Source organism: Pantherophis guttatus, chromosome 4 (genome assembly GCF_059756535.1).
Source record: "Pantherophis guttatus breed Tessera chromosome 4, ASM5975653v1, whole genome shotgun sequence".
NCBI classification, from domain to species: Eukaryota; Metazoa; Chordata; class Lepidosauria; order Squamata; family Colubridae; genus Pantherophis; species Pantherophis guttatus.
In genome coordinates, this window is record NC_142066.1 from 139,692,167 (window position 1) to 139,836,345 (window position 144,179).

A 144,179-nucleotide genomic window follows, 5' to 3' on the forward strand; every position below is an offset into this window, starting at 1 on the left:
TGGGCCTGACCTAGCGGGATGAGATGCCTTATATTCTTATTTAACATTAAATTAAATTATTATTATTAATTTTTATGCCACCCATCTCCTCTATAAAGTGACACTGGGTTGCATCCTACATAAAGATATTGGTGAGGTAATCCATTGGTATGCTGAGTATTTATTTCTACCCCAAGGGATCAAATGGCAGTGTCAAAGTTCTTTCCCAGTGGTGGTGGTGAAGTTTTGGATGCGAAATAGTAACATCCCTAACAAGACCAAATGGTTGTTGGTGATGGGGCTTCCTGGACCTAGGAACATTCCAAATATAGTTTGGGATGGAGTTGTACTTCCTCAGACAGAAGAGGCATCCAATTGCACAGTCTTCTTAGTCCTTCATGGCACAGAGCTGAATTATGTTGTTGGTTTGAGCTCTGAGCTTGGTGATTTGGTTACAAACATTTCGTCCCCATTCAAGGAGAGTAAGTAAGTAAGCTTTTTATTGTGGTCAGAGACCAAATTAAAATACACATAGAAGGGGAGTATATTTTACAAATATAGATAGATCATGTGACAGTACACCATCTACTGCCTCAGATACAATCTGTACTGTCAATACTAGTGATCCTCTGCCATAGGGGTTACCCGTCTCTTCCCCCGTTTTTTTTCAGCCACGACTGCAGCAAAAAATTTTGCCACCTTTGGAGTTATATTGGGGTCTGTGTCCTGGAGTAGGAAATAAAGGCTGAACAGATCAGGTGAACCAGGGAATCTCTGGGAAATAGGAGAAATGAATCTTGATCTTATGTCTCGGTAGTGGGGACATACGAATGTGATGTGGAACAGAGATTCCGGGGATCGGCCGTCGGCCCATTCAAGGAGATATCTTCAGTGCGCTTTGGATTGTGCTTGTCTGGGGGAGCACTGGCCTTTAAATACAGCCAGCCAATCACACAACCCAAAATCAGATCAGGATTCAGATAGGTATTTAAAGGCCAGTGCTCCCACAGACAAGCACAATCCAAAGTACACTGAAGATGTCTCCTCGAATGGGGACAAAAAATTTGTAACCAAATCGCCAAACTCGGAGCTCAAACCAACAACATAACTACCAACCTGAGCTACTAATATTCAAAGACATATTAACAGAGCTGAATTATTTGCAGGACTGCATGTCTCTATTTGACTTTGCCCATCCAGAAAAATTTAACAGATTGGGCATGCCTCAGGTCTCCTCTATAAAAAAGTTTCAGTAAGGATTTGACAAAATAGATCACAACCTACTTCTTAGTAAGTTAGAAAATGTGAGATAGACAGCATCACCTCCAGATGGATTTATAACTGGTTGACAAATCGCACTTAACATGTAGTCCTTAATAGAACTACATCTACATGGAAGGAAGGAAGCAGAGGGGTGCCCCAAGGTTCTGCTCAAGGTCAAGTACTCTTTAATATCTTCATAACTATTTAGATGAGGGAACAGAAAAAAAGCTCATTAAATTTGCAGACAACACCAAACTAACAGGAATAGTCACCACTACAGAAGATAGGCTCAAGATCCAGATAGATCTTGATAGACTTGAACACTAGTCTCTATCTATTTAACAAAATGAAATTCAATGTGGAAAAAAGCAAGGTTTACACTTAGGCAAGAAAAACCAAATGAACAGGTACAGCCAGAAACCTGGCTCAATAGCAGTAACTGTGACAGGTATCTTGAAATCCTTGTGGACAATTACTTAACTATAAGCTTGCAATGTTGCAGCTGCCAAAAAAAACAATGCAATCCTAGGCTGAATTAACAGAGTGATAGAATCAAGATCATGAGAAGTGATACTAATACTCTATAATGCCTTGATAAGACCTCACTTGGAACACTGCACCCAGTTCTAGTCACCACAATATAAAAAAGATGTTGAGACTCTGGAAAGAATGCAGAGAAGAGCCACAAAGATGATTGGAGGCCTGAAGACTAAAACATATGAAGAACGGTTGCAGGAATAGGATATGTCCAGTCTAGTGAAAAGAAAAACTAGAGGTGACATGATACTAATTTTTCAATATTTGAGGGGCTGCCATAAAAAAGAGGGGGTCAACCTATTTTCCAAAGAACCAGAAGGCAAAACAAGAAGCAATAGATGGAAACTGAACAAAGAGAGAAGCAACCTAGAATTTAGGAGAAATTTCTTGATGGTAAGAACAATCAACCAGTGCAATGTGGAACAACTTCCCTTCAGAAGTTATGGGTGCTCCCATGCTGCAGGTTTTTAAGAAGGCTTAAAAAGAGCCTGTCTAAAATGGTATAGGATCTCCTGTTTGAGCCATACAAAGCAAAAATATTCTAGGAATATACTATCCATGTAGCATGTAAAATCATTCTTAGGGACAGAGTTTCAGATAAAAACTTTTTCCTCAAATTCTGGATAATCTCACTCATGCAGATTACATTGCTTGCACTGAGGTTCAGTTTTAATCCACGTTATCTAACCATGAAATGGATTGTTTCTAAAATATATAATTTATAGCAGTGAAGACCATTGGTCTGCCAACAGCTGTGTAACCAATGTTTACAGAGCTCCAATGGCTGGTCTCTAACAGATGTGTATTATCTCATCACATACATATGCTGTGGAGGAAAAATGCTTGGTTTACAGTTCCCTATTGAACAAGTATGACTGGTACCACCAGTTTATGCTGACATAAATAATAATTACTCAACATCTCTTATAACAAGCTATGAGAGAAATTTACACACCAGATGTTTCAGGTAAAAATCACAACCTGTTTATCTCAGATTTCAGTTACATATAGCTTATCTTTTTTCAGGCATCCCAACTTTTTAAATATTTAAAAAACTTACGTTTTTCTGTACTATATCTACAGCTTTAAGCATGCTTGTGTGTACCCTGAAAAACAACAGGCTGCTTTAATAAGCAGAGGTGAAGTGCTCGGTTCATGTTTTCAAAGTGTGCATATCCCACAAAATGCATGGTGGTTTATGCCCTGTTAAGAGTCTAGAGCAGGGGTTCCCAGTACCTGGTCCATGGCCTGTTAGGAATCAGGCCGCACAAGTGAATGAAGCTTCATCTGCGCATGCATGGGATCTAGGTCAGTGTTGGCGAACCTTTTCGGCACCGAGTGCCCAAACCGGAACGCGCATGTGCACACCGGAACCCCAGAAACCCGAAGACCAGCTGACTGGTGCGCATGCGTGCACCAGCCACCAGGTCTTCTGGTTTCCGGTGCGCTGGCCAGCTGGTCTTCGCATGTGCCAGAGCACCAAAAACCCAAAGACCAGGTAGCTGGCACGCACATGTGTGCGCGTACCAGTGGTGGGTTGCTACCAGTTCTCCCCGGTTCTTGCGAACCAGTAGTGGAAAATTTGAGTTCAGAGAACCAGTAAATACCACCTCTGCCAGGCCCTGCCTCCAATCTATTCGCTGCCTCCCGAGTCCCAGTTGATCAGCTAGAAGGAAAAAAATCAGGTCTCACTTGACAAAGAAGAGGAAAAAAAAACAAAACAAGACACCTTAGCTTTAAATTGAGAAGCCAAGAAGCCTCCCAACTGATCGACTAGAACCGATCCGATCCTTGTAAACCACTTGGTGGTGGTAGATTGGCAATTGAGGCCAAGCTGCCTGAAAGCAGTTTCCAATGCTCTCGGTGGTGGCAGAGCGGCAAAAAACTGTTTAAACTCTTGCCACGGCTCTTCAAAGGGCCGCCCTACAGCTGATCAATGGTAAAAGGCAGTGTGATGGTAGATCAGTGCGCTCCAAAAACAAATAGGTAGACTGGAACGCTCCAAAAACAAATGGATAGACCGCTACGGCTCTGCAAGCAGTTAAAAGCCTGGTAGACCAGTACCTCTGCTAAATAATAAAAACAATTGTCAAATGACCATCAAACCATGCCCCAAAATAAGCCACGCCCACAGAACCAGTAGTAAAAAAATTTAGAACCCACCCCTGGCGCGCACCGGAAACCAGAAAAGCAGCTGGCGACAGCGCACATGCTCACAGAGAGGATTCTGTGTGCCACCTCTGGCACGTGTGCCATAGATTCGCCATCACAGATCTAGGTAGTGAGTGAAAACATTTTCTGCCACCACATCACCACTGCTGGTCTGCACAAAAATTGTTTCCCCCAATCTGGCCCCTGGTACAAATAAAGCTGGCGGCTGCTGGTCTTGAGCAGTGTTTCTTAACCTTAACAATGCTAAGATATGTGGGTTTCAGTTCCCAGAATCCCCTAGTCTAGGTGTTAAAGTCCACACATTTTGAAGCAAGTAAGTTTGAGAAACACTGGTCTAAAGAGCCATCTAGAAATAGAAATAGCATTTAGATTTATATGCTGCTTCACTGTGCTTTACAGCCCTCTCTAAGCAGTTTACAGAGCCAGCATATTGCCCCCCAACAATCTGGGTCTTCATTTTACTGACCTCGGAAGGATGCAAGGCTGAATCAACTTTCCAGGAAAATCTTTAAGTTAGAATTTCCAGCAGCCCCGTTCCACTCAGTTTTGTTACTAGCAGAGATAAAAGAATGTATTATAAAGGACTCAATTTCTCTCCAAGCAGTTCCTTAGTTTCTAAATGCTTTTTCCAATAGCTTTTGCAGTTTCATTAGAGAAGCTCCTCTTCACATTTAAACAGGAAAATTCAGGCAATTGTCCAAAGAAATTGTGTTCAAGAGGCAGTTTGCTGTATTAGTTAAGGCGCCAAGCTGTAAACTAGGAGACTGTGAGTTTTAGTCCTGCCTAAGACACAAAGCCAGCTAGGTGACCTTAAGCCAGTCGTTTCTCAGCCCTAGGAAAAAAGCAATGGGAAACCACTTTGAATTCTTGCCAAGGAAGTTGCAGGAATTGCTTCAGGCAGTTACCAGTAGTCAACATTAACTTGAAGGCAACACACACACACCTTAATCCAAAATAAAAATAGGGTTGCTGGGGTTAAAAAATACCACAACCCCAGTTTACAACCGTGCATTCCAACTTTTTTTTCCTCCATACGTGATGGAAAAAAAGTTTTGGAAAAGAGCAGGCAAGAAGGAGACTTTCTAGGCATTCAATTTTTATGATCATTTCATTTCTCAACCCCAGCAGCTATTTAGGGAGGTAGAGGTTGGGATGTTTTAAGTTCCTGGTTAACCCCCCTCCCGCCTCCCCCAATTTTGTCTTCAGTGGCCCTGACTTCCTCTCTTTAGAGTTATTTCTATATAGTTTTCTCTCCAGAGAAGAATAAAAGTAAGTAACACTCAGCTTCTTCGTGATTTCCAATATAAAATGGCTTCTTGGGGTGGGTGGGAGGCGGGGAACTGGTGGCTTATGGGTTATGGACTTAATCCATTGCTGTTTCAAAACAATTGACTGGGGGTGGGGAAAAAACAGTTCTGTACCTGGATCTTGGAAGCAATTAATGTGCCAAGGATGGTGTTAAGACAAACTGCAGCAGCAAGAGCTGGCAGCAGGGAAGCTGCTATTTGCGCTTCAGTGAACTAAGTGCATTTTGAAAGAAATCGTTTGGATAGTTGATTCAGGGATGTGCAGATACATGGGTGCCAACCCACTGCAGCAATATCTGGTTCTGTGTCGTCTCTGACCAGCCTATCAAATTGATCCATTCTTGATAGCGGTATATTTATCCCCATTTTCAGAAACCAATATTAATAATAACAAGAACAGCAACAATCTTCGACAACCAAAGTTCTAATGAAAAGCTGTGATTTATATTCTAGGACCACTGAAAGGTGAAATCTCTACCAGGAAGGATTTATGAAATTCTGCAGGAAATTGGTATTACCCATAATTGTTTCCTGCTGGGAAAGATCTAAGAGAAAAACATTGCTTTACTTCTCAGCTATCCTTTCTTTAATGCAGATTGAAAAGGAGCTTTGCTCCCTATTCCACAACATATTTTGCTAGAATATTGACACATCATATTGCTGGAAAAATGCAAATTTCTATTACTGTGTAAACAATAAAAAACCAATTTGACACGTAAGCAATCCCCAATAAGCAAGTTATCAGTTAGCACTGACATAAGATCTGCTTAAGGATTTATTGGAGAGGAAAGAAAATTAACTAATGCCATAAACTTGAAAACCAACTGCCAGTTACAACTTCCAGAAAGAATAAACTATCAAGAAAATTAAAAATTATTGTACTAATAGAACAATCCTATGTACCAAGTAGTGGGTGGAAAACATCTGCAGCAAAACTATTCATGCTACCACAGCTAGAACCAACATAACTTTCCAGAATCTTAGCTAACAAGCTATTCATCCCAGCATCAAAAATTCACATCAGATATTTTTAACTAAATACCAAGGCAATCACACGAAAGCAACAAACACATGGCTTAGCATGATATGTGGCTCTAGTTACCATTGAATGCATGGTAGTAGTAGTAATTATTAGGAAATATGAGATTTCACTGAGCTCTTTCTGATTTATAGCCTGGTCTCTTAACCAATTTTCCCTAAAGAACATATGAATTGGGGAACAATGAACAATGATTTGCAAGATCCTTTGGGAAACAATAGGTGAAAATATATTCATACTGCTTCCAGCATGCAGCAAAAAATATATCATTGCAAAAATTTGTTAATTGTAACCGTTTGATATTTCATTCCAATTGATGCCAGATCTCTGTCTTATATCACTAAGAAAATTACTACGCTGACATAAATATATATTTATTCCCCAGCCCAGTGTATTTGCTGGTACTATGGTTCCTGGTAATTTTAGGAGGAATTGTGATCCCTTATAAGCAGAGGTCATAATATCACAATAATATAATAATTATCAGGTATAGGACATAAGTTGTATAACATTATGTGATATTTTTCTCTTTTATTCTGTTTTTATATTCCTGCTGGCAAAGTTTATTTTTCGACTCTAGCTCCATTTTCTATATATACAGTATATATTTCATCAAGCTTCAACTGCACATAAATTGAGATAGTTTGATTTTAAATAAAAGTGATCCTCCTGAAATGAAATTCTTGGATAGGCATAATATAATGTCAGGCTCATAAAAGGAGAAAAGGTCACAAATAAGCATGTTTGCAAAGGCAAAGAGAATGGGCTATAATGCTCTTTCAAACTTGCTTCATTTTTGCAAAATGAAAGCATGAGTCATCTCAAAGGTGCTTTTTCAAAAGGACTGTTTTTTCCCTGAAGAAGAAGGACAAAACATTTCATTTCTCATCCAAGAAACTTCATCAGTTGTGATGGGAGATTGGATGGAGGGATAGGTAGTGACAGTTGAGACTGGATGATGGGGGCATGGAAGGATAATAAAGTAAAGATAGCAAAGTAAAACCAACAAAGAGGGAAAAGAAAAAGAACTATAACATGGGCAAGGTATTCTTCGGAATTTGTGATTATCCTAACTGGGCCTTCATCAAATCTAGAAAAAGATCCAGCAGCAGCTTCTCCATTACAGACAAGAAGAAAACAACATATGTAGCAGTGTTGTTATTCCATACCTTGCAGGAATATCTGAAACGCTCAGGAGGATTTTCAACCAACACAACATACGTGTGCACTTTAAACCCAAGAATATAGTAAGGCAGAAGCTTGTCCATCCCAAGGATAAAATACCCAGAGACAAACTGAGCAATGTAATCTATGCAATACAAATGCAGTCAGATATGGGCAGATTTGTACCCTGGTGAAACAAAACAACCACTTCACAAGCATATGGCACAACAGAGGCGATCTAACCCATCAGGACAAGATTCAAGGGTCCATCTGCATTTGAAAGATAAAGGTCACAGCTTTGAAGACAGCCAAGTCCACATTATGGATGGAGAGGAACATTGGAACAGAGGTAAAATAATCCATGTATATCAGGAGAGGAAGACACCACTTGTCTACAATCTACAATGCAGTCCTTGCAGCTTTTCCAAGAAGATTCCACAACCAATTGTACCCAGATTCAGATGACCCCCAAGGTCACAGATAACCCCCTCCCCCAACAGCTTCAACAGCTCTCAGAGAATGCTAACAACAAGATGACTGCAAAGAAATACAATTCTTCCATTCCCCCTCCGCCTCATCATCTGGTCAGAAACTACTCTTCCATTCCCCTCCACCATCCAGTCTCAACTGTCAGTAGCTATCCTTCCATTCCTCCCCATCACAACTGATGAAAGTTCTAGAATGAGAAATGAAAACGTTTTGTTCTTCTTCTTCAAGGAACAAGCATTCCAATTGCCTTTTGAAAATGCACCTTTGAGACATTTATGACCTGATGACTGAGAATCTCCACAAATAGAAAGGATGAGTTCGGCTATTTCAAGTCATTCCCCATTTGCCCATGTTTAGTTGTTGACTTGAGCAAACAAAGGTGGCAAGCAAGTGATGATACATAGTTAAATGAAGTTTCTATGATTCAATTTTCCAGGTGGAATCTGGCACCTTTAAAGCAGGTGGGATTTCAGGACTGGAGTGCAAAACGGGGGCAATTCTAGTCAAACTGGAATGTAAGATAAGCCTGTTCCCGAATCTACCCTGTCATAATGCATAGAGCTCCCTCTGTGGCTATGAAGTACAGTATGAACTACGATCGAGTCCTAAGGACCCTAAGATGCAGAAAATGTTGGGACAGCTGATCAACAAGCAAAAAAGTGTTTGGAGAAGAACCAAACACTAAACTACTTGTAGGTAAGTCCATCCTCATGAGGGCTCATCTACATGTTCCACTAACTTTGACATGAAGATGCCTCATTAACCAGTTTTAGCTCACATGTGCTCCTGATGCAGTCTTTATCCCATTTTCAACTCACCATGGAGACAGCTGAAATATTCCTAGGTATTCCAGTATACAATATTTTGTTGCATCATCTTCATGTCAGAAGCTGGAATCTGCCAATTGACTAGTTTTTTTTTTTTTTTTAATTTGATTTATATGCTGCCCTTCTCCGAAGACTCAGGGTGGCTTACAATGTGCTCAGCAATAGTTGGTATTACTTCAGGCATGGATATCCTGCCTTTAACTACAGAAGAAATCACTCTCTCGGTTTCTATGTAGGCATTTGCTATGTAATGCTTATGCAAAACATAATTCAGCCATTAATATAATGGTCTACTGGAAGACCTCTAGGGAGGAATGCAGTACCATACTTTAATGCAACCCTGTGTACTCCATGAGACACTTCTGGGTGCTGCCAGCTGCAACTACTCACTGTCAGCACTATTTATTATGTATTTATCAAATTTATACAATGCCATATCACTATGCCCTTTATCACTGTGGGATATTTTGAAATTGGGGTGAAGCCAACACGTTTTCTTGGTTTTCTGATCTAAAAGAACAGTGTGTGGTGCTTCAGCAGTCCAGATTGCTAATGCTAACTTGCCATTGCCAATTTGCCACAGGGCAACTCACCATGGGTGGCCAGAGGGAGGTGGGTGAGCAAGTGGATTGGCAGAGTGCAGTGGGGTGGGTGGTAGCGGCCAGGGCTTCCCATTTTCACACATGCCATCAATGCGCCGGGCTCCAAGTGGAATTGGCTGGTGACAGCAGTGGCAGTCAGGGTGGGTAACAAGGAGGCAGCGGTGGCTTCCCATTTCACACCTTCTGTCTCCACCATTGCCATCATGCTGGGTTCTAAGCCAAGCATGCTGCCAATGTCACAGTAATTGTACCATACTTGCATACATATAAGCTAGGCCAGGGGTCTGCAACCTTAAATACTCAAAGAGCCATTGGAACCCGTTTCCTACAGAAAAGAAAACACCGGGAGCCACAAAACCTGGGTGGGTGTGGCCAACTCGATTTCACTCACTTCCACCAGTCACATGACCCCCCCCTAGCCATACCTACCCAGCCAGTCATTAGGGCAGAGAACCAGTTGTTAAAAAACACCAGGAACCACAAAATCCTTTTGACATATCTCTCTCTCCCCCCCCTCCCTCCCTCCCTCCCTCCCTCCCTCTCTCTCTTATCTCTCTATGTCTGCCTCTCTCCCCCTCTCTATGTATCTCTCTGTCTCTGCCCTTACCATCTTAGGCGAGGAGTGACTGGGAGGGGAGGGTGAGGGACAGGGCCAGCCAATTGTGGGAGCCCTGACAGGGAGCCACAGTAGAGGGCCCAAAGAGCCGCATGCAGCTCCGGATTTGCAGGTTGCTGATCCCTGAGCTAGGCTGAAAGGTTGAATAATTACACAATGACAAATTTATTGAAATAATGCTAATTATTTCAAATGCTGGTAAGGCAACTCTTTGCAACTGAAGCTGGACAGTAACATATTTTGGGGTGTTCTCCTTCCTGGTATAAATATATGATAAATATATTTATAATTTATGTTTTTACCTAAAACAAAGAAATTGTCCTATGTCGGTACTTCTTCATGGGGAGGGATTTGTGGGTTGCAAAAACAAGGCTCAGGAAGCCACCAATCCCAAAAAGAGAGAGAGCATTTGATGGAAGCAGCAATGAAAGATCTACAGATTGAATAACTTAATTAATAAAACATACTGTTCTTTGAAAAGTGCCACAATTGCCACAATCTATTCCATAGATTCCTGATTTTTTTTCATATGGACAGCAAAATCTAGCAGTCTATACGAACTCATTTAAAATGTTTCTGTCAGATCACCCAACCAGATAGTTAAATTCCAGTGAAGAGGCATAGCTAGAGGATCAAAGCATTTCCATGCACCAATTTCTCAGCCATTCATTCCTTTGTGAGGCTCATATAAAGGGAAATCAACGCTTCCATCTTAGTGTAGTCAGAAAGTAAAGGAAGTGCTGATGTTGGAGTAACATTGGTAGCTATTTCTCCCATTTCCATAATGCTACTTTACATTATGGTAGCTCAAAATCACTAGCTCAACACTGAATACAGAAGCAGATAAATTGTATTAAAGTGATAATACAGCTAATCCTCGATTTACAGTTGAGCCCAGAATTTCTGTTGCTAAGTGAGAAATGTGTTAAGTGACTTTTGCCACATTTTACGACTTTTCTTGCCACATTTGTTAAGTGAATCACTGCAGTGGTTAAACTAGTAACATGGTCGTTAAGCGAATCTGGCTTCCCCATTGACTTTGCTTGTCAGAAGGTTGCAAAAGATGATCACATGACCCTGGGACACTGCAAATGTCATAAATATGAACCAGTTGTACAGTATCTGAGTGTAAATCACGTGACCCTGGGGAGGATGCCACAACCATAAGTGTGAAAAATGGTCATAAGTCACCTTTTTCAGTGCCGTTGTAACTTCAAACTGTCACTAAATGAACAGTTGTAAGTTGAAGACGACCTGTACAGACATTTATGAAAGCCAATAGAGCATGTTAATTTTGTTGAAAATCCTGTTAAGATAAATGCTAAGTGAGTCTTTGCAAAGTGGGCACCATCCTAACATAAAGAAACAAGTTGTATATATATTCATAGACAATCACTAGAATAACACAGGTATAATTTTCAAATTAGCCAATCAGTTGAAATGGGATACTGTTTATTGATGATAGTTGGGGTATTCAGGTTCTGATTTCCAGTTATAAAAAAAGCAAAAAATAATGCATTTCCAAGTGTGAGCCAATTGCACTTTATCTCTATATTGGGACATTTGATGGCTTATCCATGTTGGAAAAAGGGTATTTTTTAAAAAACCTAGAAAGCTTACAGATCTCAATACTCAATTCTGGTCCCAGTTTATAAATCCAAGAACAGTTGGTATAAAGTTGGATTGGGTCCAAAACTGCCTGATTTGATTCAAGTCCCAAATTTAAAATTAAATTAAGAAAATTAATGGTCTTTGCCTCCTATTAACCATCATGGGTATCCAGAAAGGGCAGTCACTTCTTTGCAAAACAGAATTAATTTGCAAGCACAGAAAATAATCCCAAGAGGAAACGGCTGTCTAATTCAGTGCCTAGGCTTTGTGGCAAGGCTCCTTTAAATGCTGATTTAAATAGAAACAAAAAAGGCTTATTACTTTTTTTTTTTTTTGCTACAATAAAATATCTTTACATGAATAGTTGCTTTCTTCTGTGGGAATAAAGCCGACTAAAGCCCAGAAAGCTAGACATAAGAAGGGTTGTGCAAGGTGAATTTTTATAGATTTGCGGGGGGGGGGGAGAGGAGCTCATTTCTTTTATTATACTAAAATAGTTATTTATCGCTTTTATTGTTCAATTAGCAAATCTTACAAAACAGCATGGAATGCTAACAAACTTTCAACATAGAAGGGCAAATGCGATGGCTAAATTTAAAACTGACTTAAGTACCAGGTATCAAATGGAGACTTGACTTTTACTAAAAAGCAGGAAATAGCAAAACAATACTTTGTATAATATACCCAAACTCTAGCTAAACAAATTTAGATCTATTGTGTAGGGCAAATGCAGACAATGTTGTTTAGGTATCATACAAATCCAGAAAATTGGGTTCAGTAAAACGTAACTAAATTATGTTGTACAACCCACTACATGTATAATGCAAAATTTCCCCAGAGCATTATGATTGGAACAGGCCTTGATCTAGCCCAATGATGGCTAACCTTTTCCGGACTGAGTGCCCAAAGTGCACGCCCAAACCCTCCAAATACAATGTGCACGCGGCCCCTACGCATGTGCCCTGCCCCTGTGCATGCACACATGCCCTGCATGTGCCCTGTGCATGCATGTGCAGGGTGCCCACATGCGCTCCACCCCTGTGCATGCATGTGCGGGCCCCCGCAAGCACCCCACCCCCCACACATGCACAACAGAAACCCAAAAACCAGCCAGCTGGCAGGAGGTGCACGCACATGCACAGCAGGACTGAACTGGAGCAACAACTTGCATGCCATCAGAGAGGGTGCTGCATGCCACCTCTGGCACGTCCGCCATAGGTTCGCCATCACAAATCTAGCTCATTGTCTGCAATCGTAAATCCCTGACTTAGATATATGGGAAAAGGATTCTCTTGCATGTTGCCTTTCCTCTGTCTTCTGGTGATCAAAATGTTCAAAAGGCTCAGTCGAATCTCGCAGCTCTAAAGGGAATCCTGTTTTATCGAATTCCACAATCGAATTCCTGAACCAGCCTGCTTCTATTAAATCCAGTTTATACTTCTAAATACTGGCATATCTGATCCAGCATTTAAGGATCTAAGGAAAAGAACTGTAAAAACAGTCATTTGGATTAAGGAATTGGAAGAACAACATTTTGAATGTTTTCTTTTTCAAGGTGCAGATAGCTGTGCTTGTACCACATGATGAGACTAACTCAATCCATGAAGGGTTATGAGTCTGTATGACATACTGAACCATAAAATATCTGCTTTGCCTGAATTTGCACAACATACTAGGGTGAAGAGCAGTGACAAATTTGAATTCGAAGCTAACAGAGTCAAACTTGTAATATAGTAGCTCTATGCTAGTTCGAAAGCAGTTCTGTGATCCTATCAGGTCAGCTATCTTTGAAAGCTCCAGAAAAACATAGTAGGAAATGATCTTGAGATCTTGCAGTCCAACCCCCTACTCTATACAATTTTAAAAAATGGTTGTCCAATCCCTTCTTAAAAACCTCCAGTGAGGGAGCACCCACAGCTTATGGGGGCAAGTCATTCCACTGATTTATTATTCTAACTGTCAAAAAATTTCTCCTTAGTTCTAGGTTGGTTCTCTCCTTGATTAGCTTCCGTCCATTGCTTCTTGTCCAGTCCTCAAGACAATAGCAACGAAAAAGCAACAGGAGCACCAATGAAAGACTCCCTTCTCTAGTTGACTTTTTGAGGGAGACTGTAAGTCTGGCAGCACTCTCCTTGGAAAGGAACCTGGTGTACACATGCACATTGCTCTCCCTAGAGAAGCAAACTCCTTGTGTTGATTTTGAGCATCTATCATCACAATATCCTAACTATGGTCTTTCTCTATTGTGTCCAAGAGACAGGAGTTACACTTTGCCACTTTCATTATGTTTTGAAGGACTTGTACTACCACACACTCAAGAAGGTTCCTGATGATTTCATAAATTGCATCACAAGTAATGGAGTGACAGCTCTCCCTTTCTTCATTCTCATAAAACCTGATCTTCTGGATCGTTCTACATAAGCTTGACTGAATTAAGCTGCCACAAGACGCTTTCATTGCTGTTCCTCAACATTTGTAAAGGAAGTTCTTCTCAGACTCTGAACAAAGTCAGTAACCCAGAGTTCATTACTGATCTGAAAGATGGTATCCTCAAGGAATGGAAGCAACACAGTCTGTCAGTCTTTCTGCTTGAAAAGGCCAGATCTTCCAAGAACTATCAGGCATATGATGGCGTCCTCCCTTCCAGATACTTCTTTACAGACCCTGGCATGCAACACCTCTAAAATAGCACCAGACTGAGATTTCAAGAGCTCATGGTTGTGCTTCATAAAAGGCATCGGTATGTGATGTGGCCCCTTTTCTTCATATCAATCACAGGACAAGTGCATGAATGTTTTCTACAGAGGTTGCTCTCTCAACAAGTGTATTATTTTCTGTAGATGGCTGGGATATTTTCGAATCCACTAAATTACCCATGATAGTAATTGAAACAGAAAACAAAACAAAAGAAGGGAAAAGCAGCTACGATGCTTCAGTCGTCAAGACCACAGCAACAAGAGAAGCAATATGGGCAGCAAACGAAAGACTCACTCCTCTAGCTGACCTTTTGAGGGAGACTGGCATCACTTTTCTTGGGAAGGAATCTCGTGTACCCATGCCCATTGCTCTCCCTAGAGAAGCAAACTCTTTGTGTTGATCTTGAGCATCTAACATATCTGTGCTTCCCGCTCAATCTCTCACATACATGTAACAGTGGTTTAGTGGGTTTATTACTTTTTCCCAGCAATTCCCATCATCAAAACCCCAGAACTGTCTTAATTAAGTCCAGCCAAAAGCAGACCAATGCTAGTCCACAGAGCAATGGCCAATGAGTCCATAGGCACTAGAAAGTTTCCCAAACAAAATAAATCCACCAGACAAAATTAAATCCACAACACAAGAGGGTTGACAAAGCACGTTCCATGTCAAGGCACGGTGTCAATCCAAAGCAAGTCAGGGATCACAACGACCAGATAACATGAAGCTAAGAAATGAACACGTTCCTAGCATTGCCTCCATCTGTCTGCTGTGCTAAATAAATAGCCAGCCTCTGATGCAGCCCATCAAGAAGAGCAAGGCTGCCTCCTCATGAGTAATTGGGATGACCTTCATTGCTACTGTCTTTTCTCTGCCCTACATGTTCTCAGATCAGATGCAGAAGGCAGTTCTTTCTCCTCATCACTATCTGGCTGCAACCTAAGGTCTGAAGCTTCAGGGTTGTCCTACTGCACTGTGTTTCAGCCAAATCCCTCTCAGACGGCTGCTCACAGCCATTGACCAACTCCCATCCAGGTGTGCCTGTAACTGATTCACCCTCCGAACTGACATCTGGAAAGGCATCTGGGGAAGAGTCCAGGGGAGTCATCACAATATCCTAACTATGGTCTTTCTCTATTGTCTCCAAGAGGCAGGAATCACACTTTGCCATTTCATTATATTTTTAAGGGTTGTACTACCACACACTCAAGAAGGTTCCTGATGATTTCATAAATTGCATCACAAGTAATGGAGTGACAGCTCTCCCTTTCTTCATTTTCATAAAACCTGATCTTCTGGATCGTTCTACATAAGCTTGACTGAATTAAGCTGCCACAAGACGCTTTCATTGCTGTTCCCCAACATTTGTAAAGGAAGTTCTTCTCAGACTCTGAACAAAGTCAGTAACCCAGAGTTCATTACTGATCTGGAAGATGGTATCCTCAAGGAACGGAAGCAACACAGTCTATCAGTCTTTCTGCTTGAAAAGGCCAGATCCTCCAAGAACAATCAGGCATTTGATGGCGTCCTCCCTTCCAGATACTTCTTTACAGACCCTGGCATGCAACACCTCTAAAATAGCACCAGGCTGAGACTTCACGAGCTCATGGTTCTGCTTTGTAAAAGGCATCAGTTTGTGATGTGGTCCCTTTTCTTCACAGCAATCACAGGACAAGTGCATGAATGTTTCAATGATGTTTTATATAGAGGATGCTCTTGCAACATAAATACTATTTTCTGTAGATGACTGGGATATTTCCGAATCCACTAAATTACCCATGATAGTAACTGAAACAAAAATAAAAATGAAAGAAGGGAAAAGCAGCTACAGTGCTCCAGTCCTCAAGACCACAGCAACAAGGGCAGCAAATGAAATAACTCACTCCTCTCTGAAAAAATAACAATAGCATTTAGCATTTAGCACTTAGACTTATATACTGCTTCACCTTTACATCCATCTCTATCTAAGCAGTTTACAGAGTCAGCCTCTTGCCCTCAACAATTTGAGTTCTCATTTTGCTGACTTCGGAAGCAAAATGGAAGGTTGAGTCAACCTTGAGCTAGTGAGAATCGAACTGCTGAATTGCTGGCAATTAGCAGTCAGCAGAATTAGCCTGCAATGCTGCATACTAACAACTGTGCCACTGCAGCTCTTGGAAATGCAGCATAATCCTTCCTCAAAGCTTCCTGTGGTTAAAAAAAATAAATAAAGAAACAAGTGTAGAATTGAGCAATTTGCATATTATTCTCCCTAGAAAGGCAAAGTTTTTGTGTTGCTTCTCAACATCTATCATCATATCCCAGCCATGGTCTTCCTCTATTGTGCCCAAGATGTGGGAGTCATACTTTGCTGTTTTCATTATATTCTGAAGGGCTCGTACTGTCACAGCAATGTATGAGTTGATGCCATTAGGAGTTGAGCTCATGGCGGATGCCAGGGACTCCATTGTGCAGTGGAGTCTGAGGTAAATATGGTTCTTCATTTGCAGAGAAAATCCTCTCCCCCAATCCCACAGTTCCTGGATATTGGACTTCAGGTATTTCTAGATAGTTTGACAGCTTTTCAACTTTCCCACACAGTAACCAAGTTTGGAGGGGGGGTTGCATATCACCAAATAAATGCCCACAAGAATACTAAGAATACGGGTGAACTGTGCAAGAAATGTATGTTATTTCTTAGTAAAAAAAAATTGATGTTGAGGTGATATTTGTTGAGGACTTTTGCTTGCTCCCTTTATGGTGAGCATATTTGAAGAACATCAAAGATCACCTTCAAAGAACTTCTGAAGACTTGGAGAATGGACCTATGGAAGCACAGAATGACATAGATATATATTCTGATAGGCAAGCTTTTTTAAGATCATTTGTTGATTTACTATGAGAATAGTTTTGAACACAAGGAATTCGCCACTTACTGATTGGAAAATAAATTCATGACTGTAACATGCAGCTGACCTCTCGTTAAAGTTATCTCCTTTCCCTTCCTTAAGGGTAGTACCACTGAATTTAAGAATGTCACTCTAGCGTATGGCATATGAGCTTTTGTGAAACTGATTTTATTTGTGAAAGCCTATTTAAACTCTCCCATCTTATTTAAAGGATATAGGAATCATTTTATAATTTAAATGAAACAACAGTGAATGGTCTAATACAAGTGGTCAGAGAAATAGTTGAGCCATCTTTCTTATCTACTAACTGTTAATAGTTTAATGTATTATTAATTTGGGCACAATCTTCAGCTACTTATTGGTACTAAATAGTTAATATATCTTTCTAGTATTTTTATTTGTTTTATTAATCAAATTCATACTGTATGATGCCTATATCACTGTAAGATTAAGATTAAACTGTAAAACTAAATTCAATTTGTATTGATTTATCCTAGATTTAAAGTTTTAAATATTGTCATCATATAAGGCTGTGTAATTCTGGCCTGAAATCTCTAATTTATTATTAAAGGTGAGATCAAATGTATTTAATATAACTTCGAAGCTGAAATTAATTTGTATTTATTTAGAAGGAAAAACTCTGGTCTCTCCTGAAATACATTCAAGAATATCAAAAGTTTTCTTGAACAGTCCTTGTTGGTATATGGAGATATCTGAGAGAAGAGATGGCAAATTTTGACATAGAAGAAACAGAGAAAAGACAATAAAAACAATAAAACAAACACCCCCTCCTTATATAGCATATTGAAATGAGACCACAAAATAATATTGATCAAACTTTCCAAAACATTTTCAGGAAGCTAGTTCCTACATAGACAGTATAAACATAATTCAATCAAGGGTTTAAAGTCTGATGTAACAGAAACTTTCCACTAGAGTAAAACAGAATTTTAGTAGTCCATGGTCAAAGCATTCCACATTTTTAGTATACAGTATAGTTTGGCAATATAATAACATCTTGTCGAAATCTTATGACTGTGAAACCAAAACAATGTGTCTGTACAAGACTATAAGGTATAAATCAGTTCTATAAACATTAACAAAACTAGCTGATTTATTTCTTAGAATAGTTCCAGACTTTTATTCTACATATGATGAGGATTCCCATTTCTATCTACGTAATGTTTTTCAACCGTATGTTGAAAAATTAACTGTAGAAAAATTAAATAAATAAACTTTATTGTTATTGTATGTGTATACATAGTATACACATACAACGAAATTTACTTAATACCCAAAGACCAGGTCCCACACACATAATCCCCAAACATACTCCCACCCACCACAATTCCCCACCCCTAAACCACCCAAACATCCACACAACAAACCAAGTAATACTGTCCAACAGTTCACTGATGGTGGCCCTTTAGTTCATTGCTGAGTTTTTAATTTTTAATTAATTTTTAATTCCCAACATTAAATTTTGGGAATCTCCAAAGTTTCCCTATATTATTAATTATTTAGGACCTTCAGATACTTTTAACGCATTGGGCTCAAACTATAAATCAGAATGTATTTTAAGTGATTATACCCTTTTTAAGCATAACAAATTTCCAAAAGATTAACAATAAACTGACCCAAAATGCAATATCATTTTTATGCCCAAGAGCTTCAGAAGTAGCTTATAAACCATTATCTCCATATCAGTTTATCATAAAATTTAGGAACAAATTCAAATTATCCTCCTTTCATGATTCATAAATTGTTGATGCAACAATAATTAATAATAAAATGAAGAACTAAATATCAGTGGGATAATATGATAACTGTTTTGTTATGCCTGTGTTATTTTGAAATCAATCACTTAAATTCCTCAAAGAAATCAAAATCAAAATATAATAACTAAGCAAGAAATTATAAAAAGAATTATTACATGGAAGTCATAAGTGAGAGAAAAATCTAGCAGTATGAACAACCAATGGAAATTTTCTAAGTATTTCATTGATCAACTTAAAATATATGCCTTGTTTTGTATTTTAGATATTGTTATTATAACTTTTTTTTATTCTATGTCTTTGCTGCTTTGTTAGCAGTTTAGACTTGTAAAAGAAAGATTGTATGTCTTTTATAAATAACATAAAAAATCTGTACATTATATTTTAACCAGTAGTTCATACAATACCTTTAACAATTATTTATACTTAAATGAGGCTGTTTTTGAGAAAATGATACAAGTTTTGCAAAGTTTCAACTAGTGACGAATAGTGAATAAGCCGAAAAAATGCTTTTAAAAGTTTTTTAAAAAGCCTCTGATGATCACGCGGCTCAGCTTGGATCATCAGAGGCCTTTAAAAGCATTTTTTCTACAACCACTTTGGCCGAAGAGGTTATAGAAAAAATGTTATTAAAAAATAATTCGTTTGGTTTTCTTGCCATCTTAAAAGTTATACATATGTGAAAGAATATTTAGAGACATTTTAAGCCATGCCCATTACCCTACTCTATAGAAAATGTTTTAAAGGAATGTTTCTTTAAAGGAATAAAAGAATTACCAAGAAATATGACTCTTTTTTTTAATGACACTTTATGACTTATGACCATAATTAACGACCATAATTGAGCCCAACATTTCCACTGCTAAGCAAGACAATTGTAAAGTGAATTAGGCTCCATTTTATCATTTTTTTGCCACCGTTGTTAAATGAATCATGCAGTTGTTAAGCAAACTTCTGACTTCTCCCATTGACATTGCTTGTTGAAGCCAAATATGTGCAAAGCAGGGTGAAATGCTCCCTGTTCGGACCGGATCGCCTGATACGGTAGCGATGGAGGCGGATGGTTCAGAGAACCGGTAGCAAAAATCCCTGCCCCCCACCCCCAATTGCCCAGCTGAGCAGTGCAATCATCAGAGGCTTTTTTTTAATTTTTAAAAGCATTTTTTCTACAACCTCTTTGGCCGAAAAAATGCTTTTAAAAGTTTTTTTAAAAAGCCTCTGATGATCATGTGGCTCAGCTTGGATCATCAGAGGCCTTTAAAAGCATTTTTTCTACAACCACTTTGGCCGAAGAGGTTATAGAAAAAATGTTTTTAAAAGGAAAAAAAGCCTCTGCCGATCAGGCAAGTCAGCTGGGATCATCAGAGACTTTAAAAAAAAAAAAGAAAGCCTCTGCCAATCAGGCAAGTCACCTGGGATCATCAGAGGCTTTAAAAGCATTTTTTTTACAACCTTTTCAGCCGAAGAGGTTGTAGAAAAATGGTTTTAAAAGTAAAAAAAAAAAAAAAAAAAAAGTTGGCTACGCCCACTCAGTCATATTACCACCACCACCACCAAGCCACACCCACAGAACCAGTAGTAACACATTTTACATTTCACCACTGGTTATAATATATATCCGAAATGCAAAACAGGCCTCAAGGATTGTAGAGAAGACTGTACAAATATCTCAATGACAAATTAATACATTTAAAAGTACAAATCTATGGCATGTAGAAGGGTATGCTTCTAAGCATGGCCCCCTTCCAATATTTCCAGACAGTAATTGAAATGCAAGATCATTTCTAAAAAAGAGATGCAAGTTAATTATGAGTTTAGCCATAACCTTCAGTATTAGATGATAATCTATTAATATCATATTATTGGACACTATACATTGGAATCCACGCAAAGCTTGACAGCTTCTAAAGTTCCCTAGGCTGGGTATTCTCCAGATGGAATGGCACAACTCACCGCAGCCAACTTGCCACGGCCAACTGGCCATGGGATAACTCTGCAGGACAATTTAACAATTCAATTTAATTATTTAAAATAAATAACAGATTCACATTTCATTCTGTCCCTCTTTTTTCATCCTTTCTTTAATGATTCTATTCCACCATTTCTTGGCTATTAGTGCAACTCTTGTTCTTGCCGTGAGTTGCACCATGGCTAGTTGGCCATGACAAGTTGGCCGCAGTGAATTGTCATAGACCCTTCTCCAGATGTGTAGATTCAGGCTGGAGAATGTTGAGATTGGAGGTTCCCATCTCTGGAGAGAAGGATTTCTCCAGGTAGAGAAGCATTTCTAAATGACAGTCCTCACAAAAAAGGAAATAGAGAATTCTAAAACCTACCGTGCTTCAAGAGGAAGAAAATTATTGACGGTGGAGAAACATTTGCAAATTTAGATGCCCGTAAAGAACAGTTACAAGCCTGGACCCTGTCGAAAACAAATGGTATGGCTCATACGAGAAAGAAATAACAGACCCAATGTTTCATTTGGCAGAAGGAGATATCTCATAAAAGATCATGTTTAATAAGAGGACACCATTTGACTCAACACAGAAATCGGAAACCGTGCAGTAGCTCTTTCATATGCCAAGCAATGTTTCGTAGCAGACTGACGCTAGTTCCAAAGCATTCATTTACAAGGTAGCTTTGTAGAGTTTCAACAACCACTCATCAATGCAACGTAAACAAAAGCTATTTCTTTAACTGGCTTGCTTTGAATGCCGGCTATTTCTTTCCCTTCCGTTTCTTATCTTCATTTACTCCTTTTACTCTGGGTGTTTTCGTGTGACATGCTCCTCACTTTTAAACAATCCATTCAGCCCAATTTCCTGGATTTGCAGGACACAACGGTCCATATGCCAAGGCTGGGTTTGCAGAATTTGGTTAAAATAATGGTGTCATAATATGTTTCCTCGACACAGCTTCTTAGTAGCAATTAGGGCAGGGGAAATGGAAGTTTATCAGGCCTGCTGGGCAACTTTTATTTTATTTTTTGTTAAAGGCAAATGAGAAGAGCTTGTATGTATGGTAGCAAATCCTACATCCAAGGGCTTCGTGGCAAAGAGGGAGAGATGCCTCTACAGCATAAACAAATGACATTGTCACTGACACTAAATTGATGTGAGAAGACAACATCTCTTGCAGATTATTTTCTCTTTGCATCATGGCTCCAAAAGCAGAACAATCTTTTACTGTGTTTTATCATCCCCAATCAGTTATTTAAGGCTTTAATGTTATAAACTCTTAATCTCTATTCTCGCTTGATATGCTGTCTCTACACAACTTGAGTTTACACAGTTTTGATTTGCTCCAGGATGCTTAAAGGACTTTGTATCTTCTCTGAAACATCTTCCAGACATTTGGAAGAATAAGCAGCCTACAGACTTTTGGTGATGGTAATTGGTGGTTGAGACTTGATCTGTCTTCTTTTCCTTCTTGATGATAGATAAATGACACTTCTTTAAGTAGGTATGTCTTGATTGCTGGTGATTCCCCCACTCCCCCTTCATCTGTCTGTTTCCAGAGATCAGTGCTGAAATTAAACAGTCCACAGGTTTTATGTTGCTTAGAGCCATGGCATGGAGAATTGTTATCTGCCTCTTAATACAATTTAAACATTCAGTCAAGTATTTCTTCACTGGATCTTGACCAGAGCTGCGTCCCAAGGACTGATTTAATACAAATCTAGATTTGAGATGGAGAGTAGGGACTGCTTTCATAAGAAATGAAGCCATCATACCCATGCTCCCCAAAGTTGTCTCCCACCAGAGCAGGCTCTTTGCCCAGGTGGCCTAACATTAGGTAACTTCCCTCACACCTTAGGACAAAATCTTAAAAGAAATACTTTGAGGAGGAAATAATAAATTCGGGGCATTGCACTGGTGATTTTCACAACATGCCCAGCGTTAACCCGAGGTACCCTATTTTTGGCTCCTGTCCCAAAGTTTATTTAGGCCGCATCAACCTCCTGCTCTTGCCTCTTCCATAAGAATCAGGCGAAGGAGCCACACAAGGTGCTCAGGGAGGGACGTAAGGAGGGGAGGGACGCGTAGCCTTTGAAACCTTGCCCGGCGCGCGAGTCGCTTTCTCACTTCAAAGTCGGTGCAGCGCTGGAGAGAAGAGCGACGCGCAGGCATCTCGGACTCTCGCCCTCCACCGGGCGTGCTAGGCGGCGATGCTTCCTCGCCAGATTCCCGAGTTCGGGATGACGATGGCGGGCGGCCGCCAACGCAGCCGCCGCCGCAACAGCAGCAGCAGCAGTCCAGCACGTAAGTGGCCAGACACGCGGAGGGCTCCTGACGCTTCTTGCGATCTGCTGGGCTGTAAACTCCCGGGGGTCGTGGAGACGGGGGACACTTCTCTTTCTCCCACCACCGCCCGGTTTGCAAACTAGCCTCACTGTTGCGCAACTGCCAACGATTCGAGCCTGGCCTCTTCCTAAGTTTTTGGCCGCGCTTCTGGAGCGAAATGGGTTGCCTGCTTCTTTTCTGTTTCTTCCTTCTCTCTTTCTGAGATCCAGGAGAGGGTGCGGTTACTAATCGCACGTGCGTCCAGATTTGGACTTCTCGTTAACTGTGGGGTGGGGGGTGTTGTCTTCTTCTTCCCTCCCGCCTCCCCGTTCCTAAATTTACAAATTTGGGCGCCAGATTGCCCGGCTCAACCGCCTAGCTAAGACAGTTGACCTTCTGAAGGGAAGTTGTTTTCGGGACCGGGGGGGGGGGGAGAGAGAAGATGTAACTTTTGTGCCAGTCCTTCTTTTCTGGAGCCGTCTTGCTTGTAGGTGGAATCGCAGTTGCTGGGTTTACGACACTGGTTTTCCTAGTACCACGCAGGTTTGGAAAGAGCAGCCTGATTTGGAGAGGGTGTTTCCTCCACTCGAAGCAGCGCCTTTTCCAGCTGTCTGGCGTTGGATGAGCCAAGGGGTATGTCTGTTGGATGGGACTGAAACTTTCTGGAGTATTCATAACTAGTATTCATAACATTACAGGCTTGGCTTGGCCATTAACTCATCAACCAGTTTGGGTCAAGGGGATGGGGGCAGTAAAATTAATCCCTGGTGTTACGTTAGGTAGTTTAGGCAGGATCATACCAGGTTGTGTTGATAAGCCAAGTTAAGCATGAGTGCCTGTGTAGTATGAACATAGTTGTGGAGTGCCCGGTCATGTGCGTCTGAACAGAAGACATGAGTGTAAATCTTGGGGATTTCTTTATCTTTTCCATGATTCACCACTGAAGTGGGCGCTGCTGCATAATTGTTCTGCTTGGTTTTATCCTCAAAACAGCCCTGCTAGGTAGGGAGAGCTAATGCTGGAAAATTTTCAAACATTAAAAGGGGGAGCTATAGTTTTCTTCTCGTAAAGAGAAGTTAATTTTGACTGCTTGATATTTTGTTTCTCGGGTTGTATTTGTAACTCCATTATTTGGTAAATCTGTTTTCGGTGATTTTTTTTTTTTTTTTAATAAACTTGGAACATTTGCAGGATGTTGAACTATGCTTTTATTCCTGGAAACTTTCACCAGACGTTCCTTTAACAAATAATAGTAACAAATAATAACAGTAGTTGGTAGAAATTTGAAGTTGATACTACCCATTCTTAACCTATCACAATGGGTAATATCAGCTTCAAGTCTCTAGCAAATTCCTATAGATTGCCAGGGAATTCCTAGGAATCTAGGCCAGGTTTAGGGACATGGACAATCTGTGACGCCAATTTTAAGAGCGTTACTGGTACGTATATATAACGCCAAGGTAATGTGGCTTCATAGAAACGGAGCCTCTTCCCCTAATAGAAGAAATCACGCACCCATCAGAGATGTGAAGCCTAAAATTGTTGCAAGAAAAAGATAAGTGTTCAGAATCTAGAAAGCTCTAGGTTCAAGGCTAGGCTGAAAAATGGGGGGGGGGGAATCTATGCAAAAGGTGGTAGCATAACATACCATCTGTGTAGGTTGCCAGGAAGACAGTGCTGATGTGCAATACAATCATTTTAATTCGAATATGAAAGTACTGAGGGTTCTTTTCACCTGGGACCTCTTGATCTAGGCTTGTCATTGGTTCACTATTAGAAAGTTGATGTTCAGTATTAGCTTGTGCCCATTTTAAGAAGGACAGTAAGAACCACTATCCACTAAAGGCCTTTTTTCTTTCTAATTCTGCCAAAACGTTTGCTGGCAGATGGGCTAATAGAAGACATTTAATCTCACAGCTCTTTCTATTGTAAATACATTTTTGAAAGTAGGTATTTGACCTAAATACATTGTATTTGTGTATATCCCACCTTTCCACTCTGATGGTACTGAAGATAGCCAACAGAAATAACATTTTATAAAAATCTAAAAAGTTAAAAGAAAAAAAAAGAGTCTTAAATTATCATCATAGCAAGCATTTAATTTATTAATTCAAAGTATGATAGATGAACTGTTTCTTCTTAGAGTTTTCCAAAGTCTGAGTTTGGGAAATTATTGCAACTTCTAAGGAATGTGTTTCCTAAGTAACACAGGAGAAGGAACTTCCCATTTGCCACACACACAAAAAAAAGAGCCTCCAAGGGCAGGAGCATCTTCCAAAGGGTCTCCTCTGGAGAACTTCCTGTCTGGATAAGTTCCTAAGACCAAGACCAACTCCTTAAAATGTGCCTGGTAAAACGAAATCTTACGGAAGCTTTGGAGTGTAGTGGTGATAAAAGTACATCAAATACTGCCATCCTGAATTACAGTGTTGTCAGTTTTGTGACTTCAGGATGCTTAACATACTTGGGTCCAAATGTTGAAAGTAAATATGCTTTTGCTCCTCTGAAGGGAAACAAATGCTTAATAGAGCAGCACACAATTTTCAGTAGTGGAGTTTTGAAACATGTGGAGGCAGATGTAACTCATCTTTTTCTGGCTAATTAGAGCAGCTGTGAGTCTGGCAATAGACACAAGTGTTAGTTCTTCACAAAGAGGAACTTCAGTATACACTCCTGCACATTCCAAAGGAAAGATATGGATAGTTCTGATGGTTATTTTTCTTTCTGGTTCTCTTCTCCTTATAGAAATAGAAATGTTTGGTTTCTGAATAATTATACTTAGGTAATCATAATCTAGATGGGGCAGGGAAATTAAATAAAGTTTGGACCGAAAATAAGCCATGTAATGTCAGTCCTAGAACACTAAAACTTAGACAACAACAGGGGTGTCAAACTCAATGCATGCGGGGCCATCCTGGTCTACCCAGTGCAAAGAGGAAACATGCCAGCAGTTTGGGGAGTGGCTGCAAGCTGGCCACACCCACCCAGTCGGCCACACCACTACCACCCCGGCCCCCTGAGTTCAACCACAGCCCTGATGCAGCCCTCAATGAAATTGAGTTTGACAACAACATGCAAAATCAAGATCAAGAAGAGTGTTTTCCTTGACTGGTGAATGATCATAGCCAGTCCTTGTGCAGCAGGTAACTAAGGGAACATAACTTTCAAATAATTTGGAATGCTGATATCTTTCCTTTGCAGCCAAAAACTGTGTGTTGTGGTTTCTCAAGCTTCTGAAGCATAACTACCCAGGTTGGGCATCCTCCTTCTTGAAGTTCATCCACCTGGGGAAGACTACTCCAAAGTATGCATACAGTCTGCCCCTTCCCTCACCTTGTGCTGATTTCATTGCTCATTTTGAATTTAGTGTATTGATACCCTGCATTATCTATGCTTTTAAAAGTTTTGATTTTATCGTGTTTTCAAAATGTTGTTAATTACAGTTAGGCAATACTCCTGGTATTTTGTAAAGGGAAATTAGAGCTCAAACTTAAAGAGATAATCAGTGTATTCCATGCCCCAAACTATAGTTTTGCTGTCTAAGTTAATGCTTTTTTCCTAAGATAGGAGTTGTAACCGTGCTGAATTACAGGGTTGTATTTTTGGTCGTTCATTCTCTGGATTTCTAAGCATAAAATGGTCTGCTATTTTAGATAACCTTTATAATGGATGTGAAGGAAATATGAAGGCACTCCATTAAAAAAATCAGATAGAACTACAGATTCAAGCAAATGTTGGCCAAGTTTTAAAAGTTCATAAACCTAAGATCAAAGAGTTTAATGACAGATTTGATTCCTTTGATCAGCATATGCGGTCAGTAGATCTGGGTGGATAGTCAAAAGCAGAAACAAATCTTGTTTTTCACTACTCTTTAACAACCCATCTTAAGGTTGCATTCAGGCCAAGGCCAGCCCAAGATAATTTGGCTCAGAAAAATCAAAATAAGACACACTTCCCACTAATTACCATGCAGAAGAATCCATTGCAGCCTCAAAAAAAAAAAAAAAAAAAAAGGAAACTGCTCTGTTTTCATGTGAACAGGGGGAAAAAGGATATAATCTTTTTAGAGTAATAGGATCTTGGTATATCTACTAAGTGATAAGATGATGTAGTATGATTTTGACTATTCTGTTTTAGAATAATGATTGTTTTAAATCTGGAGTGTCAGGGAAGGAAATAGAATAGAACAGAACAGAACAGAACAGAACAGAACAGAATATAATATAATACATTGTTTCAACTCCTATCCTTCCTCAAAACGACGCTATAGAGCACTGCACACCAGAACAACTAGACACAAGAACAGTTTTTTCCCGAATGCCATCACTCTGCTAAACAAATAATTCCCTCAACACTGTCAAACTATTCACTAAGTCTCCATTACTATTACTATTAATCTTCTCATCGTTTCCATCACCCATCTCCTCCACTTATGACTGTATGTCTGTAATCTTGTTGCTGGTATCCTTAGGATTTATATTTATATTGTTTCCTGATTGCTTATTTGTAACCTATGATTATCATTAAGTGTTGTACCTTATGATTCTTGATGAACATATCTTTTATTTTATGTACACTGAGAGCATATGCACCAAAGACAAATTCCTTGTGTGTCCAATCACACTTGGCCAATAAAATTCTATTCTATTCTATTCTATTCTATTCTATTCTATTCTATTCTATTCTATTCTATTCTATTCTATTCTATATCCTTCCCTGACACTACAGATTAGAATAGAATAGAATAGAATAGAATAGAATAGAATAGAATAGAATAGAATAGAATAGAATAGAATAGAATAGAATAGAATAGAATTCTTTATTGGCCAAGTGTGATTGGACACACAAGGAATTTGTCTTTGGTGCATACGCTCTCAGTGTACATAAAAAGACAAGATGCATTTGTCAAGAATCATAAGGTACAATGATAGTCATAGGGTACAAATAAGCAATCAAATTATACTAGAAAACTATCAATATCAATATAAATCGTAAGGATACAAGCAACAAAGTTACAGTCATGCAGTCATAAGTGGGAGGAGATGGGTGATAGGCACGATGAGAAGATTAATAGTAGTGCAGACTTAGTGAATAGTTTGACAGTGTTGAGGGAATTATTTGTTTAGCAGAGTGATGGTGTTCGGGAAAAAACTGTTATTGTGCCTAGTTGTTCTGGTGTGCAGTGCTCTATAGCAGCAGTCACCAACTGGTGGTCCATGGACCACTGGTGGTCCACGAGAAAATTTTGGTGGTCTGCAGAAAAATGATTTGCATTTTTTATATTGCACTCCTGGGCTGGATACGTGCAATGAACATTTGTGTTGCTGCAGAGAGTCTCCCCCTTTGGAGGGGGGCAGAAATTCCGACTTGGGATTTGTTTCAGCCTCCTGGTGCGGGGGTTTGGGCGAAGGCTGGAGGGAAGTGCTGCTGGTGGCAAGGAGCCGGAGGGCCTTGTTCCAGTGGGACTGCATCATGGCCTGGAACTGGCTGACCATTTCAGCGTGCTGAGCCTCCAGGCGCTGGTACCTCGCCTTGCACTCCTGCAGGTCTTCCCTCTGCTTAGAAAGCCTATGCTCATAGTCCTCAGTGAGGTGCTTCTGCTGAGCCTCCTTCTCGGTCAGATCCAATTTGAACTGAGCCAGCTGTTTTGCCAACTTTCTCGTGGTGGCTGCCTAGCTCCAACAACTGCTTCCTGTTGGGGCCCTAAGGAGCCCAGGCAGGGAGGCAAGGAGTGGCTGGGAGGGGAGGGGCGAGTAGAGGCTGCTGAGGCGCCCCTCAATGTGAATGACATCAAGTTGGCCATGCCCACCCAGTCACATGACCATCTAGCCATGCCCACCCAACCGGTCATTAGACAGATCATATTAGTGGTCCGCGGGATTGTAAATTATGAATTTAATGGTCCCTGAGGTCCAAAAGATTGGGGACCCTTGCTCTATAGTGTCGTTTGGAGGGCAGGAGTTGAAACAGTTTATGTCCAGGATTGAGGGGTGTGTAAATATTTTCACAGCCCTCTTTTTGACTCATGCAGTATACAGGTCCTCTATTTATTTATTCTCTATTCATGTTCCTTAGACCTTATTTCCCCATTTTTCCTTAAACTGTGGTAAGATTATTGCTCAAGGAGAGCAATACTGATGTGTAATTTCCTCTTCTCTGAATTCTGAATGGCATCGTCCCCACAGGACTGTACCACATTCTTTTATTTAATAAAGTACATAGATGAACTTGCAGAGTCTCATTCCGGGACTGCCTTTAAAATGCCTTTTTTAGAATTAAATACAGCTGTCACTAGCATCTCGTGAATTTCTTTTAGAACATTACTAAATATTATTTGTACATTTCTAGGAACATAACAGCTGGTTGGTCACTAATATCTTGTATTTATCAATCTTAAGACTGACCTAGCTGATCTTGAAAAGGGCTGTGGCAAGATTAGGAAGACGTAAAAATACCCCTGAAGAATGCAAGTTATTTCTGTACTACAGGTAATCCTCAGCTTTTACAAATATTCATTTAGTGATCATTCCAAGTTACAGTGGCATGGAGAAAGTAACTTATGTCCGTTTTTCACATTTATGACCATTGCATTCCCATATTGATCATGTGGTCAAAATTCAGGTGCTTGGCAACTTTCATGAATTTATGATGGTTGCCATTTCCCAGGGCCATGTGTTCACCTTTTCCAACCTTCTGTTCACATCGCAAGGTGTGTCAGAAGCATCAAGGTGCTTCAGGGTTGAAAGGATTAGCCTGTGACATCACGAGTGCCCGGGATACGCCCAGTTGGAGACTCCTTTCGTGTCCCTGGCATGGGAAGCCAGATTCATTCAACAACCATCTTACTAATAACTTACTTAATTGTGCCAAGTAGGGTCATAGAATGGAGCAAAACTCACTTAACAATTGTTCACTTATCAATGGAAACATTGGGCTCAACTGTGTTCATAAATTGAGGACTACCTGTATAGCCAGACAAAGTACACCAGTGTGTTGTGATCAATAGTCAAACTCAACTCAAGAGACACTTTCCTTTGTTCAGTCATGTTATGGAAGGTCCAATATCCCATTGGATTCACATGCAACAGTGCTGAATATATAAACAATATTCATTGATAAAGACAATGATAGTGTGAATCACTATTCTAACAATGGAATTTCAATGCTACTTGTGCAATAAACTCTGTGCGCCACTGATCATTTGTTACTGGTGTATCTAATTAAGGGAATCTAATGGATGCGTGCCACTATGGGCATTATTGAAGTGGCAGAAATTTCATCTCTTTTTTTCAGCCATTCTTATTCAATCTGATGGGAACCAAATGGTGTATGATTTTTTTTTTTTTAAAGGAAATAATTCTGATGAAATTCTCATGCCGTGGCTGAAAACGTTACGTAAATAACACTATCAAGACTCTGATATGGGGTTCTTGCAGGAAAATAATAATCAGTATTAGTCATGAAGTACTTATTAGGTTGTGGGGTAAATGTCTATGTTACTATAGCTTTTATTGTACAGTTTTTTCTGACTGTAGCCTTTCTAACTCCCCTCTCCCTTTCAGTTAAATCCCAAGGGAAGATAAGATCGGGGACCTTTTCCAGATCAGGAAGCATAATCTGCCGTGGAGAAGGATGCACAATTTTTTTTATTTTTATTTATTTATTTTTTTTTTTTTTATTTGATTTATATGCCGCCCTTCTCCGGAGACTCAGGGCGGCTTACAATGCGTTAAGCAATAGCCTTCATACTTTTGTATATTTTTATACAAAGTCAGCTTATTGCCCCCACAAACTGGGTCCTCATTTCACCTACCTTTGAAAGGATGGAAGGCTGAGTCAACCTTGAGCCTGGTAAGATTTGAACCTGCAGTAATTGCAGGCAGCTGTGTTAATAACAGGGTGCTTTAAACCACTGTACTACCAAGGCTTGAGCCCAACATTTCCATTGCTAAACAAGGCAGTTGTTAAGTGAGTCATGTTCCATTTTACAACCGTTTTTGCCACTGTTTTTAAGCGAATCACTGCAGTTGTTAAGTGAATCATGTGATCATTAAGCTTCCCCCATTGAGTTTTCTTATCGGAACCTGGTTGGAAAGGTTGCAAATAGTGACCACATAATCCGGGGCACTGGGCATCACCATAAATACCTGCCAGTTGCCAAATGCCTGCATTTTGATCACATGACCATTGCAATTGTCATAAGTCACTTTTTTCAGTGCCGTTGTAAATTCAAATGGTCACTAAAGGGATGGTTGCAAGCCAAGAACTATCTGTGGTAGAAAAGACATTTCTAGTGTCATCCATCACTTCACAAAATTTCATTGAAAAATAACACCCCAGAAAATCCTAAATCAGGGGTCCCCAACCTCTGGACCATGGCCCACTAGTGCCATGAGCTATTTGCAACTGGGCTGAGGAAACGGTAGGCAAGCGTGTGCATGCATCTCCATTTGCACGAGCAGCGGGCAAGTGTGTGCACATGCATTCCATTTGTGGGATGGAACCATCCCTTCCCTGCCGTCTCCCCCTCCCCACTGGTCCACAAAGCCAGAAAGGTTTAGGTCAGGATATCCTAAAGCAGGGGTCTCCAACCTTGCACTGGCTGAGGAATTCTAGGAGTTGAAGTCCACAGGTTGGAGACCCCTGTCCTAAAGCATCCTGAGAATCTGGTAGTAAAGCCAAAGTTTTTTTTTTTTTTTTTTGCATGAGAATAAATCCATCACAAAATTGGAAAACAGATATCATCACAGCCAACTCTTGAGTTGTATCAAGAAAAAGAGATCAATTCTCCCCATGCATTTTATACCAATTTCTGAGACCATTCAACCATTATTGTAGAGGTATAACCCTGCCTTCATTGTTCTTGGTATAGAAAGCCATAGTGAGAACCTTGGTGAAAATGGTTACAAAAAGAGTTTGGTGGTTTAAGTCATGAGGCTAGAAACCAGGACACTGTGAGTTCTAGTCCTGCTTTAGGCATGAAAGTTGAACAGCCCAACTCATCTCACCAGATTGTTGTGGGAAAACTAGGAAGAGGAAGGAGTATAAGATATGTTCATTGACCTGAGTTATTTATAATAATAATAAAGGTGGAATAAAAACTACCTTTAAAAAAAAAAGCAAAATGGGCAGAAATAATGTTCCTTCAGTCCTGGGAAAAGAGAAGGTATTAGGGAAGAGACAGTCCAGCTCCTCCTGTCTCGCTGGGTTATAAGAGGGGAAGAAAAATAGAGATTTGCAAGATTATTTACCATAGTCTAATTCAATAAAGTAGATTCTAGTCTTATTGTGGAGACTGTTTCTTGATTTGAACAACCATGAAGAGCTGGCATCCATACAGGCGTGAGAATAGTTGGATGACAGTAGAAGATGCTAGTGAGGAAATGGAAACTTTGCTTGCATGATGATTTATTATAACTATTAATCCCTGTGTTTTGTTTTGTTTTTTACCCACAATCTGCTAGTATTACATGTTAGAACTGTGCTAAAATAGTTTTGCATGGTAACCTGCCATTAAACTTAGTTGGATTACTATTCTAAACCAACATTTGTCTCCTCTTCCCAGCACTGTGCTACTACTCCCACTTCACCTTGCCCCAAAGTGCCTCCCAAATATTTGATTGTAAATCCTGAGACTGAACCTGTAATCTGCAAAGCATATGTCAACCACAAAGCAATGAGGTTCAAAGCTCTTTTATTTTCTGATGAGATCATCCGTGTTTTGCTTATGGGGTGGTCTGTTCTGTGTTGCCTAGAGTGGATGGAAATTGCATGTGTTAGCCTCCTAACCCCTTGATTTGCATACAGTTGTCCTGTGGCATGCAGCCATTGCCAGAAGTGTGCGTGGGACGAGGAAGCAATAATACGGTATTCCTAGAAGAACTGTATTTTTTTTCTCCTTCTGATGAACTACAATGATGTATTGTTCTGTAGATTAATAATCAGCCCCTGCTCTTCTGGTTGTAAAGGGAGGGGAAACAAACAAGAGCTTTTTTGTTCTCTAAAGGGAAAAAACATCTAATCTCTGCAAAGAGCTTAATTAAGATGAGTTCACAGTGGAAATCATGTTTCTGGATGGATAAAATAGCCACCTGTATAAATGGTTCGGAGTATTATTATTTTTCTCCAGGTTGATCGTTTCTGAAATTGAGCGGCTCAGTATGAAATGTTGCCCAAGGCTTAACAGTTCTGACACCCTATCCAGAATGTCTGTCTCTATCTGTTTGATGGAGGGGAATATTGTGACACAGCATGCAGTGCTGGCTGCGTTGCACAAATCCCCTTCCCTGCCCCATTAGTCTGTAAAAAAACCTCCAGATCATCCTCAATGAGTCTTGCATAAAATGCATAATTGTGCATTTTTATTTTTTAGATAATTTTTTTTTTCGTCAGAAGCCATGTAGCCAAAATATTTGTGTCAGGTTACAAAACTTTATCAGTTCCCTCTCATCAGTTCTTGCAGTCTTAACTGGGCTCACATCATAAAGAGGGAAACGTTCTGCACTAAACAGGGGTTGATTTAGAAGATTCTGAATGTCCCATTGAAATCTAAGATTTTATCTGGATTGAGTTATGTAAAGGTTCCTCACTAAAAAAATTTTTTTTTAAAAATCATAAGTCAGTTTACAACCATCAATCTATGACAGCTACTCTCAGATTTATAATCTAAAAGGTTGGTTGTCCCACCTTGGCAACTTTAAATTTTGTGGACTTCAGCTTCCAGAATTCCCCAGCCAGCAGGACATATTAAAAAAAGGAAGTAGGTAGCTGAAAGAAAAGCGTAAGTTTTAAAGTTGGTTGATTTATTATGTGTCATCAAGTAAGTGTTGTCTTTTAGTGATTGTGTACATATCTGTCCCCAACCTGGACCTTCAGGTATTCCAATAATGTATCCATTAATAAAGGAGAATATTTGTAGGTCGGAGTTGAAATGAGGGATGCTTGGTGCTCTCTGAGCTTGCTTGTTTTCTTGAAGATGTTTCATTACCCAAACTAGGTAAGGTCATCAATGCTAGTGCAGTGTATCCATCTTTATGTAATTTGAGTTCAACCTGGTTTCCTCTTTATTGCCACCTTTCCCAGCACCTCTCAAAACTGCTAAGTCTTTGCATAATGCATAGAAATAAGATTTGACCATGGTCATTTGTGCCTCCAGTGAGAACATGGATTGATTTGTTCAATAATTCATTTAATAATTCAATAAATTCATTTCAATAATAATTTTTTGGCTGTCCATAATATTCCCAGGAATCTTACTCTTTCTAACATGCTTCTTGAAAGTACTTTATTATTTTTATAGTACAAGAAAAAATCACTATCTGTTTAAAGATTCTGATCTTTAAAGATATAGACAAAGTGTGGCATCTGAATATCTTTTCCAAGGTCTTCCTTGCTCCTAGCAAATACAAGTATGGGCTGTATTTCCTAACTGTTGGTTCAAAATTGATTATCAGGATTGTTAATTTACCCTAAAAGTCAGATGCTATGCATGATTTCAGTATCTTCATGTCAGTTCCAAGGGTGGCTGTGGCACCTTTTGACATTAGTTTGATGGTTCTCATTTTTTTTATTGTGCTCCTTGATGTTCCTCACTAGAATTTCCAGTCATTCGCATTTTCAGTTATCAGAGTAGAGTCATCACCACAGCACAGACTATTGATGTTTCCTCCTCCAGTTTTAAAGCCGCATTCCTATTCTTACAATCCAGATTCCCTTAACAAATATCCAGCACAGTGGTTGAATAAGTAAGGAGAGTCTATACGGCTATGAGAATAGCCAACACCTGTGATTTCTGTTGTCCTGCCTCTTTAAGCCTTCTCTCCAGCCGGTGCAGCAACCTATAAAAGCTATGCTGGGTGTGGTCACATTCGAAGGCGAGAAGGAGTGATACGGAGAAGAGAGGAGGAGGTATGTTTGCATGTGGACGCGGAGCAGCTAGAAAGATAATTTTGGTAGTGATTTGATCTCCAACTGAAACTACAAGTTGTTTTCTGTTATTTCAGAGATAATTTTCTCTATCCGAAAGATGCTTTTCAAAACTTAACTGAACTTTCTTGGTGTTTTTTTTTTTTAAACTTGAAAAATCAAGAAAGTCCAATTGTCTTTTGAAAAGCATCAATTATGTCTCCATAGACAGAATTTTCTGTAGCAAAACTCAGTAAGAGTAGTAGGAGTAAACAAGGAGTAGTAGTTGGAGCAACAGTGGGGAAGAGTAGTGTAGTGATGGGTAATGAGTAATAACTATGAATCCTTGTTTGTGTTGCCTAGGGACCTGTGCTTGTTGGCTTTTTTGTGTTTGGAGCCCATTAAATTGGGTTTAGTTAAAAGAATCTGTGAAAACAGCCTTTTCTTGCTGTTTTGCCATTATGGAGGCCATACGTTTTATGTTCTATTTGGACTGTAGATTTCTGCCCTATGTAAATGCTTTATATAAGAAAAATGAGATGTTAGTGGGATTCCCATTTTTCTAAGAACATTCCACAACTTGACATGGTTGACTCAAAGGTTTTTCTACTACTGCTATTCCAGCTACTACTCCTTGTGAGTCGTACTACTCCTAGTGGCTTGCTTAAAAAAATTCTTTGGAAATTCTCAGTTGCATCAGCCTGAAAGGTGTTTTTCAAAAGACGACTTGGACTTTCTTGATTTTTTTCAGGTTTTCAAGGAAAAAAATCCCAAGAAAATTCAGTTGCCATTTGAAAAGAACCTTTAGGATAGAAAATTACCTCTTTTTAGTTGTTTCAGGCTGTTTTGCTTGAATTAAGTTTGTATTGGTTTCTTTTCTAGTATTCTTTGGCTTTCTCAATCTTCTTTTGTTTCTCAGCTTTTTGCAAAAGTATTTTAACATCCAGCATCACCCTTTCTATGTATAGCTCTAGTCTGTATTGTATAATCCTAAACATTAAATTGCTAGCATTAAAATTAAGGATATTGTATGATATAGTTTGTACACTTTTTAAATCTTTAGTATTGATATGTATACTAACGTCTTTCAATCTAGTGGATCACTACATCACTCACTAGGTTTGCTGGCATTGTTTGGTTACAATTTTTAATTTTCTCTGCTGCTAATTGCTTTATTTGTGACAATATTGTTCTTTGGCTGAATGTTTAAATTATTAAAAGACTAATTGTTTTAAATACAATAATACCAATTTAAATTTGGCAATGGAATGTTCTAACTTCCCCTTCTAGTATTAGAAGTTCTTGTAAATAGGGAGTATCTTTTAAGGTATTTTGAATATTGAGAGCTCTATTATTTGGGCAGAATTTCAAAATATGGCTTTCATCTTTGATGTTAGATTTAGTTGCTTTCAGTCCACTGGTGTCTTTAAGGCTAACAATTCAAATATGGAACTCTTCCTGAGCTCAGCATTTTTGTACAGGTTTTCTGGTATCTTTTTCCACCCTCCATGCCTTTACAGATGCTGCTGTATCTCTGCTTTTTACCTCTTCTATAGCTTTCTGAAATTCTTAAATTCCTACTTGAAATCTTTCTTTCTTGGTTTTAGCTTCTTTCCTTTTCTTGGCAATTTCCAATATTTCTTGGGGTGTCTGGTTTGCTTACATTTGATTCTTGGTCATTGGCAGTCTCTCTTCACGTTCATCCTTAATACCATGGTTCTCTATTAGTTCAAAACAATAATATTCTTATTGGAAATGGTGGTTAAATGTTCAAGAGGATATCATGGAATATTTGCTTTTGTTCTTCTGATTTATCCTGACTTAGAAGTATTACATCAGCAATTTGTAATCTGAAGTCAGCCCCTAGCCATGCTTGGCTGTTAAAACGGAATTCATCTATTTTCTTTTATCCCTAATGCAGCCAATGTGATTTCTGTATCCCCCATGTGGCAATGTCCATGTACGGTTCCTGGTGAACATGCAATGTCTATGCAAGCTGTGGTTTATTGTTAGCTTTGTCTGTACTGGTAGTTCCTTGTCATATTGTTTTTTCTGGGGTCCTTCGTGCTCTCTGACCTTGGTAGTTTTCTTGTAGATGTTTCATTATTCAAACTAGGAAATATCTTAGTAGGGAGTAGGCTTTGCTCTTATTTGTATCTACTAATGGCTTGATGATCTCTCACTGTTGAAAGCACTGGACTTAATGGCATTGAGTTGTGGTTTATTGTTAGTTTGGCTCTTCAGTGGCCGTTTGTGCTCTGAGCTTGATTGCTTGCAGAGGTTTCATCAGCAAACTAGTTGACATCATCAGTGCTAGCAGAGATAGAATTTTTTTCTTTATCTACTAATAGCTTGTCATCTCGGTGTTGGTAGCCTAACTAGGTGGCTCAGTGGCTAGGACACTGAGCTTGTCGATCAAAAAGGTTGGCAGTTCGGTGGTTCGAATCCCTAGTACAGGTCTCCTGTGTGAGCAGGGGGTTGGACTAGATGACCTCCAAGGTTCCTTCCAACTCTGTTACTGTTAAACATTGGTAGCAATGGTCTTATGGTTCCTTAATTAGACTGGTTTATTGTTAGATTGTTTGTGAGTATTAGTAGTTCTTGGATTAGGATGTTATTTACTGTGGATTGCTAGGTGCACTCTGAACTTGCTTGCATTACCAAACTAGGTGATAGTAGGTTTTGGTCTTTGCTCTTAAGTTTATATACCAGTGGCTTGCCCTGGTGGAAGTAATCCTGATGGCTCCTTGCTTAGGCTATGCTTTACTGTTAGCCTGTTTGTGTGCATTGGCAGTCCTTGGTGCTCTCTAAGCTTGGTTGCTTTCTTGCAGATGTTTCATTACCCAACTAGATAATATCACCAGTGCCAGTAGGGAAAGGGGTTTGCTCTCATTTCCTAGTGGCTTTGCTCTGTCAGTGTTGAAAGCAATGGTCTTGGTAGTCCTTTGATTAGGCTATGAGGTTTTTTAGCTTGTTTGTCTGCATTGGTAGTTCCTTGATTGGGATATTGTTACTTGTGGATTCCATGGTGCCCTCTGAGCTTGCTTGCTTTCTTACTTTCAAACTAGCTGTCCTCATCAGTGCTAACAGGGATGTGGTTTTGCTCTTATATTATATTATATAACTAGTGCCGTGATGGCGAACCAATGGCATGCGTGCCTGAAGTGGCACGCGGAGCCATGTCGCTTGGGATGCGCGGCGTTGCCCGTTCCTCTTCCAGGTTTCTGGCGTGCATGCGCGCACAGTGATCTCGGTGCCGAAAAGGTTTGCCATCACTATATTAGTGGCTTTCCCTCTCAGCGTTAGAAGTGATCTTGGTGCTTCCTTGATTGGACTATGATTTATTGTTAGCTTCCTTGGCAGTTCAGGGGCCCTTTGTGTTCTCTTAACCTGGTTGTTTTCTTGCATATATTTCATAATCATCACAGCTATTGGGATTCGGGTTTGCTCTTATTCTTTAGTGGCTTGATCTGTCAGTGTTGGTAGCGGTGGTCTTATGGTTCCTTAATCGACTGGTTTTATTCTTAGATTGTTTGTATATGGTACATTAGTAGTACTTTGGGAAATTATTTCCGGTGGATTTCTGGGTGCCTTCTGAACTTGTTTGCTTTCTTTCAGATGTTTCATTACCCAACTGGGTAACAGCATCAGTGATAGTAGGGTTTGGTCTTGGGTCTTATAGTTATATACCTGTAGCTTGCCCTGCCAGTGTTTTGATGGGAATGGCATGAGGTTCCTTTATTAAGCTATGGTTTAATGTTAGCTTGTTTTTCTCCATTGGCAGTCCTTGGTGCTCTTTGAGTTTGGGTTGCTTTCTTGCAGATGTTTCATTATTTATTTATTTATTTATTTATTTATTTGTTCCTATTTCTATACCGCCCTTCTCCAAATAGGACTCAGGGCGGTGAACGCCAAAGTAAAAAACAGAACATACAAAATTTAAAAACAGTTTAAAATAATTAAATATTTTGGCCGTAAATTAAAAAAACACAATTTAAAATCAATTTAAAATTTAACTCAAGCCAGCCCAGCTAGTTGAAATAAATGGGTTTTCAGGGCCCGACGAAAAATCCGGAGGTCTGTTATTGTACATATCTCTGGGGGGAGGTTGTTCCAGAGGGTGGGCGCCGCCACAGAGAAGGCTCTCCCCCTGGGAGTCACCAGCCGACATTGTCTGGCGGACGGCACCCTGAGGAGGCCCACTCGGTGCGAGCGTACTGGCCGGTGGGAGGCTATTGGTGGCAGAAAGCGGTCTCGTAAGTACCCCGGCCCTAAGCCATGGAGCGCTTTAAAGGTGGTCACCAACACCTTGAAGCGCACCCGGAAGACCACCGGAAGCCAGTGCAGCTCGCGCAGGAGAGGTGTCACATGGGAGCGCCTCGTCGCCCCCATAATCCCCCGCGCAGCCGCGTTCTGGACCAGCTGGAGCAGGTGCACCCCAGGGGGAGCCCCAACTGGGTAACAGCATCAGTGCCAACTGGGTAACAGCATCAGTGCCAGTGGAGAAAGGGGATTGCTCTCATTTTATTTTCTAATGGCTTACTCTGCTAGTGTTGGTAGCGGTGGTCTTGATGGTTCCTTGATTAGGTTTTTATTGTTAGCTTCTTTGTCTGTATTGCTAATTCTTTGATTGGGATATTGTTTGCTGTGGGGTCCTTGGTGCCTTCTGAGCTTGGTGGCTTTCTTACAGACTTTTCATAACCAAACTAGGTGTCTTCATCAGTGCTAACAAGGATGAGTTTTGCTCTTATGTTTATATACCAGTGGCTTGCCCTGCCACTGTTTTGGTGGGAGTAGTCCTGATGGCTTCTTGATTAGGCTATGGCTTACTGTTAGCTTGTTTGTGTGCATTGGCAGTCCTTGGTGCTCTTTGCGCTTGGTTGCTTTCTTGTAGACGTTTCATTACCCAACTAGATAACATGATCAGTGCCAGTGGGGGAAAGGGTTTGCTCTCATTTCCTAGTGGCTTTGCTCTGTCAGTGTTGAAAGCAATGATCTTGGTGGTCCCTTGATTAGGCTATGAGGTTTTTTAGCTTGTTTGTCTGCATTGGTAGTTCCTTGATTGGGATATTGTTAATTGTGGATTCCTTGGTGCCCTCTGAGCTTGCTTGCTTTCTTGCTTTCAAACTAGGTGTCCTCATCAGTGCTAAGAGGGATGAGGTTTTGCTCTTACGTTTATATACTAGTGCCACGGTGGCGAACCTATGGCACGCATGCCCGAAGTGGCACGTGGTGCCATGTTGCTTGGGACGTGCGACATTGCCCATTCCTCTTCTGGGTTTCTGGCATGCATGTGCGCGTGATGGATCAGCTGGCCTTTTTGCATGCAGCAGTGCCAGAAACTAGAAGAACTGGTCTTCTGTTTTCCTGTGTGAGCATGTGCATGGACCAGCTGATCGTCGTGTGCGCATGAACACCAGAAACCCAGAACAGCAATGGGCGACGCCACGCATCCCAGGCAACATGGCTCCGTGTGCCACTTCAGGCATGCGTGCCATAGGTTCGCCACCATGGCACTAGTATACAAACATAAAAGGAAAACCTCATCCCTTGTTAGCACTGATGATGACACCTAGTTTGGTAGTGAAATGTCTGCAAGAAAGCAAGCAAGTTCAGAGGGCACCAAGGAATCCACAATTAACAATATCCCAATCAAGCAACTACCAATGCAGATAAAAGGAACTACCAGTGCACGCCAGAAACCTGGAAGAGTAGCTGGCTGAATCTGGAAGTTGAGTAGCTGAAACCGGAAGTTCATTTTTGGGGGGCGCGCACGTGCCTGAGCAGCTCCTCTTCCAGGTTGCAGCCCAGACGTGCATGTGCCCTTTTCAGCACTCGGTGCCGAAAAGGTTTGCCATCACTGTATTAATGGCTTGCCCTCTCAGTATTGGTAGAAGTGATCTTGGTGCTTCCTTGATTGGACTGTAATTTACTGTTAGCTTCCTTGGCAGTTCAGGGGCCCTTTATGTTCTCTTAACTTGGTTGTTTTCTTGCATATATTTCATAATCAAACTAGCTAACATCGCAGCTATTGGGGATTAGGGTTTGCTCTTATTGTTTAGTGGCTTGATTTGTCAGTGTTGGTAACAGTGGTCTTATGGTTCCTTAATTAGACTGGTTTTTATTGTTAGATTGTTTGTGATACGGTACATTAGTAGTGCTTCGAGAAATTATTTCCTGTGGATTTCTGGGTGCCTTTTGAACTTGGTTGTTTTCTTGCAGGCGTTTCATTACCCAACTGGGTAACGGCATCAGTGCCAGTAGGGGAAGGGGTTTGCTCTCATTTTATTTTCTAATGGCTTGCTCTGCCAGTGTTGGTAGCAGTGGACTTAGTGGTTCCTTGATTAGGCTATGTGGTTTATTGTTAGCTTGTTTGTGTGCATTGGCAGTCCTTGGTGCTCTTTGCGCTTGGTTGCTTTCTTGTAGACGTTTCATTACCCAACTAGATAACATGATCAGTGCCAGTGGGGGAAAGGGTTTGCTCTCATTTCCTAGTGGCTTTGCTCTGTCAGTGTTGAAAGCAATGGTCTTGGTGGTCCCTTGATTAGGCTATGAGGTTTTTTAGCTTGTTTGTCTGCATTGGTAGTTCCTTGATTGGGATATTGTTAATTGTGGATTCCTTGGTGCCCTCTGAGCTTGCTTGCTTTCTTGCTTTCAAACTAGCTGTCCTCATCAGTGCTAAGAGGGATGAGGTTTTGCTCTTATGTTTATATACTAGTGCCATAGTGGCGAACCTATGGCATGCGTGCCCAAAGTGGCACACGGGGCCATGTCACTTGGGACGCATGGCATTTCTGGCGTGTATGCACACGCAGTGATCAGCTGGCCTTTTTCCATGTGGCAGTCTTCTATTTTCCTGTGTGAGCATGCACACTGGCCAGCTGATCGTCGTGTGCGCATGCAAGCCAGAAACACAGAGTATCTGGCTGGAACCGGAAGTTCAGTAGCTGGAACCGGAAGTTCATTTTCAGGCACATGCATGCTCTGTCAGTGTTGGTTGCAATGATTTTGATGGTTCCTTGATTAGGCGATGGCTTAATGTTAGCTTGTTTGTCTACATTGGTAGTTCCTTCTTTGCTACATTGTTTACTGTGCGGTTATTGGTGCTCTGAGTTTGGTTGCATTTTTAGAGACATTTAATTATCAAACTTAGGTAACATCATTGGTGCTAGCAGAGATTTTGGTTTGGTCTTGTTTTATGTTTTAGAAGCTTGCTTTGTCAGGCAGTTTCTATGGTTTATTATTAGCTTGTTTATCTGCATTGATAGTTCCTTGATTGGGATATTATTTACTTTGGGCTCCTTGGTGCTCTGTGTTCTTGGTTGTATTTTTGTAGACATTTCATTCCTGACTAAGTAACATCATCACTGCTAATAGGGATTGGGATTTGCTCATAGTTTTATATTCTAGTGCCTTTCCCTACTAGTGTTTGGTGGTCCTAGTGGTATATTGATTAGATTGTAGTTTACTGTTAGCTTGTTTGTCTGCATTGGTAGTTTCTTGATTGGGATATTGTTTACTGTGGGGGTTATTGGTGCTCTCTGAGCTTGGTGCTTTCTTGCAGATGTTTCATTACCAAAGTAGGCATGAATGCTAGTAGGGAGTCAGGTAAAATACTCCTTGCCATGGCATTAAAACAGTTGCTGCTTTGAAATCTGCGCATTGTTGTCTACATACAGGGGGACTTTGAGTAGAACAAAGTCAGTGTTCACGCACAGGTGAGGACAATTTGGGAAAAACTTGTAATTACCATATAATTTTGCAAAAGACCTTGTCGCCTTATCCCTTAAAAGAGAAGGGCGTTATTTGTGCTGCTGTAGGCAATAAAGATAATTGTGCAGCCTTGAGATGTGAGTAACAAAAATGCATACACTAATAACCTTAATAACCTCCTTTCTCATCTCTGAATTTGGGCAGCTGTTTGGGATGCAGAGCAAGTATTCAAGATGCCACAAGTGGCAAAAATGATGCTGTCCCCTCCCAGCTTGAAAATAATATCTGTGAAAACATTTTGGGACTTGGCTATGATGGGAGCACATGGGCAGAGGTTGTACTCAGAATACTGTTCCACCAGTGTCCATTGTCTAATCCCTGCCCAGCGGACAGTACATTTCAGTCCAGTCTATGGCCAAATGCCAAGATTTTGAAAGACACACTAGGCTTGTACCCCTATTCGCTTAAACCCAAACCAAATAGTTGATCAATGAAATAGTAAGAATGGTCAGTCGTTCTATTTTGCCAAGTTATGTGTCCTTTTATTCTTGGAATTTATCTTGCAACTCCCCAATAATCTAGTTTGTGGCTAGTATTAACTAGAGATAACTTTGCAGTTTGAATTCCCATTTAATAGTTTTCAGATACAAGTCAGTTATAAGTTTAACACAATGTCCAGTTTAGTCAGCAATTGATGGGCAGTTATAGGAGTTTACCTCCAACACCTCCAAGTTTTTAGAAGGTAGCTTTATAGAAGTAGTTATTTTGAGGGTCTGAATCTAAAATGTGAGCCCCAAATCAATTAAACGAATTATGCCTCACATGCGACCATCAAATACTTCCCTGGCAAATTTGGTGCTAATTTGCACTTCTTTTTAATACAGGCTATCTCAAGCACTGAATTTGAACTGTGTTTAATATTATTTCCCGAGAAGTTCATTTGGCACTGTTCTTGTTTAGTAGATTCTGCTAAGTTTCCCATTCCATCTGCTATTAGTAGGTTAAGAGTAAATAACAGCAGAAGTAATTAAATTCTCCTTTACACTATTGGCTCAAGATAGATCCCACCATTGCTTGCTTTTGAGTTTTTATTTTAATTGCTTTCTTTACTAAATTCTTTATGCTTTTCACTTCAGTCCCTCTGATGTTTCCTCCAAACCTGCTAATGTTTAGAGAAAATAGGCAATTGATTGATATGAAAGAACAGTGAAGCTGCTTTGGTGCATTCATATTGAGGGGTTCTGATTAACATTTGCTTTTATGTCCAGTGGAAAACCTATGAAAAGAGGAATGTGCTTTGAGGAAACTCGCATCCTGCCATGCCAAGTACTCAAGAAGTCTGCAACAACTCCTGTAGGGAATGCTGGTGAATACTGCGCTAGAATTCCTGCTTTTCCCCCTTCCCACATTTTGTATGAGAACAAACTTGGCTTGTTGCCTTATTTGAATGCAGTCCTCCAACAGTCAGAATCATTAAAAATGAAAATATCTATATATCTATATATATTGACGCTGATAATTTCTTATTGTTTGAACTTTTAAATCTGGTATAGTTGGACTAGATAATTTTCTTTTTTAAAAAAATCTTCAATTGCATCTGGAAGAGAGATAGAAAGTCTCTGTTCTGTACTTGTCAGGTTTTTTTTTAAAAAAAAAAACAGGATGCTGAGATTTTTCTGAAGATAAGCAGGAAAGGGTCAAGGAGGGATGTGCTTCCAAGCCAATTGCAGCCCTAATGGGAGGGAAGAAGTGAAACATGGGAGAGGATTTAGAGCACACAGAGAGGTGGCCAGGAGCTTGTAATTATTCTGAGTAGGATCATCCTTGAACTGAAAGAGTTGTGAAGATAATAGCTCACATATGGGAGTGGTAGGGGAGGGAAATAAGAGTTGAAAAATCAAAGTGGCTTACTGCTTAAGATGTTCTATGTTTGGCTCCTCCGAAGAAATCTCAAACTTAGTTTGTGTCATTCTGTCTCCAATCAATGAATCTGTTATTGGTGTGCAGAACTTGATCCCGATTGCTGCTCCATCTTCAATCCTGTGTTGGGAAGGGTATGTTTGATCCTTACAAGAATTACAGCTCTTTTAGATCCATCCATCCTGGGGGTTGTTTCATTATTCAGTTTAGGCCCTGTCTTTCCACTCCAACAAACATTCAAACTAGTAGGTATGAGCCGTGGTGGCGCAGTAGTTAGAGTGCAGTACTGCAGCTACTTCTGCTGGCTGCCAATTACCAGCAGCTTGGCAGTTTGAATCTCACCAAGCTTAAGGTTGACTCAGCCTTCCATCCTTCCAAGGAGGATAAAATAAGGACCCAGGTTGTTGGGGGCAATATGCTGACTTTGTAAACTGCTTAGAGAGGGCTGTAAAGCCGTATAGAAGGGCTATTGCTCTATCCTGAGAAAGACTGAAGACAAGATTTGTTAAGAGAGAAGTGGTCTCACTGCTTCTTCTCTCTACTGCAAGGGTCAAGCATCCTTAGGAGATTATGACCAGTGCAGATACAGGTAGCCCAAAAGTGTCTAGCTTAGTTTTTCTATAACTGCTCTTGGTGAACCTCACAAACCAGAAACTCTGGGAAGATAGCCAACATCCTGAGGAAGTGAAATCTCTGAAATCTGTGACCTCATTGGCAAACAAAACAAAGCTACTCCAGGAAGACACACAGTTTTCCATTCTTTTTTTTAAAAAACTTGCATCAAATTACGAGTCACAATACTCAAACTCTGTTCTTCTAGTGAAGGTGTTTTTAAAATTGGGCACTGTCTGGTCTATCTTTTATCCAGAGGGGGGAAAGGTCTATACCGACTGTTTACAACTATCTGTAACTGATTGTTATTCCCCATTTTTTCCCTAGGTTGTACAAAATTCTAGGAAAATGTTCTTTCTACTGAGAAGTAGAAATAATCGTTTATAAAAGCAGTTTTTAAATGTACAGACTGAATAGGGGAGCAAGCAAAATAAATAACCTGTTTTGCATTGTTTTATTATACTTGTGTTTTTTCTAACTTTTAACTTTTATGCAGTGGAGAAAGAATTTGGGCAATTGAGCAGTACAGAAATGCAGAGAATAAACAAGTGAGCAGCTAAACTATGCTAGCCCTTTAATTAGTTTGGATTAAACTGCAATATTGGCCTGTGTTTTTTCCTTTCAGATGATGTAACTATTTTTTTTTCCCGAAGTTTTATTTTATAAGAAGTATATGGTAACTTTGAAATGTAGGTTGCTCCCCACTGTCATTATAGTATGCAAATTTCCTTGGAACTTTTGTGCCTTCCAAATTTTTTTGCATTTATCAGCCTTTTCCAGCTTCATTTCTTTTGGGTTGAATTAACACGTATCCATCATCTCCAGCCAGCAAATCCATTTGATTTTGTGGTACCCAAGTCAACTAAGGATGCTTTACACATTTCTTGGCTATGGAAAGGAAGGCTATGTTTCTTGAAGAAAAAGCTGGGCAGTATTTTGCTTGCACTGCACTTTTGTCTATTCACTTCCACAGCCAAATCCACTTTAAAAAAGGAAACAGTAAAGACAGCCTTGTGTACTATTTTTTGCTCAGAAATGGGTATGTTATTAGCCAGGAAATGGATGCTGTACGCTCCACTAGTACCTGGAGTTTATGTAGCACCAGGAAAAGCGCAGTTCTTCCTTGCACCTGTGACCCATCAGCTATGTGGCTGTTTTATGGGTTGCCATATGGATCCTCTATTTTGAAATTGAATTGTTCTAGTAACCAGCTGTCCACATTCCCTTCTTGCCGAGTCGTTGCCCAGTTCCAGGTGTTCATGGTTGAAAAATAATTCAGGATGGAAAAATAATTTCCATCCTGGACTTTCCCATGTGTTTTAAGGAAGTTTAAAATGTGACCGTCCCCCCATTGTTTGAAATTTACTGTTTCTGTGCTAGTTCTGGGTCTGTTTGGGAACTTAAGCCTAGCTCATCTACCTTAAGGATCTACATAGATACCATGATGAGAGCAAACCTTTTCAAACCTAAGATTATCATATCAATAAACCATATGGCCATAAATCTCACAGTAAATAATATTGAAGAACAGCATACCAGGTTTGAGATCATGCCTGCAGTCCAGATAATTTTATGTTAGTATGGTGGCTTGAGTTGGGATAAAGTGAGGAGAAGCAGTGACCTACAAGTAAATATTTGATAGCAGAAGGCACACAATGGATGTATGAGCTCTCTACATGGGGCTCCCCTTGAGGAGCACCCGGAGGCTCCAACTGGTCCAGAATGTGGCCGCACAGGTAATTACAGGAGCTGCATGGCACTCCCGCATAACACCGCTCCTGCGCGAGCTGCACTGGCTCCCAGTGGTCTTCTGGGTGCGCTTCAAGGTGTTGGTTACCACCTTTAAAGCGCTTCATGGCATAGGACCTAGTTATCTTCGAGACCGCCTTCTGCCACCGACGACCTCTCATCGACCCGTGCGCTCCCACAGAGAGGGCCTCCTCGGGGTGCCATCAGCCAAGCAATGCAGGCTGGTGACCCCCAGGGGGAGGGTCTTCTCTGTGGGGGCTCCTACCCTCTGGAATCAACTGCCCCCAGAGATAAGGAAAATCCAAGACCTCCGTGCCTTCCGCCGTTCCCTTAAAACTTTCCTTTTTCAACAAGCCGGGCTGGCCTAACAAATCCTTTTAAATGATTTTAAATTCATTTGTCTTTTTAAATTCTGAACCAAATTGAGATATTTTCTTTTAATCTGTTCTTAATTTATGTATTATGTATTTATGTGTTTTTACTTGGCTGTACACCACCCTGAGTCCCTAGGGAGAAGGGCGGTTTATAAATTTGAAGTAAAATAAAAAAATAAATAAAATAAAAGAGGTTATGATTGGAAAGGTGTCGAATATGCCTGACATTGAGCTATACATGTGAACCACTGCCAGCTTTTGATTTTTCAAATGTATTTCAGGTTTCCTGCTTTTATTAAGGAGGAATCGTGTTACAGTAAACTCTACCATCCCCTGGAGACCATTTAAGCTCACATTGACTGCTTCAGTGACTCCATCCAGCCACCTCATTCTCTGTAGTACCATTCTTCTTTTACCCTCAATCTTTCCCAGCATTAGGCTCTTCTCCAGTGAGTCCTTCCTTCTCATTAGGTGGTCAAAGTATTTCAGTTTCATCTTCAGGATCTGGCCTTCTAAAGAGCAGTCAGGGTTGATCTCCTTTAGGACTGACCGGTTTGTTCACCTTGCAATCCAAGGGACTCCCAGGAGTCTTCTCCAACACCATAGTTCAAAGGCCTCAATTCTTTGATGCTCAGCCTTCCTTATGGTCCAACTTTCACAACCATACATTGCAACTGGGAAAACTATAGCCTTGACTATATGCACTTTTGTTGGCAAAGTTTTTACTTTTTCGTGTGCTGTCTAACTTTGCCATAGCTTTCCTCCCCAGGAGCAAGCATCTTTTAATTTCTTGGCTGTAGTCCCCATGTGCGGTGATCTTTGAGCTCAGGAAAATGATCTTAGTTTTCTTAATGTTGAGTTTCAAGCCAACTTTTGCACTCTCCTTCTTCACCCACATCAGAAGGCTCTTTAGTTCCTCTTCATTTTCTGCCATTAGAGTGCCATCTGCATATCTGAGGTTGTTGATATTTCTCCTGGCAATCTTAATTCCAACTTTTGATTCATCTAGTCCCACCTTTCTCATGATGTGCTCTGCATATAAGTTAAATAGGCAGGGTGACAGTATACAGCCTTGCTAGACTCCTTTTTCATTTTTGAACCAATCAGTGGTTCCGTGTCCAGTTCTTACTGTTGCTTCTTGACCCACATATAGGTTTTCTTAAGAAACAAATAAGATGGTCTGGTACTCCCATCTCTTTGAGAACATGCCACAATTTGTTGTGATCCACACAGTCAAAGGCTTTAGCATAGTCAATGAAGCAGAAGTAGATGTTTTTCTGGAACTTCCTAGCTTTCTCCATGATCCAGTATATGTTGGCAATTTGATCTCTAGCTCCTCTGCCTCTTCGAAATCCTGCCTACACTTCTGGTAATTCTCGGTCCACATACTGCTGGAGCTTAGCTTGTAGGAATTCTGCATTTCATTGGGTGCATCTTTCTCTTTCTCCCTTGCCTTTTGCTTCCCTTCTTTCCTCAGCTTATTTGTAAGGCTTCCTCAGACAGCCATTTTGCTTTCTTGCATTTCTTTTTCTTTGGGATGGTTTTAGTTGCTATCTCTTGTACAGTGTTGTGAACCTCCATCCATAGTTTCATGGTGACCTCCATGAAATGAGACAGACATGCTTTGCACACACCCCTCCCACCTCTGTTCTCCCAGGTGCCCCTGTTAAAATGAACATGCAGGTTAAGAGGAGCATGGAGTGGCTTCATGGGTGGGGGAGTTCCTGGGATGCTTGTCATCCAGCTGGGACCATAAAGGAGGCAGACAAAGAGCAAAAGGTTTGCGAAGCCAAAAGCAGCCCAGTAGGAAGGAAGAGCTCAGCTAGCTTAGGGCCTAGAACAGTTATGGCGTACATTTTCGGCACCGAGTGCCAAAAAGAGAGCACACGGGTGCGTGCGTGGCACCAAGTGCCGGAAAAAAAATATTACCCTTATATTCTCATCAGGGCTGTGACCAGGCAGAGGAGCTGCTCAGGGGGCATGCGCACGCCAGATAAGGTACTTCTGGTTTCCGGTGCACACATGCTTACAAGCCAGCAAGTCGTCTCCTTACCGCCACGCATGCACACGTGCTGATCAGCTGGCCGGTGTGCATGCTCATGCTAGAAAACAGAAGACCAGTTATTCTGGTTTCCAGCACTGCCACACGCACAAAGGCCAGCTGATAGCCACATGCGCATACACGCCAGAAACCCAGAAGAGGAATGGGCGACACCACGCATGCTAGGCAACATGGCTCCACATGCCACTTCGGGCACACATGCCATAGGTTCACCATCACGGGCCTAGAGTTATGTTCCAATGCCAGAGAGGCTTCCAACGAAGCCTCTGTGCTTGGCTGATGATGAAGCCACCCTTGTCGGCTGGGCCTCTGCCCCAATCAGCTGGTTATTAGGAGATTGCAAACTTCTCCTGGCTCTTGCTAGGCTTTGGGGAAGTCAGCCACCTGCAAGTAAAGGCAGCAGCTTCGCAAAACCCTTTTCCTTGCTTGACCTTCCCTTTTCCTCCTCCTCCCAGAAACCTCCATTTCTTCAATTAAAAAACAACAACAAAAGGACAGACTTTTGTTCATTCCTCCCCCTCCCCCTCCCCCTCCCAAACTAAACTCTCCATCTCTGCTTCCAGTCCTGATTCTTTTCAACCCCACTTCACTCTAATGTTCTCACCCTGACTAGGTGGCTCAGTGGCTAAGACACTGAGCTTGTTGATCAGAAAGGTCAGCAGTTCGGCGGTTCGAATCCCTAGTACAGGTCTCCTGCGTGAGCAGGGGGTTGGACTAGATGACCTCCAAGGTCCCTTCCAACTCTGTTACTGTTACCTGTTGCTTGCTAAATGTATTGCATGCCCGGAAAGAGGGTGACAAAATCTGTAAGTTACTTACCTTGATGAGTGACTGCCAGGATAGGGACAGAGCAAAGGAAGGAAGGAAGCAAGCAACGAATACCTTTCTGCAGCTTGTTTGCCTTGAGCAGCTGATTGAAAAACTCAGCTCTAAAGAAAAAAACATTACAAACATGCACCAAATGGCCAGGCAGAAGAGAACTATCTCTCTATATGGGTATATGGGTCCTAAAGACAGTCAGGCAAGCATCAAAAAGGTTGGAAAGTTTGCAGTCTCTCAATAGCCAGATGATCGGGGCAGAAAACTCTGAAGACACCCGCCATTTCTGCAAGGAACTGTCAGAGCCCTGAAAATGGTGGCTGCATCCTGGAGGAATGGGGAGCATTGTGGGGGGTCTCATCAGGGCAGGATGGGGGGGGGATAAAGAGATGGGGAGGGTGCTGCATTGGCCCTATGGTTGTAAGAGCAAATGACTGCAAGGGCACTTCAGCTGCCATAAATTTGAAATGGTTGTATGAAGCTTTTTTTTGTGGGGGGGGAAAGGTCATAACTTCAAACAGCTGTTAAGTGACTGTCGTATCTCAAGGACACTACTACTGTACTGCTGTACTACTGTACTACTTACTCATGAAATTTTTTGCCTTCTTTTTCAGTGACGAACTGAGATACTGACGTAAATAAAACTACAGCAGTATGTTCAGCGTAGACGACCTTCTGATTTCTCACGGATACAAGCAATCTAAAAATCCTACCAATTCATCTGAAGTTGCTGGAGATCAGCATGAAGATACTGGTAGGCGGTCTGATCAGGCAACCAGGAATGGTTTACCAATCCATCCTGGAGCCATACCCAAGACCAATAAAGCAAGAAGATACCAAAATGACAACGAGAATAATCCTGTCGGTCGAGGGAGGCCAAGGAACACCCACCAGGAATATTTCTCAGGTCCAGGCAACATGCAAGGAGAGTGAGTATTTTTTTTAATTTGCTCAGCTGTTTGTCAAACAATGTTGAAGCACAGACACCAGGAGACTTAATTGTGTTGAAAGCATCATAAGAGGAAGTAATGTGTACTTCAACAGGTTGAACGCACTACATTTATCACAGTGAGAAAAAGTGTGGCTGGGTGATGTGGGTCCCTATCTTTTTAATATTAATAATTTAGGCAAGGTTAATAAGCACTGTTATGTTTTTGCATGTATTTGGACAGTTCTCCAGATATCTTCAAGAAACTCTGAAGAAAAACACAGCCAACTTTGCAGTATTTTAACTGTTATGTTTGTAATCTTATTTGGACCACAGTTTGCAGCCTTTGTATGTCCTCTCCATTTTGCTCTGTATGTAGCCAAAATGTTTAATTAAATTTGAAAAAGAAAAAAAAATATGAAAAAGGCCTCAAGAATTTCCCAGATAGCTTCTCGGAATTGGTGAGTGTTCTTGCCTCGGCTGCAAAATTATTTTTTCAGCACTGTGAAAAGCTTTGAATGGTCTCTGCAGAAGGCAATTGGTAAGGGAGGTCTTACTTATACTTTCTTCTGATTACGGAATCACGAGAACTGCCTTGTGCAGTGACTATTCAAAGTTATGATGGTGCTGAAAAAATAACTTTGCAACCAAGGCATGCAGTTAGGACTTTCACAGCATCTGTCTCTGAGTCACATGTTTGCCATTACAGTCCTATGCCTGACCCATATTTTTCTTCCATATTTAGAGATTGTCTAAACAGGTGATCTCTTTAAACAATTTCTCCTGTGCCTGACTGTTTTCTCTGCCTCACCCCAGAATGGAGCAGTTGCAGAGGAAGGGATTACCAGAGAATAAGCAGGCACACAATGAGGAATATGCCAAGCTATTTGTGTAGTATTGTGAAACATTAATTCCTTGTTAATTATTGCAGCGCTGGAATGAGCATTTCAAAGGGTATAAAAAAGGAAAGCCTAGTCATGGTCATTTCTCACTTAGCGACTTGTCCCAATTGTGGTTGTGGTTCCCGGCATCCCGATATAGTCAGTTGACTCCATCACTGACTATTGGGGGCGAGTCTTTGGCCCCCACAGAGAGGGCTCGCAATCTGGGAGTCCTCCTGGATACACAGCTGTCCTTGGAGGAACATCTGACGGCTGTAACCAGGGGGACCTTTTATCAGGTTCGCCTGATCCGCCAGTTGCGGCCCTTTCTTGATCGGGATTCCCTGTGCACAGTCACTCATGCCCTCGTGACCTCTCGCCTTGATTACTGTAACGCTCTCTACATGGGGCTCCCCTTGAAGAGCACCCGGAGGCTCCAACTGGTCCAGAACGCAGCAGCGCGGGTAGTGACGGGAGCAGCATGGCGCTCCCATGTAACACCGCTCCTGCGCGAGCTGCACTGGCTCCCAGTGGTCTTCCGGGTGCGCTTCAAGGTGTTGGTTATCACCTTTAAAGCGCTCCATGGCATAGGGCCTAGCTATCTCCGAGACCGCCTGCTGCCACCGACGACCTCCCATCGACCCGTGCGCTCCCACAGAGAGGGCCTCCTCGGGGTGCCATCAGCCAAACAATGCAGGCTGGTGACCCCCAGGGGGAGGGCCTTCTCTGTGGGGGCTCCCACCCTCTGGAATCAGTTGCCCCCTGAGATAAGGAGAATCCATGACCTCAGTGCCTTCCGCCGTGCCCTTAAAACCTTCCTTTTCCAACAAGCCGGGCTGGCCTAATTCTTTTTACATGTTTTTTAATTGTTTGGTTTATTGTTTTAATTAATGGGGCCAAATTTATATATATATTTTTTAACTGTATTTTAATATTTGTATTTGATGTTTTTATTTGGCTGTTCACCGCCCTGAGTCCTCAGGGAGAAGGGCGGTATACAAATTCAAAAATAAATAAATAAATAAATAAATAAATAAATTGTGGTTGCTAAACAAGGACTACCTCAATTATAAGGGCTTCCATATAATTATCTCAGTATCATTTTATTTTAGCTTCAGGCTTTACAGGACCATAACTCCTCCATGAACTCAAGGAAGAAATCTTTTCTTTGTGGATTAGGATTTTTTTTCTTGTGAATTAGGATGGTCTTAAATTTCCAGAAAGAAGCAAAAACATGTTTGTTTACATGTAAAATAAATAATATAAAATCAAGTTGTGACTGGCTCCTAAATTGAGGTGTCAAAAGAAGCTCTAATCTTTTTATATGCTTTTAAGTCTACATTTTAGGCAATTTCTATTTTTTAATCATCTACCTTGAGCATCAATCAATAAAAGCTCCTGCTACCTTATCAGTTAAATTTAGTAGGTTTATTGTTGGGATGGGGGTGGGGAAGACTGTTTCAGAAATGTAAAAAGTTGACTTAAGAGAAGAAAACAAAAAATGCCCCAGAGACATATTAATATAGAAATCTACATGATGTTATTAAAAGTGGAAAGTCTCAAACTGAATTTTATTAAGGCAAATATAAGCCACTCCTGGAGATCCTGTTTAAGCCAGTGGCCTTGTCATCACTTTATAAAATGTGTTGCTGTAACTTGGTGCTTGCCTGCAGCTAGATTCAAACACACTTTTGAACTGAAAACAACCTACACCCAAAAGATTGCCCATTTGGAGAAATATTATGTGATTGTTCTATTAACTAATAACAGAACTAGCTACCTAATTAATAACAAAATTGTGGTTCATATTTGTTTTAAAAGACTAATGCAGAAAATGCAGATTACTCTCAGTCAGAGCCAAAAAGATTAGTCCTGACCTCTGCTTGCTTTCACTGCAATTTTTGTATGGTGGGGTGTTAAATGTGAAAAATATTTCATGCAAAATTGACCCAATTTAGAAAAGGTAGCTGCTCACAGTTTTGAAGAAAAACCTCATTTCAAATTGTTATAAGACATTTGCAGAGAACTTGCTTGATGTGTAATATATATTATGTCTGAGGAAATTATTGAATGAGTGATTCAATCGCACAATCGCAGTAAATTGGGAAGGGTGGCTGTTGAAAATTGATGGAAATATAAATGGCTGCAGCCACCCTGCTGGAATGTTTGGCTAACTTTAAAAAAATTAGCTGTTTACTTGGTAAATTTAATCCTTTGTTTCTGCTTGAAGGAGGAAGAGAACGTTTATGTTGTATGTTAAAAAAGGAGTTTGATACATGGAAAATGGGGGATCAGTATTTGTATTATATACTCAGGTACACACACATTTTCTTTATCTTCTGTAAAATATGACACACACGCATTCACATACAATATCACACATTCACATACAATATCTTTAACACTGACTTTATCAAAAATTGGCTTCCTAGCCAATGCTAGGAAGATAACATGTGGAAGAGAATGGTGGGTTTGGGTTGGTTGGTTGGTTGGTTTCTTTGTTGCTTATTTTTGTTTTTAGAGGTGAAATTGTCTTAAATTTAAGATTTTAAATTTACATCTTCCTTCTAGGTAAATATGCAATATTATCTTGTTTGCCAGTATATACTCCAAAGTGAGAGGAGGAATTCTCTTCTAGTTTATACAAAATTTATTTCACGCTATCTGAGATTTTGGTTTTGTTGATTTCCTGCATTGCCTTAAAGTCCTGTTACAGATACTGTGAGGAAAACCTTTTTTTCAGGGGTCATTGGAAGGTCAAAGACTAAGAATTTAACTGCATACACCAAAAATACTGAATACTGTCATAATTCAGGGAATCTAACTGCACAGGTCCCATTTTGACATCCCACAGATCCCTTCTCATGCATCTCCATTTTTGCTAAAGTATTCTGACCTCTTTTTTTATTGTGTACCTTCAGTTTGCCAGAACTTAAAAATTGGGCACAGTTGCATGTCCCCAATTGATATTTTAAGATTGCAAAAGAGCATAAAGTTTACTGGATGGCAGGCTGTCCTGAAAAGAAGAATGTGTATAGTTAAAAGAATAATTTGTGTTTTAAAATCTGTTCCAGGTTCACAATTGTAACCCTTATTAATTTTAAGAAGCTATATCTGGGGGGAGGGGGGGAATACCTATGTGGTAGAATGTAACACAGCAGTTTCCTATCATGTATACATTATGCTGAAGAAAGAGAGGCATATTGATTACAAAATATAGTTACAATCCAAACTCTTTCGTGGTTTATTGTGAAAAGTTCTGTTTTTCAGAAATATGAGGAAAGTAAGTTGAGTGTCTCATGATTGTGGCTGGTTCAGATTCTTTACTAATTTAGATCCGGAGAAAAGAAAACATTTACAAAAATCTCTTCACTGGTACTTCCTTTCATTTGCAGGCTTTATGACCAATCACTAAGTAGGTCTTCGCCCTCCAAGAAAGAGAACGATTTTGCCTCCTGGAGAAGACAGTGCCAAGATTTCAGTGCTTATGATTATCCTGACAGAGTAGACAAGGAAATGAGAGGAATGGGTGCAGCCTGTGCCTTGTTTGGAGATGAAAACAAAGTTCATTGGGGGACTGAAGAAGGATTAGAGAATATGAGGAGTAACAAACAGGAGGCCATGAAACTTCCTGGTGACTACAGAAGGCAAAGTTTAAAGACAGATACCTGGAAACAACCAACTGTCTTTGGACGACGTGAGCCTGATACAGATAATAAAAAAAGGCCACTTCAAATTGTGTATTCAGGAAGGCAAAACATTGCAGCTTCCCATGTTAAGAATAAACCACAATCTTTCCCAATATTTATTTCGTCAGAAAATTCTAACTATGCTGAAATTCCTGCTGTAGCCAGCAGTAAACAGTATAAAGTAAAGCCTGAGCTGGAATCTTTGAAATACTTTGAACCAACAGCTAGGCCCAAGTATGGTAGACCCCTGAAGCCTCCTTCATATGAATTTCATCAGCAGAGTAGGGGGATTGTGGAAACCAATCCACCACAGGATGAACAGCAAACACGCAAAACCACTTTCTATGTGACCAAAGTTGAAGATCAAGATCCTACCTTAGGACCCCCATTGTACATACCTCCTCCATCTTACAAATCTGGTCAGCAAAGTAAGAATCAACATGTGCCCGAAGAAGTGCCTGACTATGATGAGTCCTTTGTCAAGGAAACACAAGTTCTAGACCAGGGTATTTGTATTAGTTCTGGGTCTTCTGTTAATCAGCTACAAATGGAAGATGAAGAGCCAATTTTGTTTAGTGAAACACAGGTGAGGTGTCAGGAGAAACAACTGTCTTCTGTTCAATATATTCCTTTTGATGACCCTCGAATACGGCACATTAAAATAATACATCCAGCTGACCTTCATCAGATGGAGGATCAAGCAGAAGATGCAAATAACAGTAGTGTCTTCCATAAAAATTCTGTGGATAAGGAGCTCAGTAATTTGAATGTTGATGTACCAGACTCAATAAACATTGCTGTAAAATCCAACCAGGTCTCTGACAGAAGCAGATGGTTGGTGGAATCCAATGCAGATCAGGATAGTGGTGTCTTGTCCACCCAAAGAGGCTCTTATGACACAGGCATCAGTCTGAACGGTGCATATGCTAAAGCAAGGCCATCTGCTCAAAGCCCAGGTGCAACAGATCTCTCCACTGAGACTTTTACAAAAGTGAAAACCTTTGAACCTGGAATTGAGATTCAAGGCAAAAACCATTTAAAGAAGAAAACAAACGAAACTATGTTTTGTTTGGTATCTATCTCAGCTGAATCTGAACTGAACATGCCAGCTTTTGATAGGAATAACAATGCAATACAGGGTTCCAGTGAGAAGTATGACACTGACAGCAATAGAGATCTAAAAGAACAGAGTTTCCTAAGTATGTCTTCTACTGATTTAGAGCTCCAAGCCCTTACAGGAAACATGCTCAATAAAACTGTGTTAGAGAAACAAGATTTTCAGAGACCAGAGTTCAAACAAATGAATTATGTCAGCTCCAAGCAACCTCCAAAGCACAAAGAGCTTGAGTATTCTGGCTCATGGCCATGCACTACGTATAAGGACCAGGAAACACAAACTAGTTTCAGAGAAGAATCCCAAATTCAGCAGCCTCTCCATGGATCGCAGCAGCCTCTCCATGGGCTACAACTTAAGAAATCAAATACACTGACCAATGGCCACTTCTTAAAGTACGGATCATCTACTACAGAATCTGCTCCGAGTAGTTTACCTACTGATAACAGGAAAGATAGACCAATTCCTCCCCCTAGGAAAACTCAGTTTAACAAGTCCAGCAAACTTGAGTGTCCTAGGACTGTGGTCCACTCCAAAACAGGCCAGAATGAATCACGTACTACATCCACAGGGCTTCCTGGGCAGAAAAATGAACCCAGTTTTGCCCGCAAGGAAGAAAATAAATCACCTTGTAGTATCAAAGAAGCCTTTGGGCAATTTCTCTTAAAGCCCGTTAGCCGACGTCCTTGGGATGCAATAAGTGAACTGGAAAGTATTAATAAGGAGATTCAAAAACAAGAAGAAAGGAATGTAGATAATAAAGAGAATGAGCAGAAGCAAGAGAGAGAAGAGGATAAAAAAGTGAACAAGGCAGAGGGAAAAGCATGTAGAGCGGATGAAGTCAGCCAAGACCATGGATGTAGTGCAGAGGCAAGAAAGGTAAAACCAGCCACTTCTGTGTTTAAAAAGGGAACCAATAAAAGTAAACCTGAAAGTGAAAATGCTTCTAAAATCTCAAATACAAGAGTTGTATTTAGTGACCTTAGGAATGTTAGATCAGAGGCAAGAGAAATGGATAAATCAGTGAAGGAAAAAAAGGAAAATGGTCTAAATCAAAGACAGGATAATGCGAGAAAGATTATTAAACAGGCTATCAGTCTGCATCCAATGAAATCAAATGTTTCAGGTCACTCGGACAGTAAAAATTCTAAACCACTCAACAACATTAATTCTAGGGAAGCAAGTGTTGAAAACCATAAGAATAAGGATTCTGATCAGCTGAAAAAGGCAGCAGGCAGGAATAGCCCTGCTTCAAAAATAGCATCTGTAGCATCATTATCTTTTAAAAGAAGGAACCAAGGGTGCTCTGAGCCAAATTTGAGATCTGTTGTCCTGGATGTCAATGAAGGAACCAGCATTCCTGATTCTTCTACAAAGAAGGTTTCATCAAATGAATCTCTTCACGCAAGAGCATCTAGGATCCTGGGCATAGAGGTAGCTGTGGAATCTCTAACAGTTGATAACAAAACTCTTCCTGCCAAAGACTGTGGATCCAATAACATGGCACAGAGCCGTGAACTGTCAAACACAAGGATACCGAGGGCTGAAAAGAAAACAAATGTGGCTTCTTCCAAAGGAAAGCCAAAAAGTGGCTGGTCGAAAAGCACTTTCATTGGAGAAAGCAACTTGGGATCAGTGAAGGATCAGTGTAGTAGTGAAGAAAAGTTGACACGTGAACAGTATTTTCAGCAGCATCCTGATCTTGGCAAACATCAAGAAGACCATGCTCCCTCTCTTGAATCTGCTGTGCTTCCTCTTGCTGAAAGAAAATCGCTCCCCTCGAATGTAGAAAGGAAAACTGAAAGCACTTCAAAGGTAACTGTGCCCAGGCAAGGCAAAGTGGCCTCTGCTGTAAACCGAGCGGCCATGGATCGCATAGCGCGGATGAAAGAAGTCGATTCAGTTTCTCGGATGAGACGTCTCACTATAAAGAACGCCGGATCTGGTGAGGATAGAGATGAAGACAAGCAATTCAAGGAACCAGAAGGGAAAGCAAATGATTCCGCCGTTGGCAGCACTGAATTTCCCCACAAACTGTCCCAAGGCAGTTGTGTTTCCAAGCGTATAATCTCACTGAATGAAAATGAACGTTTAGGCAATAGGAACACAAAGAAAAATGGAAGAGATTTACCTAGCTCAGGTAAGATACAAGTTTCTTCAGGATTTGTATGGTGAGCGTATTATTGGGAGATGCGTACATATTTTCCTAGAAGGGTCTTAAAAAGAAAATGTAATTTCCTTTCTGAGTCTTAGGTCTGAATTCTGCAGTTGCATTTTCTTTTTTGGCAAGCAAACAGGAGATAATCAATAGTTAGACAGGTACCCTACCAGATAAACCAACTGTTTTGGGTTTGTTTATTTGTTTGTTTTTTTGGTTTTTTTTACAGGTATACACCATTATAAATACCCTAGAGTGGAAGATGCTGTAATTCTGAAGAAATTTGCTATCTTCCTTTCCACATGCTCAGTCTTATGTTTTTAAACTCAAATAACTTCCTAGTTTTGCCTGTAATGTTCACCCATCATGCTTTCCAGAAAGGAATAGAGAGAAGAAAATATTTGGGATCATCTGGGGCTTCATTTAAAGTAAAAACAATTGCCCCACATGCTGAATGTGAGATCTCATAAAAACCAAGTTCTCCATTTTCATATTTTTGTAGAACTATTAGTTGCCTTCAGACTCTTTGTGTAAATGTCTAAAAGCTGAAGGTTCTTTTAGAACCATTCTTCCAAATGGTTCCATATAATTTTGATTCTTTTTATTATTGCTTATTTCATATTGTTTATTCCAGCAGTGGTTCCATATTTCTTTTGAGCAAGGAAATCAGTTAATTTAGCTTAGTTCTTTTAATTATTTAGTGTATAAGAATTGTTTTAATCTGATCTTCCATCATTCCTAGCAAGATGACTAAACATCACAGAGAAGATGGGAGGTGGAATCTTAACATTCCTGGCAGACAACAAATTGGGGAGGATGCCTTAGAAACTTTGTTGTGTATTAGCCAGATATTCCATTTGGGGTTTGAACAAAGGTGAGGGATTCCAGTTACATGAGGGAGGCGAGATTGAGAGCAAGATTCAAAGGTGTGCTCCAAACAAAATGTTTTAATGACATGTGCTTTAATTAATTTCCTTACGTCTTTACAGTCTGTTAGGTAATGAATAATCATATGTAATCTAAAATATGGGGTGAGTTTTTCTCTTTTCCCCAATGATGATCCTGTTACAAAGACATATTTTTAAGGAATGACTTCTAAGGTAACTATAAAAAGTAGCTATAATTTTAGAATGAGACAGTTGCCTTCCAGAAAAGCCACAATGCAGAGATTGTGTCTATTTACACAGTGTGTTGTGTTTTAAGAATTCTCTGGATCCTTTAAATATTTTTTCATTCTGCTATCCTTATCAGCAGGCAAACTTTAATATTTTTTGTTGACATTCCTTAGTGGTAAAATAAAAGCATATATTTACTTGTCAACAAAATGCTTTAGTATAAATTTTTGTGATTTTAATTTTTTTTTCATGCTTACAATGGCTCTTTAATATAAATAGAATATAGAAGCATAAGAAATAATAAAAATCTTATATAGATATAATTGTTATGAATTGCTAGTACTAATAATCATGCTCGCTTCCTATTTTACAGAGGTCTATGATCCGAGCCAGGTTGAAAGGGTGTGATACAAAAAGAGCTGGATTTCAAGAGATTTCAAATCTTTGTGAGGCATTTTACTAAGTGGCACCATGTGGAAATACCCTTAAGCCTCAATGTTTAGAGAGTGTTGGTAAAACATCTTACCTGCTAGAGGAGGAAAACAAGTCTTTATAGAGAATGTATGCTTTCTGGAACTTGCATGAAAGAGTGTGTGTATATGTGCGCACGCAAAGATCTCTTAATCTGCAACCATCTATTTTTCAAAGCAATAAGATTTAATGCCTCTACTTGGCATGGATTGGTCACTTTTAAACTGAATTGAATAGTGTTCAGTCAGAATGGTAAACAGAATTTGGGAGGGGCTCAGGGAAAGGGTTGCTTATTTCTCTGTAAAAAATGTAAACAGGAGAGATTAAGAAAATTATTTTTGAAGAAAGAATGTGAATTTCTAAGTTAAATATCCAAACTTCTGAACTCTCAGCCTTGTTGAACATTGGCCATAAAACGGGTTGCAAGAGAACCACTGTTGCCTTTTCAGTTCAAGGGGATGCCTAACAACAGGACTGAATGCCAACTGACCAACTGTGAAATCAATTGGGACTTGGTCTGAAACGGCTTTGAATGGAATTTCTTCCTTCTTGCATGTCAAGACTATGCAGACAAATGGCATCCTTGGAGGAGGTGAACCCAAAATATGGCAGATCATTTTGCCGCCTCTGACCTCTGATCGAGTCAAACCAGCATCAACTCCACTTTGACCGCTGTCCTACCCTTGCTGTTGTGTAGTTCATTCTATTTCCTTTTTCTCTTTGTAGTTTGGGCTCAACATTCTATGCACCACCAACTCACAACAACATCCTTTTCTAATCTAAGCAACCTTTTTGCAAAATGTGATGTAATTTTCTATAATGTAGGCAGTTTACCAGTTCTTTCATTGGTAAGGTCCCCCCCCCTTCTGCTCTTCTTAGGTGAGTTTTTTAAAGAAACTAGTTAAGAAACTAGTTATTTGTGCATCTTCTACACATTTCACATTAGCTTCTCTCTACAGCTGCCATGCTGTGTATCTTAATATTTGATTCTGTGTCTATAAATAATCTTATAAAGGAGGTACCTAAATCTAGACAGGCTTAAATTTCTTATTGCTTGGATTGGTCCTTTTAGATGAGGATGTTGCTGGAGTTGGTTCAACTGATTACTTTCTACCAAGTTAGTTGCCAAAAATTAAAAAGATCAGTTTAGTATGTTTGCATCCTTAAGTATGTAAATTTTGTTTCTAGTGGTGCAAATACTGAAGCCTTGTACTACAAATGTACTCATTAATAGAAATAGGAATCCTTTGCCACTATTTAATTCTTGGAGAAAATCTGGGACCATCCCTATGTAATAACAAGGGATAATGCTTGTTTTCACTTGCCTTGATGGCAACTCTAGCAATAAGCAACAAAATAATATGTAATTTCAGTCATTGATGCTCAGTGCCATTTATATGTTGATGTGATTTGTGCCTATATTTGAAATTCTTGAGCCAGATTTATAAGCACCCATCTTGGTACAGAAACTCAAAGAATTGCCCTGCCTTTATGTTTGAATGTTGTATTTATACCTGTTTTGTTTAATGGCAATCCATATAGGATCCATACTTGTAAGCACAAAAAGAGTTATTTTTGTCACTTAAAAAATATTTTATGTTGGATTTAGGGCAAACCTTATTCATTTCTCCAGGAGTAATAGCAGTTTAATTTACTCAATGTTTATGTATCTGTTATTCTTTATTTGCTAATATACTTCTGGAAATAGCATCCTACCTGCTTGTTTTGTGTCTTTTTGTTATTCTATCAAAACCATATTACCTATTAAGTATTTCAGATTAATGGATATACACAGAGATAGATATGTAATGATACACACATTTACACCCAAATAACTTTTGTTATTTGGCAAAATAGCCTGCTTCCCCCCCCCCCAGCAGCTATAATCCCTTATTTATAACCTCTGCCATTAGAAACTTATCTAATATTTAAAATTTATTATACATTAAGCAAAGTAATGTATAGTTTCTTACTTGGGTTTCTTCCCAATTCTATTTTGTATTTCCAGCAATTAAAAGATACCAGTTTTTTGCTTCTAATCAGATTTTACCTGGTTAAAAAAAGATTGTTCAGTAAAAGGATCCTAGATATTTTTGTTTTTTGATCCTTTGGAAACAGTTGACATGGATACATTATCCATTGTCATTCAGGTGCTAAGTGTTAAGTGTGTACACAAGGTATATTCACAAACATTATTCGGCTTGGATCCAATGCATTGTTTTTCAGCATGCTGGTTGGAGAATTTTGGGAGCAGAAGTCCACACATCTTAAAGTTGTTGATGTTGGGAAACACTGATCTAATGATTTTACTGGGGACAGGAAATTCCCAACGGAGTTATAGGTAGTCCTCACATAATGACTGGTCGCTTTATTTATGTACAAAGGCCACAGAATGGGTGTTTTTCAGCCTACAAAGCAACCCTGGCTATTAAAAAGAGTTGTGGTGCCCCCCCCCAAAAAAAATCATATGAATGCATGCTAGATGGGTTAGCTTTACAACTGGTTGTGGTATTCTGCAGGAACGTGATGGTGACTTATGTCTTTGACTAGTTTCCTGCAAAAAGACACCCCTTCAAACAAATGGATTCACTTAATGACTGTCACATTTACTTAATCACCACTGAAAAATCTGAAAAAATACTTCCCATCAACAAGTGTATATTGATTTATGACTACAACAACTTGTGATTACTTCTGGGCTCATTTAAAATCATAAATTAAGAACTATCTGTACAAGGACAATAGTAGACATGTCTCCTTGTTTATTTTAAGTAGCCCAAACCCTAATAAATCAAGTTACTGAAAATAAGTTACAAAAAAACCTTTTAATATTAACTGCCCATTTCCTCCAGAAAGGGAGGATAATTTGCAATCCATACCATGTAGGTGAAAGAAAAAACATACACTTCCTTTTTATGGTATTTATCCCCCATGAAAACAGCTTTCTTGCATCTAACAGGCTTTGTATTATGTCACTAGAACCGGTAAAGTAGCGCCATCATGTCAACAGGATGAGGCCAGTTTATATTTTCCTTAGTGCTTTCAACAGGGAAATAAAAGCAAATTCTGGAAAGGATCTGAGATGGGTATGTTTTAATTAGATCCCAGGATTTTGCTCAGATACTGGCATAAGATCGCATTTCTTGATTCATACAACTCACTGCTTAATCTCATAATTTTGGCTCTTGGGATTTGCAGAATGTGTGGAAAATAACACCATAAAGTTTAATGTTTTCTTGATAGGATTTTGCATTTTTTTGTTGAGAGTCAAAGTCGTAATAGTTAGTCCATCAAACCTTTATGCAAATAGAGCAGATAATATTTGTAACATAAGATAAACTATTTTAACATCCATTTTTCTAGAAAAAAAAACAGGCATTCAGCATCTCCCCTTAATTTCTACTACTCAGAGAAAGGGGGAGGAGATGACACAATAACCCTATTGAGAATAATTCTTCCCTCCCATGTTCTTGCAAAGAAAATATTCTGGTTCATATTTAGCAAAACAATTATATATTGGGAATAGGAAGATTGGCAGTTACGCTTAGTCTTCAAAGATAAAGGAACTGAACTCAAACTTCTGGTATCTAAGTGGATGTATCCATAAATACTGGTTAAATGTCTACAGCCACTAAAGAAAACCAGATGCCCCTTATTGCTTATTGCTTTTATGTGTTCAGTTATCTGTTAGTCCTCTCTATAAAGGAGTGGAACAAATGCTAAATTCCATAATCTTTGGTTTTCAGATAATAAGGAAAGTCCTGTTTTACAAAACAGCCTCCCACCCGTTGTGTACAACATGTTGGCAACATTGTTAAGACAGTCAGAGCAAAGGGCTGGGGAACAGTTAAAGAAACACCATATTTTAAAAGGGAAATTATATGGCAGAAATTAGGAATAAACATGGCATCCACCAGCCAAAAAAAATCAGTATAAGATTATGTTTATGAAACCAATTAGGAATTTTCCATCCTGGGCAGCAAACAAACCCCAAAACATATTGGTGACAATAACTAGATTAAGAATGTGGAAGGCGGTCTCTGTACTTATATCTTGAAGCAAAACAAGCTATTTCCACAAGGGAAAATTTTCACATAGGTGGCACTGTTTTTCATTGTCAAAAATAATGGCTGGAGGTACCAATGGAAGGCTAGAGCTGGAGGGTTTTGTAAGGTTAGGGGAAAGAAAAAAAGAAGCCACACAATCACACAAACATTGGAATAACAATATAAAAGGGATTATTACATGTCTCTTTGTTTTCTTCTGAAATCTAAACATAGCCAACTAGGACTACCCATGAAAAGATGGAAGGCATTTTTGTTCACCTGTTTATAGGCAGCTATCAAAGAAGCTCCTAATACAAGCAAAAGTCAAAAAAGACTCTCTTGTCCCCAGTCTAGATGATGAGTGCAAGATAGCAAGACTTCAAAAACAAACTTATAATCTGTTAACACCTATAAAAAGTGATCTTCCCTGAGAGTTTTATAGCCTGGCATTTGACAAATGAGAACAAGGAAAGAGAAGAAGGCAACCAAACAGGAGATTTATGTATGTATTTATTTATGTATGTTGTGTATGCATGTATATAGATAGATATTGAGGCTTAGACTAGAATAGAGGTTGGCAGAATGTCTGGACTCTGGACAGATTTTTGGCAGATCAAAAATTCCTAAAAGAAGGTAAATTGATCTCTGCATGTTCTTTTTTTCCAGTGTAGTTTGATCTTTAGGAGCCCACAGCAATTACAAATAAATATGGTTGGGCCTTTGCTTTTCAGTGTGCCTGCTTCCAATCTTTTTCTAAGAATGTAAAAAAGAAGTGAAGGCAGGACACTAATGGGTACCAAAGGTTGCCTGCCTCTGTCCCTTGCAGAAGGGTCTAAGGCAATGACAGCAAAACCTTTGCTCTTGATGTGTCAAAAAATCCAGTGAAACTACCTCACTTGACTCTACTGGCAAAAGAGAAATAATTCTCTTATCTCCTCACATCTAGGCCACCCTGAGCAAGCATTTGGTTTCAGTACTTGGTTGCAGCACCAAGACTGGGCCAAAAACCCAGCCCCTCTACTTTGGCCTTAGTGCCACCATGTGAGCCTTGGAGAATGACACAATTTTCCCTCAGTCCAGAGCTCCCAAGATCAGACTCTTTGGGCAGCCTTTTCTTTCTGTTCACATGTCCCCATTGCCTAGCCAAGGCTGTTGTAGATCCTACAAGATATACAGATATACAGATTTAACAGTTGGAAGGGACCTTGTAGGTCATCTAGTCCAACACCCCACCAAAGCAGACCAAGCAGAAAGATCTTTCCAGCTTTGGAGAATGCTCTCCATGACCTTTGTGGCCTCCAAAAGCCACGCAACAGCATGACCAATTCTCACACGATTTTTAGAGGCTCAGTCAATAAGAACAAGACAAGCTTTTGAGAATAGTTGTTGGGTGTTGGTAAAATGCTGGCACATCACCCAAAATGCCATGGTGTATCCCAGTGGTGGGTTTCAAAATTTTTTACTACCAGTTCTGTGGGTGTGGCTTGTTGAGCGGGGCATGGCATGGTGGGCGTGGCTTGGTGGGTGTGGCTTGGTGGGTGTGGCAGGGGAAGGATACTGTAAAATCTCCATTCCCTCCCCAATCCAGGGGAAGGTTACTGCAAAATCCCCATTTCCTCCCAATCAGCTGGGACTTGGGAGGCAGAGAATAGATGGGGGCGGGGCCAGTCAGAATTTTTAATACTGGTTCTCTGAACTACTCAAAATTTCTGCTACCGGTTCTCCAGAACTGGTCAGAACCTGCTAAGGGGACTGGTGTGTCCCCTTTGACACATGTCATAGATTCACTATCACTGGTCTAGGAAATAGTGGTGTATGAGAAATAATGTTTCTCAGAGAAATACTATGTTTTGAAGAGGGATCTGAGGGAAGAAAAGGTGTGCTATGAATTCTGAAGCACAACTGCTTCAGAGCAGTTGAAAGATACAGGTATCCCTTGACATACGACTAGAATAAAACCTGCTCATGACATCATGTGGCAAATCAGGTTGGTCACATGACCGACTAGATTTTACTACCTTTTTTGCAGCAGTCATTAAGTGAGTGTGGTAATCATAAAATGAATGTGATGATCATTAACGTAACAGTTGTTAAGTACATCCATTGCTATGGCATTGTTTTGCCAACAATTTAATGTCCAGGATTTAGGAAAAAACATTGTAAAATGTGGCGTCATAACCATGGGATGCTACAAATGGCCATAAATGTGGCCATGTTGCCAAGTGCCTAAAATATGGACATGTGACTGAGGGGGAGGGGTGATTGTCAAAATTTTAGAATCAGGTTGTAAGTTTGACCTTTCCAGGCAGGCTGCACTTTCCAACTATGAAATTGGTGGTAAGTTGAGGACTTGTACTTTCACACACAATGAAGAGGAAAGCATAGAGGCATTTTAGGGCAGAAACTAGTGAAGAGACAGGCCAAGAGGTGTTGAAATAGGAGAGAAGGAAGACATAATGTGTTTGTCATTCCTTCCCTCTCTTCCAGTAACCAGAAGATCTCTCTTCTTTCTGTAACATCTTTTGCCATATTTTTGCTAGGAAGGCAAAGGAACATATTCCGCCCACCCCCCAAAATGGGCAAAGAGAAACAGAACAATGAAAGGGCCACTTTATGGCAGGATTAAGCACAGTGGTACCAACTCTTCTTGCCCTCATACATACTTCCTTCCATGCACAATGAGAGACTTCCTTTTCCCTAGCTGGAAGTTCCCTTCCTTCCATAGTTGGTAAAATCAGGACCCAGATTGTTGGGGGCAATATGCTGACTCTGTAAACCACTTAGAGAGGGTATATAAATCTAAGTGCTATAGCTATTGCTATTCTTATCTCCTTCCAGAGTCCTTGTGTTGGACCTGGCCTTCTTCCGATGCTCATCCAAAACCCAGGAATTGTAAACCAAGAGAAGAAAAGGGACTTGTTTGCAATTTCATAGATGCTCTTGCAGCCTTCCACTATGGCTGTATCACTCTTGCTCTTCCATCCACCCTAAAAGCTCTGTCATTGTTCCATTGTTCCATTGATTTTCCTTTCCTTTATAAGGAATATCCCTCATATTTAAAGAATATGCCCCAAGTTTAAAGAATGGCTATAGAATTAAGGAAACGTCCAGTGGCGTTCTGGAAATTAAGATGATTCTGCAAGATGATGCTTTGGTTTCTAGAATATCAGATTTCTCTTTATTTTAGATCATTATGAGCATTTTAAATAAATAAATAAGTCTACACGGGCAAACAGAAAAGGAGGAGAATATGTGCATGTTGTTACTATCCTTTCCTCCACATTTCAATATTCTGCAGCTTGTGTACAGAGTAAGGAAAATGGAATACGCAGTCTCTGTTGCCTTTGCAAAAGGGCTTTAAGCACCAAAACAGATTCAGATATCAAGCAGAAGATGCCTTCCTAATTCAATATAGTATAAGAAGTGGGAATAGGTGCAGTGGAGTATTTATTGCTCTCTGAGCCTGGTTGTTTGCTCGCAGATGTTTCATTACCTGACTAGATAATATGATCAGTGCACTGCTCTGGGCATTGATAGTGTTACCAATAAAAGAAAACATCACCAATGGCTTTAACTAGCCAGATAATGAAACATCTTCAAGCAAACACTCAAGCTCAGAAAGCACTCAGTTCAATCCTGCACCAAGTTCAATAAATCTACACCACTACCCCTATTGATCTTTGCACTACGGTATATCATTTTTGGCTTTGATTGTTTAGAAACTGTGACTCCCATTAAACTCCACAGTTTAACGCTCAGCTAACAATACAGTATTGTCTTCCATTGGAGACATAGTACAATCAAACTTGCAAACAGCCAGTTTCAAAAAAAGGAATGTCAGCCTTCCTATGGAATTGATTTCCTGGCTTGGTGTCTACCAGTGTGGTTGATATTCTTAATAGATCAGGCTATGGAAAATGTATCAAACTACAAGAAGGCATTTTTCGGCCTGAGAGTCCAGGTTCAGATGCCTTATGACCCACAGGCAGAGGTGGTATTCAGCAGGTTCTGGCCAGTTCTGGAGAACCGGTGACGGAAATTTTGAGTAGTTCGGAGAACCGGTAAATACCACCTCTGACTGGCCCCACCCCCATCTATTCTCTGCCTCCCGAGTCCCAGCTGATTGGGAGGAAATGGAGATTTTACAGTATTCTTTCCCTGCTACACCCACCAAACCATGCCCACCAAACCATGCCACGCCCACCAAGTCACACCCACAGAACTGGTAGTAAAAAAAATTGAATCCCACCACTGCCCACAGGCTTGTAAGAACAAGTAGGAAAGCACAGAAATTGATTTGGAAAACCCTCATAGAAAGGCTGCTGTTGATGATATATTGGATATAAAAGTGAGGCCAAAATTTTCCCTTCAGATCCTGGAAATCAGGGTTGCATGAAATGATCCAAATGGAAAGTTGTAGCCAAAAAAGGCAATGTCCTTTTAAATCAAGATTCACAGAACCCTCCATAGTGATTTCTTGGAACAATATGCAAAATATTTCTCCAAAACTTCTGGAAGTTATGGAGATTTCTAGCTCTGAGTTGTCATGGTATCTCCCATCCAAGTAATAATCAGACCTGATTTTTATTTTCTTATTCAACCTAGTAACTGATAACCTGTTTCTCACCATAGTTTCTCAAGCAATACAGAAAGGACCGTTCATATTTCAGGAGGAACAACATTACGGGCTGTTTGTCAAGAATGGGTTTTTTATTATTTTTATTCCAAGCTCTACAATGGTAAGGTGAGGTATTGCAGGGAAATCCCTCCTTAAGTCCCAAATGCAATCATGGATGCAGTCTGCCTCCTACTGATCATAAAGGATATATTATCTGTGTCACCTGAAAGAAGACTTGCAGCAAGCAAGTCGCAGTATTCCAAATTAAGTCGTCATTCCAAGCAATGACATTTATGTCTTCCAAAGCCTTCAAAACACCCCCTTCTGTCTTTTGGTGATACACAACTCCTCCCCTCAGAATGGAATTCAAACCTCCTAAACAAGCAGACCAAAAATTATACACTGTAGTAAAGAAGCCTAAAAGAGGCTTCAGATTATTGCAAAGAAGCCAAGATAGGAATCCATGTGGCTGAGAATTTGGAAGTGGTTTAACTGTAATAAACATTATTTCAATAGTATCTCATTGCATGCAATATGTTTTTAACCTAGAAGCCAAGGCCTGTTACAATTTGTTGCCTGACTATCATAGGTCTATTAAAAAATACTTATACTGAAATAGTAAAAGGTACACACAATCTTATCAGTCCTGGTTCATTGATAAAACCACAGAAGGAAATCATTCCTACTGTTGCCAGTCCTCTGTTTAATCTCTAAAAACAGCATATAAAAATTAAAAATTTAAAAAGGAGACAATGGTGATTAAACCCTGTTAAAAATTAGTTTAAAAAGACCTAGAAAAATAATTGAAATATTAAACATTAAAGCAACATAGATTATGATTCTAAAAACTATATTGAGACCAGGATCTACATTCTCACTCCTTCCTGGTAGTTAACATTCGTTTTGCAGAGTTTTCTTTACCTTTCTTTAACACAGAAACAGAACACCAAGGGTGAACAAAAAAAACAGAGTGGGAACGACTTTCAATTTCCCACCGGCTTCCCCTTTGACTTCACTTGTGGGAAACTGCACACTGGAAACATTGGACATGTCATGTTACCACAGCTAACCACAGAAATGCCATAGCAGCCACAATATAGCAACTGCAACTGAGATTGAAGATCCATCTGGCTGTGGAATTCTGAGAGTTGGAGTCTACCCATTGGAAAGCTGCCAAGGTTGAGAAACACTCAAAAAGAGTACCCTCTTTAAAGTCATTTCCATAGGCAGTCTGCCATACCATGATCAGCCAAAATGTTTGTTATGCAAAGCAATCATTATTTTCTTTCCTGTGCAAATGTGAACTTTCATATTTGCCCAGATCAAACATAGTAATGTTTTTGGAAGGATACATCCTAAACAGGTGTGGCTCTTCAACACAGATAATTTGATTTAAGTCCTATGTGGATAAACTCTGCCTAAAGAAGATTAAAATGAACATAAATACTGTAACCTGGTGCCAGGCTCAGCTCACTGACTAGATAAGATTGATCATAGCAAGTAGGTTGTTCACAGTGAGTTTTATAAAGCACGTGGCTCTGGCATAGATAAGACAAGCAACAAACAAACAAACAACTGGATTGGCATTACAATGGTAACTTTAAAATTGGTAATAAAATAGTTCTTATTAATAACAATGTAGAAGATACTCAGTAGAAGAGATAATACAAGTCATTTTGATTTGGCTTTAATTTTATTCTTTGTAGTTCTACAAACACCAGTTCAAATTCACTCTGTAGCACGTTAAGCCAAAGGCAAACAAACCAGATGCTGACTTAGCACAAGGTAGGGGCCAAGCCTATAGCTTCTATACATGATGGCTTTATTGCATTTTCCCTCTTTAAAGCCATACTCTAACAACAGCAGAACTGGATCTTGGTTCACTTAATGTGAACTTGGAAATAATTCCTTGATTAATCCAGGTTAATTAGAAAAGAAAACCACAGTTACCAAATAATACAACTCCCTGTTTTTATGCACAAATGCATACTTATTATGATACTTCCTTTGGGACTAAGCTGTGTTATGCAGAAAGGGAGTAAGAATGCTAAGCCAAAGAAATGAAACAAAAATAAGCTAATCACGGATTTAAGAAATATGTTTAATAACAAAAAAAAAGCAATAAGTTTAAAAAATGAATGAAAATAGGGACTGAATGCAAAAATGTGTGATTGCTATGAAAGAAATATGTTAGCATCTTTGATCATGCAGAGAAATGCAGAGCAAATAGGAAACATAGTTTATTCACACCTGCATTATTTGCTGTATCTCTCCATACCATATTTGCCTTCACCATACACTGTTTTTTTTACATTTTTTCCTCCTTTTGAGGCTCTCATCAACTCCATCCAGACAAGAGTAATTCATTTGTTCATATGCCTGTTTTGCAATTCATATATTTCTTCATATACATTGATTATATTTGCTACACACTGTTGACTTTTTTTCTATGTTCAACTAACTGCTTTACTTCTTATATCTGAACTGGTGCTAAGTATTTAATTGATATATAAATATATAAGTATATAATTGATAAGCCATATTCAAACCATAGCCAATAGTCCTTATTTGTTTCTTTAATTCATAATTAATAACTGTTCTTGTTCAGACCCAATTGCAGTTAATTAAAAATAAAAAGTTGCTTATACCTTATTGTAGCTTTACTAGGACAGACATGGAAGCAAAGGATCTGCGTTATTAATGATGAAACACAACGTGGTGATTAGCATTATGCATGAACCAGTACAGTATCTGACAGAATAGAATAGAACACATGCTCATTTCTTAATTTCTCTAATTCCTGGCAGAATTATTGTTTTGCCTGTCAAATATAGAAAGTATTATTACAATTCCGCATTCCAACTTACTAAATGTTTTCCAATAGCATCACCTACTGGGGGGTTAACAGAAATACTCAAGAATAGTATCCCAAATTCAGGAAGGGTAAATCGAAATTATTTTTCTCAAAATCTGTTACCTTTTATGACTATCTTCTTTATATCAGCTTCAGCCTACTCTCTTCTAAAAGACATGAGTGAATTGTTTTCCCACATGATGTAATTAAAAAATAGCTTCTCAACAATCTGTCTTTATCTGTTAACTTTTATTTATTCTCAAATAATGCTTGTACCAATAAACTTGATGGACTAACAAGCTGGAATAAATCCACATCCTACAAATGTTGTGGTGAACAAACAAATGCTTCTTTGTTCCTTGCCCTATGATTGGGCCCTCTAACGTGCTGCCAAGATAACAATTAAAAACAGCTGGATATATCTCAAATGTTCCGACTTCATTTAAAAATGCACTGAATTATTAAAAATTCAGGCCAAGCCAGAAATAGCACTAATATTTATGAGTTGTCAATATGTACAGAATTTACTGTAAGATCTATTGTATGCCGTAGATACAATAGCTGGAGATTCTGGGACATGTTTATATTACATAGCTGTGTTTCAGTCTTTGACAAAGGAAATGTTCAAGGTATGAGTGTGTTCAGCCACCGAGGAGAAGAAATATCCGATACAGGAAAATGAGGAACACTGTTGAAGCACAAACCACTTTGTGGGCAGCTCTGTGCTGTATTTTCTTGGATATCTTAATCTGCCTTCTTCCTGCAGTTTTCCATACATGGGTTGGACAATCTACATCATCTTCTCAGTCATAAAAAGTAAAATTCTGCATTAGTCCTCTCACTAATACTTTATCCATGGAGCTCTGTGCTACAAAGAATTTATTTGACCTGTAGTCTCCACAAGAAGTTGGATCTTCCCCAGTTGAATTTCCTTTGATATTTTTCCTAGTTAGTAGGAAACAGTCAGGAGCAGTATGACAGACAGACAGCTTGGGCTTAGTGTTAAATTGTTCTAGGTAAGCCTTCTAAGTTAGTGGATAGATCTGCAGAATATAAAATGTGTGAGCTTTCAACTTATCATCTTTCAAAAGTTTTATATATTCATACGTCTTGGTCTTCTGAAAGGGCCTGTAAACCTGACTACCAACTGACTTGGGACCCTGATGCAGGCGTCCCAATTTGGAAGTGGCTAGTAGATTAGATGTACATCCCACCTCCATTTTTTCTACACATTGATTCTTTAATCCACTTTGTTGTTAATTTTAATGTTTTACTCTCAGTGATCATATTTTTATGTTCTTAGCCTTTTAATTATTTTATATTACTTATGGCATTGTAAGCTACCCAGAGTGACTTGATGGTTAGATGGGGTAGCATTTGAATTTAAATAAATAAAATAAAATAGTTTCAAATTTGGAAACTGTTAAGAAAAGTACGCCTATGGAATTCATGGTGGAAAAATCTAGATGCCCACTTGTTGGCGAAAAAGCTAGGTTTTCATCTGGATTTCATCTCACCCAGATGTGAGAACCTTAGTAAAAATTTCTAAAGTTTGGAGGGTGGGAGGGATGGCTTGGCAGCATGCCAGTTTTCTATAGTCTTCATAATCAGAGTTTAGAAGAAAACTGGCAATGCTCATCATGGTGCCATGGTGTTTTTAACGTAAAAAACTTTGTAAAAAGTTATTCCTCCAGCTGTATATTTGCAAGCAATGTATGCATTTATTATAAAATGCTACTCCTTATTTAGAGGTTGACTTACAACTGCAATTAGGTCCGAGATTTCTACTGGTAAGAGAATCGTGCCCAATTTTATGCCCATTTTTGGGCCATGGCTGTTAAGTGAATGATGCAGTCATTAAGTGAATCTGGTTTCTCCCACTGACTTTGCTTATTAGAAGTCAGCTGGGAAGGTTGCAAATGATGATCACATGATCCTGGGACTGTCATAAGTACATGCCAGTTGCCAAGACCTGAATTTGGATCATGTGACCATGGAGATTACGCGAGGGTCATAAGCGTGAGGACCGGCATAAGTCACATTATTCAGTGTACCTTTGAAGGCTGTAGGTTGAGAATGACAGAGAATGAGTCTGAAGCAGTCGGTGTGAGCTTAAATGGACTCCAGGGGATGGTAGAGGACAGGAAGGCCTGGAGAAACGTCGTCCATGGGGTCACGATGGGTCAAACATTACTTCGCGACTAACAACAGCAAAGGTTGAGAACTGCCTGAATAAAGTATTCAGCATCGCTGTACTGGGATCTCTGCTACTATGTAGAAGAATGAGGGCTGTATAAAGTTAGTCTCTTGAAAATCAGATCTGTGAGGAAACCCCTTTAAGACCACTAAATCTCCTTTGAATGCAATAGGCCTCTGTTTTGGGTTTTTTTCAGCCTGAAGCTGAGCAAGGCTGGCTGTTGTCAGGAACAGGCCAACAATAATACCGGGGCTAAAAATTGTCATGAGAATATTGGGGGAGTTTTAGCAAAAGCTGGGGTCCTTCTCGTGCTCTCACATCTGTGTTGGATTATGAGCCCATCCAGATGATTTTGCTAAAATCAGCAGTGTTCTTGAGTGTATTTACTTTATCAGACAAGAAACCATTAATTTATTTGCTGAGTCTTCAGTATAAATAGTTCTAAGCCCCTTAATGTGTAACCCCTTTGCTTTCTTCATCTTCTTACAGCTTTTAAATTTTGCATCGAAATTAACCTTGCCAGTAAGGCTTTGGATGTACAGCAGCTAAATCATGATTTATTTCATTAGTTTTTTTTTAATAAGCCACAATGGCTGTGTTCACACATCATATTAAACCCATGATTTACAAACTGCAATATGCTACGCCAAAATGTAAGACAACCCATTATAAATAAGCATGATGTATGAATCCAGTCATTGCATCACTTCATCCATCACATCTTTTTTGAACGACACTTGACATCAACAGAAAAATACAGGTATAAGCTATAAAAACTTCTTTATAGCTTATACCTGTGTTCAGTCACACTAGCTTTTGGCTGTACATCTTAGTTGCTGTGGGCCAAAGAGCAGCTGGAAATTGGTGATTGACAACCTGCCAGTATCCTGGTGCTTCTGTATTCTAGAGATTGACTAAGTGTGAGTCAGAATTGCCTATCAAATTGTTGGGAAGAGCCACAATTACTTTCTGAAAGCCCTCCTAATCCATCAGTTGCTTGATGCGGGCCTTTCATACAGTTCTAATTTTCAGAAGTCCAAGCGAGCTAGAGTCTAGACTTTGATTAGAAAGAGATCTGACCACAGTAGGGGACAGATATTAATATCTTCTGTATCCGGATCACGTCTCATTCATCCAGAAATGAAGGCCAGAACAAGGGAGGGCCTGCTATATATAACCTATACAATGTGTGACAAAATCATGGTTGCTTTTAAGGCCAAGAACTCCTGCAGCCTCTGAAATCCCTTTCTAAAAGATGAAGTTTGAACTCACTCAAATCCATAAGCCTTGAATCTTGAGATGAGGTCCAAGAGCTTATGAAGTGACATTGTCATGCCAACTGTATTCCAGCAGAAGTCCTAAATTCATCTCTGCTGCCCAACATAGCAACATAAATTGCAAACACTCCTTTCCAGAGCAGCATTGCAATGTTTTCACAAAAGCTCTTCTCCCCAATCTTGTGTCATACCATTGCAGGATCTGAAAGCTGAATGGTAAGATTTGTGGCAGAGCGACATCCTTTTCTTATCTAGCCGGATCTCAGTAATATACATCAAATTTGTATGTTCATTTACCACTAAGCCCTAGATCAGTGTTTCTCAACCTTGGTAGCTTGAAGATGGGTGGACTTCAACTCCCAGAATCCCCCAGGCAGCGCTGCTGGCTGAGGGATTCTGGGAGTTGAAGTCCACCCATCTTCAAGCTACTAAGATTGAGAAACATTGCCCTAGATGAATGGGATCTTATGATGTCCAGCTATAGCTGGAGATTAAGATATCCCACAATTTGGCAACCTAGGCCCAGATTAGGGCCAATGGCATAAAAGAAGTGTTCTGGTAGTTCTTGCTATACTCTGCCCATTACAGTCACAATTAACCTCCCCAACTAGGCCCCCATCTTATCACAGTGATCCCTTTTCCATAACACTTCCAACAAAGCCCTGACCTACAAACAACTCACTAGCATTGGCCACCAGTGGGCCAAACCTGTTTTGTATGTGCATACACTGTTCACCACTTCCCATAACCACTTCTGATATCCATAGGTACAGTTATTTCTTTATTTACAACATTTGTCTAGCTGCCATCTTAAAACCAAATTTCATTTATAAAAACAAGATATGCTAAAATAAAAAATAGTAATTTCAAAAATAGAAAAAAACAGGGAAAGAATGGTACCACAATTACACATCCCTGATGCAACCTATCATGTTCCCCTTTGACTCTACCTATTCCAGGACCAGGTTAAAAGTGTGGAGGCCTGTTCCACAGGGCAGTCACTGTAACAGAAAAGACATGCTTCTAATGACCCACAAGAGACACTGTTTAAGAGAAGGGACCTGGTATATGCCTACTCTACCCACTCAGGAAGAGGCAGCCCTGCAGATAACCTTTTCCCATACCACATAGGTCTTTCAAGGTGATAACTAACATCTTGCACCTACAGACCTGGGAATAAATCCACTGATGAACAAAATCATATTTACTTTTGATGTTATAGAATATAGAATTGTGCTATAAATATCTCAGGCAAATTGTATAGTTTTCTGAGGAAACTCCAGGTTAATCAGAGACTGAGGAGAAGACTATGAATGTCCACTCTTGAACAGCTTCTGCAAGTAGAATAGAAATAGAACAATAGTGGCAAAAGAAAGTAAAGCAGGGGTGAAATCCAGCAGGTTCTGACAGGTTCTGGAGAACCGGTAGCGGAAATTTTGAGTAGTTCAGAGAACCGGCAAATGCCACCTCTGGCTGGCCCCAAAGTGGGAGTGGGAATGGAGATTTTGCAGTATCCTTCCCCTGGAGTGGGGTGGGAATGGAGATTTTGTAGTATCCTTTCCCTGCCATGTCCACCAAGCCACACCATGCCCACCAAGCCACACCCACAGAACCAGTAGTAAAAAAAATTGGATTTCACCACTGAAGCAAAGGGAATACCAATAGTAATAGGCACCTTAGGTAGAATCCCAAAACAAACGGAGCAAGACTTGAACACCATCAGCATTGACAAAATCATCATCAGTCAATTGCAAAAGGTAGATTAACTCTGAACAGTTTACATTCTGCTATAATAGTTTAAGCTTACATCCTTTAACAAACAACATCCTCACTCTGGAAGGAACCATAATAAACAAGGTGAAAGTTCCTGATACATAGTTGTTATAGCTGAGAGTATGCCGGCATGCAAACCTAGGTAAATAGAGTTTATCAGGAAAGAATGCAGCAGAGACCTAGAATAATTATAATAATATATACCTTCTATATAATTTATAACTTTTTTCTAGATTTAGGACCACTTGTGTGTGTGTGTGTAAAGAGAGAGAGAGAGAGAGAGAGATCTGATAAGAATTTGATGTTTCCTGAATTTTTCTCCTTCTTCCTCTGCTGAAGAGTCATCAAACTGATCCATGTCTTGATGTGAGACCAATGTAGAATTAACAATTTTGTAAAATAATAACCAGGAGAAAAATGGTTGTTTTCCTTGGGTTTAGAAACTAATGGTAGTTTTTTTCTTTTTTTAAAAAAGTAATTCAGTAGTCTTGGACCCCTTCATTATGTCAGTATGGAAAGTCTGTTCATGCTTCAGACCATAATGTCCATCCATGGTGAAATCCCATTTTTTTTACTACCGGTTCTGTAGGCGTGGCTTGTTGGGCGTGGTGTGGCTTGGTGGTTGTGGCTTGGTGGGCGTGGCAGGAGAAGGTTACTGCAAAATCCCCATTCCCTCCTCACTCCTGGAGGAAGGATACTGCAAAATCTCCATTCCCACCCCACTCTGGGGCCAGCCAGAGGTGGTATTTGCCAGTTCTCTGAACTACTCAAAATTTCCGCTACCGGTTCTCCAGAACCTGTCAGAACCTGCTGGATTTCACCCCTGATGTCTATCCTATTTTCCTCTGAAGACACTTCTTCCTTGCAAGATCCTTTTGTTTAAATGCCAGTATTACCATTCTTAAATTACACAACATGGGATCAGCACTGTAAAAACAAAAATCCTGATAACCTTTAGGTGGCAGCCCAGAGTTACAGGAAACCCTTTTTGTTGTTGTTGCTTTAGCTTTACCAGTTATCCAGAATTTTGCAGCCCAGATAATGCTTTGCTAAATGAAGACATTGTCTGCTTTTGGAAAGCACTCATTCTATCATGATCAAATAACAAGCTTATTAAAATAGTTTCCTGCTCCTTATAGAACCAACATTAATGGTTGGACATAAAATACAGCTCTGGGTTTTTTTGTTTCAGAATTCTAACTTCTAAGGAGTTCTGCGTAATCTGAAACCTGGCTGTTAGTGTTTTCAACCCTAGTTGGGCCAACAAAATTATAATGATTTCCTCTGCTTTTTATGTTTTCCAAAGCAACAATCCCAGGAAGTCTCTGTAGTATCAGCTACAGATCATATAATGACAACTGTGCAACTTGACCAAAATGCATATCAACAGAGAAAAGTTCAAATCTCAGCATGGCGTAAACTCACAACCAACCTCTTAAACTTCTTTCTTTCTGCTTCCCTTGGCATTATGGATATGAGTTTTATGTGCTTGCAAATAGAATAATTAGCTTCAGCTTTTAGGGAAATTTTTTCTACGCTCTCCAAATAATTTCCTAGAGCAATCATTTTTACTTTTTAAAAAGGTTGTCTATGTTTCCTCTAACCCCTCTATAATTATATTTAATTATTTATGCACCTTTCTTTTTTTGTTAATTCTCCATTACAGATTCTAGCTAGTTGCTCTCTTCAAATCTCTGCCCTAATTTAAACAGTTTTTGTTCTCTCTGTCCCTTTTAGTTCCTTTTATCAAACTCTTTCATATAGTGTTTTTCACACTATTTTATATTCTTTTTTTTATTATTACTAATAACTTAGTGGAACCATCCTATTGCTCTAAGTGCTTCTGTGCTGGAACACTGATTACTTTGATGTTAACCAGAGAGTCAGGGCAAAATTGAAGGAGCAATTATATTTGTTCATCTTGTCCTACTGCAAATAGTTTAAAACAATGCTTTTCAAATCTGGCAAGTTGAAGATGCATGGACTTCAACTCTCAGAATTCTCCAGCCAGGATGCAGTCCACATATCTTAAAGTTGTCAGGTTTGAAAACACTGATCTAAATTGCTTCTGGATCACTGGCACTGCAGAAACATGAAAGATTAAGGATCCTTCCAAATCAACACCTCCCTAATCTCTTTTACAGCCTTCTGAGCTCCCAATAGCAGAAAGAATTGTTCTTCATTCATTGGTTGTATCTCTTCAATCCATTTTTCTGCTTATCAACTTTGGTTTGTATATTCTCTTTAGAAATGCAGAGGGCCTTGTTTTCTATTTTTTAAATTAAGTTAACTCTTTCATTTCCTAAGAAGGAGGCAAACACTTCTGAAATCTTGCCAAGAAAACGCCAGTATTATGTCTGTCTGTAGGTGTGTCTGTCCGTCTGTCCCTCCCTCCCTCCCTCCCTCCCTCCCTCCCTCCATCCATCCATCCATCCATCCATCCATCCATCCACACACCCACCCACCCACCCACCCACATCTATCTATCTATCTATCTATCTATCTATCTATCTATCTATCTATCTATATCTATCTATCTATCTATCTATCTAGTCTAATCTAATCTCTTTAGTTCAAAAAAAGCACACAAATTGGTATGCTTTTTATTTAAACATTTCATTTGTTTTGCTATATGTGATTGCTTTTCATTAGAAAGGCAGATGGTTAACCATCTTAACATTGTGCAGTCATTTCACAGCCTCATTGGACCGCTACGCTTTGGAGTTAGGTAATAATCTGCATCTCTCACTACCTGATTTATTGTGTGAGAGTGGATGTCAGTACATCTGTGTTGCAAATTAAACTGATGTCTTCAGTAGTTGATAGATGGAGACAATGTCTCGACAGGAAACAGAATTCTCCTACTTATATCAAAACTCCCTTAGTCTTATGTCATTCAAGCATATGGCAAATCAAATTCTTGCTGGGGAAAAAAGTGTCCATTACTCTCAAGACAAAGAACTATGCTGAGTGTTTTTAATCAATTTGATTAGAAGAATATATTTTGACATTTGTCCTATTCTGCTATTCATTTCATTATTAGTCAGAATTTCCTTTTATTCTCAGATTCCATGTAGTGTACTCTGTGATCTGATTCAACTATAACTTAGCTCGTTGGTTAAGTTTTATCGGTTAGGCAAATTCAGCCACTGTGGTTTATAAACAATGATTTATGTCAAAAGTGGTCATGCTACATCAAGTGAGTCATATACAGCTCCTGCCCAATCCAATTATTGCAACCCCTAGATCACTGAAAATCATGCTATCAAAATTTTGTGGCAAATTCCTGATTTTCAACAGCTTTATGGGGGCAAGAAGAGAAAAGAAAGACTGCAAATTTCTTCATTTCTATTAAAAGAATATGGAGGTACCCATTGCCAAACGGTCAAAAATTTTGGTAATATCATTGTGTTACTTTTTGGTCCTAAAATGTAACTTTGGAAAGCTTGCATAAACTCAGTTGATTGTGGTTTGTTCAAGTGATTAGACAAACCATGGCTTAATATAGAAATAACATCTCTGTATGTCTCTCTCATCTCCCTATTTGGCTATGTGCACAATATATTAATTATGAAGTTGCCAAATAGGATTTTTTTTTCCAATGTAATATACCAAATTAAGGAGGAAAAGACCAGATCCTTGTGCATTTTATTCATGTGACATGAATGCACCACAATATCTCAAGGTTAGAATATTAGTGTAGCTCTGCAGGTAATCCTTTGATATGGGTTGTGCTAAAATAGAATTATGTGTATACGATCATTTATGAGCTTTGTTGCTCAGAGGGGATTTGAGTTCTCATCCCCCTTTTCTAATTCATAGTCATCTAGGATTATTTGAAATTTAATATAAAATCATCAGATTGACATTTTCCTTTACTTTTTCTATTTCAACAGAGGACAGATAATGCAAATGTCACATCTGAGAGGTGTAGTCAACGCAACAGCAAGGATTGATTTGCTCTTTATGCATATAGTTAAGCTACACAGAAAAGAGATTAAATATATGAAAGGTTTGTCTTACACACTTTCATTGAAACCTTTGAAAACCTGTCCATCAATGCCAAAAGCATTGATTGTAGTAGCAGTGGGGATTTTTGTGGAATGTTTTAAATGGAAAAAGAAATCTGGATGTGTGTGGCTCTGCTTAGATATGGAGCACACACTTGACTATGGAGAGATGGGATCCCTTCTCCATTTTTTCAGAAAAGGGCTTTAAAGAAACACATTGCAATCTGAGTGACCTAACCATGAATTTGATGGTTTGTAAGCCTGAACCACATGGTCTTATGCCTCTTGTTTTTCTTACAATGAAACCAGAATCCTCAAAATCTCTTACATAAAAGTGAAATTGTGTTTACAGCAGAGGCATACTTCTACCTCAGATTCCCTGTTGGCAGCTTTCTAACTTATTCCTTGGCAGGAGAGAAATGACAAGCCCAAGAAATTCTGCAGGCCATAAAAATGAGAAGCTTTGTTTATGTTGGACTTCTGAAGCCCATTTGGTTTGTGTTCCTCAATGTTTTAGAATTAGGGCTTTGCGCTGATATGCTTAGTTAAACATCCTTGTTTTATTTAACCATTTTCCCAAAGATTCTGGGCATGTATCATGGAAAAAGAGTTCAAGTTGCATTGGGCATCTCTTTTCCCGTATCCAAAAAGATGTTTGAAAGATAAGCTTGCATTAATGAATACATTTGTTTCAGTATTTCTAGACTGCTTCTCATTATAGATAATCCTAAAGCATAGATAACGATGTACATAAATATCACTGGCAGTTTCAAGATAAATTACACATTGCTATTGATTGATTATGTGTCATCCAGTTGCTGTCAACTGTTATTGACCATGCAGATATACTCCAGGACAATGCATCCCTAATCTGATTCTTCAGGTCTTCCAACAGTGCAACTATAAACACTATAAGGTTATTACAGAAACTATTCACTTTGCTGCTGGTCATCCTCTTCTCTCTCCTTTCACCTTTCCACCTAGCAAGCTGGGTCCTTAAATAATATGGCTGAAATGGGATGATTTGAGCTCGGTTATTCGCATCTTGTGTGAAAACTCTGGGGTGATTTTTTTTTTATTTATAAAGTTTAAAGACTGTCCAACTAACACTTAGGTTCCATTGGCCTAGCCTGATGATCCAGTTGTTTTTTTTATTCTCATCATTTAACATCATAAATCTCTATATTCTTCCTATCCTGCTTCTTTAAGGTTCAAATTTCATTTTCATAGAGTATCACAAGAAATAATATTGCCTGCATAATTCAGCTCTTGTATGTATAAAAACATCATGGCATATCTTTTCCAACCTTTTATCACTTGCTTTACCAAGTCTTAGTCTGTGGCATAATTTTTGACTGCTTGTTCCTTTACTGTTGATGATGTAATTTAAAAGGCAGAAGCTACTTACCAGGTCAGTATCTTCATTGTTAATTCTAAGGGTGGTTGCTATACTGTTGTCATTAATTTGGTCTTCTTTATATTTAATTTTACTCCCATTTTCCCACCCTGGGATATTGCTACTCCAGAAGTTTTTAATTTGTTGAATAAACCATGGTTCCTTTGTTCAACCCTGTACAATGGTTTAAGTTTCTGCTTTATCCTGATCTACAGTTCCCATTTTCTCCATCCAGCATTAACACTTCTGAAAGACATGGCTTGGAGAAGAGTAAAGTGAGATATCCAAAGAAAGAGTTAGAGGAAAAGATAAAGTGATGAAAAAACAATATCCTTTTTCCTTGCTGTTTTGTCAGAATGCCTAAGGAAACAAAATACAAAATAATATCAACAAAATTAGCCCTTTCTGTTCATCCTCCCCCCTCCCCACCCAGCTTTCTGTGTGATTCTGCAGTGGAGAATTTTTTTAAAAAATCTCAATGGCTTCTTAATTTTGCCTGGTCCTGTTGCGTGCACTTTCTTCTCCTACTTCCCTGCTCCTCAAACGTGCTAAAGAGCCATTCCTTGTTGTATGCGTAGCAGATTTCTTGGCCTCTATTCACAGGCAGGCAATTTCATAAAAAGAGCCATTGTTGTGAACCACATACAGTAATTTATTGGGATGTGACCAACTAAAGTTCAGCAATTTAAGGTCACAGTGTTCGCAGGTCTGTTAAAACCCTTCCCAAGACTTTGGTCTTGTTCAAATACATACCAAATGGAATGTGTAAATTAGCAAAGAACTAAAGACCCTTGACTCTTCTTGAGCCTTAAGCAGCTATTTAGTACTTTCTTCTTCACTTAACATGAAATACACTCTATAGCAGGGGTCTCCAACCTTGGCAACTTTAAGACTTGTGGACTTCAACTCCCAGAATTCCACAGCCAGCGAAGCTGAGGAGTTGAAGTCCACAAATCTTAAAGTTGCCAAGGTTGGAGACCCCTCCTCTATAGGTTTTTTTGCTGCAGGATATGATAGCTGCTACCCTGTTTCCCCCAAAATAAGATATCCCTGATAATAAGCGCAATCAGGCTTTTGAGCGCATGGCAATAAGGCCAAATGCTTATTTCAGGGTTCAAAAAAATATAAGACAGAGTCTTATTTTCAGGGAAACACGGTAGCTGAGATACCTACAGTATTTAGAATATTTAATATTTGGTGTGTTTTCACCTTCCATAAAGGCTCTGAAATTTAACATATTTTTTTTTCCAAAAATTGATAATAATAATTAAAGTCAAGAACTTATTTATAACAGATGCAAATCACTAAAAGGCAAGGAGAATAAAAATATTTGTTCAGCTAATCCAATTGCTAGTTTCATCTTTTGACAGCAAATCTATAAATGGGGAGCTGCCAAAAGAAAGGTCTTGCTTCACATAATGCAACTGCCTGCTTTCTACTCAGGAGGCTCAGATCTTCACAGGTATTCAGACAATCCCAATAAAAATCCACAATGAAGTGCTTTCCTTGACAGACAGAATGATGCTCCAGCCTTTTCTTCTGCTACAAAATGGAAGGGGCTTTGGTTTTTCAGAAACAAAGCAAGGTTGAATTAGGGAAACCCCTAGAGAAGAGAAGCTGGAGAAGAGTGAAGATTCACTGTCTTCTCATCAATCTGTGATTAAAGTGGAGTTTCCTCAGAAAACTGGAACTCAAAATGAATGCGGCAAAAAAACTTTTGTTCTGAAAAATCACTGTTTCAGCTGAAGCATGTAAAAATCACTAGAAATATGTAAAGGTCTAGCCAAAAACCTGCCTCACGTGTGAAGCAGTTGGTTAGGAACAGAGAACTCATGCCATTTTTGTTTAAAAGATCTGAAAGTTAAATTGCTTATAAATATAGCATTTTGAGAGCAATTGGTTTATAACAGAAGATTTGTTTGTTCGGATTGAAAGCACATGAGTCAAATTTGTCCGATATCTTTAAAATCCATGTCTTTGTTTAGCAGATGTTACTAGAAATTGTGTCACCTTTCATTGTTCTCCATGCAGTGCAATGAAGCCTACATTGCAATTGTCTACACAAGAGAATGACAGAAGCAGATACTTCTTTATTAATGTTCTTTTGGTTATTCTCCTTTTAAGGGACAGTTGGTCTGCCACTTTTTTGCTTTTCTCTAGCCTGGCCTTGGAAGGAAGGATGAGGAAAGGAGAAGGAGACAGAAAAGTAGGCAGACAAGCTGGAAATACATCTTTAAATGTATTTAGTGCTTCTTTCACTGAATTTGGTGAAATCAAATTTCCTGGAAAGGGAGAAAGGAAATTAGTCATACCTCAGAGGAGATATGAAATATGGAACCAGGAATAAAAAATAATTTGGCACCTATTTCACGTGGAGCATATAAAATCGAATAAGAATGAGAGTATATACTTAGGTAGGACTGAGCAAGTTCTGGATTTTTATGCTGTATACATGGCATACTCTCTTCTTGATCTCTACGTGATTCTTTCAAATATTACTTCACTTTCTAAAATTAGCTTTGATTTGCTTAATTCCGTTTCATGTGTCCTGTTTTCTTCTTAAATTGGTCTCAGTGCTCTTGATCAAGCTTTGCATCTTTAACACCAGATAAATAAAGAGGCATCCACAAATTCAGATGGTTTCGTCAGAATTCACCCCTTGTGATATACAAGATATACAATGCGCATGATATCACAATCTGCACATGACATCATCACAATGTATTATATATATATGCATATGACATAAGACTGTTCTGCTGCAACACTCCCTGTGATGCATATTCTGCCATGATATTCTTGTCTGTGATGTTGTTGTTACACAAATTACAAAAGGGGGAAAAGGTTTAAGTAAATAAAAAAAAAGTTTTATCTACTTAAAACTGGATGAAAGACTGCTGAAAAGTACAGATGTTAACTAGTAAGAAAACGATCATAAAAATTGAACAGCAAGCAGCAGCATATATAACAGGTTGCATTGAGGCTGAAATGATGAAACAGGTGCGTGGCGGATTCCCAAACTAGCAAGGAAAACCTGAAATGTAGTGGAAGTGAACTGCGGCCCATTGTCGGACACCACCACGTCTGGAATGCCGTGAGTGGCAAACAGGCGACGTAGGACCCGGACCGTGGCCTCAGAGGTGGTGGAGGGCATGAGTTCCAACTCCACCCACTTGGATAGGGCATCAACTACAATCAAAAATAACCGACCCCTGTAGGGACCAGCAAAATCAACATGCAGTCTAGACCAGGGTCCCCTGGGTATTTCCCACTCCTGGGGAGGGGCGGATGGCGCTGCCGGTCTGGACAGCTGACAACTGCGGCATCCCGCCACCCACTCGGTGATCTCCCGATCAAGTGAGGGCCACCACACATAACTCCGCCCCACTTCTTTCATGCGCACCACGCCGGGATGACCCGTGTGCAGACTAGCCAGGACTTCGGTCCTGAGGGATGGAGGTACCACGACACGATTACCCCATAAGAGACAACCTAGGTGGACAGACAGCTCGTGTCGCCGGGCTTGGTACGGGGCAAACTGGATAGGAACTTGCCCCAAAGGCCATCCCTTACTGACCCAGTGGAGGACCTTGGACAGGACCTGGTCGTGCAGAGAGTGAGCCGCTATGTCAGTGGCAGTCACGGGGAGAGACAATTCGTCCACGAGGAGGACCGACAGGGCCGGTGCGGGATCAACTACAGGTGATGGTAACGGACAACGGCTTAAGGCATCTGCATGGGGAATAAGTTTACCTGGGCGGTGGACTAATGTATAGTTATAGGCTGCTAGGAAGGTAGCCCACCGGGACATACGAGGGGACAGGATATTTGGCGTTTGACGGCGACCATCCAAAAGGCCCAGAAGGGGTTTATGGTCTGTGATTAACTCAAACGCCCTGCCGTACAAATACTCATGGAAACGCTTAATAGAGGCTACGGCCGCTAACGCCTCCTGATCAAGCTGACAGTAATTACGTTCTGTGGAGGACAACGTCCTCGAATAGAACGCTATTGGAGCCTCTAGCCCATTGGGAAAACGATGGCTCAACACGGCTCCTATGCCGTATGGGGAGGCATCCGCAGTTAAAACAAGGGGTAGAACTGAACTATACTGCACTAGCACAGCTGATGATGACAATAGGTTCTTAACTGCTTGAAAAGCGCGGTCGTGCACCTTTGTCCAAACCCAGGAAACGTCTTTTGATAGCAGCCGATGCAAGGGCTCGGCTACGGTAGCCTTGTGGGGTAAAAACACGTTATAAAAATTCAACAGCCCCAAAAAGGATTGTAGCTCAGCGCGACAGGAGGGTACCGGCGCCTGTTTAATGGCCGCAACTTTGGCGGGAGTGGGGCGGATTCCTTTAGCATCAACCAAATAGCCCAAGAACTCAATTTGTGGAACGCCAATTTTGCATTTCTTTTTGTTTAATTTGAGGCCAGATTTTCGGAAACGGAGGAGAACTGCTCTTACACGGTCGACGAGCTCGCTCCGACAAGAGGCGGAAACGAGCACGTCGTCAAAATAAGGCACCACTCCTGGCAACCCCTGAAGTAACCGCTCCATTAAATTTTGGAATAAGCCTGGAGCTATGCTCACTCCGAACTGCAGGCGCCGGCACTTAAATGCTCCCCGGTGGGTTACTATGGTTTGAGCCTCTGCAGAGGCATCATCCACCGGGAGCTGCTGGTACGCCTGGGCCAAATCCAATTTGGCAAAAATGGACCCCGGACCCAGGGAATGGAGCAAGTGTTGTACTACAGGGACAGGGTAGGGATTGGCCTGCAACGCCTTATTTAGCGTACATTTAAAATCTCCACAAATTCTGATAGATCCGTCGGGTTTTATAGGAACTACAATGGGGGTCTCCCACCGGGAGTGATCGGTAGGTTCTAAAACCCCCTGGGAGATGAGTTTATCTAACTCCGCGTCCACCTTTGGTCTAAGGGCGAATGGGACCCTGCGTGGTTTGAGCCTAATTGGGGCGATCAGGGGGTCTAAGTTGAGTGAAATAGGCGATCCCACGTATTGGCCCAGAGAACCATCGAAAATGTCAGAAAACTCATTGAAAAGGTCACCCGAATTGCTCACACACATGGAGTGAATCCCAGATATTCCCAACCCCAGCGAACGAAACCAATCCATTCCCAGTAAACTGGGAAGGAAACCTTTAACGATAATTAAAGGCAGGTGCCCCACAAACCCTTCAGTCTCGATTAGGAATTGACCCTGTCCCAATATTGGGATGACATTACCCTGGTAGTCCCTCAGCTTAACCGGGCAGGGTTTTAACTGTCCCTTTTGAAATTTGGGTAGTAGTCCCTTTAACACCCCCCAAGATAAAATGGACTTTGCTGATCCTGTGTCCACCTCTATCGGGCAGGAAACACCCTCGATCTTTACAGTCATGGATACTTTTGCGTTTCTGGATGGCCTGGAATGAGCAGTCACCTCAGTGATACGGTGGTCTCGTGAGACGGAGAAACACTCCTCCTTCGCTGGGCGACGTGGCTTTGGCAATGCAGGGGTTTTCGGTGCAGACCGGCAGGCTCTTGCGATGTGACCCAACTTTCCGCAACGTCGGCAATTCACTGATCTAAAACGACAGGTTGACCTCGGGTGCTCCTCCCCGCAACTGAGGCAGATGGTTTGAGGCTTTTTAAATGATCGCTGCCCTTTATTCCTGGTCTTTGATGCCTGTAACCGGCTAATCTCTGCCTCCTCATCTGAGGTTTCATCAGAGGCGATGTCTTGAGAATTCACTGTGGTTGTGGCCATGCGGGAGGGTGGGTAGGACTTCCTTATCTCCGCTGTAGACTTCTCAGACATCTCTGCAGCCTGAGCCTCCTCGAGCGCAGTTTGAAGGTCTAGGTTCTTTTTGGCTAACAGGCGCCGCTGCAATCTGATATCTTTGACCCCACACACCAGCTGTTCCACTAGCGCGTCGTCCAGTTCCCTATATTTGCAATCGAGGGCAGCTGTTCTTAAACGAGCCATGTAATGAGTAATCGACTCCCCCTCTTCTTGGATGACTTGCCGGAGCTTAAAACGACGGGCAATTCGAGATGGGGTGGGGGAGTAATGTTCCTTAAGTCTTTGCCTCAGGCTGTCCCAGGAAGCTGTGTGAACGGGGTCAGGTGCGAATAAAGCCCGAGCAGTTGCAAAGACTTCGGGCCCACAGGAGTTTAAAAAGTGTGCCCTTTTTTTACTGCTGGAAAGGTCTGTGAATTCATTAGCTTCCAAAAAACATTCAAACCTTTCCATATATGCCTCCCACACCTCCGTGGTAGCGTCAAATGGGGCGAACGTCGGCGGCACCATCCCTTCTCTCTTCCTCTCACTCTGCCACTACGAGTTAGAAGCGGGGGGGGCAGGGATCTAATCCCATCCTCGTCGCCAGTGTTAGATTCCACTAACTTCACACATGAGGCGAGAGAAGTAAGCAAGAGAACTGTTTATTATTAACAACTTGAACCAACAAAACTGAGAACACTTTGTCAGGGGCTGACAGCTCTTTTATACCCGAGCCGTCTGTCCTATCACCAATCAGATAACTCTAAACTCCCGCGTTCTTGTCAGCCCCGCCCCTTAACCAATCACCAGGCAGCGTCCCCATTGCCGGGTTGCTGCCGAGACACAGCAGATTCAGCCAGTTCACACCTCTTCAGGAGAATCAGTTGTTAACTTTCTGAGCAGTTTGGTGAACTGGTTGTTGGAAGAAATCATTAGGGCAGAGAACCGGTTATTAAATTATTTGAATCCCACCACTGGGAAGGTACCCAAGTCAATTTTTTTTGCAATTATATTGTCATACACATTTTATCATGTGTCTCTCCCTTTTGACTCCCAGTGCATGCCTATAAATATTGGGCCACCATGTTCTGTCTTCTTATATGTGATTAACCACCCTTCCTTCCTTTGCAGTGGGTTTTGCAAATCCTATTAATCTTTTATTAATCTTTCCAATATCTCATTTATGGCCTTAATTAAAAAAAGACTCTTAAATGAACCAAAGTCCCATTAATACCTTTTCACATCAGACCTATTGACTCCATGTTCTAGTAAGCTTCAGACAAATCCTGCAGCTCAGTTTATCAAATGAGAAGAAAGGTAAGGCCTAGAACTTACATGGTTGCTAAAGGTTGGCGTGATTGCTAAGATGTGGCAGAACATCTAAAAGGCTGTCACCTATTTTGCCACTAATAGATTTTTCATATCACTTATTCTCAAATGTTCTCAGATTTATCATAACAGGCAGCTGGAGAAAACAGAAAAGGGAAAAGTTGATAGATATGAAAAGTCAGGGCCTAAAGCAGCCTTCCTAATCTGATCCTTCTCAGATAGGCCTGCGAGCTGGGGATATTGAGATATGTGGTTTCAACTGAACTGAAGAAGATCAAACTTAGAACTGTAAAACTGGCCTAAAAATGAACCAGTCACTGTCATATACTTTGACTATAGTTACTATCTTCAATTTTTATTAAAAGCTGGGGATTTAGAATTAATCATAATTTCTATGAACATTTATTTTCACACCAGCAGTATGAAAGTCTGAAATCAAATCAGTGTGTGACTCGTGCATGGGTTCTCTAAAATTGTGGAACTTTTTTGCTGATGGGATTTTGTGATCAAGTGTGCATCACGGATTTTTGTATTTAGATTGAGATATTTATAGCACAATTCTATATATCTACAGAAAGTATCAAAAGTATCATATTTTCAGGTCTGAAGTACAAGAATACAGTCTTATAATCAGATCAGTCACTAAAAGAATTAGATCATTTTAAAGGCTTATTTTAATATGTTTTTGTTTAAAAAAAACCTGATCACAGATGCCAAGCATTATCTTAATGATGCTGAGGGGGGAGGGTGACCAATTTTTAGGATCTTTAGGATTTAATACTAAGTACAAAAACCCAAATAATCCATCAAACAAGGAAGTAGGGAGTGATGGGAAGGAAGTAAACCTCATATTTAAAGCAGATGTAGGAAGCATATCCAGGATCAGTCATAAAGACTGGATAAATATAAAAAAGGAAAGAGGTACACATAATTAAGGCAAAATACTAGCAAAGATGAAGTCAGGAAAGCTAAGACTCAGAAAAAACTAGCAACAAATGTCAAAAATAATAAAAGAAGTTTCTTTCAATATATAAAAAACAAGAAAAAAAGTCAAGGAAACACTATGGTGTCCACTAACGGGAGAAGATGGCAAGGAAATGGTGGGCAGCAGGGAAAAAGCAGAGCTGCTTAATTCTTTCTTTGCATCTGTCTTCATGCAAAAAGAAAAAATAGCACCGCCTACCAAATTAAAATAGGCAAGAAAAAAAAACTCCTGTCCACTCTAGATGAGTTGAAATTACTAGGTCTGGGTGGAGTACATCCCAGAGTTCTAAAGGAACTGGCAGATGTGATCTCAGAACCATTGAACCATAACATCCTGAAGCACCAGAGAACTATTAGAGGACTGGAAAAGAACTGATGTGATTACCATCTTCAAAAAAAAGAGGGAAAAACATCTGAGAACATCTAGAAGCAATCAAAGTTATAAGCAGAAGCCAACATGGGATTGTCAAAAACAGATCATGCCAAACAAATCTTATTTCATTCTTTAACAAAATGATTAAATTAATGGATTAATTAATTAAACTAAATTAATGGAATGCAGTGGACATAGTATATTTGGATTTCAGTAAGGCATTTGACAAAGTATGTCAGGGTTCCAAGTTACACCCCCAATGATAGAAGACTCTGAAGCTAGAAGTTCCTCAAAGCTCCATTTTATTAGAGATGTCATATTGGCACATCTGGGAAAACCCAAATCTGAAAGCTTCCAGGTTTTCCCCACCCAAAAGAAATTCCAAGTCCCTTCCCCTGCACATGTCCATCACATGGTCCAATCAATGCACCGTCCCAACTGGAGATGCCTCCCAGTTACGCCAGTCCAAGTACAGAGCTGAATGTCCTTGACTCTCAGAGAAAGGAATGTTATTATGGGTAAATATCTCCACTGCTCTATGCAATCTCCCCTCCCAGTTTCCCACAGCACTAAGTGTGGCAGCCCTGAAGAGCCAAAGAAAAAGATGGCCTCCAAGGCTGACAAAGTAGAGCACAACCTACTCCTTAGTAAGATAGAAAAATGTGAGATAGACAGCATCACCACCAGATGAATTCATAATGGCTGACAAACTGGACTCAGTGTGAAGTCTTTAATGGTACTACATTTACATGGAGGTGTGCAGTATGCAGTGTATCCCAAGGTTCTGCTTTCGGCCCAGTATTCTTCAATATCTTCATGACCAATTTAGATGAGGGGATCAAAGGGGAACTCATCAAATTTGTAGACTACACCAAGCTGGCAGGAATATTCAACACACCAGAAGATAGGTTTAAAATCCAGATTGTTCTTGACAAACGTAAACACTGGGCCCTATTTAACAAAATGAAATTTAATGGAGAAATAATAAAGTTTTACATCTAGGCAAGAAAAACCAAATGTACACATATAGATTAGATAAAATCTGGCTCATTGGCAGTAACTACGAAAAGGAACTTGCAGTCCTAGTGGACAGTCACTTAACTATTAACCAGCAGTGTGCTGCAGCCACCAAAAAAAGCCAATGCAATTCTAGACTGTATTAAAAGAGGGATAGAAACAAGATCACAAGCAGTACCACTTTATAATGCCATGGTAAGACCACATCTGGAATAATGCATCCAGTTTTGGTCACTACAATATAAAAAAGATGTTGACACTCTAGAGACAGTGCATAGAAGAGCCACAAAGATGGCTGGAGGTTGCAGGAATTGGGTATGTCTAATCTAGTGAAAAGAAGGACTAGGGGCGACATGATAGCAGTGTTCCAATATCTAAGAGGCTGTCACAAAAAAAAAAAGGGGGGGGGGTCAACCAATTTTTCAAAGAACCAGAAGGCAAAACAAGAAGCAATGGATGCAAACTAATCATGGAGAGAACTAACTTAAAACTAATGAAAAATTTTCTGGTGGTGAGAAGGATTAACCAGTGGAACAGTTTACCTTCAGAACTTGTGGGTGCTCCATCACTGAAGGCTTTTAAGAAGCTACAGGACAGCCATGGCTGTTTGTGCAGTGGGGTGGACTAGAAGTCCTCCAAAGTCCCTTCCAACTCTGTTTAATGGAAATCTTGCCTCTTGTGTGAAGGAGAAGATTATTTGAACAATGCAACATTTATGAAGTAGAGAAAGGTGCACAAGCCACAAAGTTCTGCTCTGAAAGATTGCATAGAGTCTGTGCAGAAGTTCATGGCCCACAAGGAAAGACGACTCTACCCAAGCAGCTAAATTGTTTGGGCTGCAGTGCAGAGTGGATGCAGATTTTTATTCTAAACCTTTCACGGGACTTTGAACTGGCCTCTCACACTTCAAGGGACCTTAGCTCTGCATTACATTTCACATCTGTCTTGTCCACCATGAAAGCAGGTGCAGAAATTGGCAAGAAACCGTACCTCATTGACAAAGTACATACCTTGCATGCAAAAGGCCTTGTTTGATTTCTAGCAATCTCAGTTAAAATGTCAGGTGGTATAATTCATGAAAGAGAGTATCTGCTCTCCATTATAGTAAACCATAAAGAAGTAATTGGGTAAATAGTATCTGACAGCTTTCTTTGTTGGGATTGGATGTGAATGGGCATAGCTACCCAAAATCATGTTTGAACATATACATCTGTTCATTCTTGAAAAAATTGGTTGCACGCATTATATTGTGCATTAGAACTCTCTTTTGAAAAGCTTAGATTGGGATTTAAATTTGATAGAGAATTGCTCTTTAAGGTTTATGTCAAATGTCATTACAGCTTTTTCTTGCTTTTTTTATTTTTGGAAACAAGTCCTTAGAAACCTCATTGTGCTGAGCATTAAATGCAAATCTGTACGTATAATTCATTTTGGTTCGTAATCCAATGTGTGAATTCACATATGAAATGTATCAGGAGCTATATATATAGTCTGTTTTGTAAATATCAGGAAATAAATCATGTAAAATACCTAATAATGGCATTGTCCACAACAATGTTTATTTTGTTTTTGTTTTTTTGAAATGATGGGTTTTCTTTGCTAAGTAATAGTCTGCTTTCGTTTGTAGCACTGGGCACTGATGTTCAGTTTTGAATTTTCATATCTTATCACATCATATCTCACTCACACATATGCTCACACACACACACACACACACAATCCCATTGACTACTCCAGCACAGACAATTTTTTTTTTAGAAAAATAAATCTTTATAAAGGAATTATAGGTAATCAAGATCCTGAGAATAAGGAGAGGCATGTACAGTAATCCCTAAATCAAAGAGGGTATTCAGCCAAGCAGTTGATCTAGATTTACTACTTAGTGTCATGCTGGAGGTGGCCCCAGTAGTGCAGGGTTCAAACTTAAGTATTGCTTAGTTGGTGTTACATTACCACTTGCCCCTTGCAAAGTGGAGTGCTGGCCGTTTGCCATGGCTGCGTGATGGATGTTTTTTATTCCATTCTCCTCGGGACATCTTCAGTTTTGTAGAGTTTTTCAGTTCTTCCCTCCCAAATGGATAATATCCTCAGAACTTCACTTTTTACGATTTTTCTTCGTCACCTTGGTGGTAAATTGTGATATCAAAGTCACCTCATCCTTCCATTACAGGTGATCCTCAACTTATGACCATGATTCGGACCAGAATTTGCATTGTGAAGCAAGGTGGTTGTGCCTGATTTTTATGACCATTTTTGCCATGGTTGTTAATTGAATCACAGCAGTTGTTAAGTGAATCCAGATTCCCCCATTGATTCTGCATTTTGGAAGCCAGTTGGGGAGATTGCAAATGCTGATCATGTGATGCCTCAGGATACAGCAACCAATCACAAATATACACTATATCGATTGCCAAGTATTCAAACTTCGATCACATAACCATGCGGATTCTGCGACAGTTGTAAGTGTGAGGATTGGCTTTTTTAGGCCCATTGCCTGGGATTCAGGATGTGTTAAGCACCCTGTTACTTGGCTTTACTGTTAATTGATTAATCATCTTGGCTGCTGTTTGTATTTATTTGTTTTGTGGATGTTTTTTTTTAAATTGTTTCAATTGTTTTATAATTCTAGAATTGTAAGTTGCTCAGAGTCCCTTGGTTATGTCGGTCAACTATAGAAATAAAATAAATTTCAAATAGCTGCTAAGGACTATTTGTAGAGTAAACAGAAGGATTTGGGCTTGATGCATTTTCTTTTCTGCTTTGTATGGGTGGCTTACAAACAATAAAAGGTAAAGGTTCCTCTCGCACATATGTGCTAGTCATTCCTGACTCTAGGGGGCGGTGCTCATCTCCATTTCAAAGCCGAAGAGCCAGCGCTGTCCGACGACATCTTCATGGTCATGTGGCTGGCATGACCAAATGCCAAAGGCACACGGAATGATGTTACCTTCCCACCAAAGGTGGTCCCTATTTTTCTACTTGAATTTTTTACATGCTTTCGAGCTGCTAGGTTGGCAGAAGCTGGGACAAGTAACGGGAGCTCACCAATAAAATAAAACCCAATAAAAGAATAAAAAGCAATACCCACCCCCACCCCAGAGCAGCAATGCACAATCACTAGAGCCACTTGATAGGCTCCATACCACTCTGCGTTCCCCAAGCCCACTGACAGAACCAGGCCTTCAGGGCCTTACAAAAGAATTTCACAGTGAGAGCCAGTCTAATCTCTGCAGGGATGATGTTCCAAAGGAAGGGAGCCACCATGGAGAAGACTCTTATTTTGGGTTCCATCAGATGTAACTCCTTAGGAGGCAGTTCTCTTCCTTCTATTCTTACTGGTTAGCAATAGTAATAGCACTTAGACTTACATATGGCTTCATAGTGCTTTTACAGCCCTTTCTAAGAGTTTACAGAGCATATTGCCCTCAACAATCTGGGTCCTCATTTTACCCACCTCGGAAAGATGGAAGGTTGAATCAATTTTGAGCTACTCAGGATTGCACTCCTGAGCTGTGAGTTAGCACTGCACTACTGCATTCTAACCACTGCGCCACCACAGCTATCTGCCACCACGGATAGCTTTAACAGATTTTAACAGATTAACAGAATTGGAAGGGAACTTATAGGTCATCTAGTCCAACCCACCCACTCAAGCAGGAGACTTTACACCATTTCTGACAAATAGCTAAATGATAAGCACTTTGAACACCAGCAGGTTCGATGGCTTGATTTTGGATATGTTAATCTATAATCCATTTTGTAGACTGAGAGTATAATGACAAAGGATCATTACAATTAATAAATAATAATTTATCATCAATACAATTGTCACCTGGTGAAAATAGCAATGTGGGGGGAAGCACATGTGGGATCTAATTCTGCTGTCACCATGGTGTGTTTGTTATGTAGAAGCTTTAATGTGGCACATGAACCATGAAGAGCTTTAAAGGATAAGGAAAGTTTTCTAAAAAATATTTATTAAATGAAACAAGATGGGATCTCCAATGTTTGTCAATCCACACAGAAACCTGTTGTGCGAGTTAGAACAATTACATTTGATGAGACACTATGACCGCAACTTCATCATGAACCCACAGGCACATACCAAATATTAACAGCACCTAATACTAAAACTTTCATCAGTTATTATAAGCACATCTGGAGACTATTATAGCTCTTAAAACTTCCCTTTAAGGGCCGGTTGCCAAAGCTGAAAACCAAGCACCCAGAAAAGATAGCCCTTGGAGTAACTCAATCTTTTTTTCATTAAAAATTACTTAAAGAGATTTAGAATTTCTTCTCCCAGCTGACTTTACACTGTTTCTTGACCAAGAGTCTCATCAAATCGATAGAAATAGCACAAATGTGTTCAACTACTTGAAATGGGTTTTCCTTCCCCAAATGTTCAGCAGTTATAAATTATGTCTGCAAAACCAGAGTATTATTTTTCCAACTTTGGCAGCTTCGGAGTACTATACAAAGGGCCTCTGTCTTGTATGCAATGTGTTTAGAGGTAAAAAAAAAAAAATTACAATGTTTATGGGGTTGTAGGAAAAGCAAGCCAGCATTCAGAATTGTCAAGAAATATAAGTGTGGAAATATGACAAAACTGGCATGGCATGAACAGTCTTAGGGAGGCCTCTGGCTGTCAATCTAGTCTACATACATGGCAGGCAATTGATAACATTTTTCCTACACTTTGACTGCTTCATTTTGCAGGAGGAGGTCACAATACTGAATAATGTCTCCAGCGGTGGGTTTCGTATTATGTCATTACCAGTTTGCCGTGTGCATCTACCGTGCACATGCACATGGTCCCAGCCTTCTGTGCATGCGCCCGGCCTCAAAAACATGCCTAAATAGGATGGCATAGAGCCGGGTCGGGTGGGCAGGCGGGCCCACCCACGATTTCCGCTACTGGTTTGGGTGAACTTGTCCATACCGGCTGAATACCCCCCTGAATATCTCCCTGTAAACAGGCGTGCACTCACAGTCTACATAAAATATTGAGAGAATAAAAAAAATCTGATGACTCTTTCTTTCATATATGTAGAGATTTCCCTTATTTAGGGGGGTGGGAAATCATTCCTTTTTCTGGAATTTGAAAAGGTGGGTTCACAAAATTATTCTGCTACCAGCCCCTGCTTATTGTATTCTGTCAAACAAGTATCTGAGTTTAAGTGAGTGCCTGCAAATATTATCAACATTACAGTTTGAAGACTAGACTATGAGGAGATTGCTTTTATATAACTGTATTTTATATTTTGTGTTCTTGTTCACATTACAGAATTACAGATGAGATGTGACTCACACTCATTTTAATGAAGTTCACACTGTTGAAATTTAGTAGCAAACCAACAAAGAGGAATTATTATCTTCTCCTCAAGCAAAAATGGAGGGGGGGAAGGAAACATCATAGAAGAAGCCCTAAAACAGTGGCTCCCAACTGTTGGGCATCAGGGACTGGTTCCGTGGAGAGAGGTTTTTACAAGGATCGGAGGGGGCGTAGTTTTAGGTACTGCCTGTAACTCGCGGATGGGACTTCGCTTGTTTGTGCGGCCTAGTTTCTGGCATGCCGGAGATCAGTGCCAGTCCACGGACCGGGGGTTAGGAACCCCTGCCTTAGAAAATCATTGAAAAAGGCCCAAGGAAAAAGTCCATAAATTTCCTGCCACTCTCCAGATAATATAATGTCATCACTGCCCTGTCTCCTGGTCTTAACTGAGGGGGAAACAGTTTATAAAAATGAGTCCCCAAAACTTATTTAAAATGTCTTGATATTCTAAGAAAAGCTATAACAGAACTTCAATAAGAATGTTTTGAAACAGCAACCTAAAAGCTTGATGGCAAAGACGGCAACTTCTTTGGGCCTTCCCATCAGGCAATGCTGAAGAAGGTTCATCTGTGGAAGCTCTTTTTATGAGCCATAAAATTATCCTTTACTTTACTCTTGGAGAAAAGAGCAAAAAAGTGCAGAAGCCATGGATGGATCAGGAAGGATTTTGATCTTTGGCATCTAAATTCCTCACATTCCCTTGTGAGATATCTGGAATAATCAATACATCCTCCAATGTGCACCATCCTCGAGGAAGATCATATATAGTTCTTTTCTACCATTCTCCATTTTTTTTTTTTTTGCCAAGATTAGATTTATGGATTTTTACCTCATGAATATTCTTTTTGACTTTCTTGGGTGGCTCTTCCTAACAGATGATCACCTGTGTAGAAAGTTAGCACCCACCCTTCTCCTAATAGAATGAAATATTCTAGGAAATATTAAAAAGGCAGAATATTATACCTCCGTGGATGAGAAAAGGAGAAACATATCTTGGAAAGCAGCCCCCACTTTTGTAAATAGCCCGAGAAAAACTGGGCCATCCTATCTACAAGACAAAAGGCTGGGCCAGCTTATCTACAACTCAAAAGACCTTCACCCTCAGGACATAATAGTATTAGCCTCTATCCATCTCACCACATGGCACCTGGGAAGATTCCATTACCCAGCAAGGTTCAACCAAGCCTGGGACTCAACACAGCCTACAAAGTTACCCCTGCATGTCCTCATGGGAGCCTGACAACCAATCAGAATACATGCCCTTGCCACAGGAACAGGAAGCAAATTCAAAGCCCAAGAGCCCATAAATCTCTCTCTCACACACACACCCATGTGCTCAATTGCCCAGGACCTCAAACCATGTTGTCCTGTCCACCTTTAAACCATCTTTCCAAACAGCCACCATGTTTCCAGGGTCTTTCTCCCCACTTGGAACTGAACCCAGATGGACATTTCTTCCAACACCTGATAGAATGGCAACTCATTTTATTTATTTCCTTGAGACTTAAAATACAGATAATTAAATGCTCTTTTCAAGACTGTTAGGCTCTAAATATTATAACATGAAATAGTAATAAGGTGTGTCTAAAATATCTTTAACATCTAGCTAGGGATTAAGTGCAAGGACTTAAAAGGGAAAAAATACATTCCAGCGTAATTTAAACCCTTAAATGAGACTTTAAGTTCTCATTTCAGAGAAAAATATCAGTGCTATGAATTAGCTTAGTGCTACAAAAATCTACTTGAATACAGATGAAATGGTACTGGGCTACTTTTACCAATTACTGTTAATTATTTGGAATTGGAGCAGAAGTCCATTAGATGGCAAGTACTAAAGATCCTTGAATATCTTTGTTGAACTTGCTCAGAGTAACTTTGAACTGTGAGATGGGTGGCAAATAAATTTGATAATGATGATGATGATGATAACTTGTACTTGCCAATAAGTGCAGAAAACAATCAGTCACATAGTTGTTTGTGAATCACAAACTTCTAAATGCATGTTGAATTGAAATTAGAAGCACATGCTGCAGAGAACAAAAATTAATATAAATACATTCCATATTCTTGAGCTTTATTTTAAAGCCAACTTTGTCTGCTTACTCTCAATGCACAATGTTCCACACCCATTTCTTAAAAATTAGATTATATTTTAGAAAGATTTATTAATCTATCAGCAAAAGAAGTACTTCACTATCCATAAGTGTGTGTGTGTGTGTGTGTGTCTGTTTCATGGTAGAAATTGATATATATGATAAGAAACTGGACTAACTTGACTTAAAATTGGTGGAAGTTGTAATCCAATACACCTGAAAGATTCTGGAGAAAGCTGCAGGAATTAAAAATTGCATATATGTCACATTTACACAAAACCCCCAGGTCTATAGAGAAAAGACTTCAATAGCATGTAACTACAGAGTGAGTGCCTGAAGTAATAAACCTTTTATGGGATTAATTGTGAACGGTTGTTCAGTTTTTGCCTGAAGAAAAAGAGACACCGACACACTTCCACAGCTTCCTTTGAGTCCATGAGAACAATTTTTTCCAGTGCATAAAAAAAACCCTCACAGTATTTTTTTTTTATTTTTTAAAAAAATGGTCAGCCTAGGAATCCTGTCTGATCCTCGCCATTTTCGTTTTAACTCCAGAGCCATTTTTCATTTCCATCTCTGGGTTGAGATTCTGGGTCCTACTGTACTTGTTTCAATATTCCCTCATATGGCTTTACTTAAACAATAAAAGAACATTCATATCTGCCTCAGTCTGAGCAATGGGAGGCTGTGAAAAGGGAAACAAATGCTTGGGATGTTTGCAAAGGTATTGACATGAACTACTCTCTGGCTTGGAGGCCAATTTCTATTCAGACATTCTGGGATCTGTTAAATTTCTCTGTGGCGACACTCCTGAAAACTTTCCAGAACTTTTCCCTTGTTTCTCATTTTATTCTATATTCATACTATTTTTTAAAGAAATGACATTGCGTGGGGGTGGGGTGGGGTGAGTATTGTTGTTATTGTGTTTGTTTTTTTAGCAAAGAAAAACTCAAAGCGGGACTTTGCAACATTTAAAAAAAAAGATTTAATATTCTGAGCACATCACTTCTTCAGGCCTAGTCATTTTGACTAGGTAGCAAACCACCTTAGCAATAAATTGACTTTCTCCACTGCTGATCTCTATCATGCTTCTGTTGTGTCTAATTTGGTGCCAAATGGAGTGCGTCTGTGCTACCATTTATTCCTTAATTTGGTAAGTGACCAACTTAATGACTGTTTAATTTTGGCAAGTTGATGTCCAGCCTTTCTCAACCAGGTGATCCCTAACTGTGCTGGAACTATAACTCCCATAGTTTCCAATACATGTGTCTTTATGGGAATCAGATGGATTTTGGAATGGAGAAGCTTGGCTTATATGATTAATATAGATCACAGACCAGCAGGGGGAGCTAGGCTCATGCTATTCTGAGCATGTTCCTTCATTGAGCATGGTGCCATAGTTCTCCTTGCAGCACACATAATGCCTTCGGTTCTTTGTGTATATTTCTAAACCACTCCATTTGTCGATTTATGGTACATGGATATATACAATGAGCATGTGATGCACTCAGTGGTATGGCTTATTAAATAAGCCATGATTAAAATATCTTGGTTCAGCTTTTGCATGGATTGCAGCAGAGGTGGGATTCACTTACCTTCCCTACCGGTTCGCAAATATCAGTGTGCACATGTGCCACCTCTGCGCATGCGCCAACTCTGTGCATGCACATGACCTTCTGCACATGCATCATTTCTGCGCATGCACATGATCTGCGCATGCACAGTAGTCTCACAGTACGTCCGGGCGGGTGGGCGGAGGCTCCTGCAGTCGCCGCTACTGGTTCGTGCAATCCGGAGAGAACCGGCTGAATCCCACCACTGGATTGCAGCCATTATGTTCCTTCTTATAATGGGCCTTCAAAAGAGCTAATCCTGAATGAGAAATCGTTTGAAATCTTAAGGATGATTTTGCCTCTCATTGTTTATCCCAGCCTTTTCAAACGAAGTGCTCTCCAGATCTTTTGGAGCACAACTCTTAGCCCCAGTCTGCATGTTCAACCATCATGAATTATTAAGGTTATAGTTAAAACTCTTGGAGAGCAGCTTATTAAGAAAGGTTTACCGTTCTAGCACCTTTGAGCTAAGAAGTCCATTAATCTTTTTTTATATACACCAGTTTCAATTTATATTGTCGTTCTTTTTCCTGCTTTCAAAACCACGAGAGATACTTTCAGTGTGCATGGCTTCCTGACCACCATCAATGCCATTTTTGCTCCATAAGGCTACCATGAACACCCTGCTTTCTTGGTATAGCTATGCACCCCCTTCCTCCATCCCCTTGAGTGTGGGAGAAGCTTCTGCAGTTAGTAGGCTCATTTGACACAAGTGATAAGGGCTTGCAAGTTGCCAACACCATTCCTTTATGGAAAAATATTTTCCTCTGTGATTAGACCACCATACACCATCAATGCTAAAACACAGCGTTTAACTTCCCGAGGGAACATTTATATCCTGGCCAGTGACAGCTTTGCTTTGTTCTTTGGCCAGCCTTGGCTTAGACTCCAGTGCCGGAGAACACCTGCCACATATTGAATGACCAGCTCCCTTGGAATGGGTGGAGTATCATGTGGGTGGAGGAGCAGGGGGTCTACGCATCAGCCAATGTGCTTGCAGACACTTCCCGTTGCTGGCTGCTTAATTGAACAACCAGAATGCCTGACTGAAGACCTGTGCCTGAAAAGCAACAGAGGATATTTGTTATTAGTAACAGCAGTCAACACTGGGAGCTATATTCAGCAGGAACAAGGAGCAAGCATAACTCTGAAGAACAACCGTAGCAATCTGACCAATGAACGAGCGGGCTGTAGGACTGGGGTCTCTCTTATAATGGAGCTGTTAAACCTCAATCATTCTGCAAGAATGTAAGCTTGCAATTAAATGCCACCCGTTCGAATTGTTCTCGGAGAGAAACAGGCTGCCTTCATTATGGCTAGAGGATTTGAGGTATAATAGAGTTCTTCATATGGGTTGCTCCCCCATTTTTTTCTCCTGTCTGCTGGAAGAATATCCTGCAATAACAGCTGGGCCCTTTGGCTTACTGGTTTCTCAAATTTGTTTCCACAAAACCTTTAATAAGGCAAAAAGAGTGTGCTTCATATATTTTCTGGGCCGGAGATCTGATTTTGCAAAAGAGGCAGAAGTAAAAGGTCCTTCTTTCCTTTGTCATGAATAGCTTTTATTTTGTGCCTGTACTATTTTTCCTTCTGGAAGGGCCCCCAAGCTAGTTATAACAACAATAAAATAAATAATAACAATAGCACTGAGATTTATATTCACAGTGCTTTACAGCCCTCTCTAAGCGCTTTACAGAGTCAGCCTATTGCCCCCAACAATCTGGCTCCTCATTTTACCAACCTCAGAAGGATGGAAGGCTGAGTCAACCTTGAGTCTGGTGAGATCTGAACTGTCAAATTACAGGCAGCCAGCAGGCAGCAGAAGTAGCTTGCAGTATTGCACCCTAACCACTGCGCCACTGTGTCTCAATCCTTTTAGCTTTAATCCGTAAAATACAAAGGTTGCATTTAAAGAAGAAGGCAGCGAATAGAATAGGCAATCTTGCATGCTTCATTCATAGAATCTCCTCTTCTTAGCATATGAATGGCCCTTCAATCAGTGGTGAAATCCAATTTTTTTTACTACCGGTTCTGTGGGCATGGCTTGGTGGGCATTATGTGGTTTGATGGGCGTAGCAGTGGAAGGATACTGCAAAATCCCCATTCCCTCCCCACTCCTGGGGGAAGGCCATTGCAAAATATGGGGCCAGCCAGAGGTGGTATTTGCCAGTTCTCTTTAGAACTACTCAAAATTTCCGCTACTGATTCTCCGAACTGCTCAAAATTTCCGCTACTGGTTCTCCAGAACCTGTCAGAACCTGCTGGATTTCACCCCTGCCTTCAATCATTTGTAAGGATATCACTGTGTACATCCTCACAAAAAGCTGCTAGCATGCACGTCAGTGTGGTAGATTCCTGAATGAGCTATATTTTTAAAGCATCCCCTAAAACCGAAATCCATCATAGCATGTGTTCCCAACATTGCATCCCTTGACTGAAGTCAAAATGATAGTCAAAACTGCACAATTGCCACCACTCTTTTCAGTTTTATGACTTCCCTCCCAGGTAAGTACCTCTGACTCTAAATGTGGGTTCTACAACTTCTAAAATTCAGTTCTGAGGTTTATTGTTCCCATAAAACTGGAAAGCATCCATTTTGGGGAAGTCTGCGTTACTGATTAATTGCTCCACAGCTCAGCCAAACATTGAAAACTTTTATTTACTCAAAATGATCTGATGTTGCTAAAAGCTAGAACTCTGAATTTGCACGTAAACAACAATCACTCCCCCCTCCCTTTAAAATTATTTCTGGTACCCGCAGGGCCTGGAAAAAAGTCTTAGCTTAGGATTCTTGTAACCTCCCCATCAAAATCAAAGGCAGAAAGCTAACTGTCTGCCAATAATGTGCAATTACCTCAAAATACTTGAATATTATTTGGGTGCTGCAGACAGAGAAAAGGACCATTTGCTAGTCCATATATCTTGTCATACTATTTCTAAACATATATGAACATTTATATCTGAAATACATTTCTTGCTCTCATTACAGCAAAGAGATTTGAGCAGTGGTCTATGTGAGAAGTGTTGAGGGGTATTTTGAAGACTAATGCTTTTCATTTTTAGCAAATTTAAGATGTATGGATTTCGATTCCCAGAAGTCCAGCTGAGGAATTCTTAAGAGTTGAAGTCCACACATCTTAAAATTTCTAAGGCTGAGAAATACTGTTCATGTTAGGATCCTACATTTGACTGGATTGAGATGACCAACCCTTAGAGGGATCACTGCAATATCTGCTTTATACAAGTGATCCTTAACTAACAAACGCAGTGGTACAAATTTCTGTTGCTCAGCAAGCCGGTTGTTAAGTGAGTCACACTTTTTTTTTACAACTTTTTTTTTTTGCCATGGCGGTTAAGCGAATCTCTGCCGTTGTTAAGTGAATCAGGAGGTCATTAAGCTAACGTGGTTTCCCACATTGATTTTGCTTGTCGGAAGCCAGCTGGGAAAGTAAAAACTGGTGATGCCATAAGCCCAGGATGCTGCAACAGTCAGAAACCGCCTTCTGCCGCCAATAGCCTCCCACCGGCCGGTTCGCTCGCACAGAGAGGGCCTCCTCAGGGTGCCGTCGGCCAGACAGTGCCGGCTGGCCACCCCCAGGGGGAGAGCCTTCTCTGTGGCGGCACCAGCCCTCTGGAACGACGTACCCCCTGAGTTACGCACGATATCAGACCTCCGGACTTTTCGTCAGGCCCTAAAAACACACTTATTCCATCTAGCTGGGCTGGCTTGATCCCGTCCTCTCAGTTTTAATTGATTCGGTTTTAATTTGGGTTGTTTTAAATTATTTGGGCCACAATTATTTAATTGTTTTTAAATTGTTTTTTAAATTTTGTATACAATATTTTATTTTGGCTGTGCATCGCCCTGAGTCCTGCGGGAGAAGGGCGGTATAGAAATAAAATAAATAAATAATAAACAAATGCCATGCCAGTTGCTGTGTGCCCAAATTTTAATCATGTGATCCAGGAGTGGGTTCCACTTACCTTTACTACTGGTTTGCAGCTTCTGCACATGCACAGATCACCCATGATGAAGTTGTGGCGGGTGGGCGGACCCTCCCACTGGTTTTACTACCGGTTCTAAAGGACTGGACCGAACCGGGAGCAACCCACCACTGACGTGATCATGGAAATGCTGTGACTAGAGGTGGGATTCACTTACCTTCCCTACCAATTCACAAATGTGAGGGTGCAAATGTGAGCATGCATGCGCAGTAGTCGCTCATTACGTTCGGGGGTGGGTGGGCGGAGCCTCCTGCAGTTGCCGCTAACGGTTCATGTGATCCGGACAGAACTGGCTGAATCCCACCACTGTCTGTGACTGTCATATGTACAAGGACCTGTGATAAGTCACTTTTTTCAACGCTATCACAACTTCAAACAGTCACTAAATGAATGGTTTTAAGTTGGGAGCTCCCTGCACGTTTTAGGCGATTCTAGTTCTGTTTTTCACCATGCTGACTTAAGGTCTTTGCAGTATGTTTAACTTCTAAATAAAAATGGCTACTTTCGTTCGTCATCTATACTCTTGCAGAAGAGAGGATCTATCTGGCAGAGCCCTTCTTTAATTGCAACTAGTTCTTCATTCCTTTGGGGTTTTTTAAATCTTGCCTTTATTATTTTTATAAATAATGCAAGGTAGCGAACATGCCTACTGTTCCTTCCTTCTCCTATTTTCCCCACAACAACATAGCAAGCAGGTGAGATGGGCTGGGAGTGACTCATTGTTCATGGTTCTATAGGAGTCAAAAGAATGTAAGAAGGTTGAGAAAGACTGTCTTTGGTTTCTTTTATTATTTTAATGCATTTTGGGTTGACACATTGTTTTTGCTAGGATTATTTTTAATGCTTTCTTTGTATTGGTTGGCAGATTCTTTTTACCTGCCTTTGACTGCCTAGGTTAAAAAGGGGTTAGTAAAGGTATGAATGCAAATAATTGCTTGAACATTATCTGAAACCTTAGTTGTAGCAACACAATGCAAACTATACGAAGCAGAATTCGAAAGCTCCTGTCATCAGGGATGTCCATCACTCAGTGATTGACGGCCCACCCTCTCGATAGAAGCATTACCTCATGATTGGGTTATATAACTCAGAGCCCTTGTCCCATTCAAAGCCGGCATCATTTCAGGAGTGGCACTGCCCTGAATGTCTCTGAAAGGCTTTTAGCAAACATGAGCAGATGATGAGAAGATGAAGAAGAAGATGAGTCTTCTGAATGTACAAGTACTTCCCAAGTTATGATTACAATTGGGGACTGGAACTCCCGTTGCTAAGCGAGGTGGTTATTAAGTGAGCCAAATTTTTTTGCCATGGTTCTTAACCGTTCTTAAGTGAATCATGTGGTCATTAAGCAAATTTGGCTTCTCTAATCGACGTTGCTCATTGGAAGCCAGCTGGGGAAGGTGCAAACGGCAATCACATCACACTGGAACATTGCAAATAATAAAAAAATGCATATGGGTTTGTACAAGAAGAATGAAATATTTTGGGAAATATTAAAAAAAGGCAGAATATTATATTTTCCGAAAGGGAGAAATGGAGAAACATGCTCTTAAAGACTGAAAGCAGATCCAGTCTTTCCTAATAGCCCACAGCAGATGCCAGCACTTAAGAGATAAAGAGCTTATTGAAAGAGGAAGACATTTATCTAGATGGCTCTATTCATAAGTGAAGCAAATACTGCCAGCAGAAGCCCATTCAAGACAGGATATTTCAAAACTCCTTGCAGCAAAGTTTGACAGCGAACAAAGGCAGAATGGTAGGATTAGAAAGTAGCCCCTCATTCAAGATCCAGCACAGGATGAAAGTCATTAGCCACAATAGGAATTGCCCAACATCCCTTTAGAACACAAGCCCCTTCTTTGCACAATACCCACCCCTCAAGCATTTCAGAACCTGTATAAAATCCTGGCACTCATCTAGCTAGTTGTTCAGCTGACCCATAACCACACACTGTCTTTGTGTGTGGTTCTGTTCATCAATAAACCAACTTTCCAATCAGCCTCCTGGTTGTTTTCAGCGTCTTTCTCCCAGCTTGGAACTGAACCAGATGCCCAAATTTTGATGGGAGAGGAGGGGGGAATGGATACTGCAACAGTTGTAAGTGTGAGGACTACTTGTAAGTTTTTTTTTTCAGTGCCTTGTAACTAAACGAACAGCTGTCAGTCAAGGGACTTGCTTGTAATGGGCTCAGTTCAGCTCCTAGATCTGTGTTTCTCAACTTTGGCAACTTTTAAGATGTGTGGATTTCAGCTTCCAGAATTCTCCAATCAGCAATGCTGGAGGTTGAGAAACATTGTCTCTCCAGCTGTGGAGGGGGGGAGGGGAGAGTCCCATAGGAAGAAGTCTCATCTTATACACGTCCCCCTCCTTGGAACCACCTCCCCCACAAGCAAAAGACTTTTTGCTCTTCTCCTGTTGCTCTTGAGGACTTCTAAAGGCTGCTTTCTCATCCCCCATCACAGGACTTGCTTTGTTTTTCTTTCTGACTTGTCCTATCGTGAAAATAAATGATGAGAGGGAAGAACATGGAATGAGGCAAAAATCCTTTTTTACACTTGGGGAACAAAACTGGCAGCTGTTTAGAATGGGGGCACAGCTAAAACATCAACTTTCTAGCCCTTTTACTTTTTTCTAATCAAAGCTAACTTAATCAGCCCGATTCATTGTTTGTGTGCACATGCACATGTACACAATGCATTTTGTGTAAGGTTTTTGAAGTCCCAGATTTAAATGCTGCTGCAGTTACCAAAGTGAACTTGGAAAGGGAAGCTGCAACTTTAGTCCATGGTTAGAACAGGGGTAATAATAATGCTGCTTTAGTTTTTAGTTTTAGTTTTTTAGTTTTTATTATATTTGTATACCACCCTTCTCCCGAAGGACTCAGGGCGGTGAACAGCCATGATAAAACAACATACAAGACAAAATTTAAAGAACATATTAAAACAATTCAATCTTTGGCCAAGATTAAAACTTCCAATTAAAACCATATTAAACTACTTTTAAAACCCAATTTAAAATCATTTATCCCGTCAGACCGGCTTGCTGAAATAATAGGGTCTTCAGAGGACGACAGAAGGCACGGAGGTCGGGGATCCTTCGTATGTCCGGGGGCAATTCATTCCATAGGGCAGGAGCCCCCACAGAGAAGGCTCTCCCCCTGGGGGTCGCCAGTCGACATTGTTTGGCCGACTACACCCTGAGGAGGTCCTCTCTGTGGGAGCATCGGTCGGTGGGAGGAAAATGGTGGCAGAATGCGGTCCTGTAAGTAACCAGGTCCTAAGCCATGGAGCGCTTTAAAGGTGGTAACCAACACCTTGAAGCGCACCTGGAAGACCACTGGGAGCCAGTGCAGCTCGCGCAAGAGGGGTGGATTCTGGACCAGTTGGAGCCTCCTGGTGCTCCTCAAGGGGAGCCCCATGTAGAGAGCATTACAGTAGTCCAGACGGGAGATGATGAGGGCATGAGTGACTGTGCGCAAGGCGTCCTGATCCAGAAAGGGACGCAACTGGGAAATCAGGCAAACCTGATAAAAAGCCCCCCTGGCCACGGCCGTCATATGATCGTCTAAAGACAGCTGTGAATCCAGGAGGATGCCCAAGTTGCGAGCCCTCTCTGAGGGGGGTAAGATCTCATCTCTAATAGCCAACAATGGTGTTAGCTGGCTATATCAGGACATCGGAAACCACAGCCACTCAGTCTTGGAGGGGTTGAGTCTGAGCCTGTTCCTCCCCATCCAGATCTGCACAGCCTCCAGGCAACGGGACATCACATCAAGGGTATCATTGGGGTGGCCTGGGGTTGAAATGTGCAACTGCGTGTCATCGGCATACAGTTGACACTTCACCCCAAAGCTATGGATGATCTCACCCAGCGGCTTCACATAAATGTTAAACAGGAGGGGCGAGAGGACTGACCCTTGTGGCACCCCACAAGTGAGGAACCTCGGGGTCGACCTCTGCCCCCCCCATCAACACAGATTGCGTACAGTCAGAGAGGAAGGAGGAGAACCACAGTAACACGGTGCCCCCCAGTCGCACCCCCTCTAGCTGATGCAGCATGATACCATGATTTATGGTATCAAAAGCTGCTGAGAGATCTAGGAGGACCAGGACAGAGGAGCAACCCCTGTCCCGGGCCCTCCAGAGATCATTGACCAATGCGACCAATGCCGTTTCTGTGCTGTAACCCGTTCTGAAGCCCGGCTGGCACGGATCTAGATAGACGGCTTCATCCAGGAACCGAGGAAGCTGTCTCGCCACCACACTCTTGACAACCTTCGCCGTGAAGCGGAGGTTGGAGACAGAATGATAATTAGCTAATACAGCCGAGTCCAGGGAAGGCTTCTTGAGGAGGGGCTTTACCACCGCCTCTTTCAGGGCGGATGGGAAGACGCCCTCACTCAACGAAGCGTTGATAATCTCCTGAAACCAGCCTCGTGTAACTTCCCGGGAGGCTAGCACCAACAGGAGGCACACGGGTCCAATAAACATGTGGTAGCGTTAAGCCTCCCAGAATCCTGTCCACGTCCTCAGGAGTCACAGGGTCAAACTCTTCCCAGATAACATTCTCAAGACTCATCTCCATCATCCCGTCCGAGGCTATCCAGTTGGAGTCCAGGCCGCCCCGAATCTGAGCGATTTTATCATGCAGATATTGCACAAAATCCTCAGCTCTACCCTGCAAAGGATCCTCCCTCGCTCCTACCTGCAGTAGGGAGTGGGTCACCCTAAACACCCTAAGGGCGGCTTTACCGTGCAGGATTGTTGTGATGATTGCACGTTGCATTTAATGCTAATGAAATGTTATCCTTTGCCCAAGGTTTTATTTTTCATTAATTAGGTAAAGTGAACAACAACAAGAAAAGCAAAAATATTGAAACAGGAAAGAAATATGTATACACACATACACACACATAAAACAAAATTTATACTAGAGCAAAGATGGAAATGAAAATATGAACAAATAAGTATTGTTAAATAATTTTAGTTTCTCTTGCCTATTTAATATTTTAGCTTGTTGTGTAATATATTGTATAGTATTCAGAGAAACCATTCTGAAATTTGGATAAATTTTTGTAAATATATACAGTCATTTTCCGTTGTCCAATTTTGGTCTCCTAGACTTGTGTTGTCGGCAAGGTCTTTCTTTTCTAATGTTGTGTCAGACCGATTCTTGCTGCTGTCAGCATATTGCATAATAAGTTGTGATGCTTTCATTTATACTCTTTGGAATCATGCCTAATAAGGATCCTGGTAAAATTCCCTTAATGCTTGACAGTACCACAGAAAGAAGATATTTATTTATTTGTTTGTTTGTTTGTTTATTCATTCATTCATTCATTCATTCATTCATTCATAATTCATTCATTTGCTCGCTCACTCACTCACTCATTCACTCACTCAGTTTGTAAGACCATACATCTCATCAATACAATTCTAGTGTACAACTGGTGAAAAAAACAATCCAATAAAGACAGATTTAAAACCAATGTACAAACATGCAAAAATTATTGATAATCAATTTAAATGATTATGTACTATCATTATGTACTATCAATCTCAAATCAAAGATCCACTTCATTCAGAGAATCCAAGTCAATTCTGCTGTCTCCATACAATATGAAAGGATGTATTGAAATCCTTTTTGAGAAGGTTGTAGACTGTGTCCTGAAATGTGGGTTCCCAGCACAATAGTGTTTTGGTTTTTTTTCCTGGCTTGAATGTAAGAAAGGAAAGGAGAGTTTGTTTGGACATATTTGTCTGTGGTGCAATTTTGGATTTTGATCAGAATTTTGGAAGAGATGTAAGCAAGGAGACTGTAATTAAAACCAGAAGAATAGAAAACCATCATACTTGACTGAAAGCACAACACTGCTTGTGCAACAAACCGCTTGCATAAAAGTTGGTGTTTAGCAACTTGTGGCTGGGCACACCCAAAGCGATTAGTTGTTTAGAAGACTGTTTATGTTTGACCTGATTTAGTCCAACCAGGACTAAATGTATGGCTAGTGGTGTTTATGAACTATTTTCCATGCCATAAACCTCAGCCAAACACTAAATTATCCTGCAAAACAGCTGTAGACAAATCCAGTATGGCTATTGTACTGGTTATTGGGGTATAAAAATTATTATTTTTTAAACAAATGCTGAATTGAGAACATAGTGAATAGATTGATATTTTGGAGATTGTTGCATTCTGGTATTCATTCTATATTGCTTGGATACCCCACACAATTGACATTCTGTAAACACACATGTATGTACTCTTACAAAATGCAACCATCTAGGTCAGGGGTGCTATTTCCAGGCCTGGAAATAGCAAAGGACTGGCCCGTGGTGCCTCTGGCAGCCAAAACGGCCTGGTTGGCCTCCTGCAGCACTCTGCTAGCCAAAAAGGGGGCACGGGCGGCCCCCAGCATCCCATTTTGGCCGGCAGAGTTCTGCAAGAGGCTGTCCAGGCTAAAAATGGAGCACCGGGAATCCAACCCTTGGGGTGCTTAAATCAGGCCCGCAGGGCCAGCCTGGAAATAGCAAAGGATTGGCCCGTGGTGCCCCTGGCAGCCAAAATGGCCTGGACGCCTCCTGCAGCACAGTGCCAGCCAAAATGGAGTACAGGCAGGACAGGGGCGTCCCTCCCATGCCCCATTTTGGCCCACAGGGTGCTGCAGGAGACGTCTATCTCGTCTCCCTTCTTCCCCCCCCCCCCGTGACCCCCCCCCCCGTGGCCTGCAGAGGAGACTACAATGCTGATTCGGCCCTTAAAGAAATCCAGTTTGACACCCCTGATTTAGGTGAGTACTGAGAGTGGCTGGTTTATGTATCTGCCAAATTGTCCAAATAACAGGTTGTTGCTACATACCTGTTACCTGTCAATGAGTCTCTTCCTGAAGGTTGGTCAAGAGCAGTGTTTCTCAACATGGCAGTTTTAGAATGTCTGTAGATCTGAAAGGCATTTTTGGAAGTGTGGTCAGCCACTGCTCAAGAAGATACCTTCAGATACAAGACACCCAGTCTCTCCTGAAATTCAATCAAAAATGCTCATGGTCATGGAGCATTGTGGGCATGGAAAACTGTATCTGCAGAAGCCCAAAAGAGCCCAAAAGAGCTGGGAAGATCTTGACTCATTAACATCATTGAAGAAGCATTCTGGATGGTGTCCAAAGCAACAATTACGTCAAATGAAGACAGAAAACAGTATTTTAATAGAACACATTTAGTTGCCTCGGTCAAATGAAGAAGGCTACTGGACAATGTTGCATTGCTGTTTGAATAAGGTGAGGATGAGTCCTCCAACTCCCTGAGAGTTATTCTGGATATGAATTCTGGCAGCTGAGTTCTAAGACACCTCAAGAGTACCAAATTAGGTGCAAAAGATCTTTGCAATAAAAGAACAAACTACACATGTGTTAAATATACTTGAATAGAATATTTGCAACTGGAGACTTCTATGGAGAATGAGCTGCATTCCAAAAAGTAATGGGTTGGGCTAGTATAATTACCAAATATCATTGTGTTTGTTTATTTAAACATTTCTATGCTGCTTCTCACTAATAAGCAATTTGAAATTAGTTACATTTAAAGTAGAAAATTAAAACAGTTGATAAAAATGTACATTAAAAGACTATATACACAACATACAAAATAAAATAAGTAATAAAACAAACATTTTAATAAATCCTAGATTTAGTTAGTCATAAACAGTTACTCTTCTGTCTCCAACCTTCCCTTTTTAGGGAAGGTTCTTGAAAGAGCAGAGGAACCACTGATCTCTCCAAAGCAGTGCTTCACAACTTTGGTAACTTTCAGATATGTGGATTTCAGCTGCCAGAATTTTTCAGCCAACATAAGGAATTCTGGGAGTTACAGTCCATGTGTCTTAAAGTTGTCAAGTTTGAGAAACACTGCTCTAAAGGAAGTAGATTATCTGGATCCAAAATTTATCTGGTTTCAGGCTTGATAGGGGAGGGATATAACATTGGCTGCACTAATAGATTACTTTTGTTGATATTTAGAAAGACATTGTGTCTTTCCCTTTTGCTCTTATTAGGCCTTTTGTAGCCTTTAGTAGAGAGGTGGTATTCAGCAGGTTCTGACCAGTTCTGGAGAATCAGTAGCAGAAATTTTGAGTAGTTTGGAGAACTGGTAAATACCACCTCTGACTGGCCCCACCTCCATCTAATCTCTGCCTCCCGAGTCCCAGCTGATCGGGAGCTAATGAGGATTTTGCAGTATCTTTCTCCTGAAGTGGGGAGGGAATGGAGTTTTTACAGTATCCTTCCCCTGCGATGCCCACCAAGCCATGCCCACCAAGTCACACCATGTCCACCAAGCCACACCCACAGAACCAGTAGTAAAAAAAATTGAATCCCACCACTGTTTTGGTACCATAAAGCATAGTATCCTTCTGGACCACTTACAAAGGATGGAGAGTGAGGTTCTGAGCTTCAGTGGTTCCACTCCTTTCTCGGCAGCTATTCTTCATTATACATCACCATGTGGTCAAAATCATGGCCCAATGTCTGGAGGCTTTTAAAATCTAGATTGAAAGAAATAGGTTGAGTTTTTGCTTCTACGTAAAAGTTCTCTGTTGGCTCTGATGTCAAAGGGTTGGTGCTTTCTCTGAAATAGCAGATCCATGATTTGGTGGTCCTTTGGGCTCATAGCTAATACTGGATAGTCAGATAGAGCCTTAGGCAGGGAGACTTTGCCCAACTCCACTTAGTTATGGAGCAAGTAAATCTGGGAACGGTAATTATTCCCTACCCGGTTGAACTATTTCCATGCACTCTTGAGAAACAGCAATTGGTACAAACTGTACCATCTCACATATGTTAAGTAGCACTAGCAGACCATGGACGTATTACAGCTGTACAGCATGTCCTCCATTGGCTACTAATAGGTTTTCATGTTCCATGTAAAATGCTGGTTTTAATCTATAAATGGCTTGGTATCAGGGACTACCTTAGGACACAGTAAGAACACTGTATGTGGAAATAGGCTTTTCTTTTAAAACCAGCACTCTGAGGTTGGGTTAGAAATTCACAGGGAGCCAGTGAAAATAACAAAGAACTAGAGTGTTATATTCCAGTTCCAATCAGTAGTACTACTCCAGCATTTTGAATTAACTGAACTTTTCAAAATGTATTCAAGGGGAGACCCATGCATAATACATTGCAGTAATCTAAACGAGAAGCTATCTGATCATAGCTTTTCACGCTGGATTGCCTTTGTCCATTTTTATTTGATTCCCTGTTTAACAAAATTTATATAGCATTAATATTTCCCTTTAGTCATGTATTCCATAAAGTCTTATTGCTGTTTTACAAATTTCAAATTGATTATAAGCTGGCAGGTCTTTAGAGGTCACACATGCCATCCTGCAATCTCAAGAGGGGCATCTTTGCAATGGTCTTATGGGACTAAAAGCAACCAGGAGCTGCGAAATAGCCCAGTCCTTGCTAGGAAGATGAGCTTATTCCTGTGGAGAAATAAAAGTTTACATTCTCCATCTTGTCACTTATAAGCAGCGAACTTCTTTCCTGTCAAGTAGATTAGAAAGGCTTCAACAAACAAACAAAAAGTGGAAATGGATTTCATTTAGTGCAATTTATTTATTTATTCTATTTTTCTGCATGGATTTTGAAGAGGAAATGTAGGCTAGTAAGAGGAGCAGTAATGAAAACAGTGTGTCGTAAAAGAAAAAGAATCTAAACATATAAGGAAGTATCAGTGATCCCTCCACTCCAGTTCCTCTCTATTCCATCCTTGTATATTTGAGACCATGTCAACCAATCCTTCTGCTGAAATATACGTATTTTGGGAGGACATGAACCGTTTACTTGCACCATGGTTCCTAATCAGTTTAGACCAGTGGTGGGATTCATATTTTTTACTACGGTTCTGTGGGCGTGACTTGGTGGGCGTGGCAGGGGAAGGATACTGCAAAATCTCCATTCCCACCCCATTCCAGGGGGAAAATACTGCAAAATCCCCATTCCCTCCCCACTCTGGGGCCAGCCAGAGGTGGTATTTGATGGTTCTCCAAACTACTCAAAATTTCCGCTACCGGTTCTCCAGAACCTGCTGAATAGCACCCCTGGTTTAGGCCCGTTTCACATCCTCAGGAACTCTAACAGGACTTCAATTCCCAGAATTACTCAGCCAGCCAAAAGAGTTGAAATTCCACATCATAAAATTCATGAGGTTGAAAAATACTGGTTCGGATTGAACTTTCTTGAAATACAGATAGTCCTCAAATTACAACCACTTGTTTAACAACTGTGTTACGTTGTTAGTTAGGACAACTTGAAGTTATGATAGTGCTGAAAGAAGTGACATATGACCATTCCATACACTTTTAAAAAAAATAAATGTCTATACTGCCCATCTCACTGAGGTGATTCTAGGGGGCTTACAATCATATAATTAAAATAAAATACAAAACTTTAAAACAATAAATAAAAACTAGACATCTAAAATTCAATTAAATTTAAATTAAGATGGGAGAAAGGAAGCAAAGTGCAAATGAGGAGGAGGTAGGATCTCAAAAGGGAGATTTTGTAGCTCAGAGTCCTTGGTGCTTTCTGAGCTTAATTGTTTTCTTGCAGATGTTTCATTATCCAAACTACGTAACACCATGAGTGCTGGGATCTGCCTAATCCATTAACCACTCCAAGATGCCACACTGCCACTGAGGCCCAGGCCAGCTGGAAGAGCCAGGTCTTCAAGCCCTTTCAGAAGACCAGAAGGTGGGTGCAAATCTCACTTGAGGGGGCATGATATTCCAGATGGTGGGAGCCACAGCAGAAAAGGCTCTTCTGTACCCTGCCAGCTGAAATTCCTGGCTTGACAGCATGCCTCTTCTGCCAGCACAGGTGGGGTGGGCTAATCCCGTTGGGATGAACTGGTTCTTAAATACAGACACTAATGACCAAGCATCCCCACGGTCATGTGATCAAAATTTGAGCACTTGACAACCAGCATGTATTTAAATTGGTTGCATCATCTCGGAATCACATGATCTCCAATCGCGACCTTCCCAGGGGGACTTACAACAAAGCAGGAAGCTGGATTTTCTTAACAACCATGGTAATTCACTTAACGATTGCAGCAAAAAGGTTGTAATATTGGGTATAACTTACTTAACAACTGGATTGCTTAGCAATAGAAGTGTTTGTCTCAATTGTGGTACTAAGTTGAAGATTACTACAGACTTTTCTTTGTCAAATCGTAGGTTTAAAAAAAGAACCACACACATCCTATCATTTTACAGAAGTAAAAGAAAACTGTTTCTCCTTTGAACTTCACCAGGCAGATTGCACATATTAGAAGATTGTGGTCCATTAGAGGCTGCTGAATTAGTCAAGCTGTGGGCAGAAAGAAGCTGAAATAGGCCTTTAAACTTAGGCACATCCTTTGCCTGGGCTGACAGCTGGAATTTGGACTGTTTTTCCAGCTGCTTTTGAGGGCTCCAGCTATCACCCTATCCAGATGTTTAACAACCCTCATTAGGCCTCAAGTGAAGACAAAGTTATGTGGGAAAAAAATAAACCATAGTTTCATTTATCTATTATTTTAAGATTCTCCTAAGTAGTTGGCAGAGACAAGACAAAGCGATACATATGGGACTTTGTAGACAGGAAGAAATCCAGATAGCCTGAAGAGATGCTAATATTCCAGATTCAGCCCATACTCAAATCCACAGAGGAAGAGAGATTCTATGAGGCATTACTACAAAGTCTGGTAATGTCATTAGGATTACAGAAATATTTTCAGTAGAATGTTAAGGTACCAAATGAGATTGCCAATAATGAATTAGGTGTGATGCTAACTCTTCTTATGGAAGCAGCAGCTGTGTATCTAATTAGCCCCCAATCATTTCTAGTAGTACTTACTAACAAGGAAACCTAAGAAGCTAGCTTATACTCACACAGAATCCAACTGAATTGAGGCAGTGTATTTATTTCATAAATAAATAAACTTTGATCCAAATAGTTGTTATTATACCATCTACATGCATTATAGATTCATTGTGCCATGCCCAAATTCTGTCAGTTTCCAAGCTATTGAGAAAAGCACCACAGGCTCAGTTCAAGCTAAACTATAAATACTGATTTAGGAACTGTATTGTCTAGATTGTCACAATATACTAAACTAATCCAAGAAAATCACATCAACATTAAGCCAATTACTGATTAGCAATCTTTCTACAGGTGCGAGAGTGCAGTTTTTCCAAAAATAGGGAGCTCAATCTGGAATCTTTCAACACTCAAATTTCATTACTTCTCTTTACTTTTAATAAAATAAAGTAATATTCAGAAGCATATTACTACAATTGCATGATTTTTCAATATGATAAATATAAGATTATCATATTGACTTGGGCCTCATTTCTGTATTAGCCTGGACCACTGAAGAACTTCCACAGCTCTAGCTATCTTCTCCAAACCCTGAACTATATCTCAGAAGCCTCAATGAGGAGAACAAGGTCTGCCAACTTATATCCTTGCAGTCAACTATGGATGTTTAAAGCATCCTATTATATTTTTATCCTGTTGCTTATATCCAAATTTATTTCCCAAAGTGAGAATTATTAATTATTTATTATCAATAAATAAAATTATTATTAAACATAAACATGATAAACATAAACATAATAATAATTTTTAAATGTCCAGTTGACTGAGTTTCATGTTTAATGAATAAAAGAGATAATAATAATAACAAGCACTACAAACTAATGCCATAAAAGTGAAGATACAAATATCTACTAACAATCCAAACTGCCCACTTTGCAATGGCAAAGTTGAAACTGTTTCACACTTAATATGTGAGTGCAGCAAAATTGTGCAAACTGATTACAAAGCTAGACAGGACCGAATTGCTAAATTAATCCACTGGTCATTATGTAAAAAATAGACCTTATCTGTATCCAAAAAGCCACGGGAACGTCAAGTGGAAAAAGTTGTTGAAAATGAGATTGTGAAGATCTTTCGAATACAGACGGATCGTCATTTGGAACACAACACAGATATCACAGTTGTTGAAAACCGAAACGTACAATTTATTGATATCGCTGTACCTTGAGATATCATGACCTGGCTATCGAAATATGCAATTATGGATGAAACATGTAACAGTGTTTTCATCAGGGAACTTGGTACCATGTCCAAGAATTTTACAATTCTACAATTTTACAAAATACATCAAGAAATTGCAGCTTCCTGCACTAACACCAGCGGAACGGCAAAAAAATGTGCTACTTGGAACATCGTACATTTTAAAAAGATACATGGTTGATACCTTAGGATGCTGGCAGCAACCCGTATCAACCGTCAGCGCCAGTCAATGATACTTATGATACATTTTTAAATGTTCAGTTGACTGAGTTTCATGTTTAATGAATAAAAGAGATAATAATAATAAATGCTATTGGTATTATTAATTTTATTGGGATGATGATGATTCTGTTGCTTTGCATGTACATTGAGTGCTTCTGTATTGGAAACAAATTCCTTGTGTGTCATATCACACTTGGCTAAATATTCAATTCAATTCAAAAGCAGAGATTTCCTTTTAAGTGGAAGTTGAATACAAGTACAGTTCTGAGATGTACATTCAAAAATAGTAATATATAAGATAAATACCAGGGGAAAAAAAGAATTCTTTTCCCAATTTCCCAATTATGTAATGAAGTGGTAAAAGGCATTGATTTTTATTTTGATCAGGCTAAACTTCTCTTACTGGCAAATCTTGTTTGGACAAGAACATAAAGGCATACTTCGTGCAAGGACATATTTGATGACTTTAAAATTGTAGTTGGTGGCAAAGGCTGCAGCATACATCACTTTATTTCTGGACAAGGAATGACTAGAGCAAGGTTGAGAACTGCCTCAAATTAAGAAAAATAAACAGTCCATTTAGCTCACTATTGTTAATGCATGTAGTCCTCTATTTACAACCACAACTGGGCCCAGAATTTCAGGTATAAGCAAGGCAGCTATTAGGTAAATCATGCACAATTTTATGACCTTTTTTGCCATCGTTGTTAAGCAAATCGCTGCAGTCATTTGGTAAAGTCAACTTTCCCTATTGACTTTGCTTTTTGGAAATGGCTGGGAATGGTGATCACAAGATCCTGGGGTGCTTCAAATGTTGGAAAGCATAATGGTTGCCAAGCACCTACATCTATGGAGATGCTGCAATGGTTGTAAATTCAACGATCGATTATAAGTCACTTCAAGTAGTGCTATTTAACTTCAAATGGTCATTAAACAACTTGTTGTAAATTGAGGACTAACTGTACATTAACCAGCTTTCCAGAGTCTTTCCATTTTCTTTCACATGAAGAAAACATGTGGCTTGACTATAAGACCTTTGTCATGCCTATACTATGAAGCACACAAATTTATTTTATTTTATTTTATGCCAGAAAGACAAAAACTTTTACTTAGATTTCCCACCCCGCCTCCTTCTTTCTGGAAGCAGTCTAATATAATGCTATGGGGCTTCTCATAGAAAAGAGAAACTGGGATCTTTTTATTCCTCTGGCTGGTGTAAGAGGCCCGAACGTCCTTCAGCATGCTTCTTAAACCTTGGGAGATCAGCCAAGGTCAGGGCAATGATTTGGAAATGGGCAAACCCGAGTTGAACTTGACTCTTGACTTCATAAATCCCAATGTCAGAGCTCAGTCATCTGTTCAACTCACTAAGGGATCAGAGTGAAATTCTACAGTGCTTGGATTCCCTACATTTTTGTTTTTTTTGGTAAATTAATCATGAGTTGCTCTGGCAGCCTTTTCAAATGTATTACAGCCTTGTTTAATCAGTCACAGTCAAAGTGCTGACTGGGCCTAATTGTAGTACAGTAATCAGAGCACAAAGAAGAAGGGGAGAAGGAGAATGCTGGTCTGAAGAAGTATGGAAGTATTTTGTTCAGATCCAAACATTTGGGCTCCCATTGGTTTTCTTAGGAGAAAAGTAGGACTTCTGCCCTTCAACAAATATGAAAAATGAATAATCCCCATTGTTTACTTATGAGGTTGTGCACTATATTTATGGGTCAATGAATAAAAGCTTGGCCAGAGATTATAGAAGTTGGCCTGCAGTTCTCATCATCCTTCTTCATTACCTAGGGTGAATGGGAGTTGAGGTTCAAAAGCCGCCTGGTGGAACATATGATTTAAGCAATATCTAAGATAATTTGTGTATCCAACATTATAGCACTGCAGAGCTAATATTTTTGGAGGGAGGGAGGGAGAGAGGGAGAGAGGGAGGGAGGAAGGAAGGAAGGAAGGAAGGAAGGAAGGAAGGAAGGAAGGAAGGAAGGAAGGAAGGAAGGAAGGAAGGAATTTTTAATAAATGGAAAGTTGGGCTGTATGTAAACCAGCCTCCAAATCTAATCAAATATAAATACAAATTATAGTATCATGGGTGCTCAGAAGAAGGAGGTTAAAAAAGCTGGGTTGTTGGGAAGTCATAGAACGAACTTAAAGGTTTTGTGTAAAATTGAAATATGTCTTTGCTTTTGAGGGATCATCTCATGGTTTTACCTGTCATGCAATATATACAAAGAATTCTTGGTCAAAATGGAGCTAAACGCCATACAGACCCAGTGAAGCATTACTGAACTGATTGCTTCCAAATACCCTTTGCTCACTGACTCAATGCCGTTTGAATCCCCCAATGTTATCTTCTCTTAAATACATACAGCTTAAGCAAACTATTTTTGAAGTTTGTTAATTTAAGGTGGCAAACCTGAGTGTGTTCTTTTTGCAAATAAATATTGTTTCACTGAACTATGAATTATCTGATGCTTATGAGACTTTTGATGTCCAAAGAATTATTGGTGCCTGATACTGGCAACAGGTCAAATCACTCAACATTCACATAAAAGAGGTTCCCTTTTGTGGGGTCATGTCATTGATTAACTCACAACTTGTCACATATTCCTATAATACAAAAAATATCTAGTATATCCAGACATTATCTACGCAGCCATACACTGTCTACAAATAAAATATAAATATTGGTTTCACATCAGAGTCCATATGAACATATTGTTCGTACTTTTGCATTTTCTTATTTGCGGTTTTACCAAGTTGAAATATTGAAATATGACATCAAGCTCTAATCCAGATCAGAGAAAGCAAAGACGAATGGCAAATGTTACCCTTATATATATGTGAATGGAACAGTTCAGATCAACAAATCTCTCCATACATTTTCAAACCCTGCTGTTTTAAATCATCCTAACCTTTTAAAAATACTTTGGAGTGTTTAAATGATGAATTTTTCTATATTAAAAAAGGAATCTTATATGCCTCATGACCAGTATCATCTTTAAAATATTAATTCTTCATGAAATACACTCCTTTTTTGCTTTATTAAAATTCCTTGGGTTGAATGATTGATGTTGCCTTAGAATTAGGTTTGGAGTTGCTTCATACAGATGTGTAGAGCAGCGAATGCATAATTATAATCAAAATACATTTTATTGGCTAAATTTTTTCTCTAAGGAATCTCAAGTTATCAAACAGAAATTGTTTCTTGTATTCTAATCCAATCAGGGCAGATGAATAACGTGTTCTGCTTTTCTCTCTTGTTGTCATCCATATTATCTGAAAACATTTGTCAATTTTTTTTAGACCCCAGTGTTCATTACATACCAGAACAATGCTGTTGTTTGGATGCCTTTTTAAGGAAATGGCCATTTATCCAGCCACCAATAGTGTTATTGTATGTCTTTTATTAAAAAAAAATAAGCCTCCTTGAATTCAATTGGGCTTATTCTGCACCCCCACCCCCTTCGTGTGGTTAACTATTGAATAAAGCACAGATTTAGTCAAAATGAAACCATCCATCCAGTAGTGGGATTCAACTTTTTTACTACCGGTTCTGTGGGCGTGGCTTGGTAGGTGTGGCAGTGCTTGGTGGGCATGGCTTGGTGGTCGTGGCAGGAGAAGGATACTGTAAAATCTCCATTCCTACAAGATTCCAGGGGAAGGATACTGCAAAACCTTCATTCCCACCCCATTCCAGGGGAAGGATACTGCAAAATCTCCATTCCCACCCCACTCTGGGGCCAGCTAGAGGTGGCATTTGCCAGTCCTCTGAACTACTCAAAATTTCCGCTACCAGTTCTCCAGAACCTGTTGGATTTCACCCCTGCTTTGCTTTCTTTTGCCACCATTGTTCTATTTCTATTCTGCTTGCAGAAACTGTGTAAGAGTGGACATTCATAGACTTCTCATCAGTCTCTGATTAACATGGAGTTTCCTCAGAAAACTTTATACAATTTGCCTGAGATATTTATAGCACAATAGCCAGCCAGAGGTGGTATTTACCGGTTCTCTGAACTACTCAAAATTTCTGCTACCAGTTCTTCAGAACTGGTCAGAACCTGCTGAATACCACCTCTGAAGCCATCTTACAAGTAAGTTCAATTTTTTTGAGAGAATTTTTGGTTCCCTGACAGGGATTTTGCACAAGAGTTGTTAGCGGAGGAGTCTCTCAGAAACATCTGGTCAACAAGCCAGAACTTATAAAGACGGCTTGGTTCCTCCATTTTACTAAAAGAATCTGACACAGGAAGTCCATCAGTAGCATAGATATGAGTTATTGAAAGATTTTTTTTAGCAATCTGAATTCAAAACCTAGCTAGGACAACCTAGCCTCCAGAGCGGTTTGAGGGAAGGAGATTTTATTCTGGAAAAGATTTGTGGGAGCTCTTGATTTTGCTTAGCCCTGGCATTATTGCCAATGGTGCAGAATGGTTGGAAATTGTAATGTAACATCTGGAAGGTCAAATGTTTCTCATGCTCCCTCATTCTTGGGAGTCTAGGCATTTATTCTTAATTTTAAAGCATTGGAGAACATTAAAGATTCAGATAGACAAATAACTGTTTTGGATGTTTGAACATACTTGTAAGTTTTTGGAAAAACATAACAAAAAGCTTCTGTGTTAAGTTTAAAGAATCATATCTGAGTGTCTCCTTTCATCTTCAGCAGAGATATTACTGTCATTCCTTGATATTCCAAGGCAATCTCATATCCAGCCATTTGCTATACGAAAGTGAATGTAATAGTTTAATATCTGCAATACCTTGTGTTTTTTTTATTGAGCAACCATGGATTTGTTTCTTTGTTTCAATTTTTATGGCCACCTACCTTAATTTCATGACTCTGGGCAATGATCAACAATTTAAAAATGTAACACCCAAATAAATATGTAAACTGCAACCAAAGTTTTTTAAAAAACTAGTACAATCATCCCACAAGCTCTATCACATATTCTGACCCCTTGCCCCAGGTCTTCACAATTTTATGAAAGGTCATCAGGTTTTTAAAAATTTAATCTATGGAGGAGAGCCCTTACAGAAAAGGCCGTGATAGCGAACCTATGGCACACGTGCCACAGGTGGCACATGGAGCCATATCAATGGGCACGCGAGCTCAGCTCCAGCTGATTTTCGGGCCTTCTGGGCCCCCTGGAAGTTGGCAAACAGGCCATTTCTGGCCTCCGGAGGGCCTCCGGGGGCTGGGGAAGACCGTTTTCACCCTCCCCAGGCTCCTAGAAAGGCTCTGGAGCCTGGGGAGGGCGAAAAATGGGCCTACCGGGCCCACCGTGCCATCACGTGCCAAAAATGGGGGAAGCGCAGGAGGGTCACACACTCATGCGCAGGGGCGGGGCATGAATTATGGGTGTGGGCACACGCGTGCGCGAACCCCCCGCACTCCCCCCACTTTTGGCATGTGATGGCAAAAAGGTTAACATCACTGGCCTAGGTCCTGGCAAATGACATTTTTTAATAGATGGCCTTCTATGGCATGAAGGACCTATAGGGATTCTATTATAGATGACTAGGCTGAGCCCAAGTGAGAAATCAAATGTGTCATTTGTCACAAGTCTTTTCACACCCACAAGAGATCTAGCTCACCTTGCATTCCACTGACTCTTATCTACTGCCAGTTTCCTTGGATTATTAGTAGCTCAGATTCTTGTAGAGAGCTTAAACTTGCAATAAATCTTTATACCCACTTGAATTGCCTGGATCTTCTGATTTCCGTGGCACTTGATATCTACACTGCTCAAAAAAATAAAGGGAACACAAGCAGAAGACATCCGAGATCTGAATGAATGAAATAGCCTTATTAAATACTTTGTTCGTTGCATACAGTAGTTCTGTGTTCCCTGTAGTTGTTTGAGCAGTGTATAAACTACTGTATGTAAAGAACAAAGTATTTAATAAGGCTATTTCATTCATTCAGATCTTGGATGTCTTCTGCTTGTGTTCCCTTTATTTTTTTGAGCAGTATATGTGGCATAGGGTGTTGTTATGTATGTATCTATTTTGTGCGGGAAATTCAAATCTACAGTGAATTCTGATTGGTTCTTGGTTGCCCCTGAAAAGTATATAAAGAGGGCTGTTGCCTGTGTTCCTTTGCTGAAGTCTCACCCTGAATTAAAGAGCTGTTGTTACTAGCCTGCTTGTGCCTCTCGTTATTCCCGCACTACAACATAGGGCCTGGTTATTTTTTGAAGGACTATCTGTCTCCTATATCATCTCCCCCATCGATGCAATCCTGCTGAGGTTGGTACACTCTGGGTTCCTCCGATTAAACAATGTAATCTCTCACAACCCTTTTCTATAGCATTGCCTGCTCTCCAGAATGAGGTTCTCGCTGAGATCCTGTTGCATTGACTCTGCCTTTGTTTAGAACAGCCATGAAGGCCTAACTTTTCACCCAGGCCTGCTGTGAGGAAGGATAGAATAAAATAGAATAACAGAGTTGAAAGGGATCTTAAGAGGTCTTCTAGTCCAACCCCCATGCTTAGGCAGGAAACCCTATACCATTTCAGACAAATGGTTGTCCAATCTCTTCTTAAAAACTTCCAGTGTTGGAGAATTCACAACTTCTGGAGGCAACTTGTTCCACTGGTTAATTGTTCTGTCAGGAAATTTCTCCTTAGTTCTAGGTTGCTTCTCCTCTTGATTAGTTTCCACCCATTGCCTCTTGTCCTGACCTCAGGTGCTTTGAAGAATAGCTTGACTGCCTCTTCTTTGTGGCATCCCCTGAGAGATTGGAACACTGCTATCATATCACCCCCAAGGGGACATACCCAGTTCCTGCATCTGTTCTTTATATGTTTTATCCTCGAGTCTCCTAATCATCTTTATTGCTCTTCTCTGCACTCTTTCTAGAATCTCAACATCTTTTTTACGTTGTGGTGACCAAAATTGGATGCAGAATTCCAAGTGTGGCCTTACCAAGGCATTGTGGTATTAACATTTCACGTGATCTTAATTCTATCCCTCTGTTAATGCTGCCTAGAACTGTGTTGGCTTTTTTGGCTGCCGCTGCACACTGCTGGCTCATATTTAAGTGATTGTCCACTAGGACTCCAAGATCTCTGTCACAGTTACTACTATTAAGCGAGGTACCACCTATACCAGTGATGGCTAACCTTTTTGCTGTTGCATGCCAAAAGCGGGGGGAGGGAGGAGGGTCACATGTGTGCATGCCCATACCTATAATTCAAACCACCCCGCCCCCGTACATGCGCACACAACCCCCCCCCCATGCTCCCCACACTTTTGGCACATGATGGCACAGTGGGCCCAGTAGGCCATTTTTTCACTCTCCCCAGGCTCCAGAGGCTTTCTAGGAGCCTGGGGAGGAAAAAAATGGCCTTCCTCACCCCCCTCCAGAGGCCCCCTCAGCACATGAGTGCTGGAGCCGAGCTAGGGCAACACTGGGCTTCAGCACACCCACCGATATGGCTCCACCTGCCATCTACGGCACACGTGCCATAGCATCACAGGCCTATACTGTACCTGTGCATTTGGTTTTTCTTGCCCAATTGTAGAACCTTACTTTCTTCACCATTGAATTTCATTTTGTTAGATAGCATCCTATAAGTCCCCTCACTTCATCATGCTTGTCCTCTTTTTCCTTTATTTTTAACATTTTATTGATTTTATTATAACTTGCTTCATTATTGTGAGCCCATGTAAAAAGAGCTTGTGGGAATGCTCTTTTTAATAGATGGGCCCTCTATGGCATAAAAGATCTGAACGAATGTTTGTTAAGATTGCATAGTATGCTGATTTCCAGTTGTGTAACTGAAACTAGTTACTGTATATGCTGGTGTCTTAAGTTTTCTAAAATCTTGTGGTTCAGTTTGCAACTCTGTGATGTACAAAAATATGCTTGTAAAGGAAAAGAGCTTACAGTTTGCTTTATTGTGAGAACCAAACACAGAAATTAGATCAAATTTTATATGCTTTTTAAAATTGCAAACTGATGTGGAAATAAAAATGATGGGATGAATTTAAGATTGGCAAGTTCACTCAGTCTGAATAGCCATATTTTCCATTACTTTAAAAGCCCAGAGGGTAAATCTTTGGCTTAAAGAATTCAGTGTTTAAAATATACTTCTATAGTGATTGTGGAGAAGTCTCTATACTGTGTGATCCATGTGTGTTATGCTAACAACCAAATGAATCTTCCTAACAGATTTCTAGAGTTCCTAAAATAGAAGCCAATTGGTAAAAGAGGAAGATGTGCTAACTCAGACAAACAAAAGCTGAACAAGGCTTTTCTCTAATCCAAAAGTTGATTGAAGTATCTAAAAGGGTTTTTTAAAAAAACAATTATAAGTACTGTCATGGCTTCTCGTGTCAAGTGACCTGCATTTTTTCTATATAGGAAGTCTAAAGTGTCTTAATTCAGAATTTAGAAATGGAAAAGTTCAATATAAGAGAGACTTAAAGGAGACATCAGTTTTGTTCAAAGCTTGGTTTATTAAAACGAATTAATGTTTGTATGAACACTTCTCACGACCAATTTTTATGTATTAAAGTCATTTCTCATTAGGCAACTTGCAAACCTATCGTTTGTCTTTCCAATCTATAATTAAGTCTACTTTGCCAAGTTCTATTATTAGCCTTATATATGATGCAAACAAAAACAAGAATAACACGTTCTGATACTTGTTGTTTCATAGAAGAAAAAGACAGGAAAGCCTTTATCCTCCAACTTTAAATTCCTTTAAAAATGCTAAAAATCACCTGAAATTGGCTAATAGTTCTAAATCTAAATAATGCACTTTTATTAATACAAGAAACAATCATTTGTTTGCCATGTTATGAATCCACATTATAAATTCAGATTAAAATTCTCTGTTTTGATCATCTGAAGTTTCTCTGAGTAATTGGGGATGTTGTAACCAAAGTACAGGTTGGGAAAGTATATAAATATTGTATTGCTTTCCAAAGCCATGAATGATGATCTAAACACATCACAATATATCCTTATTGGGTTTTTCCAAAAATGCTTTGTTTATTATAATCAAACAAAATGAAGGGAGTAGCTGTAGTCAAGCAGAAGTTTTAAATTTATTGTAATCTTGGCATAGATTAACAAGAAAGCAAAGTTGTTTTAAAAAGAAAGGGGCCATGAAAAATAAGATGTTTTTCTTTTTCTTGGAAAGTAAAAGAATTAACTTTGGAAGTCTGGATACCTTAGAACATTGTTTCTTAACGTTGGCAGAAAATGGGTGGACTTCAACTCCCAGAATTCTGCAGCCAGCCATCCTGCCTAGGGAATTTTGACTGTTGAAATCTACTCAATTTTCAAGAGTGGTGTAATTGAAAATAATCCTGTTTTTATTTCATTGTCGCCAAAAGGGGGAACAGGAGTTCCTCAAACTGTTTTTAAAAATCAATAATTTGGTTACCACTTGGTCCATGTGCCTAATTAGCAAAAGCAAAAGCATTTACAGCCCTCTCTAAGCAGTTTACAATGTCAGCATATTTCTTCCAACCATCTGGGTCCTGACTTTACAGTACTGACTTCGGATGAATGGAAGGCTTGAGCCTCGTTGACCTTGAGCCTCGTCAAGATTGAGCTCCAAGCTGTGGGCAGAGTTTGCCTGCAATACTGCATTCTGACCACTGCGCAATCAGGGCTCCAAACTACCATATTTTTCGGAGTATAAAATGCACTGGACTATAAGACGCACCTACCTTTTTTGGTGAGGAAAACAAGAAAAAGAAATCTGCCTCTGCCTCTGCCTCTGCCTCCCAGCAATTTTGCCTCGTTGCAGCAAACAGCAGACAGCCTGCTTTACTTTCATTTTCGTTTTCAGCATAGCTTGATTAGCACAAGAAAAAAAAATCTGCTCCTGCAATTTACCTCCTTGCAGCAAGCAGCAGAGGTCCACGCAAAACAGCTGAGAACAAAACAGCTGAGAGTCGGGAGGCCGATCCAATCAACTTGTGCTAATTAGGCTGTGCTGAAGCTGAAATGAGCTGTTTCTTCTTGCTGCTTGCTGCAAGGAGGTAAACTGCTGGGAGGCAGAGGCCAAAGGGTGGGGGCCATTGGGTGGGCAGGGCTACATTTGGTGTATAAGACGCACCTAAATTTTCACCCCCTTTTAGGGGGAGGAAAGGTGCGTCTTATACTCCGAAAAATATGGTAACTAAACTGTAACCCACTGGACTATGAGAGCTTCCTTTTTACCTCACACACCTCCTGACTCCCTTTCCTTAAATTTCCTTTGAACCAAGCCTAAACCGTGGTTCTATTAATTTGCTGGGCCTCTTTTGCAAAGGTCTTCCTTATTCAATTAACGACCAAATGTTCTTATTAAAAGCTCATTAGATGACAGGCATGTCCTCATGTACATTCCTCTTCTTAAATTAAAACATCATGAGCCTCTTTAATGACCTAGGAACTTATAATGCTAGCATGCGGCTGACATTCAGAGTGATTTCCCATCCATGAGCTCTTATGAACTTGGGTTACATTTCCCTAACGTTGTTCCTAGAACTCCCCACAGTGCATTTGGCAACATAAGCGCTTTGCTGAAACAAGGGGTTTTTAAGTATTTTCAAAGGAAAAGGAGAGGTAGTTGTTCTTAAATCATTTGCCTGATATAAAGCAGGTTTTGTGTTGACTTGGCAAATGCCAGGAGAAAAGTCAAGATGAAAGGGATGACAGAAGTGTCAGCATTTTTGAGACTCCCTACCTCTCTTGCCAAATGAATCAAAATCGGCAGCAACATAGCTGGGGGACAAAAATAATAGGGAGAAAATCTGCAAGATAACATCTGTTCAAGTGTCAAAATTCATTAATGAAAAGTTGGGGAAAACTGCAAGCCCACTAAGGGTAGTTGTAAAATCTGTGATTCTCAGCATATGTGCAACTCAGGATCACATTATCATTTTTTCTCCCATCAGATGCAATTGCATCCAACAGATCAAAAGAATTCTGGTGCAGCTTAAGGAGCATATGAAAATGCTTTACACATGTCGTTACTCAGGAACTGTTTTTAAACTGTTTTTAGCTTTGTTGTAGTATGTTGCCTGGAATCACTACTTTTTGTGAGATGGCGGTTATATAAATTTGATAAATAAATAAACAAATCCTAGGTGCTTTCTGCTTAGAAATTGTATTGCATATGCAATAGATGTTGAAAGTGCAAAATAAGGCACGGTAACATCATCACAATGTAAACAAATGTGGAAGCAGATTTTAAATCATTCTTTTTATAGTATGCTTTATTTGGGTGGACCTCAGATCTACTATCCCTTTCAGTATAATGTGTATGATTTGAAGAGAAAAAATATTAACATTAAACAAGCACATAAAACACCTTTTTTCTCACTAATTATTAGTGAAATAATTGTTGCAAGTCTGTTTTTCCTTCCAGCCATATTCTGAACTTTATTTATTAGTCATGTTTCTATGCCACCCACTCTCCAAAGACTCTGGGCAGCTTACATCAAAGACAGTATACTAAATAGCATATTGCCCCCAACAATCTGGGTCCTCATTTTACCCACCTCAGAAGGGTGGAAGGCTGAGTCAACCTTGAGCCGGTGAGATTTGATCCGCTGATCTGCTGAACTAGCAGTCAGTTGAAGTAGCTGCAGTACTATACTCTAACCATTGCGCCACCTCGGCTCTTTACTCACTTCTTGTGTGTCAAATATGTCATGTGAGAACCATGTCCGTCCTACAAAATAGGTTTGTATGTGCATGCTGTAGTTACATGAGTGAATCTAGGAGGGCTGTCAAAGAATGGTTAAGATGACCGAAAATATGCAGATCTTATTTTGAAGTAGTAAAGCACAGAAAATGTGCCCTTAGGTCCTACTGAATTATTTGATCACAACCACCTAGAAACTCATTTCTTACTTCACTTGGCTTTTCCTCTTGTTCATATGAAAACTAGTCTGAACCACACTAAAGCCTTACTTGATTTGTCTTCCTCTTTCTACAACAATCAACCAGATTCTCTTGAAAGTCAACCCCCCCCCTTATTTCTCGAAGACTATTGTTCACCAACATACTACCTTGAGATCTGCAAGGAGCAAATGCCAGCACTTGTACCTACTAACTACACCAACCTCCATTAACTTGCCTCTTTCTAAAGTCCACGAAACGTAAGTAATACTTCCCTTGTAGATTTTCAATACAGTAGATTAATCTTTAATGTAGTGTAGGTTCTACCAAGTTTGGGATAGGGACCTCAAATAAACTTATCATGGATTTGTTCCTTATTTTTAAGCGAAGACCACCAAAACAAAAACTCCAGTGGAAAGACTGAGTTCACTGAATACATGAGTGTTCATTTTGGAATACTCACCTTACCAGTGAAAAGGGCAGCATATAAATTAAATAAATAAATAAACAACTCTTTCTTAGAAAAGATTGGAGGGTAGAGCCGAGGATTTTGTTCAATATCTGTATGACAAAATCACTCAGATTCGGGAAGATCTGGACTCCGACTGAGTAGTTCCAGGGGGGTTGACTGAGGCAGGTCTTGAAAATGTTATCTGGGATGAGTTTGATCCTGTGACCCCTGACGACGTAGACAGGATTCTGGGTGGACTGAACGCGACCACATGTTTATTGGATCCGTGCCCCTCCTAGTTAGTGCTGGCTTCCCGGAGGTGACGCGAGGCTGGCTCCAGGGGATTATAAATGCTTCATTGGGTGAGGGTGACTTCCCCGCCACCTTGAAAGGGGCGGTGGTGAGGCCTCTCCTCAAGAAGCCTTCCCTGGACCTGGCAGTGTTGGCTAACTATCGTCCGGTCTCCAACCTTCGCTTTGTTGCAAAGGTTGTTGAGAGTGTGGTTGCGCGACAGCTCCCCCAGTACCTGGATGAAACGACGTATCTGGATCTGTTCCAGTTGGGCTTCAGGCCTGGGTACAGCACGGAAACGGCATTGGTCGTGTTGGTTGATGATCTCTGGAGGGCTCGGGACAGGGGCTGCTCCTCAGTCCTGGTCCTGTTAGACCTCTCAGCGGCTTTTGATACCATTGATCATGGTATCATGCTGCACCGGTTGGAAGAGTTAGGGGTGGGGTGCACTGTATTACGGTGGTTCTCCTCCTTTCTCTCTGACTGGTTGCAGTCTGTGTTGGCAGGGGGGCAGAGGTCAACCCCAAGGCCCCTCATATGTGGGGTGCCACAAGGGTCGGTCCTCTCGCCCCTTTTGTTCAACATTTATGTAAAGCCGCTGGGCGAGATCATCCATGGTTTCAGGGTGAAGTACCATCAGTACCCTGATGACACCCAGCTGTACATCTCCACCCCGGACCATCCAACGATGCCCTTGAAGTGATGTCCTGGGGTCTGGAGGCCGTGCGGATCTGGATGGGGAGGAACAGGCTCAGGCTCAACCCATCCAAGACCGAGTGGCTGTGGTTTCCAACATCCCGATATAGTCAGTTGACGCCATCGCTGACTATTGGGGGCGAATCGCTGGCCCCCACAGAGAGGCCTTGCAACTTGGGTGTCCTCCTGGATTCACAGCTGTCTTTAGAGGGCCGTGACCGGGAGGATTTTTCATCAGGTTCGCCTGATTTGCCAGTTGCGTCCCTTTCTGGATCGGGACTCCCTACACACACAGTCACTCATGCCCTCGTCACCTCCCGCCTGGACTATTGTAATGCTCTCTACATGGGGCTCCCCTTGAGGAGCACCCAGAGGCTCCAACTGGCACAGAGTGCGGCCGCGCGGGTGGTTATGGGAGCAACATGACGCTCCCGTGTGACACCTCTCCTGCGCGAGCTGCACTGGCTCCCGGTGGTCTTCCGGGTGCACTTCAAGGTTCTGGTTACCACCTTTAGAGCGCTCCATGGCTTAGGACCTGGTTATTTACGGGACCGCCTACTACCACAAGCAGCCTCCCACCGGCCGGTACGCTCTCATAGAGAGGGGCTCCTCCAGGTGCCGTCAGCTAAACAATGTTGACTGGCGGCCCCCAGGGGGAGGGCCTTCTCTGTGGGGGCACTCACTATCTGGAACGAGCTCCCCCCAGAGATACGGAGGATCCCGGATCTACGCACTTTCCGCCGTGCTCTTAAGATTCTTCTATTCCAGCAAGCCGGCCTGCCTAATTTTCTCCCCTGTTTTAAAATACTTTTACATCGAAATTTTAATTTGTTTTAAATTATTGGGATTTTTAATTGTCTTGGGCTAAATTATTTAATCTGGTTTTAATTATATCTTTTAACTTTTGTATTTATGTATTTTATTTTGTGCCTGTTCACCGCCCTGAGTCCTTCGGAAGTACGGCGGTATATAAATCTAAGAAAAGAAAAGAAAAGAAAGAAAAGAAAAGAAACTATGTCAAAATTCATGTACTTTGTAAAGCTCACACATCATATAAAAATAATTTTAAAAATAAATAACTTTATTGTCATTGTACGTGTAAACACAGTATACCCATACAACGAAATTCACTTAACACCCAAAGACCAGGTCCAACACACATAATAATCCCCAAACACACTCCCACCCACCACAATTCCCCACCCCTAAACCACCCAAACATCCACACAACAGAAAGGTCATAAAATTGGGCAAAACTCCCTTGGCAACTGTCTTAGTAATAGAAATTTTGGACTCAATTGTGTTGTAAATCGAGGACTATATGTATATGGTAAGAAAAAAAATGAAAACAATAGAGGAAGCTGTCATTAAAAAGGTAAAATTATGCTGGAACTGAGTAACAGTTGCTTATATGCAACATTTAGAGAAACTGGATATGAATTGATCTGTGTATTTCTAATCTGGGGCTACTGGTCTCTCATAATATTTCAATTTATATTTATGTACCATATTTTTCAGAGTATGAGACGCACTTTTTTTCCCCCTAAAAGAGGCTGAAAATTTGGGTGCGTCTTATACTCTGAATGTAGCTTTTTGGAAGCTTTTTTTCGGCCCTAACGAGATGCTAACGAAGCACTAGCATCTTCCCAGCTTTGCCTGCTCCCTCGACTCTCTGTTGTGCTTTAACGAGGTGCTAGAGTGAAGCGATCTCCATGCTTTGCTCCAACTCTCAGCTGTTCTTTAGAAGCTTTTTTTCAGCCCTAACTAGGCACTAGCCGAGTGAAGCGATTTCCCCCACCACCACCACTTTGCCTGCTTTTCTCATTGCTGCTGCCTCTGAGCTGTGCCTTAGAAGCTGTTTTTTATCCCCAAGCAGGGGATAAGAAACCAGCAAACTAATGTGCTGAAGCTGCCCAGACTAAGGACGCTAGCCAGATGAATACCTGGTAGGCAGATTTTTTCCCCCCCTATATTCCTCCCCAAAAACTAAACTGCGTCTTATACTCCGGTACGTCTTATACTCCGAAAAATACGGTACTCCTTCTAAATCTTACCAGGGCTAACAAAGCACTTGACAGAAAAAGGGAGAAAATAGGAGTGGTGAGGCTCGGATTACTGTGTTGAAATTGTGGTTTACTTACACATAATCTGCCTTATTTTGAAGGCACCAGGACTTTCCCTTGGGTCTCTTGTTACACACTGCAGGGTGCTCTGACCTTTACAGAACTTGGATTCGGGAATTGATTGCCTTGGTATACTTACGAATGGTGCCATAAATTCCATGAAGCTACAGGAAATAGTTAGGAAAGGACATATAAACCCTAATCTTCTTTGACATCTCTCAGGGTCACTGTAGACTTAGCGCTTTTTCCATGTCAACATCAATGGCCACCAACTGTTAGCGGAATTTTCTTTCTGCAGAAATAATTCTTCATTTGAGTAGCTCGTGGGTCATAATTTCAATGGAGTTTGGAAAGTAAGACATTTTGTATAAAATACTTAAGTTTGAATAATTATTAGAACCAAATGTAAAAATATGGTGCTACCCTTTCCCCCCCCCCCCCCAAGATATTAAGTACAAGATATAAAAATAATTCAGCAGACTGGCATTTGCAAGCAGTGAAAAAGAGAAAACGACATGAATGTACAGTGGATTATGATTGTGACAAACTGGCATAGTGAATGAGCAAATTTGGGGCCAAAGGATTATACAAATGGAAGTCAAGAACTAAACATACCCATGTATCCCTTGTCTTTCATGCATGTGCACACACTCCAAATACAGCACTCATCTGTGTTTTCTTATTTATTTAGCGTATGGCATATAATGTCAGGGAAATCTACAAATGCTAGACACAATGCAGTCCTGACAGGCTCAGACTTAACCCAGACAAGACCGAGTGGCTGTGGGTATTGCCTCCTAAAGACTATGTCGAATGTCCATCCTTGGTTCTGGGGGAAGGGAGAAATTGTCCCCCTCAGAACGGGCTTGCAATTTGGATGTCCTCCTAGAGTCACAGCTAAGATTAGAGCAACATCTAGCAACTGTAGCTAGGGGGACCTTTGCACAGGTTCGCCTGGTACACCAATTGTGACCCTACTTGGATCAGGAGGTTCTCCTCACAGTCACTCATGCCCTTGTCACCTCACGGTTAGATTATTGCAACGCGCTCTACATGAGGCTAATTCAAGGTGTTGGTTATTACTCTTTAAAGCCCTACATGGCTCAGGACCAGGCTATCTTCGAGACTGCCTTCTACCGCATAGCTCCCAGCAACTGGTAAGATCCCACAGAGTTGGTCTCCTCCGGGTCCTGTCAGCTAAACAATGCCGGTTGGCGGGCCCGCGGGGGAGGGCCTTCTCTGTGGCTGCCCCAGCTCTCTGGAACCAGTTACCTCCTGAGATCAGGACTACCCCCACCCTATTAGCCTTCTGAAAGCAGTGAAGACCTGGCTTTTCCGGCAGGCTTGGGGCCGTTGATCTCACTGTTGCAATCTTGCGAGATCCGGCCATGAATGATGTGCATGGGCTTTTAATGTTTTAAAAATGTTTTTAATAATTTTTCTATGTTCATTGTTTGCATTATTTTTGTTGTAAGACGCCCAGAGTCCCTTGGGAGTTGGGCAACATAGAAATGCGATAAATTAAATTACATTAAATTAAATTAATTGCTAATTCATTCTGTTGGCGCTTGCACCCTTATCCTTGGTCATCATAAGGATCGAACTAGCTTACACCAGCTGACTAAGATTGCTGGCTTTCCAGGCTCCTCCACCATCTTGCCTTGCTTTACCTCATGTTTCATTGCCTTGTGTCTGGCCAAGTCCAGCACCAGCTTCTGCTCTCCACAGGTACATGAATGCAGCTGAAAACTACCCAGTTATCTACTTGCAGCATTGCTTGCTTTCAAACTGGACAGGAGTTAAGGAACAAATGATGGGAGCTCATGCTTCTCATGCGGCTGGGCTCGAACTGCTGGAGTGCAGACCATTTCTGACCGGCTGTTTCAGAGTCATTAAGCCACGGTGCCACCATAACCCCACCCTATGTTTTCTTTCTAGACAGAAAGAAGAATGAAAGAATAAATTCCTTCTTCCTAGCAACCTACTACAGTTTTTCTTACTCAAATGGGAAGTTAGCCTAGAGGTCTAATATGGACCGCTTGTGTTCAGAATCCGGAGCTCAGTTCAAGGGCTGAAGGGAATTTCCAGGGATTGAGTCAGAGGCAACTATCAAATGGGAGTTAGGAACATGGCTTTAGAGCAAGAAAGTCCTAAAGAAAGTTAGGGCTAAAGAGATAGAGCCAGGAAGATCATTATTCATACCTTTAGTTCTCAGTAGTCTGTCTCATAGCTAGAAGAAAGAGTCTTTCGATGGGTGTGTTACTTGGAACTCTGACGCCTATATTCTGGGTTTAGGCCCACTGTGAGAAGTACACTTTTTCAAGCCATGGAAGTGTGGTTTAACCTCAAGCCATCCCTGAATTGATTTTGGCTAAAACTGACCTCTTTTTTCTCAGTTTTGATTGTTTTTTGTATTTGCACTAGTCTAACCCCAATTAAACATGTCATGTGAACATTGCCCTTCAGGAATCAACAGTTCTCTTGACCGGGCATGAATTTTCCAAAGGAAGTTCCAAGCTGTGTTAGGAAGAATCAGGTTTCCTCCCACACAAATTCTGATTGCAGAACTGACTCAGCATAAGTTTCTCTGTTCTTCTTCCCGATTGGAAAGAGTCACTTTCTCCATGCTCTGGTGGGCACTGCATTCCGGGAACAAAGAGGGATTCCCTGCTATCAACAAATAAATAAACTTCTATTGTGAAATTTCTGTCATATTCTGTATAAAGATCTTTAAGGAGAATCAGTGTGATCAGACCGTCCATCATAATCAGAACAAAGCCACTGCTTGACATTTTGTTTGCTAATATTTTCATCCAACTAACTTGTCAGAGCCTGTGATAAAAAAAATAACAGGATTAGAAACCTTATCCTGTAAATTATACCCTGATCAAGAACTATCTATACCCCTTCACCTTTTAATCAATGTTTGGCTGAGATCTGAGCAGCAGAGCATGAAGAGTACTTGAAACAGATTAAAAAAATTATTTACAAGCTGATTCCTGTGAGAGAAATACACCGTTGTTTTCATCAAATAACCATGCCTTTTCCCTTGATTTTTGAACTGACTATATATCAGTTGAGCTTCAAGCTGAATATGCCCCACCCTGATTTCTAATGTTTTAGAATTTCACAGAGGCTTTTATTTCTATAAATTGTTACTAGTTAATCTTCCCACTTCTAATATTTTTTGGATTTATGCTTAACTCAGAACAAAATTACACAACCATGCTCCTTTGATAAATATATTATGAGCGGATTTCTCCAGATTAGTACATGTTTGCACTGATTATCTGAATCGTTGGACAATTCCACAAATAACATCCTGCCATGTCTTCAGACATTTTTAGAAACTGAATATCATGGAAATGATAAATGTGGGGAAGTGGTGGCCATCCAGGAGCAAGTGAACTATAGTTCCCAACACAGAAACCCTATTTATAGGATTTTAAGTATGGCAATCACAAGAAATCTGAAACCTTATGGAAAGTTATGTTATATTATCATAGCTCAGTGATGGCGAAGCTTTGCCAAACTGGAATGTGCATATATGTGCATGTAAGTGAGAGCATGCGCGCACTGGAGCACTGGAAACCCAAAGACAGCTGGCCAGGGCGCATGCACGCACCGGCCTGCTAGTCTTTGGGTTTCTGGCATACACATGTGTGCCGACCAGCTGGTCTTCGCACGAGCCAGAGCACCGGAAACCTGAAGACCAGCTGTTTTTTGGGCATTTTTGGCCATTTTCCAGGCTGTTTTCAGGCTGTTTTTCAACCCAAAAAATTGCCAAAAAAATTGCCCAAAAAACGGCCAGAAAAATAGTCCAAAAAATGGCTTGCTTTTTTTTTTTTTTTTTAATTTGATTTATATGCCACCCTTCTCCGGAGACTCAGGGTGGCTTACAATGTGCTAAGCAATAGCCTTCATACTTTTTGTATATTTATACAAAGTCAGCTTATTTCCCCCACAAACTGGGTCCTCATTTAACCTACCTTAGAAAGGATGGAAGGCTGAGTCAACCTTGAGCCTTGGCGAGATTCGAACCTGCAGTAATTGCAGGCAGCTGTGTTAATAACAGGGTGCATTAAACCACTGTACTACCAAGGCTCCTTGGTAGTGCTTTGGACCATTTTGGGGGCTATTTTCAGGCCATTTTATGGCGCTCCAGCCCCTGCAAGACCAGCTGTCCAGCGCATTTGTGTACTCTGGAAACCAGAAGAGCAGCTGGCGATGGCATGCGTGCCCACAGAGAGGGCTCTGGGTGCCACCTCTGGCACATGTGCGCCATCACAGTCATAGCTGGTAAAGCAGTGATATGGCTCTGACTGGTCCTGGAACATGAAGTTATTGGAGAATTGCTTTAGCCTATTGAAGATGGTATGTGTATGACATGTGGCTGTGTTTTTAAAACCTGCTATCATAGTGTATTATTTAAAAATTCTCTATAAATAATAAAACCTACTTCATATAGTCTGGTGGGTGTTCAATTTTTTGACTTGCCTCACATCATCGGGTGAAGATAAATTGTCTTAGGTCCACCTATAAAATATATAATGAAGTTAAAGTATATAAACCACATAATAAGAGTTAAAAAATACCAGCTATGTTTATGTAGATTTCTGTATATGAAGACAACATGAGTTTTTATAGCATGAACATATTCAGGCAGCTAGAGGTTGAAATTCATCATCCTTGAAAAGATAATTATACCACTGTGAAGCTGGCTGTGTCCAATATTGAGACAATTATAAAGATCGCCTTGAAGAAAGTATTTAACACCATTAGGCAAACACTGCCTTAGGCTAAAAGAGAGGAGGGAATGAGAAAGAAACTTAAAACTGATTTTACCTTGATTGATTGATTTCTCTCTTTCTTTCTCTCCTCCTCCTCCTCCTCCTCCTCCTCCTCCTCCTCCTCCTCCTCCTCCTCCTCCTCCTCCTCCTTCTATATTTTACTCTTTATAATACACTATGTAGAAAAAGTTTGGAAGAAATTTCAAATGACTTATCTCTGAACTTGCTAGATTTATTTGCTTAAAAAGCCACCTTCTTAGACTAAGTCCATTCTTCCCACATTATCTCTGTGGACTGAGCTTTATCTTTTAAAATAAGGTATGTCACAACCACAAAACTGAATCATATAAATGAGGTGATTATGAATCTCCATCTTGTGGCTGTGATAGTACCAACTACATAGAGCAAAATCAAAGGAGCATCTGCATTGTGGTATGTGATCTCCTCTCTGTGTCTAGATACTATCTAGATATTGTCTTGCAGGTTAATTATAGTTTAAATGCTGTAGTTAGCCCTTCCTGAACAAAATTGCAGACTGCTTATTTAATTCTTCCCAAATGTATAGTCAAGGACATGTGTAAAATTACATCAACCAAGCACAAAGTTATCCAGCCAACATAAATGCCAGCATGTCTTGTTTACAACCTCATGCCTTTACTTGAACACATAGTTGGAAATAAATATATTAGTAAGTATGTGCCAAGTGAATGCTTCTGTGGAGGACTGCTTGTTCTTAATATTGGCTTTTGTCAATCTTAAAATTGTCCCTGATTATCAGTCAGTTCTTTGGGATAAAACAAGTCTATATTACGGCCTGCATGGAAACACATTTCTTGTAGAGACAAACTAAAGAAACCAGGAAAAGCAAGTGTTCATAGAATCTAACCATTTATGGCTTCCCAGCTGGGGAAATCACTTAGCGTCCAGATTGAGGAGCACCCATATAAAAAAATAAAATAAAAATAAATAGCAGACACTGTTTTTCCCAATGGCATGAACTCAAACTGTGCAGAAAGCTGTACCATTTATGTATGAAAAGCTTGTTATTTCTTTTGGCAGGCTGAAAAATTGGAGCACATGGTCAGCAAGAATTCCAACTCTCGGCTCATAATTGCAAGCTCAATGTGATGCTGGATTTAAGGTGATTTACTACACAAAGGGTACTATCTCCAATTCAAGCTCTTGCACTACTTCCTCACTCTGCTCTCCTCTCATTTTGAATGTTTTCAAACTAGGCTTTTCTTGGAGATCAGATTTACAGATTAACAGAGTTGGAAGGGACCTTGTAGGTCATCTAGTCCAGTAGTCTAGAGAATATTTTGGTAGTCCACAGAAAAATTATTTGCATTTTTTATATTGCACTAAGTACTATTTATCTTTTTAAAAAATTCATATTAGTGGTCTGTGGGATTTAAAATTATGAATTTAGTGGTCCCTGAGGTCCGAAAGGTTGGTGACCCCTGATCTAGTCAAACCCACACTGAAGCAGGAGAACCTATGCCATTTCTGACAAATGGCAGTCCAATCTCTTCTTGAAAGTGTCAAATAATGAAGCTCCCACAACTTCTGAAGGCAAGCTGTTCTACTGGTTGATTATTCTCACTGTCAGAAAATTTCTCTTTATTTCCAGGTTAAATCTTTCCTTGTTCAGTTTCCATCCATTATTCCTTGTCTGGCCTACAGGTGCTTTAGAAAATAGCTTGATTCCCTTCCCCTCTGTGGCAGCCCCTCAAATATTGGAAGACTTCTATCATGTCTCCCCTGGTCCTTCTCTTTACTAGACTAGCCATGCACAGTTCCTGCAACTGTTCTTCATATGTTTTAGTCTCCAGTCCCCTAATCATCCTGGTTGCTCTTTTCTGCACTTTTTCTAGGTCAACCCAGCTGATCCTGATTGTGAGTTAGTACACAACCTTTCTCAACCTGGCACCCTTCAGATGTATTGAAGGACAAGTTCCTAAATTCTCAAGTCAACAGCTAGAAAATAACAGCTCGAGGAGTCCTGAACTGTCTCCATTAATGGATCTAGAACCCTTTCAATACTAGAGCAGCTAAAGCAGTTTCTCTAATCTACCTATTGGACCTAACAGGATATGTACTGTATTTTTCTGAGTGAACTTCCTGTGGAGAGCCCTAAGAACATCACCATTAAGCTTTCTGAAAGGATGGAGCAGTGCAAGGCTCACCTGTGAAATTCATAGAAAAAAAATCAGGTGATGGATTTCCATGAACTGTCAGGCTTAGTGGGAAGGGAACTGTTTTCTGGAACAACTACATATCTCGTGATAAAAACTATTTCTCTATATGGCTGAGCAACAAATTAAGAGATGAGAGCATATAAACTTTTTCTAGTGAACCTGTTCTTCCAAAGTTTTCCCAGTAAAGATAATTATGATAGACAATCGTCAGTCAAGCTGAACTTCCTCAACACACACACACACACACACTCTACCATTACCACCACATACCACAAGACCAATCTGTCTCTGGGGACATTCACTAGTATTTTTCATTTTGTTCTAACTCCAAGAAAAATGAGAAGATACTTTTGATATTCCTATCCAGAGTCAATATGGAAGCTAATTTTCTAGACTCCAGAGGAATTAAATGAACTTTTAAAAATACATTCAAAGACAGTGAGGAGGGAAAAGGGGGAAATCATGCAGAGTTCAAATTAAATCAATTCAATTTCTGCTTATTTTCTGTGGAAAACATCTGTTCAGATTCATTGTTTTATGAAGTTTTTCCGAAGAGCACAATAATGATAAACTGTGGTCACTGTTCACTAGTATTCAGGGTCAGTCCTACCATTAAGTTAATGAAACAACCAACTTGACCCTGCAAATGAAAAACAGTCTGCTGAATAATGGTAGAAGATGCTCCCCAGTTACCTGTGTTCGAGTAAAGTTCAACCTTTATAATCAGGCTGGGCAACAACATTTCTTGCAACTGCTTTGGGGTTAATTACACTACCTGTACCTAATTGCAGCCCATTTGCTCAACATGGTGACTTTCAGATATATATGACGTCAGTGACTATCTTATTTTATTTTTATTTATTTATTTTGTCAAGCATGTTTTAGATAACAGATATAAGTATAGACATAATTATGAATACATGAGATGGATATGAATAAATGGAGACAGTAGGACAGGGATGATAGGCACATTTGTGCACTTATGCATGCCTCTTACAGATCTCTTAGGAATGGGGTGAGGTCAATAGTAGACAGTCTAAGGTTAAAGTTTTGGGGGTTTGGGGAAGAAACTACAGAGTCAGGTAATGCATTCCAGGCATTGACCACTCTGTTGCTGAAGTTGTATTTTCTACAATCGAGTTTGGAGCGGTTTACCTTAGGTTTGTATCTATTGTGTGCTCATGTATTGTTGTGGTTGAAGCTGAAGTAGTCACTGATATGTAGGACATTGTAGCAGATAATTTTATGTACTACGCTTAGGTCAAGATCGAAGTCGGCGTAGTTCTAAGTTGTCTAAGCCCAAAATTTCAAGTCTGGTGGCATAAGGTATTCTATTCCGATAGAGCAGTGTTTCCCAAACTTGGCTATTTTAAGATGCATGGACTTCAATTCCCAGAATTCCCCAACCAATATGCCTGGTTGAGGAATTCTGGGAGTTGAAGTCCATACATCTTCAAAGGGTCAAGTTTGGGAAACACTGCGATAGAGGAATGGATTTTGATAAAATGGAATCTTGATAAAAGATGATGGCAGCTGAAGTCCGACACATCTAGATGGCACTAAAGTGGGGAAGGTTGGCATAAACACAAATCCGCCAAAGGTTTAACACCCCCCCACAACCTATTAGCATAAGCAGGATGTTTAGTTGTTCAGACTATGAATATACAGCTTGGTCTTAAAGTAACATCCTACATTGTCCATTTTTTCTTGTGTTTGTTTTGGAATGAATGGCTTGTGTGCTTTTCAGTACAGTACATGCACTGAGCTTACAATCCCATTCTTCTCTATAAATCAAAACATGTGTCTGCTTTAAAATGTGTGTCTTTCATGGCCAACCCACACAAATGTTCATTACTGCAAATATGCCCCATCATAAAACAGTTTAAACGTATGCTACATGCTTATACCATTGTGCTGCTGGTGATAAAGGATGTTTTCTTTTGCTGACACTGTACTTCAAGCCCCATGGAAGTGATTTCCTCCCTTATGATTGCTGTTTGAATAACATTTCCACAACTTAAAATGTGCACAGCAAGCATACTGGATATTTTTTAGAGTTGGATTGGACAGGGGAAAAACTTGGCTGCACTTGGAAAGAATTTGAACAGATGTTTCCAAGCAAAGATACAAGTACTTTCTTGTCTTAAGGGCATTCCCTTGGGTGAGACAAGGATAAAAGACCAATGGTGAGTTTTTTGGATTGTAATTATAAAAGGAATACTCATGTTGCAGACCTAAGTAACCCCTGCTGTTAGTTAGAATTTACATGACATAGAATAGTGAAAACTGCTTCAAATTTAATTTTTGTACAATGGTTTTGTTGATTTCTGGCCTTCCAAGGAATTCCCTGTGTGATATACAACATAAAAAATTAGAAATATGTTTAAAACAGAAATTCAATTTAAATAAAATATAACAGCAACATTCTGAAACATGATACATCTCAGTAGTGTAAAAATGCAGGCTGTTTTAATAAAGAGGAAAGTGTGAGAACAAAACAGTAAAACATTGACAAGAGTAAAACATTGATAAGAGCCTTGGTAGTACAGTGGTCTAAAGCACCCTGTTATTAAGACCAGCTGCCTGCAATTACTGCAGGTTCGAATCTCACCAGGCTCAAGGTTGACTCAGCCTTCCATCCTTTCTAAGGTAGGTAAATTGAGGACCCAGTTGTGGGGGCAATAAGCTGACTTTGTATAAATATACAAAAGAATGAAGGCTATTGCTTAGCGCATTGTAAGCCCCCCTGAGTCTCCGGAGAAGGGCGGCATATAAATCAAATTAAAAAAAAATCGTACTGATAGTGCGCAACTTAGAACCATTTGTTTAGTGACTTTTCAAAGTGATAATGACAGTGAAAAAGTGACTGGTGACTAGTCCTCGTCTTATGATCATCCTCATAGTCATATCATCAGAATTTGGGCACTTGGGAACCAATATGTATTTATGACAGTCACACTGTCCCAAG

At 40.3% G+C, this 144,179-nt stretch overlaps 1 protein-coding gene and 1 long non-coding RNA gene across 3 annotated transcripts; one reads left to right on the top strand and one right to left on the bottom strand.

The window, feature by feature from the left end:
* Nucleotides 1–21,465: 21,465 nt before the first annotated feature.
* On the bottom strand, nucleotides 21,466–23,140 carry LOC148114369 (uncharacterized). The gene is made up of 2 exons (XR_015734079.1): nucleotides 23,052–23,140; nucleotides 21,466–22,492 (listed from the first exon to the last, which is right to left on the bottom strand). It is a non-coding gene; the product is annotated as an uncharacterized LOC148114369 (long non-coding RNA).
* JCAD (junctional cadherin 5 associated) lies at nucleotides 23,055–62,473 on the top strand. Of its 2 annotated transcripts, none has more exons than XM_034402619.3 (4): nucleotides 23,055–23,228; nucleotides 51,017–51,331; nucleotides 55,607–59,154; nucleotides 60,661–62,473. In XM_034402619.3, exons 2-4 carry the CDS (start codon nucleotides 51,057–51,059, stop codon nucleotides 60,693–60,695), a joined length of 3,858 nt encoding a protein of 1,285 aa, XP_034258510.1. In that variant the 5' UTR covers nucleotides 23,055–23,228; nucleotides 51,017–51,056; the 3' UTR covers nucleotides 60,696–62,473. The 2 variants fall into 2 exon arrangements, with proteins under 2 accessions (XP_034258510.1, XP_034258511.1); XM_034402620.3 differs by lacking the exon at nucleotides 23,055–23,228 and adding an exon at nucleotides 23,518–23,882.
* The last annotated feature ends 81,706 nt before the right edge of the window (nucleotides 62,474–144,179 follow it).

Excerpts from the sequence above, each read along its gene's own strand:
- JCAD (XM_034402619.3), top strand. The coding sequence starts at position 51,057 with ATGTTCAGCGTAGACGACCTTCTGATTTCTCACGGATACAAGCAATCT. Across the intron at positions 51,332-55,606 it reads CCAGGCAACATGCAAGGAGA|GCTTTATGACCAATCACTAA; the intron begins GTGAGTATTTTT and ends TTTCATTTGCAG. Across the intron at positions 59,155-60,660 it reads AAGAGATTTACCTAGCTCAG|AGGTCTATGATCCGAGCCAG; the intron begins GTAAGATACAAG and ends CCTATTTTACAG.